The sequence below is a fragment of the Lutjanus erythropterus genome, chromosome 4 (genome assembly GCF_056507025.1).
Source record: "Lutjanus erythropterus isolate fLutEry1 chromosome 4, fLutEry1.hap2, whole genome shotgun sequence".
NCBI lineage: Eukaryota > Metazoa > Chordata > Actinopteri > Lutjaniformes > Lutjanidae > Lutjanus > Lutjanus erythropterus.
In genome coordinates, this window is record NC_139320.1 from 43,972,760 (window position 1) to 44,094,149 (window position 121,390).

Below are 121,390 nucleotides of genomic sequence, written 5' to 3' on the forward strand. Positions count from 1 at the left end.
TTTTGCCAACTTAATCTCAAAAGAAGAGTAGTACATGTCAGTAAACTGTCAGTAAAATGGATGAATTTTGTTGTACTATTTCTGGATTTTACCTGTTGTTTAACAGTAAAAAAAAATACTGTATTAATTTATACAACTGCTAACATCCTACAATGTTCCTCTCTGTCTGTGGTTTCAGTAAGAGAGTCGGGGTTTTCTGCTGTGGACCAAAGGGCATCTCCAGGACTCTCCACAGACTGTGTAACTCAGCCCTATCCTCTGGAACAACCTTTGAATTCAACAAGGAGTCCTTCAGCTGATCAAACATCAGACCCGGCTCTGCACTTTGAGTTGAACCTCAGTGAAAAAACAGCAACTTATGTGACGGACAGATTTTTATACATTTAGGGGCAGATGGTCTTTTATTTGAAGTCAGTACTGAATGCCTTTGGTTGATCAAGGCTACTTGAAATGTTGCGCATGTCTGTGAATCTGAAACAGACCAAAAGAACGTGAATATTCATAGACTATATTGTTATTTCACATGCATCCCTGCCCATGGTCACTAAAGGCCCAGAGGGACAAGACCTTAACATGCAGCAGGAGGCCTGTTCCTCTCTACAGACCAGCCTGACCCCCATCTTGAGGACCCTAACAGCTTGAGCTGCAGCATCTGATCCAAATGACCTCTGAGAAAAAAACAGTTCACTGTTCAGATGCTCTGTTTTTCTATAGTTGCTGTTGTGGATTTCACATTTTCCCTGTCACATCCATCTTTGGATGCTCTCATATTGGAGTGCAATGTGAGAAAAAAAACAAAGAAAATGATATTGCACAAGAGGGAACTGAAACATCATGCTGGGACCAGACAAACAAAGAAACAGTTGACTTACCTGGACAGGTGAAAACCAACTGTGGTAACCAAGCCAAACATCATTCAGCCTTTACTTGACAACAAACTGACACATAACAAATTACAGAGAGTGACATCCCCACCCAGTATCACCTCAGGCTTTTGCTCCACCAGCTTTTCTATCCATATCCAAAAAGTATCGTCCACTGTACAGGGCATTAAAAATTGAGCATCCTGTCATTCAGGTCAAACACAGTCAGGGTGCTGCTACTGTGCATGTTGACTTGCTGGAAGGGCTCCGCTACAATAAATGGGACAGGACCTGAATTAGTATCATTGCTAACACCTGTGTTTACCTGTTATTTTTCCCCCCCCCGACTGCTCCGGCTACTCCGACCCTACAGTTTATTTATTATTTTCAGTTTTTCAGAAATTCAGTCACACTTTGGTTTAGGTTTAGGTACAAAAAGTACTTGGGCAGGTTTAGGAAAAGATCATGACACGATGTTAAAAAGGCTTAGGAAGGCTTTCTGGCAATCACATGGACGCTTCGCAGAGACTGCTAGCCAATCACAGCACAGTAGGATGGAACGTTTACCCTACTACCCTACTTTACCCTACCTGCTATTTACTTTCCCTTACATCAGTACAGATGTATTGATCTTAGAAAATAGCTACAAAACTCATGTAACATGTTTCAGGTTAGGAGGTTTTAGAAATACTAATATTAGAGAAAAATAATCATCCGACAAGTCAGTTGGAACAGAAAGCAGCTGTAGACGGGGACGGGACTGAAGCTTGTTCATAGACTGGTTATCACTGGGTCTGTATGCCTCACATTTATAGACAGCCTGAAGGGAAATGTTGCTTTTGAGTCCCACCACAGAGGACAAACACTACTTGTGTCTAAGCTGGGAGAAAAAGCATTTGATTGGTCTGTGAGACTGTCACTCACCAGAATCTGATTTGCTTTCAACAGAGAGACAAAGTGGAACCAAAATGGACATTCGGTGTTGTTTAACCATCTGTTCTCTGCTCATGTTATTGTATCAAAGATCTGTTTTTATACAAAGCAAACCTATGTGACAGCTCAAGCCAGTATTTTAGTTAGTTGTTTTTCAATTTATTTATATTGTTTAAAGTTATTTTATACTGTGTGAAAAACTTCTGCAGGGCTTTGGCAATTTATTCACAAACTGTCATCATTTTTACATATCACCAGAAAGTAAAGTTACTGACAGCAAGAAATTGTGACACATGTGAAATTGCAATTGATAACAAATAATTTGTGAGTTTGATGCTACACTTTAGTTTGTTATCTATGGGAGCCCATTTCCACCAATGTGATGAATAAAAGGGAGGTCCTGTAAGTCATTATTTTGAGATACTAGGTCACTATTTCAAGAAAGTTTCTCATTATAATGTTTTACTTTAATGATCTTTTTTTTTTTACTGCATTGGCAGATATTGGCGGCTTCCACAGTTGTGTTTTAGAGTTGGTTTTTATTTTGAAAAATGCCGAAACTGGAAACAACAGGTTTCTGCAAAGAATCAGCATCTTGATATTTCTGATTTTGTGACTGAAACAACCGTATACTCTCAAATTGTAATTAGCTACCATTTACTTAGCATTTGAAATTAAAAATATAATTAAGTGTTAAATTGTATGTCTACTTTCAGGATTGACCTCTTTTTTAAGAACAAGGCAAAGTCTGAAATAAAAGAGATTTTCTATTTATTATTTATGGATTACTTGCATGTGATAAGTGTGAAAATATTTACTATTTCAGATCTTGTCACAATTTGTTTCATTACAAATATGTAATTTATAGTCACAAGCGTATACCTAAAAAACAATGTTATTATGACAAACAACATTGACTGCTTAGTGGCATTAACTAGACATCATTTAATCAATCTTAAAACTTGGGAAACTGAGCAAAAGAGAAAAGTTGTTTATTATTCAAATTAGACATAAAATATGGAGTTGATGTTTACTACATCAGAAGCCATGAATTTGACAGTTGCCTCTCAATATATAAACTGACAGCACAAATATATTATAAAGGCATTTGATTCAAATTTCTGCTGCCACACATGTAAAATATATTATTTCTTGGTTAGTTTAAAAGGTCTAATTATCTCAGGAGAAGCGCATTTACTCAGTAATCCTGTCTGAGCAACAGATCAGAAAAAAATCACAGAGAAAATCTGGATCAAGTCTGGTTTTAATGTACAAACTCATGATTCATCTTTGTTATCATGATACCAGCTACAGTTTCATTATAAAACCCTGTGGTCCTTTAGCACCAGAGCTAAAAGACTGTGTGTTGTACATTTGGTCAGTGATTTCGCTCTCAAAGACACATACATGTAACCTTTTAAAAATGAGGGAGATCTCAGAATGGTTGCACTTGGCTACACTGATCTCAACAGGAGGGTACATGTACGCTGTAGTTTTTCCTGATGTTGAAACTACACTCTGAAATAATGCACATCTACTAATGAAGATAAAGAGGTTATTAGGGAGGAACACAGCATGAGGGGGTAAATAATGTGTATTTTACAACCTGAGCAGTCACTACACTTAAAGTACAGCAGACTGATCTAAAATATTTCCTTTCCTTCTAACTTTTCCTTGAGCTAAAGTCAATTCAGTTGAATTTTACTAAGCTCACAGTTTTTCTATACAGTACTAGTCTCGTAAACAGAATCACATTTAAATACGATGAAATAATAAATTATTTAATATGCATCTGTGTTTCAAGTCAGTGATGAAAATCAAGAAAAAGTTGCCAAGGAAGGAATATCGACATCACATCACAGTTTTTTTTTGATAAAAACACAGTTGCCTGCTCAGAAGTGCTTCCAGCTGACACAAGTCACAGTTTAAAACCCACATTTAAGATGAACGCATTGTTATACTTTTACAATAACAAGCAGCGATGAGTCTTACACTGTAAAATGATAAGCTGCTTGTAACTGTCAACTGTCTGTAAACCTCTTATCCTGAAATCAAAAGCCCACTGCTCTGAAAATACACACTCTGGAGTTGGAGTTCGGTGACTGTCTGCCAGACTACATGAACATTTTGCTCAGTTCAACTGTTATAAACATCTACTCTTTCTACAAGATGATTAATGATTTCTTAAGACTCATAAACAGACACTTACGCATTCAGCCAACTTTTGGCATTAATTTGAACTCTATGTAAAGCGAATAAACGTGAAACAGGCAAACAAAAACAGACGTTCCACAACAGAATGGAGAATTTCAGAGAACATGCTGCCCTTTGAGTTGTTGTTGTAGAAGCCAGTATTTCAGCTTAGCATGTTTCCTATCATGTAAATATATTACATATTTCTCCTTTAAAGACGCTTCATTAACACATCTCTCCTTTATTATTTTAAAAATTTAAAAAGATTTATTGCAGGACATTAATAACAGATGAAGTCTTGTACCAGGATTCATCTCCTTCATTTGCTTCATGAAAGTGTCCCTAATAGTTTGTGCAGTCATGTACAGCTGTATGTACAGTATCTGGGTGTTACAGAGTCGTCTGATATGAAGATGAACCTTCCTCTGAGCTGCTCTGCAGTAGGGGCTGTCTCTCTCCGTAGCTCGACGCCCTCTTCCTCTTCTGGCTACGCTTCCACTTCCTTCTTGCAACAATAACCAGCGCAGCAGTAATAGTGGCGATCAGCGCCCCGAGGATGCCGGCTCCCAGGAGCCACTGCCAGATCTGCTGGGCCTGCTGGAGGTAGGGCGTCAGGAACTCCTGCACAAACCTCTGGCCTGTGGAGGAGATACACAGGATGGGGCATAAAGGAAAAGCTGCGGAAGCATTTACTGGACATTTACATTCGTTATTCTGTACTGACCAGGGTCCAACAGGTAGGCATATTCAAATCCTAGAGCCTTGTTGGACAGGAAGTAGTCTCCGTTTCTGTATAGAGGCATGAAGGGAACCATGTAGTAACCATCGTTGTGGCCAATGGGGGCGTTGGCACGAGGGTAGCTGGACCGGAGAGGCTGGTGTGTCCTGAGCCAGCGCTCATAGATGCTGGAGACGAGACCGAGACGCAGAGATAAAGAGGAGTGAAGGATGGAGGAAAAGAAGGAGGGGTTGAAGATAGACAAAAGTGGACAAAGAAATACAGGAAGAAAAATGAGTGAGGGAAGACATTAAATAAAGCTGAAAAGCAATAATTTGCAAAAACAGATAAAAGCATTTCTTAAAACGAATGAACCACCACCAGTTTAACTGATATTCCCTTGACTGCACAATAGACAAACATAATTTAGAAAAATAAATTAAAACAAATGAACCCTTCACAAACATATGTGAGACTGTTTCTCTCCACCATGAGAGAAACACAAGCATGCAACAGTTTTCACTTGAAAATGTGAAAAAAAAACAGAAAAATTTGGTTATTTACTGCAGTAACCACAAATAATTGATCAATAAGGGATTGTCAGCATTTTGTGACCATAATGTTCTTTTCCTTCATGTCATTAGAAGACATGGCTGTATTTGTGTTAAATGTGGGCCGAAACAGAAAACCAACACTGGGTTACATCTGTACCAAATCAGGCGGACCAAACAGACAAACAGGCTGATATATACAAGGTATATAAAACTAGAAGATGTAAGAAATCTGCTGGTACCAACCATGTGATGCTAGCTTTCCACAAAGCTGGATGACTAACACTTCAAAGTTGGGCTAAATTTTGTCGAGGTAAAAACCAGCAAGGTCATTTTCAAAGACCTCCCTGCTCAAGATATTTGAATGAAAATGGTGCTGTTGGTGTCTAAGAGTCTCTCCTTTACAGAAATATGTATTTTATGTGAATCTCATGCAGTTCTGGGCAAAAACAATGCAATTTTTTTTTACATGCAATCTGAATGTGTTGTAATAAAAATGAGCACCAAAAAGCAATTATGCTTAGGGCACCCAAATAGCCAGCAGCGGCCCTGGACAGACTAAATGCAGCTCAATTCTCAACTGCTATTGTTGGCCTGACCAGATGTAGCCCAAAAAAACACGAGGTTCAAATGACATTTGGTGCTTGGCGTGAAGTCTGTGTGTATCATGACACCTGTCAATGAAAGCATGGTGCAGCAGGAATATGGGGTCGTTGGCTGAACCCTGCACTGAGGACATGGAGCCGTTCATGAAGAGGTGCAGGGCGTTGTGCATGGTGCTCTGGCCCGGCACTGCCATACCTGTCTCTGGACTGGCAAAACCTGCAGCAGGGAAGAAATGTGAAAACAGGAGCTTGAGAGAAGAGATACATTTTTCTCTTGCAGAAATGTCAAAATCAGTTCGAAAGTTACTTTGTATAAACTAAATTTTGTTTACAAAGGACCAGTGTTTAGCACGTAGGCCATATGTAGAACCAGTGCTCAGTTTGTCCATTGTGGGCTACTGTAGAAACATGGCAGCGCAACATGGTGGCCTCCATAGATGAGTCCCTATGCCCTCTGTAGATATAAATGGTTCATTCTAAGGTAATGAAAACACCACAGTTCTTATTTTCAGGTGATTATACACTAATCAAAACACACATGGATATTATATTCCATGTCTTCCATAATCTGCCAGTAAATTCCTGTAAATCTGACACACTGGACATTAAATAGAATTGAATAGGATGATGTGCTCACTTCAAGTGTTTCAAGCATTCTTCCTCATATCTTTGTCACTCTTTTGCTAAAATTAAGATGGATGATTTCGAGTGCACTGACAAGCAAGAGACTTATTGAGCTTAAGACCAGCTTAAGGCCACTGACTGTGGAAGCAGTCATTTACACTTTTTGAGTGATTCTCATGTAAAATGCTTCAAGGTAACTATGAGTTAGACACTAACAGGGATGCAAAAAATATTGGGCTCAAGGAACAAGATACTGCTGAAATAAAAATGTTTTTTTGTGAACCAAGAAAAGAAAAGTAGGGATGCAAGTAGTATATGGAGTACAAGTACAAGTACTTACATTTGGGTACTTGCTGATACCGACTACCAATATGAGTACTTAATGATGCCATTAAAGTTCTTACAATAACTTTTAAAATATATATCCCATGATGGCAAAGTCATGACCCGCGCTCTAACTCTACCCAATCATATTCCTCATGCTTAAAGCTACCCAGAGTCTACCCAACCCAAATGACTCAAACCAAAAAGGCAACGAATACTAGCCAGTCAGAGTCCTATTAGTGCAGGTCATAACTTGTCATGGGAACTGTCACTGGAGCACAGTGTACATTAATGCAAGTGTGTGTGTGTGTGTGTGTGTGTGTGTGTGTGTGTGTGTGTGTGTGTGTGTGTGTGTGCGTGTGTGTGTGTGTACCCTCTATGGTGTTTCTAAAGCTCATGTTGGCGAATCGGTCCATGGGTCCAGTCTCGTAATCGGTAAGGCCCACGACAAACTCCACATCAGCTCTTGTGGGAAGTCGCGTCACGCGGTTTGGATCATGGTTTCCAGGGTTACGCAACAGCGGACCCTCCCCGGTAGCGTTACACAATGCCTCTCGGTTGTTGTACTCCTCTGGCTGAGTGCAGATCACCTACACACACACGCATAAAAACACACACATATTTAGTGAGCTACTGTGGTTCGACAGCCTATAGACCTCTGGAAAGCTCTATTCATCAGTATGTAAATATTTACTTCTGCTCTTCTATGACATATAACCTACCCTGAAAAGCCTGATGTGTGTTACTTTGGAGTTCAAGCTTGGAAATAAATATTAAAAAATAAATATTAGCACAGACAAAAAGAATAATGTTGAACAAACTACTACAAGATTTCTGACAGATTAAACCTCAGAATAAAGTTGCTGTCTTCGATACATTTTCTGGAATGTGGATACAAAGCCTCTGAAGTAGGATTTTTACTCTGATCTTTTATGTTGGCGCGATCACTTGAAGATAAATTCTGAAAAAATTGTTTCTGACCAAATGTCTCATTTCATTGGATTATGAGGCTGAACCATCTCTAGAACAATAGAACTATAATGAATGAAAGGGAAATAAAACAAGTTTATGTTTGTTTGTCAGCAAAAGGAATTTTAAGTCTCTTAATAAAGAATAAGGAAGATTTGTTCATACATCTCCACAAACTCAAACATGCATGCGTTCACTCTCAGTCAGAGACAGATCAAATGTTCTCACCTTCCATGAGGAGAAGACTGAAGCAGGGCTGATGAGGTTGGGATTAAAGGAACTTCGTCCGCCCATCAAAGCATCGGTGCACACTTCACAGGACTGGGCATCCCTCCAGTCCCAGTAAGGGATGGTGAAGTTGAAATCTCCCGTCAGCTTCCTGATCTCGTTCTCCCAGTGGAGCAGGAAGACACGGTGCCACGGCAGAAAGGCTGCAGATTCGTGGGCAAAGTCGATGTCTCTCCAGACGTTCCCTGGCCCTCCGAGGAAGGCGTCCCGGGACACGTAGTAGTGCATCCAGACAAACAGGTCATAGGTGTTAATGTCAGAGAACATGGGGTTCTCGCCATTTTCACCCATCTCTGCTCTGGTTGCCGTGGCGATGACGTAGTCACGGCTTATCGTGTTTTTAGCCAGGTTCAGGTAAGAGATGAACTTCTGTTGCTCAGCAGTTGACATGGTCAGGATGTTCCTGCGCACTGATTCCCTGTACTCTGCACAGTTTGAACCCCAGTAACCAAACCTACATTCTCCACAATTAATACCTCCGTAGTTTCCTGCACACTGGCACGTCCGGTTGAAGAAAGCCAAAGGCCAACGCTCTCTGTCATCAATCCCGCTGTGTGGGTACTGGGGCCCGTGGGGCTCATCTGAGACCTCGATCTCAGTGCAAAAACCACGGCCTGAGAGGGCGCCGCAGGCTGAGCCGTCACCATTCCACACGGGGCAGCACTCTTTAGTCCGCAGTCCCTCTGAGTTGGCACATGGGCGAGGGAACTGGCACAAACAAGTCCCAATGAGCTGCAGCAGAACTACAGAAACACACAGGCTCCTCATGATGAAAAGTCAGAGCAGCTCCAGCCTGAACCACGGTGGGAATGTAAACTCCTGCTGAAAAGCTGGACACAACAGAAGCTGATACCCTCACAGACTCAGAGCAGGTTCACAGTCAAAAGAGAACAGGATCACACATTCAACCAAATCTGATCTAAAGATGTCCTCTATCTTAGACTTACAGAGTAAAACTACACACTCTTCAGGTACCTTTCCATATACAATCAACCACTTATTAATTTATTAAAAAAAAAAACTCCACTTTTCAGGTCCTTGAAACTTTACTACCCCTCTATGCTCCCATCTAACCCTCTGCCAAACCTCCTTCCACCTCTCTGTCTCACACCCAGCCAGCAGTCTCCTGTTCTCTCCCTACTCATTCAGCTGTTTTAGGGGGCCGTCCTAAGACAAAGTGTGTGATCTCATTGTGAATTCACACACTCAGTAAGACACACACACACACACGTACACAACCATGTGCACTCACACACCATCACATGCTCAGGATAATATTCCTGATTCCCCTTTCATTTTGTCTTGAGACCAGCTGACCCCTGCTCTACTATACCTCAGGCAGACTTATATATGTGTGTGTGTGTGTGTGTGTGTGTGTGTGTGTGTGTGTGTGTGTGTGTGTGCCAACCCCCCCCCCCCCCCTTGGTACAGGCCAGCTTGGAATTTATGCATGATCAAGTGAACAGGTGATATGCTCTTGAAAGAGAAATTTAGAAATGGAAAAGAAGAAAAAGAAGCAGACAATAAGGCGGTGGAAAATAGATATTACTTGGTGTGGTGTGTGGTGAGCCACAGCGACCTTAAGGGGTGCAGATTTTCATTTCAGACAAACTCTAGTGCTCCATGGTGGGTAAAACCACTGAATCAGGCTGCTAACAGCAGACATTATGTTGACTCCCTTTCAGCTGATGATCAAACACTGGAAGGCGAGACCGCAGATGGGCTGTATTGGGGTACATCGAACATGAAGATATTAGACTGGGCAACATGTTAAAGGGGCAGTTCACTCACAAATCAAAAATAGATATTTTCCCCTGGCCCATAGTGTTTTTTGTTTTGTTTTTGTGGTGTTTTGGAGATACTGGCCATAGAAATACCTGTCTTCTTTCCGACATAATGGAACTAAATGGCACTTGGCTTGGGATTGAAAAATTACTCAACATAATCCATAGACCTTGTTGTGAGCAGTTTCACATAGGAACTACTTTGTTCTGCAGTAGAATCTACCGGAACTACTTTCTGTCTACTAGAAAGAAAGTAGCTCCAACATGAAACTGCTCCTAACAAGGTCTGTGGCCTATCTTGAGTAACTGGGTTATGATGTTTGGAAAGAGACGCCGGTGTTAAATTTTACAAAGATATTCTTTGTGGAGCACCACAAGCCAAGACATCAGACATCTCTATGGCCAATTTCTCTAAAACTCACACCAAAAAAATCTAGATAGATAAATAAAAAATAGCACTACAGGGAAAAAAAATGTATTTTTTGGGGAGTCAGCTGCCCCTTTAAACATATTGAATTGCTGTCTGTCTGCAAACTTGGTTGAAAGTTGAAGACAGGATGACTGCTGCATTTCTACTTTCAACATGTAACGTCTTACAATCCAAAACTCCCTCACATCAGTACAATCAATTAAAACACAATTTAGAGTTGTGTACAAACACCATCAGTCCTGCAACAGGAAGCCGTTTTCCACTTCCAAAGGTGAACACTGATGCCTTTAAACCCACAGTATTATTAAAACATGAACAAAACAGAGGCCAATGTTTAAATGAGAAAACATCTTGGAAAATCATATTTGGAGGATGCAGTTTATATGGGATATGGAGTCTTTGTTAGGAGCTCTATCTGCATCTATCCCTATCTCACTCTAACCTTAAGAGCACTTCATCTGGAAGAAATGGGATCAGTTCCATCAGAATGGTCAACATAAAACCTGACTGTTCATATAGTCCTAGGAAGGATAGTTTTTCTTCTAAAACATCAAACTAACATAGTTCCTAGATTGTTCACAACGGGCAAGAGAGACGATGAGGTGAACACAGTCTTAGATGTCATTTATGGTGCATTAACAGTTAAATTCTTTCAGGGATGTGACAAGCAGAATGATAACATTTCAAGATTAACAAAGCTCCAAGAAACATCTACAACAGGTGTAATATCAGTCTAAACAATGCCATAAAATAAACAAAATGGACATGCGGATGACTTTTTACAATTTAATATTTAAAATTTCACAAAAAGCCTGGTTGTAGCTTGTGTACAGTGTAATCTAACAGAATATCTCTTGTTCCATCATTTTCTGGTAAATTTATGCTTTTATTAGTTTACGAAAAATATGTTGCAGACACCATTTACAGTAACTGAATAAAAATCTAAGCCAGTAATGTTTTGTAAAATGTGTAAAACATCTATGAACTGACAAACATTATACAGTATTTTTCAACATTATATCCCGTGCAGAAGTTTCATTTTCTCTGATATGAAGGGTTTGTGCCATAATTGCTTTTTACTTGAACAGAATGCACCTCTTCCTTCCCTCAGACCAGCTCACTGTTCAGGGCGTATCCACATTATCGACTTGATTTATCACCTTTCATCTTACGCATGTTGATGTGAGTTTCAGTCTCATTTCATGCCACATAAATAGAAATAGGTGGTGGCAGTTTCGGAGAGATAGCACATGTGTCACTGAGAATGAAAACAGAAAGACACGCAGACAGCTCCATCAAACAAACATTTAATGCTGCCAAGGTTTTATAGTGTTGAGGATAAAATTCTGACATTACAAGAGAAAAAAGTACACTAGTGAGTTTTTTTTATTTTGTTGTTAATTTTTCTATGATGAAATATTTCTGTCTCTGTGTTGCTGCACTTTTGACTTTCCAAAGTTCACAAATATGTAGAGATTTTCCAAGTGGAAGTTATGGCAATCGTTCTGCTTTTTCATGTACTTCTGTCATTATACACACTATACAGGCCATTGTGTCCTTAACAAAAAGTAGATTGTCACAGAGTTCATATTCAAGGCTGCCAAGGCATTCAGCAACAACAATAATGCCAATATGATCATTAATCAGTTTGTTGCATTGTGGTTAAAATATCATGGTGATATTTTACTGATACATGGTTATCAGTGATCGAAAAAAGTAAAAGTGAAAGTAGCAATACCACAGTTCTGCACAATTAATCAAATATCACCAAAATAGCTATATACCCAAGTGAAACATCCAAATTGCAGACGACGCCGTTTTTTTTGAGAGAGGAATAATGACAGAATAGAAGTATAATGAAGTACAGTAGCCCTGGCCTGCAAATATTGTTCTCCAGATGTAAGAAAACATGTTTGTTTGCTCCAGACCCCATCAAATATCACATCATCATGATTTATTTCAATCAAAATATCCTGTGTTCAAAGTCTTACTTAGATCCAATTACTTAAGTATTGACAGAAAAATGTTTTAAAGTACAAACGGTAAAATAATCATTATACAGCAGAACACCCTGTCAATTATTATTGGATTATTATCACTGATGTATTTATAGCTGGTGGAGGTGAAGCTACAAATAATTACTTTATAAACTGTTAGTAATCTAAAGAAAATGCAGCATATTTTATAAACTCATTATGTTTAATATGTAAAATAGTAAATAATTCTAATAACTGCAGCTCTGAAATAAATGTAGTGGGGTAAAAGGTGCAATAATATTCTCTGAAATGTAGTGATATTAAAGTGAAAAAGTAGCATAAAACAGGAATAACCTAAAATTGTAAGTCAGTACTTGAGTAACTGTACCTACTCTTACAGTAGGGGAGACCAGGGAGCCCACATACTAAAACAGTTTGCTATCTAATGGCTGCTTAGGGTAATACATTTCTGCATTGTGTGCATGAAACACTTTGCAAAATCATGGCAAAAAGAAGTGTGGGCCAAGTGTGTACTATGTCAGTTCTGAACATGAATACCCATTGAGTTACTGAAGGTTAAATAAAAAGTGTTACTACCATCCCAGGTCTCCCCTACATATAATTTATATAATTATAATTTAGCTAAGTAGCCTAGCCTACTGTTTATATAATTAATAATAATTATATAAAATATGAATTCAACAAAGGTATAACAAAGTTACAAAATAGTTCGAGCAACATGTCATTAGATATCCGAAGTATTACAAAATAACTGTCCACAGCGAGTCTTTGACAGTGTCCTCATCGGCTGCACCACATGGTCCAGCGTGACGATCATCTGCACCACGCAGGAATGTACAATATGTGGAAACTGCGATGAAGTGAGTGAGTGAGTGAGAGAAAAGTACTTTCCTCCCCACCGGTACAGTCGGGCTCAGGGCAGACAGTCATCTGCGCACAACTTCAGGATCACAAGCCGGTCACATGCTGCTGCAGCCAGGCACGGGATGCAGCTTATCCCGCTGCAGGAAGGCAGCGGAGCGCACAGGAATGACCATCACAGGATAAACCTGCCCGCAGGGACACACACACACACACAGAGTGTACACACACAGAGTGTACGTGTGTGTGTGTATATGAGAAAGAGAGAGAGAGAGAGAGACGTTTTCTTTGAACTTACTGAGAATTTCACTTTCTTTGAAGCTCTCAAGTTCCAGCAGTTCACTCTTTAATATTTCAACACCCACGTGACCTCATGTAAAGAGTTCGGAATGACCTGAGACTGTGCCATTTTAGTTAATAAGTAAATAAAAATAAAATAAAATTGAATATAAAATTATATAAAATTATATAAAATAATAAATCGGGAAATAATGTATAAATAACTCATTATTGTTCAATAAATAAATATTTTTTTAATTTTAAAAGGCCTGCTTTTATATATGTCATGACACTAAAAAAAAATTTATGTCAGGGGACTTTTATTTCCAAATTATGCATTCAATTATTTCAGGGGGCTTTTATTTCATAATGCAACATTTATTTATCTTAGGGGACTTTTATTTCATAATTATACTTTTTTTTTTCAGGGTATTATGAATTAAAAGTCTCCTAAAATAAACCGAAGTACATATATTTATTTATCTATATATTGATTGCCTTGTTTATTTATTTCATATGCATATTTATTTATTTATGTATTCATTTATTTCATATAGACTAAAATGGGATTCCATACTTTGTCCTAAATCTTTTTTCTTTTGTCCCATCCAGACACAAGAGGGCAGCAGGAGCCGTTCATTGGCTGAGACAGAGGCGCGCTGCAGGGTGACTGCCTGTCACAGCAGGCAGTTAGAGTTTCCTTCTCTTCAGTTGTAATGAGACAGAAAAGGAGGGAGAATGCTGATGATCTGACCAGCTGGTGGTGTTTCTTATGGTTATTTGACTGCTTTTTCTCATTTCAGAAAACATATTCATATTAAAATCCACCCCGCCACCCTCCACAGACGAAAAAGATAAATCTTCTTGATTTCTACTACAGGGGAGAGACATAATTTGCACCTTGTTGCCCAAGGAGATAATTAGTCTCTTAGACAGAGAATCTGAAAATGTGCCTGGAAATCAGAACATTGCCTTTCGGTCTGTGACAGGTGGAGCTGGTTTTGTACTCTATGAAAAGTCCAGTAACAGGTAAACAGCTGGCTCACAGGACAGGTGCGATGGAGGGGGTGGTGGTGGTAGTGGTCTGCATGGAGAGGGGATGGCAGGTTAACAAGGGGGATCCATTTTCAGTCATTAATTTTGCCAGCAAGGAGTGCAGTGTCCCTCCTGAAATTGTCTACTGAGCTTTTGTTAGTGTTGATGATGGGTGAGTGTGTGTTCGTACAAGAGAAAATAAAATGTGCTTTAGATGTGTATCTGTGGTTCAGAGGGTGTGACCTCCTGACCTGTGACACCATGGCTACCCATCTGCATCTAGACAGAGGGTGAGGCAGATCAGTAGATCTATATTAAATGAAATTGATAGACAGAAAGTCAATCTGCAGCTATTTTTCAGATTGTTGAATGGACTTGGGAAGGATGAGATGAAAGTTGTATGGAGGGATGATGGGGGGATGAGCTGAGGGATGAAGAGGTTCGATTGTTTGGGGATAAATGGGAGCTGATTAGATTTGTGGAGCAGCTCAGAACTTTGTGGTCGAGATTCAGGTAGGGGACATCTCAGTGAACTTTGGTGCTTCATCATCTTCCCGTGATTCCAGTAATGGAAGACCAAAAGAAGAATTACTTAGGCGGAAGCATTAACCCTAACAAAAAAAAACTAAATTAAACTGGAGCACGCAGTGGAGACACATGTAAACACCATGGAAAAACTGACAAAAGATGCAGGTGAATTGAAAAATTAAAATGGTGAAAGAAATTTCAGTCTTCGCCAAGCTGTTTTCAGTTGCAAGAACATAAACTTTCTTGTTACAGTGCCACCTTCAGGTCAATTAGTTTCTTTTCTTTTGCATGAGTAGTGGGTGGAACTTGCAATTTTGCAATTTTGGTGGGTTTTCATCTTACAGTATTTGCTGCAACTGCTTTTGGCAGTGAAAAATAGGAAGAAAGTAAGAAAGAAAATAAATAAATAAATAGATAAAGGCTAAATAGAAAGAAAGAAAGAAAAATCATAAAAGCTGTAAGAAGTGATGAATGGGCTCTCACTCCGCTGTGTGTGTCAGGTGTGTGGTGGCTGCTGCCTTGTGGGACGCCAACTGGATCAACAAGGATCTGAACTGTCATGTGTTTTAGACACTGCAGGAAGGGGCTCAATATCACTTCTTGTCTCCACTTGGTGGCGCAACAGAACACCCAGTAATTATACATTATGTTCCAGTATACACACAGTGAAAATTTCATGAAAATTTCATGAAAATTTCTTGTTTCCTTCATTGTTTCCATGTTTTCGTCCTTGTGTCTTTCCTTGTTTCCTTGTCTACCGGATTTTTCAGACTGCATCTGGGCTGGATTTGGTCAACTTGCTTAGAGCTTCCTTGTTTCCTTCTTTGTTCCCTTCCCTGTTTCCTTATTTCATTCCTCTTTTTCTTGTTTCCTTTCTTGTGTCCTTCCTTGTTTCCTTGTTTACAGGATTTTTTATGACCAGATCTGAGCTGAATTTGGTCAACCTGCTGGGGAGCTCTTATAAACATGTAGGTCCTTGTATCCTTCCTTGTTTCCATGTTTCCTCCTTTGTTTACTGAATTTTTCTGACCAGATTTGAGCTGGATTTGGTCAATCTGTTGTGAGGAGTCCATATAAATGTAAAACAGGGCATGCCCTGTTGCCAGTTAATTCTGTAGGAGTCGTCTGTTAAAATACAACACCTGGAAAACGCCAGAATTGACTACATAATTAAAATTGGCTGACTTCCGGTTGGGTTTAGCCTATGGCTCCAATTTTCGTGCGTGCAGGTGAAACATGCCCTGGGGGGTTGTTGTTTAAAGGGCATGACCATACCATCTATCACCAAAACCTATACCAGACTAAATTTGTCGCTATGACTGATGACTGTACCAAGGTTCATGCATCTGCGAGCATGTTTAGAGCCTAAGAAATGTAATTCATTTCATGGAAACATAATAATTCCCTCAGTTTCAATAAGGTCCCCACACTGAGGTCCGGGCTAGGCCGCTAAAAATCAAAAGGGTCCAAGTGAGTGACACTGCTTGGACCCTTAATTACTTCATTTAGCGATTCTGGAGAACAGTAGTCAGATTGAGCCACCGACCCAAAGCATCAGTATTCACCTGGATGTCTCCAGAATAGCTTACTGCACCTTTAATTGAGAAAACAATCAGATTAATTGATGATAAAAGAATAATATCCGTTAGGTGCAATCCCATGATACAGATATTTTAAGGGTGGCTTCTGTTTCACTGGGACTGCGCAAATTTTGTCATTTCATCTCTGCAGGGCGACATTCAGATACTGCTGCATCATCCCCAGTTTGTGTGCTGTCTGTGTTATCAGGGCGTCCTGATAGTCAGAGACACTGTGACAGCTTGTCAACCTGTGCTGACAGTTAACATCGATACTGAGGCTGCTTTTAGTTTGTATGCATCCAGACTCTGGAACAGCCTGCTGGGTGATCTGACGACATACTCTCTTTTTAAAGTGGATTAAATTTGCATTTCCCCGTTTCAAATATGATAAATAAACGCAGTGTTACGTTATATTACATACTAATCCCACATCTGTTCCAGTGGGCTTCTATTTTGAGGTCGATTCATGACATATCTTCCCACAATTTTATAATTAAGTAAATAAATCTGCCAATGAGCTAGACTTTTTCAGTTGATTGCAGTGTGTTTCAACGTGTTTCAACATTTTTGCAGATTTGAGTGACATAATGTTCAAGTGGGTAGACAGATCTGCCTTTTGTGACAAAATGTCACATGAAAGTTATTTTTATGGCAGATAGAGAAACTCTTCCACCCTACAAGTAAAGACTTTCATACATATTTGAGATGTGCTAGTCATTTCCAAATGTACGCACTGTATTTGTGGCATGCGCTCATTGCAAATTTTGAAAATATTTAGCAAGTGTAAATATCTGATGATGACATGAGCAAAATAATCATGTTTTTTTTGCCTTTTGTCAATTAGTTTTATATTATCCTGTTTGTGTTTGTTCGAGATGAACAAACACAACTGTCAATGGTCGAAAGACTTTTTTAAATACAGAAATTACCACTATATTGACCTGTAACTTTGAAGGAATATAATAAATATTGGTATTAGTATAGGTACTGAGTGTTTTTTTCTTTTGCAAAATGTAAGTAACCACTGTATTGTCATGGAAACATGTTCACAGTGAAACAGTGAGCTCACTAAACACATTTCAATCAGGAGAGACTTCATTCTGAGTCTATGAAATATTTTTATTTGACATGTGTGTAGTCTGGATGAGAAATGTGGAAAGTCTGTGGTAATTAGACCCCATTGTGAAGTTATCATGTATGAGGGGGTAGTAAAGCTGCGATTAAAGTAGGAATCCCCTGATGGAGTCTATACACTGGTGGTGGTGGTGAAAGGATGGCTGAAGATCAGGATGTGATGAGGAGTGGACCTGTGATGAGCTCAACCTGGGCCCTGGATATGAAGAACTGTAGGTGAACAAGGTGGAGGAGGGTCGCAACGATTCCACACTGGAATGACAGCTGACAACAGCAGAGAGGAGAACAGATTTAAATGACATGATTGGCTGGTGGAGACAGCGGCTGCATCTGGTTGGAAAAGTAAACACCCGTAGTCAGCTGATTGAGAATGAGCAGGAAGGAGAGTAAGAGAGGACTGTGAATGAATGAGAACTTACACTGAGCTTCATTTTTAGCTAGAACTCAAGAAGTCATATGCTAAACACAAAAAATTATGAGACGATGAGATTTTAAATTCAAAAGGTCAAAGGTCAGCTTCATTCTGACATCATAATGTTCAGCTCTCTATCGGTCCTCTGTACTCCTCTGTAAAAATAATCTCTAAGTGAAGACAGGCATTATTCACTAGAATCATACATATATAGTGATTAGTCACAGGTCAATCAAGTGGTAAGTCCTGTCTTACTTTCCTTCAGAGTCTTCACTGTATACATTATATGAATCTGGACTGACATGGATGTAAACTACAATTTGGCTGGTTGGTGGAGACACACAACTGTGAGGCAGTGATTGCATTTTTGACTGTTCTGTTTTATATAACCCCTGACAGCTTGCTGCTAGGGACCGCAGGTCATCAACACCTGGTTCAATCTGAAATCTTGTTTCAGCTCAGGACAGTGTATATGAGGGCCATGTTAACGTTGGCAGAGCTTTGTAAATCTTTGCTGGTTTCATCTGGCAGTTGTGGTGGCATTGCAGTAGGTGCTTCACTGTCAGTTGCCTGGCGGGGATCACTCTACTGGGTGCACTCTTCTTGTTAGGATTGAAACTCCACATGTTACAATCTTTACTTAACTTAAAACAAATAAGTGACATCAAAACCCCAAACCTTGACATGTTCAATGAAGCAGAAATCATATTTCATGAAAGTGAATATTTCATAACAGACTATCTTGTTTCTCTGTTGGCTGTTGGTTGTAGTTTTTTTTTTTTTTTCTATTTGTCCTACTTAGACTGGGAATATCACAGTCAAGTGACAACCCTGTAAATCAGCTATGTGTCTATGGCAACCATGGGCATCCACTGTTATTTTGAAATGCCATTGAATAATTGATTTGCCGACTGTGACACTGACTCTGTTGTGCTTGTGATTTGCGGAGGAGTGTTGTAAAAAGGAGAATTTTACCCTATAGATGTTTATGTACGTTTGCTGCACTCTTGTACGTAGTTATACACAAAGAGTGCAGGTGTGTTTCATGTGGTGTCCTTGTATCGTTTGTTGTGTCACTGTAATCTTATTTTAATCTTATTTTCTTCTAACCAGGGGACCTGTCGCTTTGTGATACACTCTGCTGCAGCCCACACACTCTGCTTAACAGTGTCAGATTACACACATACATAGTGGTAACTGGATGATGTTCATCCATCATACTTTTCAATCCAATTCTCCACAATTCAACATGCTTGGCTCGATCGCATGTTTCAATATTAATTCACATATTGATCCAAATTTGCATCAATCAAATCTCAAGTGTCCATCTTAGAGATTACTGAGTTGAATGTGTTTGTGTGTGTGTCAGAGAGAGTTTGACTGGCATCAAATGAGACAAACTGAGCTGATCCATTGGCTGCTTGTTGATTTTCTGCTTTACTACAACAGAGAAGAGGTTGCCATGGAAATGTGACCCGAGATCATTCCTGCTTTTCATCCATCCTATGCAGCTCTGTTTCGAAAAATCAAGGACACAGTGTGATGTGACAGCAGATGGAAATTTCCCGTGTGTTGATGTCTGCGCGAGTGATCAAGGAAATTCTAAAAAATGTTTGTATATGTTGAGAAAGATTCTCAATTGACAAGGTCCCTGTAATATCCATCTATTCTAAGATAAGGATCTGAAAAGCCTGATCCTCAAAGATTATAACAAGTGTTAATTTATATTTAAAGCTGGGACACAAGAGCAGATGAAGGATTATGCTGTGTCTAAATTCAGAAGATGGATCCTCCCAAGTCTGTGTTTTAACACCAAATGTGTCACAACACATCAACAAAGACGTCCCATCCATAAAACGGCAGAAATGGCCATAATTCTTTCCAGTCTGTCACTTCTTTAATGGTGCATGCAAGTGATTATCAATCATGTTGTATATACCATATTTGTAGTGTGATGTGATAAACACATGACCAAATCTGGATCAATGAAAAAGTCGCTGCGTGATGTAAATATTGGAAATCAGTTATATGATTATGACCATGGTATTAACGGGAAGACTTTACAGACAAGTTGTAGTTACAGACATATTTATGTATTTTTTACATTCACTAATGTCAGAAATTAGATAATTTCACAAAGCTGGTATGTTGCTTACCATTTTTTGATAAGATAAGATATGTTAAGATAAGATAGAACTTTATTAATCCCGAAGGAAATTCTTGTGTCAGATTTCTCCAGAACTACAGAGACACACGAGTAAAAATAACAGAGCATCAAATAAGTCAAATATAAATATAAAATACAAAGTGTACAATGAGTAAATGCTAAGAAACACTGCCTCATTGAATAACAATAAAATCAGTAAGTACAGACGTGAGCTAAATTGAAAAATATATTCCACCAGATAATGAATGTAAATGTACATGATATTGAATGGTAAATGGTAATAATAATGTGGGAAATAGAAATGTTACTATTTGTACTGTAAGATCATGTAAATTGACTGTTTTAACTGATATGTGCCACTTTGTTGGCTGTTTGATTGAATATGTCTCCCTTTATGATCGTAGCACAGCTGCTGGGATGCATCATCATCATCATTAGCCTGTGAAATCCTCCAGGTCCCCTGAAGCATCCACCTTTGTGGACTGTGTCCGTCAGAGGATCCACCTCTCGATTTTGGCCGGCATCACTGTCCTTCATTTGCAGGACATTGCCACACATGGTATTTAGCGGCATCTGAACCCCTCTGACAGCATTTCATTTCAACATATCCCCTGTCGTCTTCTAAAAATTAATCATTGATTTTCATCATAACAAGAATTATTCAAATTTAGCCACTTGTGGCTCCTTGGACAAAAACTGAGCAGTGGGCCCTGACTGAGTCTGTCATGTCCTCCAACGTAATTTGTTTAAAAGTTCATTAAATGCTAATTTAATCAAGAATATACAACAAGGCAAGCATGATATCAGCTGGGATATTAAATGAGAAATATGTAATATATTTTCTGTATTAAATCCATAATATGACTATGACATGTCATCAGAGATGAAGGAAACATGATAGATTGAAATATTGGCTTCTCTGACAACAATGCTTCAGCTGTGATATCCTCCTTTTAAATGTTAATGTTAATAGGTCTGGCAGTCAGAGGACAGGCAGTGATTGAAATCCAATTTCAGAGTGTATTTTCAGAGCAATAGACTTATTTTGGGACAACAGACTTAACTTTACATTGACAGTTATATAGAGTTGATCGATTTACAAGGAAGGACTTGTCATTGATTGTCATTGTCAATAATGTTGTGCTCCTGTAGGTTGAGTGTTCCTACAGCCTGCAGGCAACCTGCCTGAGCTTTGCTGTCCCTTCCTCCCCTGACTCAGCTGGGGAGGAAGGGACTAGTTAAGAGGGGGGAAGGGGCACCTCACCTCACCTCACCTCAACCAGATTATGTGTTGAACAGGGATTCAACCTATTTTATATGCCATCTTGGGTGACCCCGACATCCTGAAAAAATTCAGGACAGTCACAAATTTCAAGGAGTTGCCTCAAATCCTGAACCCTCTCCTGTTTTCCCTTGACTTGAATTGGTTTAGAAGTAATATTGAAAAATACTGCACTGGATTTATTGCATATTTTGGAGAGCGACTTAATTGTCATGAATAATATATAACATAATGAAAACACACACAACTAGCTGCTGTGGTAGAGAGGATCCTTCAAAGGACGGAACCAAATGAATTAGTCCACATTAATTATTTTTTACTCAAAATCCCTAAAAATATTCTTATCAAATCACTTATTTGGAGTGCAATTAATGAATAGGATATCATAAATAATGGAATGTTATCCGGTTGCAATTCGCTGTTTGAGCTGTAGTACTCACTTTTGGACACTAGGGTCTTACGTATTGCTCCTTTAAAGATATTAAAACTAATTTTTGACACAGCCTCTTTTTAAGGCCTCAAGGTAAATAAGGGTAAAACGTTTAAGTATAGTTGCCAAAAGACATCTGAGAGCTAATGAAATGTCCAAGCTAACTGCCACAAAACACAGGGTCTTTGGGGCTCATGGGGATCTAGGGCCCTGTTGCAGTTGCCCTCTTCAGCTGGTTGGTAATACTGGTTTGGGGATTTTTTTTTAATTTTTTATTTACTCTAATAACACATTATTTCTACCAGCAGACAGACACTTACATACGCATATGTGAAATGTGTGTGTATTGGCCTGTTAACTCGTTTGTTTGTGTCAAAAGGCAGCTAAAACAAGTGAAACAGGGAGAGTGAGAGACATGGAGGTCAGGGTTAGTAAGGCTATCACTGCATCAGCTAAAGCCGTGTGTGTGTGTGTGTGAGAGAGAGAGGGAGCGAGAGAGAGAGAGAGAGAGGGAGAGAGAAAGACAGTGTGAATTTGTGTAGTTGTGTGTGTGTGTGCGTGTGTGTGTGCTTTTGTATGTCTATGCTCTTTTAATGGTCTACTAATCCCAAATGCGTTTGGCTGGCAAATTAATCCAAGCCTTGTCATAGCCAAGCTCTAAACCCCCTCTTCTATCCCATACTCCCCCTCTCCCTGTCTCCCGTTCTGCTTCCCGGGCTTCTCTCTATCAGGATCTATCTCCAGATGGTATCTTGGAGGTAGGTGTGATATCGAGAGAGACAGACAGACAGACAGAGGGAGTGAGACAGAGACAGAGACAGAGAGAGGGAGAGGGTGGATGACCTGTGACGCGAGCGGAGCCTCCTCATTGGAGCGCATGGCGCGGCGCGGAGAGAGAGGACAGGACAGGGGGGTTTATTTGTTGCCATAGTGAAAAAGTAGATTACCCACCGCCAGCATGATGCCCTGATGGACGCGTGAGGGATGCTGTGTTTCTCCATGAGCATTCACCTGCCCTGCAAGCAAAGGTATGCGCGACCCTTAACTTCTCTCGTTTTACCTTCGTGGAGGGAAATAGATGTAGCCCGGGTGGAGGCAATTCCTCATGCATTTATTTTCCCTACATCAGACAAGTTCATGTATTGGAATGCATCTCAAAGTGACTACGAGAAAAAACCTCCTCAGATAACCCCCTTTATGTATTATAGGAGTAAACCCATTACAAACACTTCCGTAATATTCCCGAGACACTGAGTCTTCGATAAGCAGCTGATAGCGACCTATGGGACATTTTCAATGTCCTATAATTCCTTCTTCTGCAAGATTTATGTAACGTTAGTGGTGCTGTATCACCAAAGGCATTTTTAAATGCAAAGACATATTGCTTATTCCATTTGCGGTCAGACAGTAAAGCATATTTTCAAATAAATTCCCCATAGTTTAGGGAAAGCACAAGGAAGCATGTATTTCTTGTCTTATATTGTACTGTATATCTGACAGGCGTCTATATGATAAAACAATATAATAAAATAAAACGAAATGATTAGTTGTACGATTGATTGAAGTTATGTAATCATTATTAGGCTATAAAACATACAAATTAAATTAAAAGATCCAATTCCATTAAAAAAACCCACACAAATTAGTCTATTTTCGTGCAAAACCTAAAAGAATCCGTCATTTGCCTGTCACTGTCAGTGTTATATGGCTTGAGGAGACGTTGGCAGGAGGAGCAGGATGTTTCCATTAGATTTGTATTGATCTTTTTTATCTTTAATGATTTGATCTCTGTGGGTCTTAAAGTTGGACGCTGTGGCAGGCGAAGCTGTATAGGTTAATGGCTCTTTACTCCCGTGACCGCTATGAAACTTCAAATGTTATCGATCTTCCCACTGCATCGTTATCCCAGCCCACAGTGTCACCTCTGATGACTATTTGATCAGAGAGGGGAGAGAGATGCGCACAGCTCACCCCCACATAACTCACGAAGAAGACCCACTGATTATTTGCAGTTTACAGTCTTTGCAAAAAAAAAAAAAAAAAAAATTAAATAGGAAATTAAAGGAGATTGTGAATGCAGCATTTTATGTAGGGTGCAGTAAGTAAAAGGCGAGCAGTGGACAACTAGACAGCCAGAAGACAAACTGAAAAAAACGTGTACACACAGAGAAGAAGACAGATTAATGCCAGTCGAACAAATCATAAGCTCGGTTCACATTGTTCAGTGTTTCTGTATGCCTGTTGTTCCCTCTGCTTCCAGGCTCATTATAGCCTCTCGTGAACATACACGCTTTATCGGTACTTAATGTAATCATGGTCACGGCAATAAGTCACACTTGAATTAAAAAGCAAATGAATTAGAGAGAACGGTGGAATAATTGAAAGCAACCGATGCTCAGATCTGATTGGCTGAAACGCGCTGGAACTGTACAGGTGTTGTGAGGAAAATCTGTTTCCCCTTCAAATAGTGTTTCCGTAACCGTCAAAGTAGTCAAGTCTTTTTCTCTGCTGTGTTAGACAGTTCTCATAATGCTGGATGTTGTAAAATTAAGACTGGGTCTCAGTGGGGTTTACTGGAGATAAATTGAGTCCAGGGGAACACAACACCTGTTCCAAACTTCAGCAGGTCCTATCTAGATGTGAATCAAAAACTCTCGTGAGATTTTGTTTCTTAATGGTGCAGGTTGTACCACCTAATTGTTTTATGTTGTGACAATGCTGCGATCAAGATCTTCTTAGGTTTAGATACAACAAATACTTGGTCAGAGCTAGAGTGCTAGAAGCTAAAATACTTTTTGAGATAGTGGGGAATTTTCGCTGCAATACCGTGAGTGGCCACTGGGGGGAAATTGGCAGCAGTGCTGAGGGCAAAGCCCTGTCAAGTTCTATAGGAAGTCTATGATGTCACATGACCAACTTTAGCAGAGCGCAGTGTGTCGCTTAGCAACATTGAGCTGCCATTCAGCTAACTTTAGGCTAATGCCTGCAGAAGAAGTTATTTGCCTAATGCGCATATATTAAACTAGAGTAGCCTAAAATTATTAGACTAACATATTTGGCATTTTGTTTAAATGCGAAACAGACAACATTAATAAGTTTATAAATAAACTTTCAGGAAGGAAATAGGTTAAGCTAATGGAAGCCTAGCTAATATTAGACACATGACAGCGGTGTTGTCAGACACCTGTTCTCTTTTAATTAGCAATCATCAGAACAGCTGCTAGCTTGTCTATTCTTTCAACACAGTTTCTCCAGCTTGTCCTCACTTCTCAGCACATCAGGTAGGAAGACATAAGGCGAAGGACAAGGCAAGACAGATGGGGTGAAAGAAATGTTCAGCAAACAAACTGAATGACCCACAGGCACACTGAGCCAAATACAAGAGAAGAGAAAAGAGGACAAGAGGGGAGTGGAGGTAAAATGAAAAAGGTGGGTGTTTGAGTAAAATTAGAAGGGAAATTGAGGGGGAAGGGTGGAGGGGCACGTTCATAATGATGGACAGTTGGAGATGAGTGGATAAGAGAGGTAGCAGAGAGGATAGGTGAGATAGGAGTGGGGGGTATGGAAGGAGAGCCGAGCGGAGGGAAAGCAGGGAGTGAGGGGCTGAGGAGGAGGAGCAGAGCAGAGGAAAAGGGGTGGGATGATGAGGGAGAGAGGTGTTTGGAGAGAGGCTCCAGGTGTGCGTGACTGGAAAACGGAGGAAGCTCGGAAGCAGCTGCACAGCTCTCAGAGACAGACAGCTCCGGTGTGTTTGACATTGGACTACACATGATCGACCGCGTCGTTTGTCTTGCCTGATTGTAACTTGCAACCTACTTATCACGCGGGACCGTGCCGGTGACGTCAGGGAGACATATAGATTCCTATAAGGTAAGGTTAAGATTTTGCAGAAATATATCCTCAATGAAACTGTAATTCATTCAGTATTTCTACTGAGACTTACCCTGTCTACCCCAATCTATATTCTGCTCAGAGTGATTTTGTCGCACTTTGTTATTACATACTGTTATTGCAATATTCATAGAGGGACTTACTTGCAGTTCCATCTGGACTAGTTGTCCTTGAATGTTATTATAGGGTTATATCCCGTGGTCACGGTGTAACCTAGTTAAAGAGAGAAGCCAGTTGCACTGATGTATAGGAGATACAGTCATGCCAATAAGACAGAGACGGATGAGAAGCCCGCTTTTCTCCGCTGCATGCTGTAGCCATGTTCATTTCAGACTGTGTCTCTGTCATGCTTTGCACAAATCGCTTGTAATAAAAATCGTGCGAGTGCTTGATTCGGTGCAAATGGATGGACTCCGAGCTCCCATTGCGGCTGACGGATGCAGCGCTGCGCCAGTCATTGTTGTTGTCTCTGGATGTGATTTCTCCTTGGAAGGAGGCAGTTTGACCAGACGCTGTACGTGCATGTCAGTGATGAATTAAGGGATGTGCAAAATGTCACAGCAGTCAATGATTCCCTTTGTATGGACGCTATAGGAACCTCAAAGAAACCACCATAGATTCAAACAAACAAACACACCAAAATAAAAGATCAAAGTACAGTGAGGTCGCTGAAAACCGCTGCTACCAGTGCGGGCTGCAGGTCCCTGTTGAAACACAGCAGAATGAAGTGATTTAAGGTCAGAGCTTGTTTGTTTGAGTTATGCAGGCGCTGCTCTGTCACACCTTGTCGGATGTGCTGCCGCTGCAGCAGGTAACATCGTTACTGTGTCGGCACTCCCTGACGACAGTGACCATACCTGCATGTTTGAGACTCCATAGGGAGGCAGCTTATAGTCAACAGCACGTTTGCGGTGACATACTTGTTGGCTATCTGATGAAGGTTTTTGGCAGTGTCACAGTAGTGAATTGGGTTCGGAGAGATTCTGATGGTGTTTGACATTTTCATGCCCTTAACTGTCTGATGAGGTCGTTTAGTATCAGACCTTCTTTATTTATTTATTGGGACTTGAAACTAGACTGACTGAGGAAAATCTAATTGGCTGCAGCTGTCAGTGAGGATGCACCACAATAGCTTTCCATGGAAAACTATGGGAGTACAAATCTGAATGTAGTGAGGGCTGGCGTCTCTTTGCCATACTGACCGTCCGTTGTCTGAGTACCAGAAACAGCTCCTAGTGGCACTCAGATAATTCTAGAAACAAGGTACCAATTAGTGATGATGAAAATAAACCTTTAAACATTTTAAAGCATGCTGAAACATGTTGTTTCCTGGGGGCTCAGGTGCAAAAAAAAAAAAAAAAGTACCTCTGTCCACTTGGGAACATGAGGCATATGGAGAAACATTGTCACATGCCCACTCAGCAAAAACTGAAGCTTCCTAAAATATAGCTGCTTCCTTAAACTGTGCACAGAACAGAAAAAAACACAGTGTGACCCGTTTTAGTTGCCAGGAAATCATTTGAGAAACACTATGATATAGTATCATTTGATGATTTGCTCTGTGTTTCTGTTGAAGATTCACATTTCCAGTGTTGGAGCGTAACTAAGTACATTTACTCAAGTGCTGTACTTAAATACAGTTTTTACAGACATCACTTGAGTATTTCCATTCTATGCTGTTTTATACTTCAACTTCACCACATTGCAGAGTTTTTTTTTACTCCACTGTTTATTTTTCATTCGTAGTCATTAGTTACCTTTTACATTAAAAATTATTTTCTCATGTAGGGATGACTTCATATCACTTTTTCATGTCCAATATCAATACTGCAACTTTGAGTAACTGCCATTACTGGTATCAATCTGATAACGTTTTTTTCACTGTCTTAAACAACTAAGCTGTTAGTAATACATTTAATGCATTAATACCTATTAATGAATACACTTTGCTCAGTCATCTATCTAAACATCTTGCTTAAACTGTATTAAGCTGTATTAACTGTATTCTAGTCCCCTAAAGGAAGGAATACATAGCCCACAGCATGACTCCGTTATGAAGTACTGCTGCTTCATTTTATTTAAACTTTTTCACATGCAGAAATTTTATCAGCATTTCTGATTGGTAAGCACCATTCAAACATTTAAAATTAAAATAAATTTAATTGTTTTGGATTAGTATTTTTATTTTTATTCGTATAAAAAACACTGCACCCACCAGAGTTTTTCTGCATTGACCAGAAGGTGGTATGACTAATATTCACAGGAAAACATACTGTATTATGTAAAGATGTATAGAGCCTATTATAAACTTCATAAACCCTATGGTGATACTCCATTTATCCTTTTATTGTCTGCTGATAGCATATCACTGAAAGAGGTGCACAAGTGAAGAGAATGATATAAAAAAAGATCTGTGCTCTTATGTGGGCGAATTTGCATCAATTATTGCAGAACATACAAGATGCTTACATTACCCATTTACATGTGCATGTCTCTGTTTGAATGAATGTGTGTGTGGTGAATAACTGGAGTCAGTTGGTGTCTTGATTAGGTCTGGGCAATGAAACAATAGTGATATGTGTCTGCTATAGACATTCCATCAATTTCAATAAGGAAATTGTGCAATATAATGTTCAGTTAGTTTCACCTAAATGCAATAACTGCAATCTGCCATGAACAGACATAACGATCCGGTCTGTAAACAGCCTGTTATATCCCTGGATAATGGAGCGCCATGCACAAGTGACATGCAAACAGTTCAGTTGTTCAGTTGCACCATCGACATGTGACACAACAACAGAAACAGCGTGCAGTGAGAAAATTAGTGCAGGTGGTGAGGAAATTTGCTAATAAAAAAGGTCAGGTCAGCTCACCAGTATGGCGGCTTGTTTTGGTCTGTTACCTATGTGCCTTAATAAATAAAGTGGTTAAATTCCTCTATTTAAAAAAGGCCCTCAAAAATGATGAATGAATAATTAATTAATGGATAATTACTGTTATCAGCTCATACTTTCTTTTCAGTTCTTTTAATCACTCCAAATATGCACTCAGTAGTTTTTACAGTTAAAGTTGAGCTGCTGAAATGATGAGAAGCACAACTACAATCTATTTTGAAAACTCAGACTCTGCCCCTTGCCCCGTCATTAATTACTAACACAAATGTCTGTGCGTCATACAGAGCAAGATAGAGAAAATAAACGTGTTTGTGTAGCAGGGATTCTTTTAGATAAATAGTAATTGTTATGGTCCCTTTTTAATGTGCCGTAAATTAAATGCTTTCTCAACACACCAAACAGTGTGTCAGCACTAATGAAACTCAGTGAATTAAAATAAGACAGAGATGGGGAGGGAGAATGTTTGTTTGTGTCTGCCTATGTCGCTGTGTGTTTATGTCTGTGTAAAAGTTGATTTGGAAGGTTTTTATAACGCCCTTGTGCCTAGTTTGGATAGAACTAGAGATATAAATGCCTAATGGCGTGTGTGAGATGTTTGTTTAGGGAATGAGGATTTGATTTTCTTTTCCTTTCAGCTACAGTTAGGCCTACGCAATGAGAGAGAGACACAGAGGCAGAGCGTGACAGAGAGACACAGCATGTATGTGACTGAGTGTGTGAGAGAGACATACTGGAGGATTGCAAATTAAACAGTGGCTTATCTCAGGGAGATACAAATGTCTGGTGAAATAATTTTTGGTGAGTGGGAATGTGTATGAATGTGATACTGGTAATTCTAATTTTGCATTAAAGGGATAGTTCAGATTATTTCAAGTGAGGTTGTATTAGGTATTTATGATAGTGTATTATCTACAGTAGATCCTGGTCGGCATATACCGAGCAATGCACTGCTGAGGACAGGGTAAGCAACAAAAGGTATTTTAGCTACTTAAAAAAGGTCCACCTAAAATAATCACTCTCAGTTTAAATGTACACTGTATTTAGAATATTTTCACCCCTTTACCTTGCCATCCGACAGCCTTTTTTGTGTTATATAAGCCAAATATCCTCCTCTCTAAACTAACCAAACTCCACAGGTGTAATCAGTAATTTTAACTTGCCTTACCTTTGGTGAGTCCAAACTATGTCTTTAAAACACTGAAGTCACACAATAACACAAACAAACTAACAGATAGGTCAGAAGTAGACAAGCAAATTTTCTGATTTTGCCTGTGGAGTTTGGCTGGTTTAAAGAGAGCAATATTTGTCACATATATAGCAGTGAAAAAGGCTTGCTGACGGCAAAGTAATGCAGTGAAAATATTTTAAATATAGCCAACACTTAAACTGATTTTTTGTTTTAGGTGGACCTCATTTAAGTGACTAAAATAAACATTTGTTGCTAGTCCTGTCCATAGCAGTTCATTGCTTAGCTTCTGCACTGGTATCTCCTCTCTGTTTCTACAAACTGGTGGCTGCAGATTGCCGTCTACTGTAGCTAATACAGTAATTATTGATAAGTACCTCATATAACCCCACTTCAAATAATCTGAACTATCCCTTTAATGTGCCAGTAGATACAGAGAAAGTGAGGCAGAGACACAATTGCGTCACTGATAGAGACAGCGTGTGTGTGTGTGTGTGTGTGTGTGTGTGAGTGTGTGTGTGTGTGTGTGTGTGTGTGTGTGTGTGTGTGTGTGTGTGTGTGTGTGAGAGAGAGAGAGAGAGAGAGAGAGAGAGAGAGAGAGAGAGAGAGAGATGCGTTATGTCTGATTTGTCCGTTATTGGAGCAGCAGTTAGCCCTGTTGCCATCCTGACACTGTCATGTTAATTACGTTCAGTGAGACTCTCTGTCCCTTGATGCCTTTTTTTTTATCACTCTCTCCCTCGTCTTCTGTTTGCTTTCTTATCTCTTTCTTCGTCTCTGTCTCTCTTTCTTGGCCTCTTTCTGCATACACTTCCCCTTTCTCTTTCTTCTCCCACCTTTCCCTTTTCCTTCTTCTCTCCTCATCTTCCCTCCTTCTGCCTTTTCATCTTTCCGTTCCCTTCCTCCATGTCTCTCTCATTCTCTACATTTCTATCTATATTTCACTACGCTTCACTGTCATTTCTCTCCCCCCTTCTATTTATCCCTCCTTCCCCCACCTAGCTAACCACCAACATCCCTGTCACGACCTTGATCTGATTTTGCGTAAGCAGTGGATGCCATCCTCTGCTGTCTAAAGTGTCCCAGTCAGTTAAATTGCTCCATTGCAGTGAAGTAAAGTATTTGTGTAGCTCTGAGGTTAAGCAAATTATAAGACTTGCCCAGTTTACTCGGGGGAGGAAACTAATGCCCCCCCCCCGTATTGTTAAACACTGTATACTTGGTGTATCTCGTGTAGCTAGATGTGTCTTGTATGTCTCTTTAAATCATCCACTTAGTGGCTTACTTGCCCACATTTTGCAAAGGGGATTCTTCACTGTTATCTAACCTCTTTTCGCACTTCATTAAATGGTTGCATTCTATAATTTATCATAACAAGGCACATGCAATAGTCTACCTTCTTTCCTAGAACAATAGGATAATGAAATACCTCTTAATGCCAAAGTTTTTGCCAAAGGATGTATGGAAGTCTTTGTTTCAGTCCTGAAAACAATTTAAATTGTAATGAGAACGATGCAACAGGGCCCAATTTGAAGAGAACACCCAAAAGCTAGTATTAAACTAATAATATTAAAGCGGTGGGAGAATATTGTGTAACATTCCAAGTTTGATTTGGTTAGAGTCAAGGGGCAGACAACTGAGGGATGACATGTGGTATGTTAATAGATTTTTTGGTACTCCTCATGGCTTTCCAGCAGTGGAGGTAATCTCCGAGGACCAAAACAAAAAGATATCAAAGAGAAAAATGGGATCTCCAGTGGTTTTATGTGACCTTATTGATGCCTCAGTTTTACGAGCGAGTGCCGTATAAAACATGCCTGACGACCAGAGAGTCCCCACAGCAGCTGTGAGGTGTGATACGATGTTGCGGTTGCGTTATTGATATTGTGTTGACACAGCGGTGACTCTGCACAGCCAGAGTGATTTAGAGCTGTCTGGAGCCAGCACTCTAGTCGTCACATTAAACTTCATTAAGAACGAACAATAACTGCTCATTATGTTGGTCACTATAATGGCCAACATAGTGGCAATTATGTTGATTTCACTTGCACGCTTTGCATCCCCATTTCAATTAGACATCAAGTATGCAGAAATGTACATCTGGGTGCACACAGACACTGTATTAAGTGAGAGTGAAAGATACGAGCTCAGGCTTTAATGGACACAGTTTCCCAGACTAAAAAGGAGCTGAAAAGATAAGGTGTGAATATAAATTGTTATACAAATGTGTTATAAAAAGTGGGTGCTCTGAGACTCTACCAACATGTTTGCCTGTTCATCTGAGGTCTTATGAAAAGACTTTAGAATCTCACATTATAGTTCTTAGTGTATTTCCCCATTTTGCAATGCAGTGTACAGTATAATAAAATAAACCATTAATGGTACGCACACCTCCATCAAAGCATGAGGAGTGCATATAGGTAGAATATGTTGTTTGTAAATGCACCATCAAAATTGTCCCCTCCTCCATGGCTCAACAAATGATAAAACGGGAGAAAGAGACAAGAGAGCAGGAACCATTAGCACACATTACAGTAAATCAGGGTAATAAAATGTTATTTTCTGGTGGACAGCGCTAAGTTTAGTTAAGACTAGTCAACTTATCTAACAGTAAGAAAACACAGAAAACGGTTAAAATCGGCCTTTCTGTTTGCATGTTCTCCCTGTGTCTGTGTGGGTTCTCTCCGGGTTCTCTGGCTTCCTCCCACAATCCAAAGACATGCATGCTAGGTTAATTGGTGACTCTAAATTGCCCATAGGTGTGAATGTGAGTGTGAGAGGTTGTCTGTCTATGTGTCAGCCCTGCGATGAACTGGCAACTTGTCCAGGGTGTACCCCGCCTCTTGCCCAATGTCAGCTGGGATACACTCCAGCAGCCCGCAACCCTTACAGAATAAATGGTTACAGAAAATGGGTGGATGGATGTAATAAAACTGCATGCATTAAGAGTCATTTGAAGCCATTAATCATATTCGATGTGACCAAATTATAAATGACATTGAAACGTTTGCATTGCGTCATGCATTATGAGTAGCATAGCTCAGTAAATGCCTCCGTCTTTTTAGACCAAACAGCCTCACAGTGTCTAAGGGTAAACAACACTGTTCACCCGGCGCTGATGTTAGCTGCCAGCCTGCCGTACTGTGTGGCTTACCTTAGCAGTGCTAGCAGCAGCATCCTGCTCTCCTTGCAGGTTTATACCTGTGCTTGTACAAATGATTGTACATGTATACCAGTTTATTGTGATAGAGTCTACATTCAACCTTGATTTCTTTTTCTTTTTCGTTCTAAATACTAACAAACCTAGCTGTTTACAAGCTGTCATCTGTCCCACTTTGCTGATAACAACATTTGGGCCGTCGGGGCATTCGTGCTAGGCAAGAGGCAGACGAGAGAGAGAGCATCTGCCGGAGCTGCAGTGCCAGCTAAAGGCAGGCGGCTGCATGATGACTTAGAGGCAATGGTTAACTGGCATTGTACATGAATACATTATTGCTAGATAGTTTAACCAACTAGTAGTTCTGGTGCCAACTAGCATTTAAGTGTATAGTCGACTAATTACACATGTCGCTATAACTGATTGCTGATCGTGAAGTTTTTATTTATGCTGACTTCAAAATCTGTGCATTGTATTGGCTAGGGCTTCATAATTAGTCACAAAAATATCAAAATTGCAATATGGCTAAGTGCAATATCCAAATTGCAAAACCAGAACCTAACTGCAATTTTTTGAAAATGGAAAAATGTGTGTGAAAACTGCATTATAATGAAGTACTGTATTCCTGCAGAGATGCTCTGGGCAACAGATCTGTTGTAAGAAAACATGTTTGTTTGATACAGACTTAAACATTATTATGATTTTTATAGGTTTTTTTCCAGTTAATATGAAAATTTAAATACAAAATGATCAGTCCCACTAATCATATTGCATATCGCAGTTTCAGTCAAATAATCACAATATGACCTTTTTTACCAAATTGTGCAGCCTTAATATTACCACCACACAGGAGTCTATGCATTTTTTTTTGTTAGGAAATGCTGCATGGTATGCCTTTAATGAAAAGCTGAAAAGCTGAAAAGCTGAGGCTTATTTAACCAACGATTGTGAATGAAAAGAATGTTATTTTGAAAGTCTGTTAAACTTAGAGATAAAGATATGAGTGCCTGCTTGTGAAATCCAGCAGCACCTAAAATGTTCAGATTCTAACCATGTCCTCTCTGCTGACAGGTTTATGTGAACATGTCTGTCTGTCACCTGTTACTGTGGAGACCAACTCTACCTTAAAATTGGGGGAGCCTGAAGTTATGTCAGCCAATGAGACTTAGCCCAGATTTTCTTTTGAATTTCCCAGGTTGCACTCCTGCACCTGTCTCAGCTGTTGCAGTGATGGTCCCACCTTGAAATCCGAAGGAAAGAAAGACAAGTCCGAAGAGAGGAATATACTGAAATCTGCTGTTTTCAAAAACTCCTCTGTGCTGCAAACTCTCGCCATGGCCAGGAGAGGTGTTTCTCGGACAAGTAGTTTCCTGTGACGGCTCTACGCTGCAAATTTGAGATCTGTTTCTCCTTTGCTACCTAAACGGACCAAGATGATACGCTGTCTGCTGCTAGTTCTGTCCATGTGGGCGGGGCCAGATCAAGCTGACTCTGCCCAGTCCAACGAACGGCGAGTTGTAGCACACATACCTGGTGACATCATCATTGGAGCGTTGTTCTCCGTCCATCATCAGCCTCCTGCTGACAAGGTAATTTGGAGTTTATGTGTCTGTTTGAGTCTGCAGGATGGTGTGTGTCAGAGCTGTAAGTTCAGTTTAGAGCTGCAACTATTAGTGGATTACCCAATTTTATCGAAAGAAAATTAGTTGAAATCTATTTTGATTATTGAATAATCATCTCAGTCACTTTTCAAGTAGAAATTTTAACAATTTGCTATCTCCAGCTTCTTAGATGTAAAGATTTGCTTTTGTTTGTTACGTATAATAGGAAATGAAGATGTCTTTGGATTTCGGACAGTTGATTATACAAAAGAAGTTATTTGAAGATGTCGCATTGGCCTCTGGAAAACTGTAATGAGCATTTTCACAATTTATGCTTTATAGACTAAACAATTAATAGATTAAGTTTTAAAATGCTCAGCAGACTAATGGATAATGAAAATAATCATTAGTGGCAGCTCTAATTCAGCTGTTTTCAATTTTCACATCCCACTTGCACTGATCTTCATCTGTAATCCCACCTAGATTTTTTTTTTTAAGATTATTTTGGGGCTTTTTGCCTTTATTTCGATAGGACAGCTAAGGGGGAGAGAGAGAGGGGATGACACACAGCAAATGTGCCGCAGGCGAGAATTGAACCAGCAGCCGCTGCAGAGGACTGATAGCCTCAACATGGTGCGCTACCAACTGAGCTATAGGGGTGCCCAAATTCTGACTAGATTTTAAAGAAGCACCTTGAAAATGTTGCAGAGGTTAAGACAGAAAACGTATAAAATGATGATCAGAAAAAATACTGGAGATCATTTTTAGACCAATTTCCAATCTTTTGTACAGAGAGTCATAATGTTGCTCCACATTAAGACCTAAAGACCACAATCAATTTGTAGAATGTGTAGATCTGTGAGTCCGTGAACCTTCAACCTCCATTAGCCGCCCCAGGAACCTACAGTCACCCACTGACATTCAGGCTTTTTCCATCTCATTATGGTTAATTGCAAACTGGAAAAAATGACTCTTTGAACATGGCAGCTATGTGAACATAAAACCAATATTAGCCCAACCGTGAAGCACCTCTGTGTTAAAAGCGTAATTTGAAAAATGTAACTTACTGTTCATCCAGTCTGCTAAAAAATGAAAATGAGTCTGAATAATTAAAGCCATCATCAGTAATGAGAACATTTAGACAACATTATTATCTAAATGTTAGTTCAGTTTGACTAGATTTGATTTCTTCCTCTGCTCTGTCCACTGTGCACAGGTGCATGAGCGCAAGTGTGGTGCGGTGCGGGAGCAGTACGGCATCCAGAGGGTGGAGGCCATGATGCACACGCTGGACCGCATCAACATCGACCCGCACATCCTTCCCAACATCACCCTGGGCTGCGAGATCCGGGATTCCTGTTGGCACACAGCCGTGGCTCTGGAGCAGAGCATCGAGTTCATTCGGGATTCTCTGGTCTCGTCCGACGAGGCCGAGGAGTGGGGCGGAGGGGTTTCCTGGGGAGGGGGAGGAGGCGGAGGAGCGACGATGAAGTGTGCAGATCCCTCTGCCACTCCAATGCGGGGGAAGAAACCCATCGTGGGTTTAATTGGACCGGGGTCGAGCTCAGTGGCCATCCAGGTCCAGAACCTTCTACAGCTGTTCAACATACCACAGATTGCCTACTCCGCCACCAGTATGGACCTCAGCGACAAGGTGGGAGCACACAATTCTGTGTTACTGAAGTTGTACAGATGTACGCTCATAAATATTAGAGGGAATCAATTCAAGAGAGAATGTATTACGGCTACTTTAATGTAACTTTAATTTAATTATGTAGAATTACCCATTACCAAACTGGATAACTCTGCTTCTCATTGATTTTATTTCCACTGCTTCAGAGCCTGTATAAGTACTTTATGCGGGTGGTGCCTTCAGATGCCCAGCAGGCAAGAGCTATGGTGGACATTGTCAAGAGATACAACTGGAGCTACGTGTCTGCTATACACACTGAAGGTACAACCACCCACACACTCTTGTCTCTGACTTTTTAACTCCCTCTACCAGGCTCAGACATGGACACACAGACTCTCGTCTTTTCTCTTCTCTTGTTCTTTCTTCCTCGCTCGGCTGCTGCCTCATTATGCTGCGTTCTTGGCTCCTCATTACATTTATTTATGTGAATCTTATCCAGAGTGACTTAAAATAAATGGAACAGTAGTCCAAGTGGAAAGTCCTTGATTGTTCTAAAATGTCCAACTGTAAAGGAACTTTTTCTGAAATTAGATCCGAGAAAAAGCAGAAAACTTGTCTGTCAAGCAAGACAAGCGCATTGTCAATGCAAGGACAAGATGAAAGCAGAGGATAAGAGCGAGAGGAAAGAAAGAATTGACGAGATCAGTCATAGCAACAGTGCAGTGCAGTGTTTTTTAAAGCGATGTGTTTTCAGCTTACTAAGGCAAATGTGATTAAAAATGGGATTGTTGTAGCCAGGTTGAAGCTAGTTAGAAGCCAAGAAGTTGATGAAGCAGCAGTGTCCAAAAACAGCAGTGTAGATCAGTAGGTAATTGCTGGAGGATAGGGAAATGAATGGTGTCACACAAGAACAGGTGGTTGCCACACTGCCAGAAATGTGCGAGACAGACATTATGCCAGGGATCATAGCCAGAAGAAGATGGACTATCAAGTGCCATAGACTTCAAAGTATAAGGTCCCTCTATATATATATGCCTTAATCCTAAATGAAAGATGACACGGGAGAAACACACAGACCTGGAGGAGGATTATGTGCTATAGACATTAAATAATTTAAAGATGAAGGAAAGGCTCGCATTTCTGAATGATATTTATTCGACACAGGCATGTAGATTTACTCCACTAACTCACTCTGAAGATGGTTGATGTTATCCTTGTATCCTTGTATTGTAAGATGGTTGTGAGTTAAGTCAGTGGATTTACTGGTGGGAGATAGTGTGACAGCTGCAGGAACTGGAGGACAATGCAGTAACCGTGCCTGTGTGTGTTCATGTATCCATTGAGAGAAGGCTTATTGAGCCTGAAAGTGTGTGATAAAGGGCGATAAACACACACACACACACACACAGACATCGAGGACTCTAGATCTTGGAGTTACAAGGGCATGACAACAGCTTTTGAATTGAGGTGTGAAGGGTCAGTGTGTTAGATGTGTTAGTGTTTACTCAAATATTTACTGATTATGCCTGCAAGTGTGTGCCGATTAAAAAGAGCTTTCTGTTTAAAGAATCAAATCAAATGGCTGTTAATCACACTTGATATGATATAGTATCAAGCAATTAGTAACTTCATTTTAAAGAAGAATTTAAAAATGTAAATGACAGTTTTCATGACATAAAACCAATGATATGTTCCAATGGCATAACCGACAGTACAAAATAAGAAAATGTCATGAAAATCATATTGAATCATGGATTTGGAGAATCGTGACACCCCTAATTTTACGTGTTCATTTAAAACTTTCAGTGAGACAGCTCATTTAAAATTTTTATTACAGCATCGGAACATAGTTAGAGTTTGGCATCCAGACTCCGACCTCATCACTCGCTGCAGATTATGTTACATACTGTGGAGATATTGGGGAGTGATGAACAAATATCTGATCTTCCCTGGTGCTGGTGGGGCTGCAGGAACAGGCAGTGGTAGTGATGCAGAACAGCAGTGGCACTGACAGGCCGAGGGAGAGATGGGGAGATTTTGCAGTTTTAAATGGACCGGGAGGGTGTGTTTATTGTATTATTATGGAAAGTAACGGATGTTACATGTGTATATAAGTGCAGCTTGAGTTGACTGCCTGCACTAGCTTGCAGGCATTGCTACATCACTGAGAGAGACTGGGAATATAACATGCTAACAACATTAGTTGCTATTTATTAAACCCTGGGGGATTATTTTAGCTCCCAATTGTAAATTCAAAATGATTTCTTTGCAGGGCCAGAAGGTAGCAACAGCCAAATGCTGGTAAAATATATAAGTGGCTGACAGATTTTCTTTACTCACCAGTGAAAAAATGATGGCTGTCTGGTAAAATCTGAATGTTCACTAGCCAGTTGGCCAATGGACAAAAAGTTAATTTTGCACCCTGTATTTGTTTACTAGCATAGTGTTAGCTGATGGGGATCCTAAGAAACTGATAAACTGATATGTAAATGATGAATTACAGACAAATCACCCTGCATATTTATAACAACATAGTGTCAGAAATAACATTTGTCTTGAGTGTTATGTTTTTTTTTTGCCTTCTCATGACACTGATCTCCAAATAAGCGTGCGTGAGCTGGCTGCTTTAAATCTTAGCACTGCGACAGGTAGCGTGCATGTTTATAGGCGTTTTTGTTTGAGAGAGTGCTTTTGGTTTTGTGTGCAAATGTTTCTGGTTTGTCAGGAAAGTATCCGTCTTTGTATTTCTTCAGACAGACGGGTTTGACCTTGGCACTGGTCCTCAAGGTCGGCTGCTCCCTTCTCAAACACAATCACTCTCAAACACCGAGAGCCAGAGAAGGAGGGTGGCAGAGAGGAGACGGAAAGAATTAGGAAGGGATGGGAAAGAGAGAGATAAGGAATGGAGGCAAAGGATAGGGAAGGCACTGGAGGAATGAAAGGAGAGGACAAAAAGATGGGGTTGAGGGAGAGGGGAGGGCAGGGAGGAAGGCAAAGGAAGAAGGGAGGAAATGAAGGGTTTATTGAGGAAAAACAGGGGATGAGGCACAAGGAAGGAAGAGAGAAAGGGGAGAGCAATGTTAATACTGCCAGAAAACCACAGTAGACAGAGTACAAGGTGTGTGTGTGTGTGTGTGTGTGTGTGTGTGTGTCTGTGTCTGTGTGGCTGTAGAGTGCTTCGGTTAGATAAGGGAGCGTACAGGAGCTGCAGATTCAGAGGAAGATGGGGGGTGGGGGGTGAAGTTTATAGAGACTCATTAATTCTCTGCATTAACATTTTGCATCTGGAGGCAAGGAACGATAGAAACTGATATGGAAGAAACTGAATAATACATGTAATATCAGCATAGTAATTACATTGTAGTAATGAAGTAATATTATTGAAGGGGGAACACTGAGTATTCCTTCCTCATCAGGAGATATATGTGCAAACATCTGTGTGTAATATGTTGATTTTACCACCATTTCTTCTCCATTCAGCTGTGGGATTCAAAGAAGTGTCTTTGGTATCTTTCTCTAAATGTGGCTGTAAAGCTGAAATTAATGCACAGCCCAGTACTTTTTCTTGGGATGGATATGCCAAGCATTTTCTTACAACCTGTAATACAAAGGTCACTCTGTAACAGGAACATCCGGTTTTGTGAATAAATGTCCAGTCCTCGAACAGATGACGCACATTTTTTCAACCCTAAATTTCAGAGAGAAACATTGGGTCTCAGGCAGGAACCACTCACACAACCAGATTTGTCGTCAAGTGCTTTGTATGAGTGATTAAGGAGAACTTGTTGCATTCACCTGTTTTCTTGTATTTTGAGTTCTATGAGTTTTATTGTATGAATGGTCCAGATCTGTCCTAGAAATCTTTTTTTTTTCATCATTTTTTCATCAGTTTTTTCATGAATGGATTTTATACTCCATTACTTTGAAGCAATGTTGAGATTGAAAATCCTATATGAACAGAATGTTGAAATTATCCTGTTTGTTTCTGCATTCTGAATTATAATATAGTTCTAAATTTACGCATAATGATATCATTCATTGTGGCACAGATTTTTTCATCTTCGATTCGGTTGCACTTTCACGTCAAACAATTTCTTCTTCATTTCAGTTACAGTACTGTGACATGGCATTAACACATTAACTATTGTTATTTTTTCCCCAAATCTTGGCTTTAGCAGGTCCCTTAATGCTACTGATACTGTTACAATTACAGACTTTTCCTTTATGGATCTCTGAAGGCAGGACTTCAATCTCCAAAAGTTCTTCTTTTTACTCTTTAATGCCATTTTCATGAATGAGCTTTGCTTTACATGGTATTATTGAGGCATTAATTATACTGTCCTCTTGAACTGCACTTAAATATGGACAGGCAGACCATTTACAGCAGACCTGGGCAAAATGTGGCCATGTTGTTTGTGTTCTTCTTCTTCTACTATTGCTGCTACAATCACTGCAGCCTGTATGCAGCATACATGGTACACTGTAAAACATCAAGTTTTGGACACTGCCAACAAAACATTAGCTGACAATTCAACATGGCAATTCAGAAAAGGTGACCAGCAGTAGAAGTGTCCTATATAGAACACTTGCGACCATTCCAACTATTGGCCATTTGGCCATTATTAGGACCTTATATCATTTGTGTCTGGCCCACAGCAGCCTGATCAATTTCTCATGTGCCCCCCCATGAAAAAATAATTTCCCACTCCTGATTTACACAATTACCTGAGGTTGGGAGCCTTTGCTGAATCTGAAGTGGTACTCTTGTACAAGCCCATTGTATGAAAAAATAAGAGAAAGTTAATGTAAGAATACAAAAATGTTCTTGCATGAGGCCCATTGTCTTATAGTCTATGTGTACGCCTGTATCTTCTCCCATGCTGATTTAAATTCATGAAATAAGCCCTAACAGCATAAAAGTAATATAGGATTATAGTAATTGCAGTAAACCAGGAGTAGGATAATTATATAATTACTATCAGTTCTTTTTGTCATTTTTTAATTTTGTTTCCAAGATAAAAGGGCAATCCCCACAGAAATCAGAGGTGTAACAGAAAGAAAATCAGACAAATCAGGCACAAAAGAAATATGAATAGATACATAAATAGATAAATTTGTAGTCATTATGCAGTGTAACACAGCAACTCAGATCAGAGCTGTGTTACATAAAATATAATGAATATAAAAAAAATATATTAAAAACAGTATCAAAAGTACTGAATGGTCAAGTATGTAAAAATGGGTGCACAAGTATACAAGTATACATGCAATACTACATGAATGAACTTTGAGCAGAGGTTTGTGGAGCTCATCATTATTCATAGGCAGAACAGCAGCAGGAATGCACTGACCTCTATGCTTTAACAGGTAGAAGAGAAGTTGTAAAGTCATTTCCTGGAATTAAGTCTTTGTAGAGCACCTCGGGGACACCAGGCTGTAGCTGAAGGTGCTCGTCTACTTCACAGGGAGCTGAGTGGGAGAATCGAGGTGTTGTCCACTGTCAGCAGTCTTCTTGAATCCACCATCATTCACGTCTGTTATTGCTCGTATGTTTGTGTGAATTTAACAGTGGATTTATATTTGAGTAACCTGATAAATCGTTGCAGCTTTAGCTCAGTATGTATTTCCCTGAAGAGAATCAACATCCTCCACTACTCTGCGTTTAGCATTCCTCTGTTTCACTCTTTCTCTGCCTCCCTCTCTCATTATTCTGAGCTGCTTGGCTCAGTTCAATTCAATTCAGCTCAATTGGTTTTATTGACATGAAATTTGACATGTGTCACCCAAGCACGCTCCAACAGAAATTGATCAATCTCTTTATAAATCAAGATGTCAACCTTCTCTTTGCCCTCGCTCCCTTTTCGTCTTTCTCACCTTCTGTCATTTCTTTCTCTTTATTTGTTGCAACCTATTTCTTATTTTGATCTTAACACCAACACTGATTGTCTCCCTCTCTTTTTCCATCATCCCTCTCTCTCTCTCTCTCTCTCTGTGTCTCTAGAGCATGACATGCCCTGTGCGTGTTTAACTGTCATGGCCTTGGCAGGATTGAGGAAGATGAAGGTGGGGATGGGTTGGGGAGGGGAGGGCAGCGTAGAGAAAGGTGTAATGAACGGGGGAAGAGGAGAATGACAGAATCTGCTCACAGTTTTTACTGTCGTCTCTGGCAATGTCGCCTAAGGGTGAAAATTCAAAGTGGGTCGTGGGCCAGTTTCTGATGGGTCGCTGTATAACAAGAGCTCTTCTGTGTTTTAATGAGCCTGGGTCACACTACATCTACCCAAATTGGCTCGGGCTCAGATTTCAGAACTCATGTTTTGGGAATCCATTTAATGGGTTCTGTTAAGTTAGATGGATGGTTTGCCAGCCCTCCTGCTGCCCAGCCTCTATCCATGATATCTATGAGTGAGTATTAAATAGGGATTTTCTATTGGCACAGATGTTAGTAAGGTCATTAAGAGGGAAAATGTTTGAGTGGCCATGTTGGTGCAGCCACAAGTTGAAAGTATTTTACTGGATGATATATGTGCAGGGGAATTGTTTATTACCCTTTAACTAACTCGGGATAAAGTTTCTATTATAGAAAGAAATCCTTTTTTCTGCTGTAGCAAGAAAACATAATCCAATCATCAACAGTTAAGTATATGGTGATATTTTATATGTGCATGCAAATTAGTCTTCATTGAAAGTTTCATAGTACCATTCTGCGTTATGATTTGTCTCTGATTTAGGTTTCTGCACATATTATTGCATAAGAAAATTGGTTTTATCTTCATTGTACAACCACAGAATGGAGAAGAGGTACATTTTTTAAAGAACTTATGAACTACTGGCTACTCAAACTATCAATAGTGTAATCTTCCATCACAGTCACAAATTATGTATTTCTTTCCTCAAATCTGCATTGTCAATAGACACTGTCTTCTTGAACCCTGGGAAATATAGAATTACCTTAAAATAGATTATTATATGACAAGATGAAGCCCTATTTGACAACCAAATGTATAATCCTTCATGTAATTCATTGTCTGATTTAAGTCAGTTGTTGAAACTTTTTATGTTGCTTTCTTGTCCAGGACCCCTTTGAAAAAGGGGTTCTGAATCTCTGTGAGAATTTTCCTGATAAAATAGAGGTTAAATAAATAGGAAATATATTTAAATAAATGTATGCAATTACCTGCAGGTATATGTGCACTTCAGGGCAAATAGTGTGCACTGATGTAAGTGCGCAGCTGTTTGTTTTTATGTCTGTGTGCATTTGCAAGAGTAGGATTTTTACACACTGTTAAACTCAACACAGTATGCAGCTGAATTTAAAAACAGCCAACTTAACTTAAATTTACTGATTTAAATGGTAAAGAATGGGTCTTAGGCTAACCTGGATTGAAAAAACAGCAGTTGTAGACACACTGTAGGTTGCTGAAAGTGACTGTGATGTAGGATTTTTACTTGCCTGTTTGAAGCCCAGAAAACGAGAACCGTGGCCACAAACAGACATGGTATATTTCTGGATCCAGAGTTTGCTCAGGAGAATAAAAGCATGGTGCCAGTTGAAGCTTGAGTGAAAACTACCTGTGCAGAAAACTACTGATATATTTCCTGGCTGTAGCCTGGAGCTATTTCCATTGAAAAAAATGTCTTAAAAGACATGCACATATTATCTAAAATACATAAAAATACATCCAGCAGCTGTTTTTAATAATGCTTATGGCAAGTGACCCCTTAATGTTCTTTTTTAATCTCAATAACACTCAGTGAAGGGTTTGAGCTGAGCCACTAACTGACATTAGAGCCCCACGGTATGACTCGCAGAGCTGAAACTGATATATCCTCCAGGAATACACATGTTAGAGGGATAAACTAAATTAGTGATTGTGATGACAACCAACAGCTTATATAAGATCCAGTGAGACGGTTCATGTCTTACCAGACTGAGAGAAGTGCAGGCTAAATGTTCCTCCCATCCATAAGCTACGGAATAGATTTGCATCACTTAGTGAGAAAGTAATCACATGAAATGATTTTACTGAACAAAACATCTAGCCATTACGTTCAGAGCAGGTCAGTGTTTATTTCTCTGTGTAGCTCCAAGCTGCAGTTTAAATTAATGTGAAGTAGAGCTGAAACAACAGTTGACCAGGAGAAAATTGATCTGAAACTATTCTGATAATTGATTAATTGTTAATATGTTTTTTTCCAGCAAAGATTCCAGCTTCTCAATTGTGGGGATTTTCTTCCTCAATATCATTGCTCTCTGAATAATTTTGGAGTTGCATAGATGTTACGACAAGTAAATTCTCTTTAGTGACAATTGACCAGTTAATCAAGAAAATATTTTCCAGATTAATTAAAATAATCATTAATTGTGGCCATAATTTTATGTAACAACATTAGGGCTGCAACTTACGATTATTGTCATTGTTTGATTTATCTGTCAATTATTTTCTTGATTAATCGATTAGTTGAATATTGATCAGTGTTTTCCAAAGCCTAAGATGATGTTCTCAAATGTCTTGTTTTACCCACAACCCAAAGAAATTCATTTTACTGTTATAAAGAGGAAAGAAGCCAGAAAATATTCACATTTAAGAAGCTGGAATCATAAACTTTTTTCCTTAAAAAAATGAGTCAAACCAATAATCAAAATAGTTGCCTATTAATTTAATCACTGATCAATCATCATCAAGAAAACATTTTAGGGAATAACATGTCTATCACTAACTTAAGTCTTATTCAAATCCTCAGTGATGTGATATAAACTGATACAGACAAATAAATCGTAGTTTGTAAGCCAGTATGTGTGTGGGTGTGTGTGCTAGTGTTTGTGTTTATGTGTGTGTTCTATTAGCCATGTAATTCTGTAATCTTGCGTAGCTCTGTGTTTGACACAGTATGAGTGTCAGTCTGCCCCAGGGTATTACTGTTTTTGACATTTAGCTGCACATTGTTGTAGCACTCCAGATGTGATGTTGGGTAGCGGTGGCACTGGTGAGAATCGAGGAGAACTGAGAGACAAGAAAAAAACCAGAGGGATGATGAGTAATAAGACGAGAGAGCAGGAGGATGCCCTTTTCTTAATAATGTTTAAATTTTTACTGTTGTTTTTCTGCGGGTGAAGCTGTGACTGGAGGGAATGAGGGCTGAAAAGCGGAAACACACAGGGGAAAAGGAGGAAACGTGTAATTGCATGTAATAGACCTGATAAGAGCGACAAGAGGATGAGGATGGCAATTGAGAAGATTGGAGGAAGGGTGGGGGGGTAGGAAAGGGAGGGGAGAGAAGACACAGAACCACCTGTCTCTGTATCTTAAATTTTACTCCCTGATTTGCTGCTGTGAGAAAGCGGGGGTAGAAGAAGCAAGTCACTAGAGGGGGAGGAGAGGGAGCTCCGCAGAGGGCAAGCAGAAGACCTTCAGCTTTGCATTTGATTGCATGTTGTAAAGTATTGCAATATATCAGACGAATAATGAGATGAGGAGGAGAGATCAAAGAAGAAGAGGGTAGAGGGGGCATGAGTGTGAGGAGCAAACGTCGAGAAGGGATTTTTGTCCTTTTTTATCTTTCATATTCTTTGCAAATTCATACTGCTGCAGCTATTTTGGTTCTTTTTTTTTGTTTATCGTTAAAAGTATACATTGAAATATAGGGATTTGAAAAGAGGCAGAGCCTTGTAGAGGATACCAGCGAGAGGTAAAAGGGACAAAAGCACAGAGGGGTAAAGGGGCTTAAAGAAAACAGAGGGAAGCTGTGAATGTGTGATCTCTGTGCTGGAGGTCCCAGTTGGCTTTTCCAGTGGGAGGTGATGAAATGAAGGCAGTCACCACTTGTGAAAAGACAGTTTGGGGTAAATGTACTTTTCATGAGGTGTTTTCCTCCAAAATGTGATGGTCACCATGGAGGTACACAGGAGATAATGGCTCCTAGTTGTGTGGAGGTGAACTATGGGTGTTGTTATATACTGGTATTGATGATAACTGTGATATTTAAAATAAAATATTGATATCATGTTCATAATACACATATTATAATATTGTGTAAAATATCCATTGTTTTTTTTCCGTTCTCACTTTGTCTCCCTCACCCAATGCTCCCTGCACACAGACCTTGTCAGAGTAATTGCACTTTTTGTACGCTTTTGTACAGTTATATTTATAGACTCTCTCCCTGTGCTCTTATTTTGAGTGAAATTCATTTGCCGAAAAAAGAGAAAAAAAGCACAATAAACAAAGTTAAAGATGAATTTGACTAATAAACCCCCCAGATTTTTTTTGTTATATATCACAATAATAATATCATCGTGAATTCTTTTGGCCACAATAATCGTGATGTGAAAATCTAATATTGTGACAGCACTCAAGTGAATGCATGTGGAGTTTGGTCTGTATGTGTGTTTGTGTGTACTGGGGGGGGATTTAAAAAAAAGTCAAAAACAAAATAAGAAAAGGATGGCACCAAGAGGCAACAGAGAAAATGTAAAGAGACTGGATGAAAGTCCTGATTGAGGCAAAAGAGAGTAGTTGGGCAAGCTGATTTGCAGCAAGCAGACGGTGCAGGTAACCATCAAAGCTGAACTTAGAGCAGGAAATTTGCTGGTGAATGCTACAATAACTAGCCATTAATCCTGAGTGTAAGATTTTTTTGTCCATTTTCACTCTGCTTTGCCTTTATATAGTGTTGCACCAATCACACTATTTTCCTGCTGATCCTGATTGCTGTAATTCAGCCGACATGATGGACATTTTTGCTTTGTTATAGCAGCTGGTATAGCAGTATTGTACGTCAAAAACTAGTTAGGAACTTAGCATGAAGCCACCACTTGACTCAACCATGGCACACCTCCACACATGCACATACACACTTACTAGTTTGCCTTCAGGGCTTTGAAATCATTTCATGAACAGGGTTTTTTGGACATATTGAGCATATGAATAGATAAATGAGACTTGTATTATACTGCATGAGTTTTTAAATGGATGTTTTGACGTAGTTTGGCTATTTTAAAAATGGAAGTGCCATCAGCTTCAACCAGTCTGGATAGCATGTTTTGAATTCATTCTACATGCATGTGGAGGCAACACTGGCTGAGTAACTGATGTACAAATCAAGTTGGGGGTTAAGTTAATCAGCATGCGACAATGACAACAGTTCAGCTGAGAATTAGCTCACGTTTCTGTATCAGCGTTTACAAAGCATTAATCCTGATATTTTTATTGACTGTCAGCCAGTAACAATTGCCGTCCAATTGATCTGTTCATTCCTACTTGAAAGTCTTCTATATTTGATCAAACTGATGATTATTTGTTGATTTTTGATTATGTACTTTGCACCAGTGCAACATCACGACAGTCCTGATGATGGGTTAGTGTCATGCTTGAGATATGAGGTTGACTGTCTTCAAATTAACCAACAAATAGGTTTTCGTGTGTGTGTGTGTGTGTGTGAGAGAGAGAGAGAGAGAGAGAATTAGTTGAGAGAATTTTGATTTTACAGGATACTTTTCAATAAACATTAAGTTAATTTGGGGTGCAGAGATGGACTTCTGTTCTGTTTGGCTATAGCTTAGTGAATCTAAAACTGATAAATGTGTGTGGGTGCTTGGGCTTTTGTTTGGGAGAGACAGGAGCATAAATTTATTTGTGTTACAGTGTGTTAGTAATGTAAAGTAGCATGGAGAGTGTGCATGTGTGTTGGAGAAATTGAGAGACAGAAATGGAGTGATGAAGAGACACATGACAGGCTTACAAAGTGAGAAAGAGAGAAGAGAGAGAGAGAGATAGAGAGATAGATAGAGAGAGAGAGATGTCTCGCACATAAATCCCTGTTGAGACCGGAGTGAAGTAGGTTACAAGCTTTATCGATTTTGATGATGGTAACCGTACGAATGTGTGTGTGTGTGTGCGTGCATGAGTATCTCTGTGTGTGTCAATGTGAGCGAGGGGAAGGACGGTCTGTACCATCTGTCTCCCACTCCTCTCACTGAGACACTAATTACAGGACTTTACACTTCGCTCCACCACGCTCATCACTGGCCTGACTACACACACACACACACACACACACACACACATGCAGACACACTGAGATGCAGCAGTGGTCAGGGATTGTGGGACCTCTTCTACTTTCTGTGTGCGCCTCCTCTCCCTCTCTTTACCCCTTTCTCTCTGTGTGCTCTTCTTTCCCGCCATAATTTGCCATCTCTCTTCTCTTTTTTTCTTGTATGTCTATCCCTTCTCACGCAGTTTCTATCACTTTTTGTACTTTGACCCCTTTGTATTCCTCATCAATCTAAGAAGAGCACAGATCAATGATACCTAATTAGACTGCCCTGTGTTGTTTAGAATATACTCAATAAAAAGGAGGAATAATTAGAAGATGTAACAGCCTCGCTGATGGAGAAAAGAGAGAAACACTGGTAAAAAGGGGTAGAAAAAGAGATTTTTGATCTTTTCTTCAATCAACACAGAGAGGGGAAATAGATAAAAGGGAAAGGAAGAGAAATTAAAGAGGGGAATCCTATCATATTCTTTGCCAGTGTGTACAACCCTTCATTAGCATAAATTCCAGGTCACCCACTTTCTCTGGCAAAGAAACGGGTGCCACAGTGGGGAGACGCTTTCTCTGACATAAATTTGAGCTTTTACGAGTAGTGCAGAAGCAAGGCACGTTACTGCAGTGGGCATGTTTTTGAAAATCAGTAGGGATCAGGTCTTTAACCGTCATTTTTGTCCACCATAAATCACTGTCTCTAAGGAAGAATTAGATAATTCATCAAAGCACATTTCCTCTTTCAGTTTGCACAAGTCGTGACTTGAATTGAATCAGTATCATCTGATCAGCATCATTGTTATGCACATCTTCCTATGTTTATGCATCCATGTATATATGTTTCTATTAGGGATGCCAATGTTTAATGGTTAATTGGTTAACCGCCAGTTTTTGACTTGCTACGCATGTTGGTCTGGAGGGTAAATTAATTAGCACACACATAAACATACACTTCACTGACAGCTTTGATAGTTGGAGGTAAAAAATGAAGCTTGGTGTGGGCACATTCCTCTAGAAAAGCAACAAAGTCAAATGTAGATTGTGTGATGCTAGTCAGTTTAATAGTGGTAGTAGCACTATGCTATAACACATTAAGAACAAGCACCCAACTGCCATGTCCAAGGATGGCCTGCAGCCAAAGATCACAGTGCTACTATGTTGAAGAGAAAATGTGGGTCCGCTCCATTTCAGTGCACTGCTTAACATGTAATGCAGAGGGCTGGGCAAACTTTTTAGATAGAATATAATCTGTCAGCCAGTAGGAGCAACATACATAACTGTTAGCTACAAAAAAGGAACAACAGTGTCAGCCTACAGGGCAGTAGCCAACTTTCCTAGCTGACAAATAATTGCCAGTAATGTTCAACATATAATTTTATGTGACCCTGAATGACATTCATTAATCCCCTTTCTTAGTAATCGCCCTTGACTTGGCAGGTATATATGTTGCTTCTATTGCTTGAAAGAAGTGGGGGTGTGGAGAGAGTGGTGTGCAGTGCGAGTGTCACTGGTCAAGCGAGCGGCAGAGAGTGACGATGCTGCTCATAGCGGAGCAGAGACTTAGCAGAAAGTTGTCAGTAAATGTACAGTGCAGGTTACAGTGTGTCAGTTAATATAGTTAGAAAAGTGAAGTAGGTTAGCCCTGAAGTAAGCTCAGCAAAAAAAGGCCAACTCTAAGCTAATATCTTTATCCCTTTCAGAAGCTTTTGTAATCCAATCAATCATGAGAAATCCAACATAAATAAATAGATTCTTTACATTTAATGCCTTCTGCGGTTATTTATCCATTTTTCCTCTTGAAAAGAGTTGTTGCTGCTGTTGTTAGCATGTTGTTAACTGTCCTCTGGCAATCCCAGTTGAGTTGAGTCTTGAGCGCTGATCAGTATGTGTATTAATAGGTCATGTGCTGATCTAAAATGCATTGTGAGATTGATCCTTCAATATAAAATTTGCAGTGATGATGGTAACAATCTCAGCCCTATGGTAGGCATCATGTGACCACGGTTTTGTGGTAGTGAAGTTATCATTACACCCCTAGTAGAGGGGTGAAGTGGATACAAAGAGCTAACTAGTTCAGTAACAGTACCTTGAACCTGAGGCATGTTGCCATTGAGAGTTACTGTGACTAAATGCATTGAAAAATACTCTGAAAATACTCTCTCCAGTGTGCTCCTCCTTGTTTTATTTCACATCATTTAGCAGTTTTAAATTCAACATTAATTGGCTCCCCAAGTTTCTACGTCTGTGTCTTTACACACACCCATCCATGTCCCCCTGCTTCTCAAACAGTTGTTTCAGTCATTTCAAAACAAGACTGAATTAATTAAATCACCCTCATCTTTTCTTTCTGTGGTTTTCCAGGCAACTATGGTGAAAGTGGGATGGAAGCGTTCAAGGACATGGCGGCCAAGGAGGGCATCTGCATCGCCCACTCCGGTAAGATACTGAGGTCAAGACAGCCACAGTAAACTAAGCAACATTAAATACCAAACATTTCATAAATTTGTCATCAAGTAAGTAAAAAACTACATTGAATTCTAGGGGTGTGTACTGTAGTTTGTGTCAGGGTTTGTTAGCATTTTCACACAAACAGCAATAAGCAGTAGTTACATTTAAATACCTGTTACGTTAAGATAAATAAAGACACCATGGTGTCTGCAGTTAAAATGAATTTAACAGCTGTCTCAGGTTGCAGACGTCCCCTAAAAACAGAAGACATACAGTGTATTCTACAATAAAGGTCGGCCTGTTGTTTTATTACCTTGTGGAGACATTTAACACTGCGAGTGTCAGGTGGTTGACACTTTAGCAATATGAAATAGAGGAAATGTCACACACACACACACACACACACACACACACACACACACACACACACACACACACACACACACACACACAAAAGAAACTCAACACCTGAAGCAAAAGAGATCCAAACATAGCACAGCTGTCACAGACCACATTTGCATTTGTTTGACATGTTTCCCCCAGGCAAAATCTGGAGCAATGCTGGAGAGCAGAGTTTTGACCGGCTGCTGGAGAGACTCAGGGGCCACCTGCCCAAGGCGAGGGTGGTGGCGTGTTTCTGTGAAGGCATGACTGTCCGCAACATCCTCATGGCCATGAGACGCCAGGGGCTGGTGGGAGAGTTCCTACTCATCGGCAGGTCAGTGGAGCTACAAAGTTCAGGTCTGCTGTATTGTTGAGCAGTGGTATGTTGCTGTACATATGAGATTTGCAGGGTTTCAACCAGAAGATTCTCTCTGACTGTGTGTTCTACAGCTTATTGAAGTGATATGAAGGAGAAGTACAGTGGTGGCCAAAATTATTAGAACACTTGGCATATTTAAGAGGTTTCGGTTATTTTTGTTGAATTGGCCATTAAAATACCCATAAAACGAATGAAATATCTACAAAGTTATCATTATGCTCTATAAACCATAGAATAGAGGCATCATAAGGAGATTTAGGTCATTTTCCTTACAAAAAACAAGCTAGGCCTGTTTCACTGGCAGTGTCACACAATAATGTTCCTTCACAGAAGAAGCCACATTACTTGTGTAATCATTGTCAGGTGTGATTGTGGTTAAATTGATGGTGATGCAAGAGTCTTAGGACACAGCTGTGTGATTCTTTTGAATGTACAAGGTTTATTCTGCTCATTAAGTGATTGGTAGCGTCAGGGTTTTGTCACTGAGGCCACACCACCAATTGGTATAAATTCAAAGCCTCTAGAAGTAGTCTTGAAGCACATGTTGCTCTTTGAACGTGGCTAAGGTGAAGAAGTAGCTTACAAATGATCAACGGGTTCGAATAAAGGCCCTTTTTGATGCTGGCTGGAGTTACCGCCACATAGCCAAGGACTTGAGATGCAGTCCAAGCACTGTAAAGTACACTTTGAACCGCCATGATGCCACCAATACACACCAGAACCAAAAGGGGAGAGGTAGAAAAAAGAAACTTTCAGACAGACAAGTGAAGCATCTCAAAATTCTCAGTCTTAAGGACCGATGAAAGACCTCATGAGAACTGCGTGACAAGATCAACACCACAATACTAACGGTGCAACAGTGTCTTCAAGAACTGTGCATCGGAAACTGGGAGAAGAGGGACTTGTTGGCAGAATAGCAACAAAGAAACCATTATTGAAAGAGAAAAATAGAGTGAAATGCCTGAAATTTGCAAAAAAAACACAAGAAATGGACATAGGAAGACTGGTATAAAGTGTTGTGGACTGATGAGTCCAAGTTTGAACAGTTTGGCAACAAGCGAAGAGTGTCTGTTTGACGGAGGGAGGGGGAGAGATATAAAAATGAGTGTCTCTTGCCAACAGTTAAACACGGAGGGGGTAGTATAATGGTGTGGGGTGCCATTTCAGCCTCAGGAACAGGTGACCTAGTAAAAACTGATGGCATCATGGTTAAGAAAGTATTCCACAACATTCTGGTGAGGCACACAGTACCATCTGGGAGTCATCTTATTGGGCCTGGATTTATTTTCCAAGAGGACAATGACCCTAAACATTCTTTTAATTATTGCTGGAACTACCTACGAAAAAAGGAATCTGCTGGAACATTGAAAATGATGGGCTGGCCCCCTCAAGGTCTGGACCTCTACCCTGTTGAGCAAATTTGGGGCGAGTTGGAAAATATACTGGACAGATCTATTGTACATTCAAAGGAAAGTCTTTGGCTTGAGTTGCAGAAGGCTAGGATAACATTAATGTTGAAGTTCTCAGGAAATATATTGACACCATGCCAGAGAGATTTGCTGTTGTAATTGCTGCAAAAGGGGGACATACCAAATATTAAAGTTAAAAGTGGATAAAAACAGTAGGACTCACTTCATCTGATGTTTGTTGTGCTCAGAGCAACCATCTGCATGTTTCATGAACATTATGAAATGAAATCATATTTTAGAGGCGAGAAAAGGGTCAATATTTTCAGATCTGTCAGGTGTTCTAATAATTTTGGCCACCACTGTATCTGTTTTGGAGCCAGTCGTTTCCAAGTTATAAAGCCAGGCAGCTATATTCAAACTGTGTGATCCACTGGGGATTTGAGCCACTGGATGTTTTGGAGGGCAGATGGAGAGGCCAAGCTGTGTCTCTGCACTAACATAACCCTCTTATGAGATACATTGATGATTGTAAACACAGAGTTGTAAATGTGAAAACACAAACTCTATTGCTAAATATCTACTTATTCAAACAGGTGCTGTGCAAAAAAATGTGCACCCAGTTGCTGATTATCAAACGTTAACGTAACTTCAACCTGGTGTTTTATTCAGCACACACCCCTCTGATTGTGACTGCTTAAACAAATTGTGTCAAGCATTTCCCAACTCTGATTTTCTGACATTTTTAATTAATAAACCATTAAGCAAATCAGTGATAAGCCTAATAGGGAGCACCTTGGGTTTTTTTTGTGATTTTTGTGTAATTTCTAACTCTTGTTAGATGAGTCCGCTTTGCTTTAAAAGCTGCTTTTCAAAGACGTTCATTTGACCAGTTTATTTTGAACTTTGTGTCTTGTCAGTGGGAAAGCTGTAGATATTTTCCATGCCTCTGTAAAATGGTAGAGCAGTAGTCTTTGTATCACAAACACAGAGAAGCCTACTGAATGGTGTAAAACACCCAAATAGACTGTTCATCCAAACCGTACATGAAGAGACACTGTTACCCTTTGTACATTCACAAAAAAAAAAGACACAAACGGACCCACATGCTGTTTTAAAATTTGGAGGTGGTTTTCACATTAAGCTTTGTTCTCACTTAGATGAATTCCTCCTACAATTCACTTGCAAAAATAACCTTTCGAATGGACTGCTTTTATGTGTCTGTGCATGTATGCATGTGTGCATATGAAAATTGCTCTTGGTTGCCATGCCAACTGTGAAATAAACATAAGATGAATAATGATTTAAGCACTCATGCCAGCCAATATGCAGAGGACAAACCAGACTTTGAATAGATTGGATCCATTATCATGTGATTATTATTCAAATGCCACAAACATAATTCTATTCAATTCTATTCTACTCTTCCCCCCAGTGATCTACGCTGTGTAACTAAATCATAGCGGTTTTGTTGTCATCGCCACCATGATGCTCATTATCTTCATGCTCATCTTACACATCATCACCTTCATCTACATCATCATGATCATCATCGTCATCATCCTGCTGAGAGTGAGGTAAAGTCTTAAACCATACTAAATATGCCATATATCTTGATAAGTAGAATTAGGGATGGATCAGCTGAAGTCAACTTTGATGTTCTGTCAAGGGTTAAGTTGTTTTTAAGTTGTGCCTATTTATAATACAGAGGGTTTGATGCATAGTGTCAGTCCAAATAATATTACACAGAAACCCATCTATTTTGAGTGTTTGCCCGAAGCTACAAAACTGAGGAAAAGCCCACAACAGTGCTCTCCCCTCCTCCAACAATTACTGTGAATTTGCCTTTGAGCAAAACACTTAACCTCCAACTGGTCCAGTGGAGCAGCTCAGTGGTGTGCAGTAGAAATATATGGAGGCTCCTAAATGTGAAAATGTGGGAGTGGATTAAAGCCAGGCTGGAAAGAAAACAATGTCATTCTCATTCAGAGTTAGAGGTGTGCAGAATTGTCATTCACCGCTGCAAAAACCTGGGGTTTGTCTCTTAGCAGAGGTAGCTGAGACTCTGTGCATTACAATAAACTCAATTTGTGGTTTTGGCAGGTTCTTATCCTTGTCACTGGTTTGTTGTATTTATTTTAATTGGTTATTCAAAGCACCTGCATGGAGGAGAGTGGGATCAGGGGTATACATTACACTCCTCTGGTAAGCTCATTGCTGTCAAGTAAAAAAGAAGCAGCTGGCGCAGCACATGGCTGTCTCACTTCTCTCCAGGACAACAGTTAAATTAGCAGTGACAGTCTGCAGGTCATAGGGAATGGGACATTCCCAATTAGAAAGAAAAGGGGAAATATTCTTGGGGAAATAAATGTGATGGAAAAAAACACTTACTGTACACCACACTAGCTCCAACATTCGGCGCAGCAATTTGTTCCATTAACAAATACAACATAACCTAATAAAGTGCTGTTTTATATTAAATCTAAGAAGTTATCTTGACATAGCTTTGCCAAATTAAATTAATGGTTAGTCCAACATTTTCCTTAAGTTATTACCATCTCAAACAGTAGAACAGTCTCCCTCATTTCTATGGTCACATTAAAATTTCTTGCACAGCTACATCAACTAAATCTCTCACATCATTTGGCTTTCCACTTGTGTGAAGAAAATAGTTTTCTAAGGCTGACTACAGCACTTAATGGCTTGTTAAAATTGATGTTTTTTGGAGTACATCTTGTACTCCTCTGTCTGCAGCCAGTCTGTTTTGATTAGGTGGGTTAATTGAATATCAGCCTTCGTTAGCGTCAGCATCATAAACGGACGGTGGATGTAAATTGGAGATGGTCATGGGTGGGTGCCCTGCTCACTGGAGGTCTGTGGAATGAACCTCTGATTAGCCAACTTGGACAGACACTCGTTTAACACCAGGATAATTACATTACCACATGAGCACCCAGACAATTATATAGTTACCTAGGGCAGATATCTGTGGTCATTAATAGAGTAGAGTACCACAAGATCTCCAGATTACTGCATTTTTGCAGAGTGTTGGATGCCATACAAAAAGACGAATATTTGATTCTTCTTGAATCTTGTCTGTCTAAATGATCATATCTAACATTGTCTGTGTCAGTCTTGAAGATGATTTTGTAGCTTGTTGTTTTTTTGAACTGGTCAAGTCACTGTCTGATGAATCCTCAGTTCAGTTAGCTTAGTTTAGTTAGCAAATTTCTTTGATCTTGATTAGGAATGTGCGTGATTAGTCGACTATATGATTAAATGTCCCCACCCACGCTAGTCAGCACCAGAAATACTAGTTGTTTAAGCTATTTATCAATATTTCATTCATGCATGATGCCAGTTATCTGTTCCTCTAAGATTTTATACAGCCGCCCTCCACTAGTCGGGGCTGCGGCTCTGCCAGATGGCAGCCCCTCTCGCCCAGCACGTATACCCCGATCACCTAGGTGACCCCGGATGTTTATATCAACAAAGTCGGACAGATGACAGCTTGTAAAACCAGCACGGTTTGGCAACATTTTAATCTAGAAAATGGAAATAATGTTGAATGTAGACTGTGACAGAATAAGCTAATATATATGTTCACAGGACTGGAGAAACGTGCCCACATTAAACACAGACACGGACATAAACCTGCAAGTGGAGCAGCTGCTGCTGCTAGCACCGCTAACGTTAGCCACACTGTGTGGGAGGCTGGCAGCTAAGAGACTGCCATGCTGTTCGGTCTGGAAAGGTAAAGCATTTAGTGAGTTGTTGTCATGTTTTGTACATTAATGTGGTAAGGTTTATATTACATAGTGCATAGTAGCATTCATTTCAGCAGCATTTAAAGTACGATTTGGCAATTTTATACTGTGATTAATGGCTTCAGATGACTCTTAATACACACAGCATTTTTTTTCGAACAGTGTTTAACATTATAGATTAAGAAATTCTGCTAAATTTTAACTGCTTTCTGAGCATTTTCTTAATGTTAGACTAGTCGACTAGTCTAAATTACATTTTGCATTTAATCAACAGGGAAATTAGCCGCCAAGAACATCCCTAAGCTTGATACGTCCTCCAACTCCATTACTTATTTGTAGGAACTCTTGCTCCTTTTAGAGGTATAATTTGAAACATTTTCTTGAAAAACAGTGCATGGACTTGTAAACATAAGCCCTTTAAATCAGAATTTATGACCGACTAGAAGTGTGTGGTGGTGTCTGTATCTGTAGAGGCTCTGCCCTTTGCCTGTATTTCCTTATTTTTTCTCTTTTTTTTTTTGCTGGGCTTGGGATGCTTTTCCAACCCAAAATGTTGGTATTTAAAGTCCTGGTATCTTTCTGGTGCATCGTAACAGCTCGGACAAATCCTACTGATATACCTTTAAAATTAAGCACTGACTACAATTATCAACAAACAGCTATCAGGCTGAATGGGTCCTCACTGACATAGCTTCACTACCCTGTTCCTTTTAAGTTTAGTGATCAGTAACATTACTGATATTGGTAGCAACCTCTCTTCTACTCAACCTTAAACTCTTCTTTCTGAATATGTGTATGTCTGTCATTCCAGACTAGGCTCCTACCCAAAGTCCCTGCACTATCTGCCACTTTGAAATAAACATTGCAACGATATTGCTACTTAAATGAACTGATCAATTCAACACAATTGTTCAGTATATATATTTTTTAAGGTATTTTGCAATTTTGACATTTACAAGAGATGTATATATATATCTACAGTTGATAAAGTCTACGTATTGTCAAGACTTTGGTGATATGATACATACCATGATACAGGGATTATGATTCAGTGTAAGCAAGGTTGTATTTTGAGTTGTCATGTAATTAGAACAGTGAATCTGGAGTGATTTAAACACAAAATGAAGCACTGCCACAAATCTTTACATATATAACAATAGTAGCAGGCAGGCAGGGGAATTAGCGAGCGGTCACATGTGAGCAGCAGTGGGATCGATGCTTGTATTCTCCAGTAGTTCTTTTATTGTTGTTTGTTCTGTTTGTGCATCCTACCATGTAATCATGGTCTTGAGTCATGTAAATGATTTAAATTAATGACTGAGAAGTATATGGATATTCTTCTACTGCTAGTTAATAATACTGATAGTAACATTATTATTAACACACTCACACACAATACATACAACATGTAAAGATTAGTACAGTGAAGGCTTTAGAGTGATGTCAGTAATTCTGACAGGACCAGTAACTTACATGAAATTGAACCTTACATTTTGATGATTTTGAAGAGCCCCAGCAGGCGCTCTGTTTCACTGTGTTTCTGGTTTTAGAATTTCTTTAATGTTCTTCTTCTAGAAATAATCCTAAAAACCCACATCAGGTCCTGGGGCTAACTACCACATCACAAGAAAACTATGTCACTCTCTCTCACACACACAGACACACACACACGCACACACGCACACACACTACATACACAGTGTCTGGATTTGGAGCCTGAATGTATTGATTGCTTCTGTCCTATAATTCCACGTGGTGCCAGCAGGCTACAGACCCATTAATGAATAGCTGGGCTGAGATAAATATCTAGAATCACATGGGACACACAAACGCTTACACAGCTACACATATGCACTTACTTACACAAAATCACACGCTCTCCTGGCATTAGTTTCCCCCTAAATCAATTTAATATCCTCTTTTATTTCTCTCTAAGTGAACCAGCCACTCCCCTTTGAAATCCATGTGACGTCTTATTGATGACAGACACAAATAAATCTGTTTCACTTGTGAAATGTTACATTCTGTCCTCACACATTTTACAGCAATGCATAGAAACTACCCCCTGCTGATGGTGTGTTTTTGTATGTGTCTGTGTGTACTGTATGTGTAACTGTAGACAAATCTATAGTATAAGATAGTTTGTAGAGTGATTGTATAGATGTATGGCTCACTGGCTCTGGCAGCAGGAGCTTAAGATGGTATTTACCTTCCTGTATACACACATACACAAATGCCCACACAAAATGCACTGATGCGCTGTCCCTCCTTGCTATAAACTTCTAGACTGTGCACGGCAGCCAGTGATAATAGCTATAGCTTATCATATGGTTGACTTCACAGCAGCAACATCTCTGTCTTTTATGGTCAGTCATCACCGTTTTGAAATAAGCGTCTCTCACAAGCACCGTCTCCCTTTTACCTGTTACTGTGTGTCCACTCCATCAGAGCTATTTATAAATAGCTGTAATTTGCCACTTGCAGCTGTTTTGAACAGATTTCAGGGAAACATTCTTTGTACTGTGCACGTCCATGATGAGGGGACGAGACTGACTAAAAATCAGCTGGAAATTTTGTTAGAAATTACAAATACAAATTTTACTATACTTAACTATATATTAAACCAGATATTCACATTGAAACTGTTTTAGTACATTGCTGGGAGACGTTGCAGTGGTGTGAACTGGCCCGTCTCACCTCAACTCAAGCCGGCGAATGGCATCGCCTGCGACTCAGCTTGTCAAATCGCAAGCAGCTGGCTCTAGAATATCACTGTTTCAACAGCCAATCAGCTTGTAGCAGAGTCAGTAAAGTGTCAGTAAACTTTAGGCCACATTCAGTCAGAATCAGATATTGTGCAGTGGTGTAGGGGGTGTTTCTTTGTGTGGAAATTGTAACTGCTGTGAAACAATCAGGAAATAACATTTCATTTCTCTGATTCGCCTGCTTTCTTGCTACCAGTGCTCACTTGCCGGATCCCCCACGGCTACTCGCTGTGTCTCTTGGTTGTGTCTAGAGGGGAGCCCTAGATTTGCGACACCCTTGTGAGATTTGCATGCATTGTTTCTTCATGATGTTTTACAATGTGACAAAATTGTGGTTAGGATCTAGGTAGGCTGAGGAACACATGGTTAAGAAAGATCATATTTTGGGTTCAAATGTTCACTCTCACAAGAACTTCTCTGGTTTGGGTTTCCGTCTAGAAACAACTGTCTCTTTATGTCTCTCCTTCTACTCAGTCACACTCGTTCCACAAAGACCTGTTATGTTTTCACAGTTTTACTAGAAATGCAGCTGTAGCAAATAACTCACTATCACTGTGCTCATTTATATTTTAAGATGCTATAAAGTATATTTAGCCACAAAAAAAGAACAGCTGGTGGTTAATACAGAAGTTCAGAGAGTTGTTGTGATGAAGATGATACACCCTCTCGTCTGGTTGCACTGGTCTAAACTGGCAGGTTTTCAGAACCTTACAGACCGGCGCACTGGAAGTAGTTGCAAGTGTCAACTGGCCTCGTCTTGAATCTTTGATCTGAAGATCTTTGGTCTGTAGAGTCCAAGCAGCGTAGTTGCATTTCCATGGCAGCCAGTATGGAAGCAAGGCTGGATTTTCCTGTGTTTTCATAAGCGTCAGATATTTTAACTGGAGCTGAAGAAACAACTGTACTGTTGAATGAACTGAAAGAGAATAGTTTGAATCAAAAGTCAAAAAGCAGACTCTCTCTGGAGATCATCCAGCGCAAGTCTGCACCCCTTCTGCCTGCTGTTGCCATGGAAATATCCCCGACCATATTTGGATGAATCCAGCATAGCAGCTGGGGTGATATGTGGCGCATGCGCATGTGTTTATGTGAATGGCTATGTGCATGCGTGGGTGCATCTATCTATATATGTGTGTGACTGTCAGGAAATGTGTACTGTGTGCCTGGTATTTCTGTCATATATAGAGTGTCATTCATCACTGTTAGAAGAAGGGCTTATTGATAATGCTAATAGATGTTTCAGAGCCCGAATAGCTGATAATCTACGACCTCACTGCCCTCTCATGTCCCAGTACTCTCTTGTTCTGTCACATTTTTCATCTTTGTCAGACCGTCCCTCATTTTTAATGCTCCTTTACCTTCCTTACAGTATCAGTCTGTTCCTTGTGACTTTATCTTATTGTCTCTCGTTCTCCGTCACTGTGTCCCTCTCTGAATCCAGCTGCTTGTGTTTTGTCAGAGAGCGAGTGTGATGCATGAGAACAGAAACCCTGAACTGATCGTTTAACAGAGTCCAGACCCCTGCAGCGTCCCACTTCACACCACAGCTGTCTGTTAAGACCGCACTTCCTTGTCGATTTAAATTGAGAGAAATTGGAAGTAGAGAGGTTAAACGGCCTCTCTTGGCAGAACATCTGAGCGGCTCAAGATGTTTCAAAGCGGCACATTTTTAAAATTGATTTTTAGTGGATTGTACACCTGCATGGTAGTGAGAGGAGATCAAAGAAGTTGTGAGGGCAGAACAGGGAAACAGAGCGAAGAGGGGAGGGAAAGATGCAGAAAAGGCGAGGAATGGAAAAGAAGGGAGAAGATGACTGAGGAGAGGAGAGATTAGCGGTTTAGGGCAGAGCAGAGAGCAGAGAGGACAGGTACACTTTGAGTGTGTGTGCGGCGTTCAGTATCATGGTAATAAAAGATTTCTTGTCAGACATGAAAAGCAAATCCCACGCAGTAGGAGAGTAATTCACCACTGGGTTTGGGATGTATCTGTTCTTGCACACATTAACACACACAAGCGTTGCACACACACTCACACAGGCTGCACACACACACACAAACAGGGTCTAATCCAGTCTGAGTCTGTGAGTTGATATGGAGTTGTGTAATGCTTGCTAGTATCATGTTAATTTACCCTTGATTAAAACAAGACCTGCTTCATGCCATTTAATTGGTGAAATGATGGAAATTAATTCTGCTCTTTCTTTTTCATAGCTTTGCAATAAAAGACTGGTGTAATTAAACACAGGGGAATATGTAGGGAGGAATGATGGATGGATAAAACAGGAGGGAGATGGAGGAGAGATTAAGAGTAATGTGTTTTACATGTGTATTTGCACATGCGTACGATTATACATTGTCAATATTTATTTGACTTCAGATGAGTTTGTGGATTTTAGTTTATACAGATGACATAGTGCACGTGTGTGTGTGTGTGTGTGTGTGTGTGTGTGTGTGTGTGTGTGTGTGTGTGTGTGTCAATGATCTCCCTTTGGCAGAGTCACATTGTGAGATCAATAGATGGTGTGTGGCTCTATGGCTTCTCTTTGGAGGCTCACTGAGGGAGACACTTCAACTGAACACATACACATGCATGCACACACATATACCGCATGTTCTTGACACTGTTGCTGAAATGTGAGTAAACAGTGTTTAAACTGGGTTTAAAAATGTCACACTCGAAATCTGTGTTAATGACTCAAATCTTGTTCCTAGTTCCCAGCTTTGGGACTGAATTAATCTCTGTCTTTTCAGGGAATGTTTGGATTTTGGAAGCCTAATCGCTAATCTACCAAATACTTACATTTTCACAAGAAGATTTCTATTCCTGCGGGCAATCAATGAGCCATCTGTCTTTCACATGTGATATCTTTGATTGATTCTCAGATACTACTGGTTGCATTGTGCAGAAAATACTGATGGCTGATCTATAGAAGGCCAAGGCCATGATGTGACAACTTGGCCAGCATCTATTTCACTAGCCTCTGTGACTCAATGCAGTCACTTGTACAATGACTTTGTTAGCTTACAAAAAGCTACAGCTCCCATAAAAAATGCCATTGTGGTATTGGAGGACTGAGGTCATTGTAACATTTTCTTGACAAGGAATTTGTCCACCTTTGTGGCTGTAGTCTCTGCTCCTTGGCTGAAAAATGAAGTCAGCTCAGAAGTGGCAAAAACCGCAGTTCCTTGAATGACCCTTTAGGCTGGCTCCAAAAGTGATCAGTCCTCATATTGAAAAGGCCTTTACAGCAGAAATAAATAATGTTCACAGCCTGGTGCTCAAAAACATGACAACATCCACGGCAATTGTTCAAGATTTTTTATATAACTGAACCATTTAAATTATATTAAGGCTTGAAGTTATGCATATTTGAAGGAATGTCTACTTTGAGTGACAGGTGGGCACCATCACAGATGGTTAGCCAATAAGTAGCCATTTCATTCAGCCTGCCTCAGCTCCACCCACACTCCACATTTTTGCCCATTTTTGGATTAGCTGCTAAGATTAGCTAATATATTCAAATATAACATTTGAAATACTGATATGTTAGAGCTTCTCTGAAGGCTTAGAGGGCCCTCAGGGTTCCTCTCTGCTATTTTCCAAGGCAGGATTTTTCATTATTAAGCCTTTTGAATGAGGTTTCCTTACTTGTGCAAAAGAAAATCTGGAGTTCTGGTATCACTTTGGCTTCCTATATTTGACTCCAGCGTGCAAAATGTTGCATTGATTGTCCCAGTGGGGGTGCTTGACTCCACCAGTCTGATTCAGGCCAAAGTTGGTGGAATGATTTTCCTTAGCTCTTTGTTATGACTTTAAAGGTCAGTTTATGTCAGTTTGAAGTTGTGACGCATATTGTCATATTGCATCTTGGGGGTATGCTTTTTTAAAATCAAGTTTGCTTAACCTGAATTTTGTTAAACCTCAGACTCAAGACTTTGGCTGTCTTCTTCAAGAGCTTTGCTTTTTGTCTTCTTATTTATTGAGTCTGTTTGCAGAAACTCACACTTACTTGAACAAAAAGGAACACCTATTATTTTCATGATTTCTACACAAACAATTGCAGGCCAAGAGAGCTAAACCATGACAGTTTTTAACATTAATGCGCCTGTGACCAAAACCTTATCCCGACCTGAACAAAAACATCTCAACAGAACGTTAAAAACTCTCTCTCTCTCTTTTTTTTTTTGACAAATACGCAAGGGGCTGCCACCTTTTATTAGATGTGATACTTTTTTTTTTTTGAAAACTGTCTTTGTCACTGTTATTGACATTCCTGTGTTGCATCAAACCCCATTCTGTGAATCTGACAAAGGAAGGAATTCATAAAGGAAAGTGCCTTGGATCTCTTTCTTCCTTGGTGTCAGAAGTGTCAACCAAATATCAAAGAACGCTGTCAGCAGGTTTATATCTTCACATTTTAAACCACAATGAAACTCTACCTTGACTTTCATTTTCTGTTGTCAGTTTGGGTGAAGTACTCTTAAGACAGCCGATCAAAAGGCTGCTGAACTGAAACTACCCCATATCAAAGAGTTCTTTATTCAACTCACAGGTCTTTTCCTCTCTTTCTCCGTCTGTCTGTCAGTATCTGTCTTTTAGCCCCTCTGCCTCTTTCGCCTCCTGCTCCTGCTTTTGTGACATTTTACTTCTTTTTCTTCCTGCTATCCCTTTCATTGTCCCCTTTCTGGTCTCTGTGTTTAACTTGAGAGGAAAGTCTGCTCATGAATGGTTGCAAGAGCTGAGTGAACGTCTTACAGTGCTTTTTCCAGGACAACTGCTTTCCTGTTGCTCAACGTCTTCTGAAAGACTGTGCTCCTAAACAATTTTGGAATAGCCTTCACTTCAGGCATCTTTACAGCAGACAGCTTCATTTTTCATAGAAACCTTTTCTTGTCCATTCAGTGTTTTACTGTTTTAAAACTGCACCCGTATTTTCTTCTCGATGAGAAGACACTGACTCAAGCTGACAATAAAATATCTTAACCAGTGGAAATATTCCATATAACAGCAACAAACACACAAGAGAGGATGTGTACCCTCCTCACAATCCTCTCTCAGGTCTTAACTACTTTAAAAGACGTATCAGAAGAGTCTGTATTGGGCTTTTTGACAGCAGTGCCTCATAGCAGTTTCTGTTTGTGCCTGATGGTGTAGCATCATTCAAGTATGTATGTGTCCCTGTGGTTGTACTGGGGATTAATACAATAACAGGAACACCTGTTGCGATATGCTGTGCAGTACTTTCCAATCGAGCACAATATGAACTGTCTGTGTCAATGTTGTCATATGTATTTTTAATGACACTCTTGGAGAGGTATTGGTGCTGTTGTATAATGCTGTTATTGTGTCCGTTCCCTCTAGGTCAGTGCCTGCAGTAGGATTTTAGCTGTGAATTCTTTTTAATGGGATTTTTAGCCCACTGAAACAGCGTTACATCACACAGCACCAAAACACTTGTATCGACCTTGTACTGCTGCTACATGGCAAATTAGGTGTGAGTTATTTTCAGCAACAGAATGTAAACTCCACTAACACTGGGGTGGTTAAAATGACAAATAACCTACCAAACAAGTGCCGAAAGCGGGAACATTTTTCTTTTCATTTTCATTGTGAAAACTGTTTGACTCAGCTTTCCAATTCACATTGATTTACTGAACAGTGAAGGTCAGGATTACATCCCCACAAAATATAATACATTTTAAATTAAAATCATGTATTTAACAAAAGTCAGATTTATATTCTCAAAGAGAATTAAGTAATCACACCTCCTGTTTTTAACAATCACTTCACTAACAAAGACGAAGCCATACGTGCTTTTTGAAAGGTAGTTTATTTGGATTGTTGACAGGATTTGGGAAATAGGGTTGAGTCTGGGGCTTGAGACTCACAGTACGTTCACAGGACCAGCAACAAAGCATCAGGCTACAAGTCATTTTCAATGGAAGCCAGCCACATGAAGTTGAGCTGGCCTCAACTTTTTTCAGTGCTCCAGTGACACAGTGACAAGTCAACCAGTTATGTTTTTGTTTTGCCACTTCTGCCTCCCGTCTCCCCGCAATTTCTGTATAAACTGCAACCTCAACAAAAAAAAAATGCAGCTTGATGACCTATCTTCTATGACTCTACACACAAGCACTTATTGACGTTAGCAAACGCTTATAGCACACTTCACCGGAAACTCAACAATGTAGCTGGCCACATTTGGCCGTTTTCTAGTTGTGTCACTGGTCTCAATGAGCTTTGGTGCCTCATCTCCCTGTGGTTCCCATAGTAGAACAAGCAAAGAAGAATTACTGTGGTGGAGATATTGACCCTAACATGCATGTCTTTGATGGTGTCAGGAAACTGGAGCATCAGGCAGAGACCCATGCAAACATGGGGAGGAACTCCCAGCATAAGGAACAGTGGGCAAATGGAAAGGTTAGTTTGTATAGGTATGCACAGGTGATTGGATTAGAGGCCTTCGTTGGTTGAATTTGCAAGACAATTGGGTTTGTGAGAGAGTGGCGTCATCTTGTTCTTGAACCTTCACTTTAATAACTTGTGTTTTGGAGCAACAGCAATAGTTTTTCCTTGTGATTTGGAAGGTTTAGTAGCTTAAAGTCACACGGAAGTGACAATTCAATGGTGTTGAAAAAAACCATACATGTGGTGAAATAGTTGACACATGAAAACGTGTAAAGACTGAGAAATACGTAGTACTGGATTGTGGAGTTAGACCTTTGAACTGTTCACGATTTCTGTGTTCAGGATATTTTGGGCGGACCTGAAATATGGCTTAAACACTGTATAAGCCAACACATGAACAACACCATCCCCCACCACCCCTCAACGTCCCCACCTCTCAGTTACAAGTGTACCTTCAGTGACTTTTCCAGTCCGAATCCGCCAGCAGTTACTGCTCACTTCCTTTCCTATTGCAGACTTATAAGTTGATAGGTGTCTTTCTCTGGCTCTGGTGGCTCAAACATGTCGTAGTAGTGTTTGACACTGAGACGGCAGAGCAGACACACCCCCAGCATTTCAGAGCAGAGAAAGCTGCTCATTTTTTCTTGATATTGAGACCCAATTTTGATATACTGAGTGATTTTTTTAATCATTCAAATTTGGCTGGGCGGTTAATAACACATGTTCATGGTGTGTGACAAACTCAAAACACATTTATTATTTCTTTACACAGACTTTAAGGAATAAGGACTGTGAATTTAAATTTCTATCAATCATATGACCTTAAGAAGACTGATGATAGCAATTCCTTCTTGTCCCATGCTAACTTCCCTTGAGTACATAAACATGTGAGTGACTGCTTTAAAGTCTTCCAAAAACCAAATCATTAGGCAGCCCTGCTGCTGCACATCCCCTTCATCTTTTTTCTGTGTTATCACTGTAAGAGACAGGCTGATTAATGACTGCTAGTAATCTCTGTGCTGTTAGAGATGAGGAAAACACTCAGAGATTCAAGAACAAAAGAATACACAGGAATTTCTAATGGTATTCCAAGTCTCAGAGTCTCTTGACAGGGAATTAAGAGGTTTTCCATATATAGGGCAGACCTGTGGACATGTAGACATGCACACACACACACACACACACAGCCAACATATTGTCGACACACATGCACTTTCACACATTCACACATACTGAACACTCACACATGTTATACATCTACTATACTATATATACACCTGTATTCTTTTGCACACTGGCTTACTAACATGAAACATACAAAAAGTGCATCTGTATACACACACACACATTTTGGCATGGGCTGACACACAAACACACCTACAAACACATATTCATCCTCTTATTGCTCTCCCAGGGAATGGCCTTATCCTCTTACAGCACTCCAATGGGAAAAGTGCTGGGAATTAGAGAGGATAGGAGGGGGAGAGAGATGAAACCACAGACAGACAGAGGAGACAGAGACAGTAAGAAAAGGAAGCAGAAAGAAGGTTACCCAGAGTAAATATATATCAGTCCTTGTGTGAATTTGTGTGTTCATGACTCTGTGTGTTCGTACAACAAACTGTGTTGTTTGCACAGTTAGTCTGTTGTGAGTTCTCAGTTCGGCATTTTGCTGCTCATTTTCTGAGATTTACACTGTGGGATTAAACCGAGTGTTACGTCAGCCTAGTGACTCCGCATACTCAAATACACGCACAAACACGCACAGATGCACAAAAAAATAATCCTTTTTATAGTCGTTATATTAATCCACACAGGAATCTAAAGGGTCTCCCCTTTGACTTGATGTGCACATGTTTTGAACCTTCATTTAATGGTCCCTTTTTCTTACACTGTTATCAATGTGACATGAATTAATGACAGCGATTTCCTCATGACACAGATAACCTCTGATGTTTGCTCTCAGTACTCTTCATTTCTTCTGACTGTTTTAATTTCTGCACTTGACTTCCTGTCTCCCCAATTCATTTCAATAATCAGCAGCAGCCTTTCAGCCTCTTTCTTTCTTTTCTTCGAAATATACTCCCTTTTCATCCATCACACATTTGAAAGGCTATCTGTGAAGAATTGCACCGCCATCTCCTGAAGTGCCTGGACAGGAAATGAATTGGCCCTTAATTTAGCTCCGACTCTGAACCAGGCAAAGGTAATTAAGAGAAATATGAACTGCGATGCCTCTGAGAAATGGTGGAACTCTAGTGAAACACAAGATGAGAATACGGAAAAATTGAAGCTGCTGAGTGTTTTGTCAGATACCATATTTTGAAATTGTTTTTTTTTCTGCCTTTGTGTGTGTGAACAGCACAGAAAAATGGGAGCAATTGAGGTAATGGGATTACATGACACAGGCCGGGAGAAAGAATGCTACTAATCCTCAGTATTTCATTAACTGTTCTCCTTTGTCTTATTATTGAGTTTTTAAGATGTCAGCTCTTCCTGGCAAGACAGATGCTTGTATTGATTTTATCACATCAGGCAATTTTTTCAGTTGCCCAATGTGTTAATGGGTTACAGCAAGAAATGGGTCAGCACTGAAAATGGGTTGTCTTGGCTGATTCTCAAGAATATATTGAGGAAATGGACCAACTTACATGACAGAAAAACATGCAGTATTATCTTGTCCTAAAGTAGCCTCCTATACAAGCATATAATTGAAGGTTTACAACAGATTTCATTCAAAACTGTTTTTTATTCTTTTTTTCAACACTGACTTGCTTCTCAAGCAGGTCAAGTGTCTCTTTTGTACTTTGAGCATGATGATGATCTGTACAGCCAAAAACTTCTTGGCTGTTTGGGTCTTTTAGAGTATTCGCCCCATGTACTGAGGCTGTGAGTCCTCTGCAGTGACCGTGGGTTTGATTCCCACCTGTTGCCCTTTGCTGCGTGTTTTCTCATGCATTTCATATATTTTCATCATCGATTAATCTATCAACTATTTTCTCGATTAATTGATGAATTGTTTTGTTTATAAAATGGTGAAAAATGTCGATCAGTGTTTCCCAAAGCCAAAGATGTCTTGTTTTGACCACAACCTGAAGATATTCAGCTTCCTGTCGGTCTGTCAATGTCTATGTGTGAATTTGCATTGGGAGTTTGATTTTCCTACCAGAGACTTTTTTTGACTGATGGTTCTACTGCTGCTGCATATGTTTGACTGATCTCCACTAATATGAGAAAATGTGATGGTACGTACTGTGGAAATATGTTCACCGAGAGACTTGGCAGTCATGTTTGTAGGGAGACATTGTCCCCACTATTCCTCTGTATTATACTTCATGCATCTGTGAGTGTATGAGGGTCCACTAGGGGTCTGTGTGACGTAAATTTTGGCATTACAGGGTGTATGGTTAGGGTCTGTGCAGACATCCGTGTACTGTTTTTTTTTGTGATTGCGTGGACCTGTCCACAGAATTTCCCACACAGCCACTACAGACACCGATTAGCACATGTGGACTATGTTCTCCAAGTGGACTCCGGAAAGTAATATGAACAGAACTAATAGGTGTCCATAGTATCTGCGTACACATTTGTTTGGGTGTTAAGTCAAGCCCTTAATGTCTCGGGGCAGACTACAGTATGTAGTAAATAAGAGCTGGATTCTTGCATTATCTTTTGATCTTGAGGTGTTGAGATCCTTATGTGATCTCACTAGATCTTCAACCAAGGATTATTTTCATTGTTGATTAATTTGTCAGTTGTTTTCTTGATTAATTAGTTGTCATGTGAAAGCAATGGTTGGTAATGCAGAAATGCACTTCTAAACACCTCACCTGATTAAGTTAAGGTTAACAAGTGTAACTTACCATAATCAGACAATATTTAACATGTTGGACTGTGACTCATGAGCTATTACTCTATAATCAACAATTAAGCCTGTGTTGAGTGACTTCATGAAACTGTCAGACGATGTGATTGGCTTCAATGTGTAATTATTTGTAACACCAGCGAGCTTTTGACAGACAGTGATCTGCAGGTGATGGCCAGGTTTGACTTTCAAGCAAGCATCAGATTACAACACAGTGATAATTCACTTTTCATTACCTTTACAACCGTTTCAAACTGACAACACAAGGTTAGGTTACAACTCTAAGACTGCAGATGTCATCTCATATCTGTGCAGGCTGTTAAATTTATTTTTTTTAACAGCTATTCAATATCAGAATGTTTGTTTCAACTAGTAAAAATGTCTCCAACTGGATTTCAAACACCTAAAGTTGGCAGTTAAAGAAATCCTCCCCCGACTCCAGAAAACACATACAAAAACCCCCCCGTCACCCATTTGTCTCTGTCTCCCTCACTTTTCCTTCTCTTCCGGTGAGCTCAGTGAGACGGGTGTGATGTGTGCCGCATCACAGCCCCCGCACTGCTTGTTACCATAGCAACACAGGAGACAGAGAGCAAGAAAATCATAGAACGACAGAGATAGAGTGAGAGAGCTTGTGAGAGAGATAAAGTTTGCGAAAGAGAGATCAGGATGTTTACTTGTGTACTATACACATGCCTCCATCTGTGTCCCCTTACTATAATGAGGACACTTTCCAAAGGCTTCTCTCAGATCATTTACTTCGGGTCATTTTGGTCAATTTTGACAATTTGGAGGCTGGAACGTTATTTTAAACCAGATAGAGACATTCACATTCATGGCAACACATATATGTAAGTGGCAGAGGTGGCTGCTCAGAGGTGAAGTGATGCCGTTAAACAAGGTTTGAGTATATCCTGCAAATGGTCACATCATTGCTGAGACAAACTCTAGCCGCTTACACTTTCAGAATATGAATCTGCTCCCTGAGCCCTAAACATCGATGATCTACAGCTTCCTGCTGTCCAAATTCAAGAGGCGCAAAGACAGTGTAATACACAATAAATGACTGTTGAAACAATTTGAGAGAAACTTGTCATGTCTCATCAGAGTGAAAAAATATGAAGAAATACAGAGCAATTCATTTCACTGATTTTGAGAAGTGTAAACATATATTTTGTGCAAGACTCTTGAAATTACCTCAAACTGGTCTCAGTGGGAAAGTTTTTGAGATCTTATGTTCTTTTTTGTTGGCTTTTAGCAAAAAGCAGCGACGTAGGTAACATCGCTGATGCCCTACCCTCCCTCAAACCAGTAGGTTTTTATGTAGTAATGTTATCATGCAGAAACCTATATCACATGGGAAAAATGTTCAGAGAAGGGCTTTTGAAAATAGCATTTTGACACTAAAACATACATATTTTGACCAAAACTTGACTGTTGAGATACAAATACAAAAGGAACACAACAAACACATTATGCAACATTTACTGTATATCAATGAAACATCTGTATTACCTTGGCTCACTGGAGCCTAGAGCTGCAACGATTAAACAAATATTAATCCATTATGAAATTATTCGCCAACTAATTTGATAACCGATTAATGGATCTGAGTCATTTTTAAAGAAAAAAAGTCAAAATTCTCAGATTCCAGCTCATTTAATGGGAATATTGTTTTGGTTACTTTACTTCTCTATGACAGTAAACTGAACGTCTTTGGGTTCTGAGTACAACAAGACATTTGAGGACGTCATCTTAGGATCTGGGAAACTCTGATTGACATTTTTCAGCATTTTCTGACATTTATTTTTCAGCATTTTCTGACATTTAAAAACAAACAACTATGTATTAATTCATCAAGGACATAACTGACAAATGAATTGACTATGAAGATAATAGTTAGTTGCAGCCCTACAAGAGTCTACTTCAAACCGTGTCCTCTCCATGCAGATGTCTCTACTATCTCAGTGGCACAAGGAGTACAGCAAAACCTGTATTTTCTCAAGTATTACTGCAAGGCTGAGGGATTATCAGTAGATACAAACAAAATGAAAGTGATGGTGTTTCAGAAAACTGAAAACATCCTCAGAGGCGACAAACATTTCCTCCAGCGAAGAACTAGAAATATATCAGTTGTTGCTGCAAACACAAAAGAGTGCCATCAAATCCTTTATCTACTTGTCCTGAGTTATCCAGACTCTTATCAATACAACATAAACCTTTAATGGGAACTACTAAATCTCTTATCAATACAACATAAACCTTTAATGGGAACTACTAAATCCAAAAAGAAAAAGATCCAACCGCTGGCTCACACACCAGCTATACCAACCCCAGTTGACAGAATCAACACTTCGACAGCACATACAGGTAAAATGAAATTAAAACAAACAACAAATGACATTATACAATAAATGTGACCAATTCTCAATAGACACTTAATCACCTAAATGTCTCATTGACATTGACTTTAAGCAAAAGAAAACCCAAAGCATGCATGAACTCCAGGGACACAGAGATTTGCTTTTAGAGCACAAAACATTGCTACCCAGAGACCAGAGTATGCTAACATTGTTAATTCGGACACACAGAGGACAAGCAGCATTTTTTTTCACCCCCTTGCTCAGAATATAAACAGATCAGAGAAATACATTGGCTGGAAAAGTACCAGAATTATATGATTTAAGCTGTGAGGAGCAGATCAGTGCTCTGGTTGAAAATGCAGAGCAAACCGCAAATATCTGCAGATTACATCATCACCTGCCATCAGAGTGAAAACATCTGTCCAGTGATAGCCTCTTAAATCCACACGAATGTGTCTGTACACTCTGTACATGGATGAAGTCAGTATGTACCAGTTGAAGGTTTGAACACACTTGTTAGACAGTTTTTTTTTCTCTCACACACACTGTCTTCTGCACTTGCAATCAAAGACTTGATAACAAAGATGTTATTAAATCTTTGATTGCACGTACAGACGGCAGTGTGCGAGTCTTTCCCTTTTGAGGAATCTAAAATATAAAACACAATTTGCCTTCTTTCGAGATTTTTTATTACTACATAATTCCACATAATTCCATGCTTCATAGTTTTGATGTCTTCAATATTAATTTAGAGTGCAGAAAAATAATAGAAGTAAAGAAAAAATGAATGAGATGTGTCCAAATATTTGATTGGTACTGTATATAAGTTTACATGTTAATTGTTATGTACATATGCATACTCACAGTGATATGTGTACATATATTTTCATCTGACTGTTATTTATTATTAGTTGTGAGGTTAGTCAGTACTGTCATGTTGTGTTATATGTTGTGTCATGTTTGTAACAGTTGCTAACACCCATTCATACAATTGAAGGACATTTAAAGGGAAGGTTTACCCCATAATCAAAAAGACAGATAGTTTGGTGGCAAAAATACATGTCTCTTTCCAGAAATCATGACCCTGTTACACAAGATAATCAACAGACCTTGTTGTTAGCAGTTTAATGTAGGAACTACATCCTTTCTAGTCGAAAGAAAGTAGTTCTGGTAGCTTTTACCAAAGAAAGAAAGTAGTTTCTACATGAAACTGCATCAGGGCTGTGGATTATCTTGGCTACCCGGGTCATGATTTCTGGAAAGAGACACTGGTGTTGAGTTTTCAAATGTATTTCTGGAGACTTAGAGCGCCACAAGCCGAGCACCATCTTGTTCAATTATATTCAAGAGAAGGCAGACATCTCTAGAGCTGATAACTTGAAAACTCAGCAGCTCACACCTAAGCAAAATGAATAGCACTATAGGCCAGAGGAAAATAAATGTAATTTTGAATTTTGGGTGATCTGTCCCTTTAAATTTGAATTTAGAAAACACAGACAGAGAATTAAAGAGAGAGAAAAGAGGAGAGCACTGGTTGAGACGTGTGGTACCAATGAGATGTGGGAAAGTCATTAAAGTTCAAAATGACATGGAGCTAATTTACTGTAGATCCATCTAGTACTCTGTCTCTCTCTCTCTCTCTCTCTGTCTCTCACACACAGACACACACACACACACACACACACACACACACACACACACACACACACACGATTCTGTGGGCGATAAGCTGGATGTCTCGTTACTGGGCATTAGCTGCACCTCTCCTTGCTAATCCCTGCTGTCAAACAGACAGGCTGGTGGTGTGTGTGTGTGTGTGTGTGCGCGTGCAGCCCAACCAGTATAATTATTGCCATCGTGTAAAGCGGGGAACAGCTCTGACTGCTGCTTCTAAGCCACTGGCCCATCATTAGGTTACACAAGATTGTCGATTAATGGCTGTGCGGTTACATGTGTAGAGAAGAGAGTGTGCTTTGTGTGTGCGTGTGTGTTTATACATATGGTGACATGGCATTAGAGCTTATGCCTTCTCAAATGTTAATGGCCTGTGAATCGAATTAAACTGAACTTAATGTTACAAATACAAATATAATATTTTCACTCTACTGTAGTGAAATCATAATTATACGAAAACATTCCAATCAAGCAATTAGATTGGTCAACTAGACATTAAGAACATGATCAAATCAGAATGACACGCCAAGCTCAACACCAGACATATTAGCCCGTCAGTTCCAAAGTAACATTGTAACTGCCAGAACTGCAGCAAAAATCAGTAGGCTACAATACTGATACAAATTGAACTGCCTCATTATTTTCTTTTATTTATATAGCGGGTGCGATGTGTGAAAAAATCAGAGGGTGAAATGTTTTATAAATGTTTTTAGTCATGAAAATAAATCCTGAAATACAGTGTGTCTATATAGACTATGACCTCCTGTTAGGTGATATTTTTTAGTCGTAGTTTATATGCTATAATAATAAATTTTGTTTAATGAATATAATTAATGGCACTGTTAGATTGCTGCTACACCACCTCCCTTATGTGCAGCTAGCCGAGGGCAAACGGTTTTGTGACCGCAGTGAAAATGCTGTTTTTGAAACCCCAATAAATATGGACTGAAGCTGAATTTTCAGGAAGGTAAAACATATTATGAAATTTGGAAATGATTACATCTATTTATTTTTTTTTAAAGAAATGTTGACCTTTGGGCGTTACAATGCTCTTGGGTTATTGGAAATGTCTGGCTTACATGGAAACTGTTCAGCATCCTCGATCAGACGTGCTGGTGAATCTGTCAGGTTATACTAGCTTAAAAATAAAAGTGACATTTGCAGACGTAGTAACTAAATCTGTCTGTGGGAACTTTTTTTTTTTTTGCAGATATGATAGTTACAACAAGACTGAGCTTGCAAAGTAGTTTTATGTTTAGTATGTGGGGTGTTTATTCAGTTTGGTAAATCCCATGATCTCTAGACTGGCTGACTCATCAGGGACTAGAAATAATCTCTGTTGCTAGGTCGTTACTAAGGGTCGTTGTTAATAATAATCATTATTATAATTATAATGATGATGGTAGTGGTGATGATGATGGCAATGGTGGTAATGGTACTGATACTTTATCCAGATGCAGAGGGCAGGTGATGCTTGTTTACTTGTTCACTGACAGGCTCAGATTGTTATTGTTAATGTCTGATAACATTATGGATCTCGACAGTGAGAGAGCTTATTTTAAAGACTAAGATACGTTTTGTCTAACCAGAAACAGCTGTTTAATTGTTCTTGCCTAACTCACCAGATTTATCGTGCATTAGTGTCAGCTTCATTCAGATTTTACAGAAACTCATCAAAAATGTCTTGGTCCATCTTTCCCCTGTTCCAAAAATCACAGACTCTGGTTTGGTCCCAAATTAATCCTTAATTCATGGTGTAAAGGAGTTAGCTGCAGCCTCGGGAGAGAAGCCCGCTGATTTTACAACTGAACTGTTCACACTTTTAATTTCTCTGACTGTGTGAAAATCTGATATTTTTACATCACAGATGAAGAAGAAAGGCATTAAAATGCGAGTCTAACAGGTAAAATATGCTCATGTAGGCTCACATAGGAATTCAATGTGACACACTGTACTGTAAAAAAACAAAAAGTACGAATGACTGAATATTCATATAGTATGGCCAAATTTGATGTGATTAAAGAAAACTCCAGTCAGGTACAGCCCTAGCACTAACATAGACTTTATAACCTCTCCTTTAATTGTTGATTCATTTGGTTCTTTTGAAATGGAAATGCCTTTGCCAAACAATAGTCCTGCTTCACATCAAACTCACCTTTGTGTCTGGTCCCATGACGGGACATTGCCTTTGAAAGTCAGTTAAATGACTTTGGCGCTCTGGCACGGTGGTCTTTGAATATAGAAACTGAGAAAGTGAGGCAGCGCTAAGAGAAAAAGAAAATGAGAGAGACTCGGTGAGCAAGAGACCAAAAGGCCACCGTGGTGATAAAGATAAAGCAGAAATAAGACAGACCGGGAGGGAGAGAGAGTAATGTTACATCGGTGGTGTATTACCTCAGCAGGTGATATTACAATGTCCGCTGTGCTGAATATGAGAGATGGCACTTTTATGTGTGAAGCAATAAAAAATGATGAGGCCAGACCTGGAGGAATAGGCAGAATATATACAGCCTCTGTCTCTCTCTAACTCTTTTCCCCCCTGACATCATTCCTCCATCTCTTTCTCTTTGTGTTTCTTCCTCCACCGCTCAGCTCGCTTCTTCACCTCGTACATTATTGCTCTTCCTGTTTCTCGACCTCGCCAAGAGAAACACACAGTTATCCAACCTTACAAAACACCGCCGTCTCCTTTTTGATCCTCCTCACTCTCCCTCTGCCAGTCAGTCACTCTGTGTCTCCCCCCCAGAGATCATATCTGTGTCACTTTATCCTCTCTCTCTCCGTCTCTCTCAGTCCTGCCTTATCTCTGTGGATTTAGTTGTCTTTAACCTCTCCACTCCTTCTGGTGTCTCTCATGGGTTTCATTGTCTGTCGCTGGTTGCTTTACTCCTTTTCTTTAATCATGCTCGCTATTCAGGTCCCTGTTCCTTTGTTGACTTGTATTTCTTGCTCCACTGTAGTTTTGTGTTTCTAGTTTTGTGTTTTTAGCATGGCAACGCCCATCTTACTATGAAATTAAAGCTGACCTTAGGGCAAGATGGTATGGCTCTAAATTTATACCACAATATAGTTGAAAAGTTTGTTGTATTGTCAGTCTTGGTTGGGATTATATTCCTGTAGCTGACACACAACGCTGTTCTGATGGTTGTGGGTCCACTCATCCATTTCTTCTGCTTATCAGTAGTCGGGTCATGGTGGCAGCAGACAGAGCATGACCTCCCTCTCCTCCAAAACTGCCATACTGACCGGCTGACTAGGGGCATGTTTAATCTGAAAACAGTGTGCACCATTTTGCGGTGGTTTCCACATTTAGCAACGTGGTTCCTCAACGCAGTGCACAACAATATGCAGCAGGCTCTTATGTATGTTTTCTCTTGTTTGGTGGGTGTGTCAGAGGTGTTACCCAATCAGTAACATATGTATAAAGACTGCTGTATTAAAAATGCATTGCAGCTGCACAAGGTGTTTAATGCACCACTGTTTCTTCTTAAATAGAAATTTTGCTACGTTTTGTCAGGGCTGAACACGGCTCTGTCTTTTTTTATCTGCACTCGTTTTGCGCGCTGTTTCTGTTGTCTCACATGAAACTGTCTCGTGTGTCACTTTATGCTGTTGTCTCATGTATTGATGGGGCACCACACACCTGTTATGGCTGTCTGATGGGCCAACACAGGTACTGATGGAATATGATTGGCTGTTTGCATGTCAGTCGTAGCACCAAGGGATATGAAGCTGTTTATGAGCCCAGGAGGGACCACACGCTGCATTTTTCTGTTACATGGTTGGCTGTTTGTGTGTCACTTGTAGCACAGTACATTATCAAAACATCAACAACGACAGACTGTTTATGAGCGGAGTCAAATTTGTTATGTGATTTCATGGCAGTTTGCATTTAGTGCATTCAAGTGAAACTATTGAACATTTTATTGAAATACTTTCTTACTGCTATTGATGACAAGTATACCGTCAATAGATTGTCAATGGTATGGCAGCTGTGTGGTAGCTATTACTGTACTCTGAACTGTATTACAAGGACATATTTCATAGAGGTATTTGAAGAAGTGTTGTTGTAGTGAAGTATATCAAGTATTACCACCCCCTGTAACCACTGTTGTCCAGCATAATATGTGGATTATTGTCTCTGCTCTTTGTCTGATCCATGTCCATATAATGGCAGTTGCATCAGTCTTCATACCAACTCCTCCTCCTCTTCAATCGTGTCAATGTAAACAGTTTTTCATCTTGTGGTATTGATTTTTGGCTTGTAACATCCTTTTTTGTCTTTGTTGTTGTCATGTAGTTTTTTGTTTTATTATATTGCTTTTCATCACTTTTGACATTACATCACTTTCTGTCTTATTACATTGTTTTTTGTCTTGTTGTATCTTTTTTGTTGTTTTCCATGTTGTTTGGACTTTTACACATTTTTGTCTTGTTACGGCGTTTTCCATCATTTTCAGCATGCAATGATGCAAAATAAAAATAATGCAGTAAAACTAGACTAACAAGCCTGTAAATACAATGAGTGGAATATACAGGTATTTGTGTTTAAATGTGAGGAGTAAAAGTAAAAGCTTGTAAGAAAAATAAATACTCAAATAAAGTACAGACACCTGAAATATCTGCTTGAGTATAGTAACAGAGTATTTCTACATAGTTACTTCCTACTTCTGCCTGGTGCAGGCTGATGATGACGAACCTTGTGACAACTTTTTTTTTGGATCGAGCAACATGAGCACTCAGCTAAGTATAGTTAAAATTCATATTGGTGTACATTTTTTATTCTGTTTATACTGTCCACTCCTAGCTGGCCCAAAATACTGAGATATAAAATCATCAAAAATCACAGCAGAAATTATGCAGCTTTGGTCACAAATACACACACATACACACCATTCAACAGAAGATGAGAGTTTTGGGTGGACCAATATATGCGTATGTGTGTGTGTTCTAAATATCAGTGTTTTTGTGTGTGTACGCATTTCTCTCACAGCTGACTGCGTCCAGACAAAGACCCCAGCTGGAGGGGAATAATGTCTGTTATCCACATTCATCCATCTTTCTTCCTTGTACCCTCCTTCTGTTTTATTCTCCACCCATACCCTCCATGTTAAGTTATTTCCACTGTTCATCTCCCTCTTCATTTTAGTGCATTTCCTGTGCTCTCTCTTTCTTATTTATATTCCATTAGTACCTCTGTCGCTGGCGTAGAGGGGTGATTCTGCCGTAGTTCAAATGGAAATACAAATGTACCATTGTGTTTTGTTCGCATTCAACATGCACAGAAGTCATAACATAGTTTAAACTTAAATTCAAGCTACACTGAAAGCTCCTAGTATGTAAGAAATCTGTCTGCCAATATTAAAATGGAAATTCAAGGCCCACTTCACAGTAAGTGTTCATGCTCTCAACAATGCAATCCTGTTATATTGTAATATATAGTGAATGGAAATGCAGAACAAATTATAATTGAACTGCCATTTATTGTAGTCACAGGATTATATAATAAACTCCAAAGGAGACTCTTCAGTTTGCTTTTAGCATTATATATTTATCAGTTTTTGTGGCTGAGGGTGTTAGCAGTTGTATTTTTGCGTGATAATTCATCTGCATTGCTATAATGTAAATGCAAATGTGAGCTCTCCTCTGGATTTCTGAATTCACTGTCTACAAAGTCATTCATTTACAACGTCAAAGTCAGCAAGAAAGTGCAAACTTTCTTTGTATGGGAGTTCAATGCCACGCTTTGTGCGCACAATGAGAGACATAAAATGTTTCCAATTATGCTTTAGTAGGAGCAACATGGGAGGTTTTGTGCTTCAGTTTCCACTGGGGACATGCAGATCGAAATATACACACAGTCATAGTACATGATGTGCCTTAGGAAGAAAATGTCCAATTATTGGAATATATTCTTGGTGAAATCACTGTGCATTTATTTATCCCTCTGTCTCTCCCTTTGGTCTTCCCACTCTGTCTTTGTCTTAGCCGTGGCTAATTACTACTTTTTCCTGTCCTCCTCAGCCCTCTCTTACTATCTTTATCAACTCCTCACTCCCATTGATTGAAAGAGAATTTGTTCAGTAATCGAAACAAATTGAAGTGGATATTTTCTGATGTGTTGTGCTCCACCACTGCAATAGATCATATCCAGTACCAGTTTATGTAAAACTGTAAATGTAAAAATTTAAAAGGGACAGTTTGGATTACTTGATGTTTGGTTGAAAAGGGTACTTATTGATAGTCAGTGTATTAGCTACAGCAATGGTTTTCAAACTGCGGTCTGGGGACAAACAGGGGTTCCTGAGTGGGTTGTAGGAGGTACCCAGCAACAGAAGGTATAAAATATTTTTTATTTCTATAGTTTGATCATTGGTCGACTTTCTAATCTTCAAACCTAACTATGAAAAAAGGGGATTCCTCAAGACAAACTCCTTTCAAACAGGGTGTCTGTTCTCTAATGTGCATCTCTTGTGAGGGTCCTTGACGTGACAACAATTGGGAACCCCTTAGTTACTGCAGATGATGGTCAACACTCCCCCAGTTTGGAGAAGCAGAGAGGGGCACCAGCACAGAAGCTTAGCAGTGAACTTAAAGCCACTTTAAAAGATTTACCTAAAAAAATCAATATGAGATTATGTCTATGCTATATTTAGAATATTTCCACCATTTTGCATTTCCATCACACAACCTTTATTGATGGGAAACTGTCTGATTACATAAGCCAAATATCTCTCTCTCCAAACCAACCAAACCCATTTCCTGCTAAATTAAATTAGTGATTTTGCCAGTGGAGTTCGGTTGGTTTGGTTGGTTTGGTTGGTTTGGAGAGAGCAAAATTTGGCTTGTATAACAGCGATTTCTGTTGGAAAAAACAGTTTCACAGTGACGGTGAAAACATTATAAATATACTAAATACTGCACTCAAATTTATATTGATTTTTTTAAGTGGACCCTTTTTAATTAGCTAAAATACCTTTTGTTGCTGACCCTGTCCACAGCAGTGCATTGCTTAGCTTTTGTGCTGGTGCTGCTTCGCCTAATTGACCGGCATCTACTGTAGTGAATACACTGACTATCAATAAATACCTCATACAACCCTACATCAAATAATCCAAAATATACCTTTAGACCACAGTGATGCTTTTGCAGCAACTTCTGCGATACAGAGATTCTTCTACATTGCTCTTGATATATTTTCCAAGAAGAACATTTTCTCGATGACAAACAGTGATGGAGTGAGTTTGAACAAGCCCTCAAGGTCAATACACAATGCTGAAGTTAGCATGCTAAAAAAAATGAAACTGTTGTATGAAAATGAAATATCACTGTAAGAGATTTGAACTGTCATTTGTCTCCATAAGGCCAGAGCTTTTTGTTCGTTTCCAGCACCTTCTTTCTCCTCCTCCCTCCTCTCCAGGTGACCTTATCTGAACTATAGTTTGAGTCAGTCTATAGAATGAGTGAAAATGAATCAGATGGGTTGTCTGAACATCACTTTTTGCTGTGTGTATAAAAATGGGGACAACAGTAATCTAAGAGTAATTGTTTTAGTAGTTGATCTACTTTTTCCTACTTGCTCTCCTCCCCTCTCCGCTTGCCTGCTTGTCTCTCTCTGCCACTCTCTCTTGAATATTTTTGTCTCTGCATCTGTAACTTTTTTGTGTCTACGTGTCTCTCTTTTCTGCCTTGACAGTTTTGTTTCTGTCCCCCTGTCACATATCAAATCAGTGGCTGCTGTCTGAAGCCCAGGGGAAATCAGCAAAGTTGCCAAAATCTGAAATACACTCTGTATGCCTACACTTGTCTGAACAAAGTGTGTGTGGGTGAGTGTGTGAGAATGAGGGGGAGTGTGTACGTCTCTCTGTGTGACTTATCTTTACAGACAGTTGAGGAAGTGAGGGCATTTCTAAGGTTAGTGCATGTTGCTAATCTTCGCTTTGAGGAAGGGTCACTGTAGGGTTGTTGGAAGTGTTGGGATTTGGGTTAAGGAGAATTGAATACTTTCATGCAAAATGGCTGTAAGGTGAAAATGTTTAATTCCAATTGTGGTGACATAATATTTTAAAGGATTAAACACTCATTTTGTTGAAACATGCTTTGTAAATGTTAATATTTTGTTTGTGTGTTTGTCTGGCTGTGTCAAACAGTCCTTGATTTATTTTTCTTTTTTCCCAGGCAGTTAGGTAACTGAATTTCAGTGATTATCTGCCAATTTAATTATGGTTCTGTGGAAAACTGAGTAATAGTCTGGAAAATACATAACAAATGCAATAATGAAAGAAGTATAAAATGATAGGAGAAGGAGAAAATAACGTGAGAGATGGTCAGTCAGTAATCAAAGAAGAAAAAGACAGATTGACCAGACAGCAAGTGGAAGATAGATAGATAGACAGACAGACAGACAGATAGACAGACAGACAGACAGACAGACAGACAGACAGACAGACAGACAGATAGATAGATAGATAGATAGATGGATAGATGGATGGATGGATGGATGGATGGATGGATGGATGGATGGATGGATGGATGGATGGATGGAAGTCAGCATGACAGAAAGCGAAGAGAGAGGTATGAAATGGAAGAAATGAAGAGGGGGAAAAACGAGAGAGGATCCAGATGTGTGGATTAAATAGAAACAGGAAAAAAGATGAGAGGCGAGAGAGTGTCAGAAAAAAATAGAGACAGAGGGTAATGAAGTGTGACATCGATAGATGAGTAAAAGTGAACCTGCTGCCAAGGTAAGCAGCCGTGGGCTGTTCTGCTGCGTGTGTGTGCGTGTTATTGAATGACGGGCGTGTAAAGTGGTCCGATCACTCACATAATTACACAGTTGAGTACACACATGGACACACGCCTTCCCTCCATCTCTCTCTCTTTCTCTGTTTAGCGCCACTGTGTCTGTGTGTGAGACAGTTCTGACATTTGGCTTAATGAGTTTTGCTGTTGTCATGGTGAACTTTGACCCCCGTTTGGCCGAGGCTTTTGATAGATGAAGTGTCGTGGATCAGGACCGGTTGAAACTTTCCGTTCAAGAGGCAATTTGCAAAAAAATGTCAGAGCTCATACTCCCAAAGCTTCATTCTAAAGCTCTCCATGAATTGATGGATTATTACATTTTTTAAGCCTCTCTATGTAGCTAATTTGATTTGTCTATGTACCAAATAGACAATGAAAAATGGAAAGCATGACTTTAACCAGGGATAGGCCAAGTTGTTTGAAAATCACAGTATCCAATACCAATCACACTGTGGAGGCAATGTACATAATAATAACATAATAATTGTATTTTTTTCGTACATGATTGAATCAGATACAATCATTTATTATCTCCAGGGTCAGAATGGTCGAAGCTCTGCAACAGTGCTTAGTACCCACTTTCTCCAACCAGTCATAACAAAAATGCTGCAATTACCATCCTAAACCATAAATATGCCACCTATGTCAAACCTGAACTTGAACCTGAAATGGAGAAATTAGGAGATTTTTTTTTTTACCTGCCTACTCTATGACCAATAATTGAACAACATTTCCACCACATGACTTGCCAACACAGTCTTAGGTGAAAATCCATACAACACCCACACAACCCTATTGGTGGTAGTCCTTTGAATAGGGGGAAAAGATCCCTCAAATGCACAGTATACAGGGGGTTGCTCAGTGCACCTTTGGTCTTTTTATGGTTGGAGCCACATGGTGCACCATCCACTACATCATTCAAATCAAGGGTACTGAACAGATCTTTCCCACCATCCATCATTGATGAGGAGCTGACTGAGCTGACTCTTTCAAGTAATAGATCCCAACTTTTGAGCTTTCTCCCTCACAAATTGTGACTGCGTGGGATTAAAAGCACACCCTTACAGTGTTTGGCATGTATTATCCTATTTGTTGAAATAGTCCGCCACAGCTTACTTTTTTGTGCTGACACAAATTGACACATGTTGCTGTGATGTGGTGCTTGGGACCCTTTGTGGTAATGTGAACTTATGAACAGCAGCATTTTAAATGCACAAAAAAACAAAAAAACAAAAATGAAGTCACAAGATCCTTTGGAGAATGTCTATGTTTTTTCGTGTTTGTTTTCTGGGTTTTGATGGCACAGCCTGTGTACGTACAGCTGCTGGGCTGCTGACACTTCAGTTGTGGATGTTCACAGCCATGCAGAGCAGCTTACATTCTTTTTCCCCTTCATTTTTCCGCTCTGTCGGATTGTAACCGTCTGTCTGTGTGCTCTGAGTTCACTTTCCCTATTTGTGTTGTCTGTCCAGCTAATTAATGCTGTCAGGTTTGGTTGGTGGACTGCTGGTGTGTGTGTGTGCAGTATGGTTGTAAGCAGCAGATGCTCATTTAGAATCTCTGCCAGGTTGCCATGGCAGCTAGAGAGTGGGTGGGTTGGGGTCGGGTGGCATGATATTACAGTATTGAACCCAGATATTAATTTCTAAAGTGACCCATTGGCAAACCAGCTTCATATCAGATTCAAATATTTTGCCAATACAAAATCTGTGACCTTATTTTCCAGAGCTAAACAAATCTTACTACAATGATCCCAGAATAATACAAATTTGTACCCTGATATAACAACTCTGAAATTAAAACGCACGCCATCACTTTCTACCCTCTCATCAAACACTGGCAAACATTTGCCACAACACTGACAACTGTTTCGGGACCAACCACAGCATGAGGTCAAAGGGAAACAATAACACAAATGAATTTACTTTAAGCTGTGGATCCCCAAACACTGAGGTTCATTCACTGATTAAATATTATCAGCTCACTTTAATTCAGATGAAATGTTCAGTCAGGATGGCCATGTTTAGCTGTAGGAGTATAATGATACGACGACTGACCCCAGCTAGAGATTTTCCTAGTCGACCAATAGTGGCCAGTTAAAGCCTTTAGTCAGCAAGCCAGTGCATGATATTAATTTTATTATTTAAATATATATTTTTTGGGCCCAAAGCAAGCTGTCTATTTAGTGCTAATAGCAAAAAGGGTATTGACTCTGAATGTGTTGGAGCAACCAGTAAGGAGACTGAGAATTTGGTTAACTCATTTCAACACAGTATAACCTTGTTCAGAACATGGGACTAAATCACCTCCAGTGTCACAAAAGCAAATACTCCTACACAACGGATGATGTATGTTTACAATCAAATTTTCTAAGTTACAAACTCGCTCTTCAACTGCTTCATGCCCCCTGTCCCCTGAAGTCACCTCAGGCGCTGTATTCCCAGTCGTCAAAGACGCGCTCAACGTCTCAGAGGCTCTATCTGGTCTAAAAGGACCGCTAACTGAGCTAACTGGCTAATGGCAACTACAGCACAGGTATCAGGAGTGCACCAGTGACTACAGTGTTACAAGAGATAAGGTCATAAGGTCTGTGTTGCAACAATCCCCTGGGCCTAAAAGTAAGACGCAGCTCCTGAATAGAGTTTGAGATGGGCTTTTTTCTCTGTAGCTATACATAATGAAAATGTGGTCAACTAAGACTCTCACTCATTGACTAACAGTTTAGCCGACTGCGAGGTGGCAGACCTAAATGATGGTCAGCTCTTGATTTAGTTCAATTTAGAATGCAGAGCTCACCGTTTGATATGAGCAAATATGGTCAAGGTTGCATTTCACAATGAACAGAAATATTTAGATGCAAGGAGCAACAAAGTCATGATGGTGAAGTTAAAAATGTTACCAGCTTGACTGAAAATTTGCAGTTCATCCAAGTTGTTTTGCTCCATGAATGTACAGTGATACTCTCAGCTGCTGACCATGTGCAGGTCAGAGGCTGCACAAGAAGTTCTTAGCCTTTCATTTCTGCACTTTAACTCAGTACTGCGAACTAGTCAGAATCATCTTTACATGCGTCTAACAACGCTGTTACTATGCTATAAAGTTTTCCTATTGTTCACTCTCCACTCACTTTGCACCTGGTCACAGTCGGTCGCTTAATTTTAATTGCGTATTCAAATTGAGGACTGTTCATCCCAAGGCCTTAGCTTGGGGACTAGTCCTTTAAGACTTTCCTTGCTGCTTTGTTCCTAAGCTCAGAGCATTTTACATATTTCCCAGTTAAAGAACCTTGACTGTCTCCAGGAATGGTATTGTCCTTTATTCTTCGATTGAAATCCTTGGAAGAGTCCTGCAGGCCAAGACGGGGGTCTCATGAATGACCAAGCTGGGAAGAGTGTTCCAGGTGCATGTGGCAGATTCAAAAAATGTTCATCATCGTCATCATCCTACAACAGAAGATGGATAGGATCTATCAGAGATACCTGAGTTTCTAGTGAATCAGTCTGAACCATAACAAACACAATGGGACTTGTCCATTCAATAATTTTGTTGAAAAAGACAGTGAAAACCATTCCAGCAGTCAAACTGAGTCAAAATCTCCTCTGCTTTGTCTCGTTTTACCTTTCTTTTTTCTTGGAGAGAAAGAGAGAGATGCTCAGGAAATGTGTCACCAAAGCGCTCTGCTTCCATTTTGTACTGCACACATAGACCTTTGAGTGTGATCAATTTTTTTTAGCTCTATTGTCACATTTTTGTATTGTGACAAATCGTGCCATAATATCTAATTAAAGGTCTGGGGTGTTAAGATTTACAGGGATTTATTGGCAGAATATCACACACATTTAATATAATATTCTCAAGTATGTTTTCATGAGAGTATTATTATCTGAAAATGACAATAAATGTGTTTTCATTAACTTACAACAGTAATTTAAAGCTTTTTGTGCCCAAGGCACAACAAAAGGGAAGCTAGAATCTCAAGACACACCTGCATTCACATCCATGCACCACCATCTGTCAGCTGCACAAATGGCTGTTTGGGGTCTGTGTTGACAGAAGGGTTTTAAAGGATTGTTTTTTTTATGTGATAGAATTTGCCTCTCTATTGGGAAGTGAGTGCATACAAAATACTGATAATCAATTAAAACAAATTTCTAACTTTTTGTATAGTTTTATGTTGCAGTAATGTATGGTTGTCACAGAAATCCATTGGCATGCCACTGTCACCCATTTGGGAAGCATGTCTTAGACTGAGCCGTTTATATCTACAGACAGAACGGGTCAGAAACCCAGACTGGACAAAATAAAGTAATCTTAAAGGAGGGGTAGATACTATGCAGAGATGCAGAGAATATGCTATATATAACTTGCATCAAAGCTGCATTTGTATAGTGTGTAGTGTAGTGTCTGTTTCACCAAATTCACCTGAGAAACCTTTACTATCTTTGAATTCAAAGAGTCAGAAACTTCTGGCTTGAGATGGATTTCATAACCAAGAAAGAACCAACTGAAAATTAATAATCACTCGCAAATGAGTCCCAGTTTCTATTTATACTTTGAACAGAATGGAAAGGCAATTGCCCCAGGCCTCAGTATGTAGAATGGGTTTGTAAAAGTTCTGCTTAAGGTAGTGCACTGGCCTACAACACTGGCATACTGTACTATTATGCAAATAGCATTTCCAATATTGGTAGAGACAGGCCATCTAATGTTAATTGAATAGTGAATAGAGCAGTGAGTGTGTGTGTGTGTGTGTGTTTCAGAGAGAGAGAGAGAGAGAGAGGATGTGTGTGTGGGTGTGTGTGTGCATATACTTAAAATCCAGCGTGCTCTAATGAGACACAAAGTACAGACAGCACGTTGAGCGTGGGCTGGAAACCATGGCAACGGCCTTGGGCTCCTAGACATGTTGAGAGAGAGAGAGAGAGAGAGAGAGAACCAGGATGTCTTTAAGAATAGTTATTTTGATCAAGAAGAGAGTGAGTGACTGATCAGCCTACTATATGATGACACACACACACACACACACACACACACACACACACACACACACACACACACACACACACACACACACACACACACACACTTGCTATCAACGTTACTATATTTGTAGGGATTCATCAGTGACATAGTGCATACCCTACCCCTACCCATCACATGCCTATAACCCAAACCTAATTCTAACCCTAAACCTGACACTCAAATAGCCCTTCAAACTTGTGAGCTCCAGCATTTTGGCCCCACAAGGCTGGTTGCACCCCACACACACTGGACCCTACAAGTATGTAATAGTCAAACATGCCCCCACACACATGCACTCTTTGCACTCTCATAAATGCATACATTTACCCTGAAGACTTCTTCTTCTTATGGCAACATCACCCACACATTTGCTCTAAATGCTGATCAGATCTGTTTTTTTTTGTACAGTTCACACAACACACACGACCCTATAGGCGGTCGTCTTTTGAATTGAGTGCAAAAGATTGTAAAGCTCCCTCAAATGCACAGTATGCAGACGGCTGGTTGGAGGCGCATAGCACACCTGCAGTCTGCTTCAAAATAGGCAGTGTACTCCCCGCCATGATGGACTGACGCTTTGTAATTGAACAGGGAGTCCAGTCTCCCGAGAGGATACTAATATTCCTGTTCATGAGGTGCAGAGTTGCAGATGAATATACTGCAACTCATTAGGAAACCATGGGCACCACAAATACCCTGCTAAGAGTAGGGGACATGTTCAGTGTGTTTATGGAGATTTAATGACTTTATAGGCAAAATGATCAACCAATTACCTATTACTATTAAATTAGCAGATTAATCAACAAGGAGGTTTATTCATAGGTATGTTTTCATTAGCCTGTGATGACCTGAAAATATTTTACCTTAGAATGAGATTCTCATATCTACAGAGGGTCCTCTTCTACTGAGGCCACCGTGTTGCACCGGCCTATTTCAGATAAACTGGCTCCGCATACAGCCATTTTGCAGCCACTGTAGTGTCTTCTTAGGGGTGGGAATCTCTTTGTGCCTAACAATTCGATTCAGTTCCAATTCAGAGGGCTATTAAATGATGATAAAGCGATTCTCATCTTGAAGCATTAAAATTTTGAGCTCTTGAGTCAGGGTGTGTTAACAGTGGAGAGCAGCCTGTCTGCTCCATCGTTTCCTCTGAGGAAAGACATCGGTGTCCGGAGCAGTTTCTGAGGTTTAAGTTGTTTCATGCTGTAGTGTGTGCTGCTCAGTCATGCTAGTTTGTTACAGCTGGTCTCCGTCTCACTCTGTTAATGTCTTAATGTCTTTGGACATTGGTAAAAAGTATTCACAGTACACTTCACATTTGTCTCGTGAATGCAATTATTTAGACACTAAATCAAAACATGATCGCAACTGCTGGCTTTTGAGAAGATGAAGTACATCTTCCTGTTAACTGCTGATAACTCCAGAGTATGCATGCTGTAGACCGTCTCAATGATGCATTGCCCTCGCAACCAAGTTATGCCTTTTTCACTTCATCTACATCATGTTAATTAACATTTAGAAAGCCGATTTCTGACATTTATGAATCAATTCAGAATCTTCTATCGCAGTGCATCTAAGAATCGAGTATTTCCCCCACCCGGAGTTCTCCTACATGCTTGAAGGAGCGGAGTGAGACGAGGTGTTTGTGATCTGCTATTTGGAGATATAGAAAGACAGCTCACCATGTTTTCCATCCACCACAAGTGGTTTGAGTTTTGTGCAGCCACTGTAAAAGTTTTTTTGTGGTACAATTATTAAAAGAAAGACCCATTTCGGGCATTGTGTTCAGCCCTGACACCAAAATTGCAGTTTTCTGTTTGAAACACAGTTGCATTCAACCCCTACCGTGTCTCACCGCCTACTTTGACGCAAGTCGACTGTCTAAGACACCAAACAGACGCAGGTGAAGACAGACTTCACAGTGTGTTAGAAAAATAGCACTGCTCCGTTAAAAAAGGCATGCGCATTGTCTTATGTGTCAGGTCTCTTGTATGCATCTTAAACAGACATTCAGCTATTCAAGACAATTCAGGAAAACACAAGCATTACATTATAAACATTATTCAAATGTGTCATTTTATGATACATTGTTCAATTAAACACAAACCTGAGGCCATGTTAACATCAAAAATACTTCAGTTATGATAAATAGGCCTATGTGGAATTCATAAAAAGATGTATTGTTGTTGTTTGTGTTGTTCTGACATGTGTGGGAGCCATTGTGTTAACTTGAAAATTATTAAAATCACATTTTTATTCTATTTGTGCAAGACAGAGAACAGTGCAAATCTGATTTTCTGTGATTGTGCCGGAGAGCCGATGAAACATATTACTTCCTGAAGGGGTAATTACAAATTTGTTGATAAAACACTGCATATTTTTTCAGTAGTGATAAGTGTCTTTATTTGTTTTATTCTGTTGTTTGATTGTAGACAGTATAATACAGGGGATGTGTGGCTGTTTTAATGAGACAGTAAAAAGATGAACAAGATGAAGGTCAAAAGCCTTGCAACACAGGCAGAGTTGCTTATTGGAATTAAGGAGAACTTTTTAGAAATATTTTTACTTTCATGTGGTGAGTAATGCACGTGTGGTTGTGAATGTGTTTGTGTGTTGTCATTTCGGCCCCCGGGGAGCTGCAGGTGTGACCTGGGAAGCTCGCCAAACAGGTGACAAGTGGAAACAAGAAAGAAAGGGGTGAATGAGAGACAGAAAGTTCAAAAACGGCCCCAAAAGGAAAGCGAAAACCAGATGTGTATGTGTGTGTCAGAGATATCATGATAGAAAGTATGTGTTGCCTGTATAAGAAAGAAATTAGAGGAAAAAAAGGACATATTGACAGACGGATGCAGTGGAATGTGACAGAGAAGGGGAAGAAAAAGAGCATAGAGAAACACAGTGAAGGGGCTCAAGGGAAAGCTGAAGGTGTTAATGAGAGAGGCCGAAAGAGACAGATGGAGAGAGAAAACTGTGTGAGCAGAAAAAAAAAGAAGAAATCTATTGACAAGGATGAGAGAGTACTGATTAATGATCATCGATTGTTTACTTCTGCATCTGTTTTCACTGCCTCTTCCCATCCACTCTCTTTGATTTTGTCTTTTTTCCCCCCCTTGTCTTATCTTCTCTCTTGTTCCACACACTGTCTGTCTCGCGACGTCAATAACAACACGTCAATAACAACAGTGTCCTCTGCATGACACCAGAGACAAAAGCGGTCAATGGTTTGAGCAGCGTTATAGATCTCTGAAAGTTACAACAGTCTGCACTCAAAACCATTTCAAGCTCCATTGATTTACTTTTTATCTACGAGACTCATTTCACAGAGAGTTGGCTTTAAGTCAAGGCAGAATATAATGTGGAACAGTATACTAAGAAATAACATAATGTATTAAATTCAATACTGTTATTGAAATAGGCATGACACTATTTCTAAGCAACAGTACATGAGAGGAATACGTTTGTAGCAACATTGGGTCTGTATTCAAGTTGTTCTCTTGAAATGCTGTTACTCTGTGGAATCTGATAGAAACTCATATTACATAATCCCTTTCAATCATTACTTATGATCCAGTAGAAGTGTGTGCTGGTGGCTGAATCTGCAGAGATCCTGCCCTCTGCTAGTATTTTCTCGTTTTTTCCCCTCATTATTTGGCTGTGCTCGGACGTTTCACCAACCCAAAACTCTGGTATTTTACATCCTGATGTGTTTAGGAACAGCTTGGACAAATTCTACCGACTTGTGACTCATTCATCCTCTAGTTTCTCTGGAACGTATTTTATGTCCTTATAACCAAAACAAATCAGTAAAAATAGTTGGTAACACTTCATTTTGAAGGGGCATGCCTGTCAAGACTGTCATAAGGAGCCTTTATGAACTTTTATGACTGTTGTCATTTGGTCATATGTTATTTTAAATTCAAAGGTGACATTGTTTGTAGTGTCTTTGACACTAATCAAGAAAACAGTGGGTCTCATAAAATAAGTTCTTTAGTGGATTGTATGAGTGATTTAGGAGAACTTGTTGCAGTAACCAGTCTTCTTGTTTTTTGAAGTTTCTGTCAGGCACAAACACAGTTTACAAGTGGTTCAGACTTGTTGTAGGAGTCATGTGTGCTTCATTTGCTGTCATCCAAACTAATGTTTTACACTAATAATTGTATATTTTATTAGTTTGAGGACATTTTGAGTTTGAAAAATGAGATACACTTCATAATTATATCAACATTATCCTCTTTGATTGCATTTCAAATAATAATAGAACTGTAAATTTACACGTCTGTGATCATTAATTTATTGATGTATTACAACCTGTTGTCAGGCACTTTGTCTGTATCTTTACATGCAGGTTTATGAAGTTGCTGTCCAGGGAAACATCCTCTATTGCAGTACCTGGCAGCACCATCACCTATTATGGCACATGTTCTGTCCTCCAACTCTATGACAAAGACTTTCCCTTGACTTTCCCTTCCTTCTTCCTGTTGCAGTCATCAATCACCTTGCTGTGGCAAGACCTTATTTTTTAAAGCCATTTCTACATCGAGCCATCTATTCTTTATTTCAGTGACAGTACAACCCTCAGGTGACGCAGCATTAACAGCACTCAGTTTTTCCCACTTTCTTTGCTTAAGAAGGGCCCTTAATTCCACTGCTGACGCTGTTAAAATGACAGACTTTCCTTTGTAGATCTCTGAAAGCAGAACTTCGATCTCCAAACTCATCTTCTTTTTACTCTTTGATGCCATTTTCATGAATAAACACTTCCTGACATGTGGAGCAGGAAGCGTGGCCTTACATGGTCTTATTGTGGTGTTAATTATGCTAATTTACACAGCTCATACATGTGTACTCAAATACACACAGGTGGATCATTTACACATTTATATGAAGTTACAAGCATCTGCTCAATCTGACGTGGCCTGTTCATATGAGCACATCATGCAAATGATAATATAAAATGATAATAATAAAAATAGATCATGTTCTTGCATGAGGCCCAGTGTCTTTGTTATGACAACCTGACATCAAAATTAAAAAAGCTTTATGTTTTAACATTAGATTATATTGTCATAGTTGTCAAGTGTCTTATGAATATTTCCTTAACCTTTCCTTGACAGTGTAATAATACTTTATGACATATATATGACAAGTCCAAAATGTATCACTGTATTGATAAATCACTTGAACAAAATTTTCATGACACACTTCAAATAGTCTCATGACTGCCAGTGTCAAAACCAACCACACTGACAGTATAATGTAATGTTAAAACATAAAGCTAAACATATATATGTATATATATATATTTTTATTTAAATCATGTTATCAATAAATCTGTTGATCATTTTCTTGATTAATTGATTAATTGTTTAATCCTGTCACAGTCTGGTCAATGGAGCACATGGTTGTATGCTTGTATGTCTTGTTTTGTCCACGGAGATTTTCAGTTTACTGTCAGAGAGGAGTAAAGAAACTGTGAGAGCTTCAGAAATGTGAAAATATTCACATTTAAGAGGCTGAAATCAGAGAATTTGGACATTTTTTTCTTAAGTTACTCAAATCCATTAATTGATTATCAAAATAGTTGATGATTACTTTTATAATCAATTCATAATCGATATATTATTAATTAATCAAGTAATTGTTGCTTGATAATGTCAAGTTGTCACAAAGACCGAATGACACCAAACATAAACATTCAAAAAGACTCATTCGTGTTCATGACACTTGTCATGACATGGTTATGACAGTCTTATGCACACCCCTTCAAATACTGTTACCAAATATTTTGCTGTAAAACACACGTCTTAATCAGTCTGTGACAACTAAAGCAGCTTTTCTTGACTCATCCATCACAACAAGACAAACGAGCATCGGCTCTCCCACCACGCAAATGTGGCACCAAACATCCACACACACACATCACATACTAATACACATTTATTTTGATGGTTACAGGCATGGACTGTCATGTAATGGATAGTTATCTAGAAATGCTTCCACCGTGATTTATGACCACAGCTCAGAGGCAGAGGGTGACAACAGGAATGATAGAAAGAACACACACACACACACACACACACACACACACACACACACACACACACACTCACACAAACACTGTGGGCCTCCAATCAGACTGAAGCTGGAAGGACTGCTGTAGGAGAAAATGAGTTTTGTTCTCTGGAGGCTCAGAGAAAGATAGAGAGAAAAAAGAAGAGAGGAGAAGAAAGAAAGAAAAGAAAGGGAGAAGGATCTCCACTGGAAGAACTGAGGATCATTGTGTTGCTTGAGGCCATGTTGGCAGTAGTTGTGAAAGGAGGAGAGAAGATTTGTCATTCACATCCACTTCTCTCTCTGTCCCTTCCTCTCTTTATCTCCCCCTCTCTCACACACACACACACACACACACACACACACTCACTGTGCCATCTGTTCTTCCTTGAGGAGCAGTAAACCCAAATTCTACCCCCCCCCCAAAAAAAATGCAAGCTCCAGCAATATGTCTCTGCAGTTTATGTGTGTGTGTGTATTGTGGGGTGGTTATATTCGTCTTGCTGGTGTCTGACGGGGCATGACTGCTGAGCTGCAGCCAAAATACTCCATTTGACCTAGATCATCTGGTGTACGTGTGTGTGTGTCTGTGCATAGTGTTTATGCCTATTTGTCAGAGATATGATGAATTTTGGACATTGCCCATAATGATGTAAGAGCTCCCTCCCACGTGTCCTCTGACTGGCTGCTAATCATTCTGTCTGCGCCTCCTTTCACTCTGTTTCTCTCTGATTTGCTATTTCTGATTCTTCGTCTCTTGCTCCTCTTCCTTGTCTTTCTGTTTCTCACTCCTTTTGTTTTTTTGTCCCTTCCTCTGGGGAAACTGGAGTACCAACCAAGTGAATGCCTTCGTCTGTGCGTGTGTGTGTGTGCAGGTATGTGTGTGTGAAATAGAGTTTATTTGTGTTTATTTTGTTCTGGTGACATATTGGTGCCCCTGTGCTTCACCTCTCAACCAAAACATTTAATTTCATACAATAACAGGCATGTCAGCTGTTCACTACACACACACACACACACAAACACACACACAAACACACACACACACACAAACACACACACACAAACACACACACACTCACAAACACACACCCCTTTCCAGCTCGATGAAGAAAACTCAGCACTCTTAATGAGCTCTAAAGGCTGCTTTGCATCTCAGCACATTATAATTTGCAGGTACTGTACATGCTCAGCTAATCAGGTTGATTATTTTAACTCCCAGCATTAAGTCCTATAGGAGCTGGCTCTATAGAAGGTCCACAGCCCCACATAGCTGAATACTTACTTGCAAACCCTCCTGATTTCCCCAGAAGACTTCCATTTTTCACTGCTCTCTCCTGGGGTCACAGTTTCCCACTTTCACCCCCTTTCTTTCCATTTCATTATCACAACATGTTTGTGGCACTTTATAGTGTGTATAAGCCCTACAACGCTAATAAGAGAAAGAAATAGTCAAGCAAATTTCAGACATCCTTGAAAGAATTCTTAAATTAAAAAGTGGAAAGTGGCACATTTTTTCTATGAGCAGGCTGACTAACATAAACTTCGAAAAATGTAGAATATTAATTTGAATTGCATCAGATAAAGCTAAATGTTGTGATCCCACTGTGTTTTACAGTTAATATGTCAGTGACAGGTCATCTCCAAGCATCTGTTTCCAAAACATGCAGACTTATTATTTTGTTATTTCCATCTTTAAAAGTCAAAGAATGTTCCCTACATTTTTGGTGGATTTTTTTTTCCTCAAAAATTAGTTGATGGGGTCTTGGAGTTTGCTAAACTTTTTCACTTGTCCTTGTGCTTCTTTGCAGTGATGGCTGGGCGGACCGGTACGATGTGACGGATGGCTACGTTAAGGAGGCGGCCGGTGGTATCACCATCAAGCTCCAGTCGGCTGACGTGAAGTGGTTTGATGAGTACTACCTTAAACTTCGCCCTGAGAACAACCACAGGAACCCCTGGTTTCCAGAGTTCTGGCAGCATCGTTTCCACTGTCGACTTAAAGGCCACCCACAAGAAAGCATCAAATACAACCGCACCTGTAGCAGTGAGTACACACAAAAATGACAAGGACAACACAAATGGAATATTCTGTAGTTTCACAACATTATTATTATCTTCCACATTAATGCTCCTTTGAGACACATTAGAATAAGACCAGAAATGTAATTCTTAAACACCTGTAGCAGTGACACAGACCAGACATGGTGTTACAGCTGTTTGGATGAACGAGTATCTGGGATACAGAGACAGAGAGAGGCTGCTTTGTTTCTGGTCAACATAACAGGCTACAGTACCAATCTTTTTATTGGCAGGCTTTCATAATGGGCAATATTAAGGCAAATAACGTACACACACAAAACATACAAACAGACTGTCTGAACACACAGCCACACACCTACACACATACCATATGGATACACGCAGCTTTCTGGTTCATCTGGAGATATCCCTCGTGGCTGTGGGTGCGCCCTCCCTTTATTTCTTTGTATTCATCTCCCGCCATCTTTCTCTCTCTGCTTCATTCTCTCCATTCATACGCAAAACGGTGTGTGAGAGCTGCATCAAAGGGAGTCATGTCTCATGTATTCTAATGAAATGGGACATGAAATACAAATGAACAGGAAAGAAAGAGGCAGAAAGAAATGAGATGTGGAGGTGGGAAGTGCCCGATGAGAAGAAATGAGAGGAAAGAGAGCAGTCTTTGATGTCAGGAAAAAAGCAGACTTGTGTTTCATACAACTAGAGGAGAAATTAAGTTTCTCTGATATACCTGCCTTTCTCTTTCCATGCCCTCCGCCGACTCTACTCACCCACCTCTGCAGAGCGGGAGTCGCTTCGGCAGCAGTATGCCCAGGACACTAAGATGGGGTTTGTCATTAATGCCATCTACTCGATGGCATATGGCCTGCATAACATGCAACGGGCACTCTGCCCAGGCTATCAGGTAGGTACTGCTCTGATGGATGAATGGAGGGACACAATAGGACACACCAAGGAGATAAAGGAGGGAGATGAAGGAGTGGAGAGTAGGGATGGTGGGATACAAAGAAGGTACCAGCTGGGTGTTGCTGCCTTATTACACTTGACCTTGTTTCCATGGTGGCCATTTTTGACTTAGTGTCACACTGCATTTGCAGTGCAAGATGGGAACTTGGATGATTGCATATGTAAACATTACTTATTGATTGTGTGCTGATTTAGGAATTTAGATAGAGAAGTACAAAAGTGGAACAAGTTTAGTTAGGACAGAAAATACAAAAGAAAATACATCATGGCTGCTTAAAGTTTTCACTTTTACATGTGACAGTGTATTGTATCTCTTGTATTTAACCACCTTCTTAGCATCTGATACTGCCCTCTCCATACTGAGTGCACCACACTACATTATGCAGGCTTTAATTTCCCTATAGGGGAGGTTAACATGTCGTCAATCTGTGTGTGTGTGTGTGTTTACCTGTCATGTGTTTTGCATGTGGAGCATGTGTGTCATGAGTGTATTTGACATATTCGGTAGCATTGATTTCCAGTCAGGGGTATGTGAACCTCAGGAAAACCTTTCGGCAGTTACAAGGGTATCCATTAAAAAAAATGGTTCATATTAGTCATAACTAATTTCTGGAAATGACTTCGACATGCTAACTGGATTGCAATATTTCAGGCACAGGGGTTCAATTTGGACTAAACTGCATGAGATGATTAAACCTGGCACTGTTCACTGTTGCAGTGATTGGCCTGACAGTCATTGGATAGAAAACCTATACCTGCTACACCCCACATTTCAATTTTCAAGAAATGCAGAGGGATGATGCATGGCGTTTGCTGGTGTTTTGATTGCTTACAGGGACAGTTCACCCCAAGATCAAAAATACATATTTTTTTCCAGGCCTATGATGCTATTTGTCCATCTAGATTTTTTTTTTGTGTGAGTTTCTGAGTTTTGAAGATATCAGCCATAGGGATATCTGCCTTCTTTCCAGTATAATGAGACTAAATGTCACTTGGCTTTTATGTAGGAACGACTGTCTTTCTAGTAAAAAATAAAGTAGTTCTGGTAGATTCTACTGCAGAAAGAAGATCGTTCCCACATGAAACTGCTCACTATACTGTGGATTATCTTAAGTAACCAGGTTATGATTTTTGTAAAGAGAAACTGGTTTTGAGTTTTTCAAATGTGTGGTTTTTTTTTGGTGTTTTGAGAACCTCAAGCCATTTAGTTCCAATGTAGACAGGAGGCAAACTCAGATCTCTACGGCCGATATCTCCAGAACTCTGCAACTCACACCAAAAAAATCAAGACATATAAATAGCTCTACAGGCCAGGGGAGATATATGTATTTTTGATTTTGGGGTGAATTGTCCCTTAAAAGTTGGCCTTATGTTATGTTAGTTCTATGATTTTTTTTATCAAGATGGATGACCATTGACTACCATTTCCAAACATACTTAGATGAAACAATGCCTCTTAAACTGTGGGTCAGGACTTTTTTGATGCATATGACATGACTATTCATGTATTTTAAGGGCCTGTGTGATGCCATGCGACCTATAGATGGTGCAACACTGCTGGACTTCCTGATGAAAACCAACTTCACAGGCGTGTCAGGGGAGGGCATCTTATTTGATGAGAATGGAGACTCACCTGGCAGGTAAGCACAATATGCATCAGGACTTTATCCAGGATTTCTTTTTACATTATTGTGGCAAAGGCTGGAGAACATGCATGACATGCACTGTCTACACAGTTTGGGCACACATGTTTGCCATGCATTTGATTGCACTTATATATCCTATTAACATTTGTAATTTAACTTACAGTACACATCCAACACATTAATCCACACATAGTCATGTCATATGACAAGGTTTTCGCTGCCTATATGACTCAAAGGCAGGCCACCTCAGTTGAAAAGTCTGACAAAAACATAGACTTTTTTTTTTTACGCAAAAACTAGTGTGCCTTTTACCAGCAGCTGCTTTGATGCACTTATACCAAACTTTTTATCCACAGGTATGAAATCATGAACTTCAAAAAGATGGGGAAGGACTACTATGACTACATTAATGTTGGCAGTTGGGACAACAGAGGCCTGAAGATAGATGATGATGAAATTTGGCCCAACAAAGACGCTATCATCAAGTCAGTCTGCAGTGAACCCTGTGACAAAGGACAGATTAAGGTAAGATGACTGATGTCTAGTTACATGAAGTATTTACATGCTCCATAAAGTAAATAAAGTACTAATGAAGTTTGGTTTATGTATTTAGCAGTAAATAATAATTAAAAACATCATTATAGACAATATAGAGAATCCAACATCCTGTACATTACAATTTTGATATGTTGAATAGATTATACTCAGTTCTTTCTTGAGGCATTGTCTTTTTGATTTTTACTGGAATAAAAAGCTCCATGTAATACAGTGGCTGGTGCACATGAGTTGGCATGCACAGCACATCACTGTAGCTATGCACTACGCAAAGATAGAAGTACATAGAGACGCTGTGCATTCTGTCTTTTCCAGGTCATCCGTAAAGGCGAGGTGAGCTGCTGCTGGACGTGCACTCCCTGTAAAGAAAATGAGTTTGTGTTCGACGAGTACACCTGCCGAGCCTGTGAACTGGGCTCCTGGCCGAACAATGACCTCACAGGTTAGTGTCTGTGTGTTTGTGTATGTGTCTGCATGTTTATTTATAACATTTAAAGGGATGGTTTAGATTATTTGAAGCGGCGTTCTGTTAGATGTCATTTAGTTAGTTTGTGTTATTGTGTAACTTCAGTGTTTTATAAGGTTGGAGTCATCAAAGTCACTGAATGACACAAACAAATGTAACAGCTTGAGGCAGCGGGAGACCACCAACACCTGTGTTCTGCAAGGTAAATTTACAGTTTTTGCTAAAGGAGTCTGGTTGAGCAAGAGAAAGCAATATTTGGCTTATATATGGGGAGTTTCTCATCTGAAAAGACTGTTTGATGGCAAGGTAAGGTGATGAAAATATTCAAAATATAGCATTTGTGTTGTCACAATGCAAAAATTTTGACTTTGATGCCAATACCAATACCAAGTTTGGTATCAAAATATTTGATACTAAAATGATACATACTGAAACAACACTGGTTTCATACTCACCACCTAACAGATCAGAAACAGAAAGTCCACAAGAGACAGTAAAGCTTGGCAAAACCATGAGTCCCACAGTGTGTACGAAATACATTAATTACAAATTGCTAATCTATGGTTACACTTATTGGGTCAAAGGTTAATAGACCTGCCCTGCACTGCACAATGCCCATGATTGATGATTTTACCAGGCCATTTCCACTTAAATGTTATTCCATTATCCAGTTAAATTTTTTATTCAGTATGGCTACTGTCAGCTGAAATGTGGCTTTTTTACTGACTGTTCTGTCTCACACTGCAGAGCCACTGTAGTGTATAAGTGACATGTACTAGTTCTTTAGCTGTTAAACATTAACACCAAAACAAGGCCCCCCAATAACTTGCACCTAATACGGTGTTACAGGCAACATTGTATTAAGTGCAAGTTGAAAAGATTCAACTTGAGTGAATACTTTGCGCGTATCGCTTTGCAGAGTGTGGAGGCACAGAGCCACCACTCGCCCACAGACAGCTGCTGAGCTCCAGGGAGCTTTGGAGGAGAGAGCCGGGGGCAGAGCTGGAGCTTCTCAAGGAATAAACACCGCAAGTCACATCGGAGACTGCTGTGATCCGATGTTCTTTACTCCGTGAATATACAGACGTACAGAGAGGAGAGGGGAAAAGAAGAAAGACTGGAGGGAAATAACAGAACAGAAGGAGTACCGAGTGCAAAGTTCACTCAGAGGCTGAACTGAACAAAAACACACAACCTTGATGCTGCGCAAGGTGAAAATTCACTCCACTTTCATTGACAACATTGACCCACAACTAGTAGTGGTGTTGGGAAATTCTAATACAAAACCATTTCTAGTAAGAATAAGGACTGAAAAAATATCTATGTTTCAGTATAGCATGTAACACTATATACTGCACACTTAAACTGATGTTGCCTTTTTTAAATTGACCTTTTTTAAGTGCTTAAAATATGTTTTGCTGCTGACCCTGTCCACAGCAGAACATTGCTTAGCTTTCATGTCGGTGCCCCTCTCTTTTTCTCTAAACTGGGGGCATCTACTGTAGCTAATACACTGACTATCAAAAAGTACTGCATACAATCCAACCTAAAATAATTTTAGAGACATGATGAGCACATGAAACTACAGTGTTAGAGCATACTCCTGCATGATGCTACTTACTCTATGTGTGTGTGTGTGTGTGTGTGTGTGTGTGTGTGTGTGCATGTAGAGTATGTGTGTAGGGTCATTGGATAAAATGTTTAGTAGAATGAGAGTCCTGTATACAGTGAGCCATTACAGCATATTATTATACAGTAAGTCCTGCACCAGATACATTAGAGATGATCCCTCTGTTTTACCCTCCCCTCCTCTTTCCCTCTCCTACCCCCCTCTCCACTCCCTCTCTCTCATCCCTTTAATTTGTTACCAACATGGTCACCAATGTTTTAATTATTCTGCATCAAGAGCAGCTTTCAATGCAAATACATTTCAGTTGCAATGAAAATTTATTTCCCCTCCATTGCGTTCGAAGCGGTTGGATATTGCCTTGTTATGCTTTCAGCTGCTCATTATACTGCTTGCCAGCTCCTCACCAAGCTCAATGATTAAAACATGAATCGAGGCCTGCTGAAAATTCAGATTGAGCTTCAGTGTCAGCCTCAGAAGCGTCCTTAAACTAAAACAGGGAGCAAACCAGTGCGAAAATGACAAAGAGAACGTGACGGTGAAAAAAAAAAGGGAGGTAAAGAATTGAAAGTGTGCTTGGGGTTACCCATGTATGTGTGCAAGTACGTGTCTGTGAGTCATTTCATCAACAATAAGTGCTGTGTGTCCCCCAGCGGGGTTGTATGGAACAGTAATAATGAGGTGTAAACAAACTGCTTGCCCTGTTCCTCCAGCAGACATTTTGATCTTTCTCCCTTAGGCCAAAAAAAGGAGAGAAACGAGTGTGAGAGATGAAGAGAGGGAGAGACAAAGAGGCAGAGGCAGCAGAAGAGATAGAACAAGGTCTCAGCTGGCAGGGACAGAGGTGCAGCGAGTGTGAAAACCATAGAAAGCAATAGGAGAGTTTTAGAGACAGCAATAGAGAGAAAAATGAGAAGAAGAAAAAGAGAGAAAAGTGACTTGGAAACATAAAAAGAAGAAAAGAGTGAGTCTGAAAGAGAGGGAAAGAGAGAGAGAGATGGAGATGAATGGAGGCTCTGACAGAAGCAGCACCCAGGGAGAGTGAAAGGAGCAGAAAAAGGGAGGATTAGCTTTGGGATTTGAGCCTCTCTACTGATCGGTGAAGTTCCACAGTCTGAGTCTGACAATGTTTGAAGGAGTTTGCCTCCAAACTTTATATTGACTGCCCCCCCCCACCACCAAACATCACCCCTCCCCTTAAAGCACCGACTCGGCTTGGGGTCAAACATGACGGTTTGGGGGGTTGCGACTGGAAAAGGTTCAGATCACAGAGTGCTAACGTTACTAAGTACAGGTGCATCCATCCTTTGTCCACAAACAGTAGAGCAGCTTATGCACGCTGCACGCGTCCAAAAAATATAACATGACTCATGTTTAATAAACAGATTGTACTTGTGACTAATTAGTTACTAATTAGATACACATAAGCAATTTGACTAAATTCATCAGCTGACTAGTTAGTCAAACTGATGAGCAAGACCCCTTAACTTTTACCACATATAGCCCAAAATCACAGTCCCACCCTCTGTCCTTAACGCTCGACTCTCAGTAGGATGACTGAACAAATTAGCATGACAAAAAGAACTTAAAGTTACTTCAAGGTGCTTCTTCAAATGAGACATGTCTTTATGTCTTTTTGATGGCACTGCGCTGTAAAGTTACAGCTTCCTCGAGGATGTGTGTAGGTAAAATGTTTTTGTAGTTCAATTCCAAAAATGCATTTGTGACAGTGTCCCGACTGTGTGTCTCTGTTTGTGCACTGCATGCAGACATTGTTGCACATTTTGAAAAAAATGTGTTTGTGCATCACTCATATTAATTTTAGAGCAAATAAACAAACAAAAAATGAAGTAATCCCTTTAAGTATTTATTTTGGAATTATTACTACAAGTAATGTTGCTTGTATTCCATTACTCTGCAACCCTTATTACAGACAAGTAGCTCCTAAGATGAGAAGAAAATAGATTCACATGTGTGATTTTGTTGTATAACTGCTTGTTTTATTTTCTGTTTCAGTCACACTGCATGATGTTCAGTACCTCACACTGTTTCCAAGTATGATTTATAGAGATTATATCCCCTTTTAACTGAAGTGGCACATGCAAGTGAGCCACATCCTCTGCAGAGTGCTGCTGCCTGATTTATTTTCTGTCTGTTTGTTACTGTCCCCTTGGCTCCCATTCAGCAATTAGGCTGCTGTTTACGCCCCTAGACCTAACCACATTGCTAATTTGATAAACTTTATTGACCGTATTAAAGACAAAGTCATTAAATTACTTAAGTCTTTTTAATGAGTGTTCTGATTCTTCCTCTCCTCCTGTAACTTGCAGTACTGTATAAACAGGTGTGTCTGTGTGTTTGTGTGAAAAGGAACAGTAAGGCAGAGGCGATGGAAAGAAATGTGGAGAAAGTGAAGCTGTATAGGGACAGAAAGTTTAAGAAAGTCTGCGTGTGTCCCTGCTGCTAAAGTACATCGAGACCAACCAGCCGGATAATTTCAGCAAGCGTTAAGACAGATCGTAATTAGAGCTGTCCCTCTAATTAATGACGCTTTTTTACCTTGCCTAGGAGGAAGACAGAGATGGAAGGAGGGAGAGAATTAGGGAGAAAGGTGGGTGGGATGAGGATGAAGAGATATTAGGGGAGATAAAAGCAGGGAAAGAGAGTGATGGATGGAGCATTACAAAGAAAAAGGCAGGAAACAGTACAGAGACTGATTCAATGGGGGACGTTAAGTATAGAAGATGGACACTGATGGTTGGATAAGAAAGAAAGCGTGGACAATAGAGATGTATGTATTGCACTGTCAGAAGGCATGCAGGTGGATGTAGGCAGTAGAGTTGTCACAATAAACCTTGATTCTATAATAGTATAAAAAAGATGCTCTATACCTATTTTGAAACAACAGCAAAAAAGAAAAAAAAATCAGAGGCACACAAAATAGTATTTCTTAAATTAACTACTGGTGCTGGTGTAGAAGAAGTCACAGAAAACTGTGTTTTTTCCTGCAAGCCAAATTTTAGGCAGGGAAATAAAAACTGAAATGAACTAAGCTCTTGAATGAGCACTTAGTTCATTTTAATAGCTTTGATACTTTTGTACTAATATGAATGGATATTTAAGTGCGTGGTATCAGACAAGTATAGATACATTTGACAAATTTAATAGATGGTAAGGTAGTGAAGATAAAGAGGTGTGAAATAGTGAAATCTTAAAGAAGAAACAGTGAATAATGGAGGAGGCATGTTGGGTCATGGGTACAATATTTGTATTTTAAAATGGTATATTATAGATTGATATTAACTAAAAAATGATTCAGTTGTGTCAAAATTTCACACTCACACCCAAAGAGACACACGAGGATTCATGAATTGCCCTTTTCACAAAGAACCCTGTGTTTCATAATTGAGTGTTTCACACCAGACCTGACCCGTAACATTCCCATGGAAATCTGTTTAGACAGGGTGCAGGCTTTGTCTGCAGGCGATGCTGGTCAGTCAGTTAATTGTTGAAATTTTCCCACTTGGACACTTGTTGGTTCAACATGCATGGCTCCAACCCTGACCTGTGCAGATTGTTGGCCAGAAAACAAGTTCTGCATACTGATGCTCAGCCTGCGTCAGGTGTGAGACAAAGCTTGATGTAAAAGAGAAACAAAAGGAAAAAGAAAGAGTCAATGTAACACACATCTGTTCTTTACAGGCGACATTTATTGCATGTCTTATGTCCTGTGAGAGGGATCAGTCATCTGAAATTTCTTCCATTTTTTCCTGTTAAAATGTTTTTGAGGGGAGTTTTTCCTCATCCTAATTTAGGGTCTAGGGACAGAGGGTGTTGTACAGTATACAGGTTGTAAAGCCCCATGATGCAAAGTGTGATTTGTGAATTTGGGGCCTTATAAATAAAATTTAACTTGACCTGACTTGGAAAATAAAGCAATGGTTTTCAAATTTTTTTTTCAATAAGGTACACTCTTTGAAATGTTTTTTCAGGTACCCATTGATCAGCACAAAACATTTTTGGAAAAAAATAGCCCATATAAAGCGGTATAGTACAGCACTTTGCCATCAGTATCAGCTTGTTGAGGTAAATCCCATTAAAACATATTCCTCCTGTCACCTGTATAACTGCTACGCTTCAACGATGAACCAATTTCTGCGATTTTTGTTCATCATTCAATACAGAAACTGGCCTCCCGTGAACATGTTTGCATTTGTTGCTTTCTTCTTCTGTGAGATTTTATAACAGTTTTAAAAAACCTCAATTACCTCCGGCGGTACTCCAAAGTACCCGTAGTAAACACAGTGAAATATTTGCTAAAATTATAAGCTTACTTAAAGCTCTTATCAAGTTGCTGGGCCTCAAACGCAACAAATCGATCCTTGATTCATATTGTTTCAAGAAATTTATCTCCATGTTCTTATATCCCCAGGCTGTGACTCAATCCCAGTGGAGTACCTGCGGTGGGGAGACCCTGAACCCATTGCTGCTGTGGTCTTTGCCTGCCTCGGTCAAATGGCCACGTTCTTTGTCACTGCAGTCTTCATAAGGTAATGAAACTCTTATCCATCTCAGAATATATACAAAATAAGGAGACATTTCTACTCTTTTCTTTAAAGGGATACTTCAGAATTTTTAAAGTGGGGTTGTTTGAGGTACATATCTATAGTCACAGCCATAGTTTATTACCTACAGTACATGGCAGTCAGCACACCGTAAGTTTGGAGAAGCAACAGGAGTACAGGTGTGAAAGGTTAAACAATGCACTGCTGTGTACATCATGAATATTTTCATCACTTTAACTTGCCATGAGACAGCATTTTTATATAAGCCGAATAGCACTCCCTTCAACTAACCAAACTCCATCGGCAATTTAATTGAAAGAAAGCAGGAGTTGTTGGTTTACTGCTGCCTCAATCAGTTAGTTTGCTTGTGTTATAGTGTGACTTTGATGTTTACCAAGGTTAGTTTGGATTCACTGAATTCATGCAGTAGCACAAGCAAACTAACCGATCAAGGCAGCAGCAGATCAGTAACTTTGGTATTCTGTAAGGTAAAATTAATGTTTTTGCTTAAAGATTCTAGTTGAGCGAGAGCGAGCAAAATTTGGCTAATGTACGCGTGGTTTCCCATTAGAAAAGGCTGTCTGATGACAAGGTAAAGCAGTGAAAATATTCTAAATACTGTATATTATACACTTACAGTGATACAGGTTTTTTTATGTAGCTAAAAGCAGCAGTACATTGCTTAGCCTTCATGCTGGTGCTCCTCTCTGCTTCTCCAAATTAGGGGCATGTAGACCACCATCTACTGTAGGTAATACACAGACTATGGTACCTCATATACCTCCACTTCAAATAATCCATACTATCCCTTTAACTACTGATTTCATTAATTAGTGTCTATTTTTTGTATATGTGTGTGTACATCTTTATTTACATGTTGCATGTTGTGTTTCTGCACATGACTTATTGTCTGAATGCGTCTGTGTTCAAGGTTTCGGGACACCCCAGTAGTGAAATCATCCAGTAGGGAGCTGTGCTACATTATCCTGGCAGGGATCTGCCTGGGCTACCTGTGCACCTTCAGCCTCATAGCCAAACCCCACGTCATCCACTGCTACCTCCAACGACTGGGAATAGGCCTGTCACCTGCCATGAGCTACTCTGCGCTCGTCACCAAGGTGAGGATTGAGTTAAGGATTTGTGACGTACAAGATGGAGGGTGCAGCAGTTGCGAGAGGTCATTAGATCTGTACTAACCTGCCTTGGTCATCAGCATTCTGTGGGGAACAACCACAGAAACACTTCAGATGCTGGAGAGTCAGCAGCAGGGATTCATGTGCGGGTGAGAGCAGAACTGTGGACCTAATCAGAAAGAAACAAGAAAAAAACAAGGATCACATTTATTTCATACTGCAGATTGTTATCCCTTCTATTCCTCAATGGCCAGAGCGAGGGGATAAGGGTACCATAACAAAGCCAAAGGTCGATCCTACCACTGTCTCATGAGGTTTTTGGAATGAGGCCTGAGGGAACAGAGAGGTCGGATTTAATGACGGCAGGGAACTGCAATAGCCTCGCCATAAGAAATAACCTTGAGCTTATTGCACTAGATTTTGACTGCTGTGTGCAACTTTTTTCCAACAAACTGTTTCTGTCTAATATATCTACACAAAGACGGAAGTACAGAAAGCAGATGGACAGATTATAGATACAGTACACTTAAGAGTACAGTTCATTAAAAAGTCCTGATGGTATTTGTGGTCTGACCCCAGACAAACCGCATCGCACGGATCCTGGCAGGCAGCAAGAAGAAGATCTGCACAAAGAAACCTCGCTTCATGTCTGCCTGCGCTCAGCTCATCATTGCCTTCCTCCTCATACTGCTGCAGCTGGGCATCATCGTGGCTCTCTTCCTCATGGAGCCACCTGAAGTAAGTGTGTATGGGTGTATGTCTTTGTTAATTTCATTGTTAGTGGGTGAGTGGAGATTTCTCCTTGGACTTAAGAACAGGTTGACAGACAAATTAAGAGAGAGAGACATAAAGAAGAGTTAATTGAGTTGAAAATTTACTAGGAAGTACTTCCTTTCATGATTTTTGAAAACAGACACTGGCCCATTATACTGGAGAGAAGGCAGACATCTCTATGACCGATTTCTCCAAAACTCTGCAACTCATACCAAAAGTATCTAGACTGATAAAGAGCATGACAGGCCAGGGGAAAAATACTGCACTTGGCTGGCTTTGTTGTCAATGTTGAAATTCTTTGACAGACTTAAAATAAAGGAGATCTATATTTGGCATTGCAATGAATGGCTGTGATAGTTTGTTAAACTGAACTGCTTCCCCACTCACTTTGAATGTCACTGTTACATATTTGCAAACATCATTCCTGGTTTTTATAGGGGGAAAAGTTATGCATGTAACAAAAGCTTTGTCAATCTGTTCATCACTGTTGCGTCTTGCTTCCTCATCTGTCTTTAAAGGTTATCCATGACTACCCCAGTATCCGCCAGGTCAACCTCATTTGCAACACCACTAACCTGGCCGTGGTCGCCCCGCTCGGATACAACTGCCTGCTCATCCTCAGCTGCACCTTCTATGCCTTCAAGGTACCAGTCAAAGTGTTTGTACTGTAACTATTATATGTTTTGTAAAACCAAAAGGCTTGTGATGACTTGGCATTTTTTGTGTCATGATATGATTTCAATGACTGTGTCACAGTTGACGTCGGAAGAAAATTCTGTTGGTGGGTGCTTGTGAAATACAGAGGACACATGTTGTAGGAGCCGGAAGTTCTCATGTGTAGTAACATATGTACTCGCACAGCATATGTCCATTTGTAGTACCTAACTTCAAGCTCTTACATGTGTGAAAAGACACACAGACACAGACCCCATTTACACCTGATATTAAAATGTGATCTTTATCCGGACATGTTATCCAGATCAGGAGAAGCACATATTAAAACTACCGTAAGGAACTTTAATATTTTGTTGTTTTTGGGGCCCCTGTGAACAAAAGTGGTAGTGTTTCCTCCACTATAACCACAAAATATAACATAAAAAATATAATTACCTAAATATATATCTCCTCCTGCTTCTTTTTAACTGGCTAATGCACTTCTCATTGTAACTTTGCCCAGAATAGAGGCTTCAGTAATGAATTGAGACTGGTTCTTAACCAGTTAGAAACTCCTTTGCTGTAGCTTTAATGCAATGTGCAAATGCATCGGGATCGGAATGTGAATAGAGCTGCCTGACCACATCTTGAGTTAGTTTGGCTCGCAGTTTGTGAAATGGAACAAACTGACACAGTGTTTTTATACAGAGAAAGAAATAACCTCTGCCTTTTCACAAAGTTTATGAAGTTTTCCTCAACTTAACAACTCACAAAAGTCTGTGATTTTTAAGAAAGTCTGGGGCTGATTTGTTGCCACCTCAAATTACTCATCTGCAGGTTTTGCTCTGGAGGACAGAGACCAGATCACGAAGTATAATGAGAACACATTTCAAAGACCAGGTGCAAATGCAAAGGCAAGATTGGATCATTTGTTATGCGGATAACGTATCTGGATACAGATCCCATTCTAATACCACGTGTAAACGGGGTGATAATGTGAAAAGCAGTGATTGAACCACTGTTTGTGTTTGGTGCTCCACAACCTTTCAACAACAGTAAATGAAATTCTATTACACCAAACAAATTATAAAGTCAGTGTTTGATTATCGGTGGCCTGCAGCCATCCATTTTCTCTAGAGTGTAAGAGCAGAACGGTAAAAGGAGACAAAAGCTAAAACACACCGCATGTCAAGCAGATAAATTAACTGTGTTTATGAACACAGAAGCAAAGAAAACCAACACAATTCTGGTGGTGAATTGTTATGTTTCCACATCTCACCTAATTGCACATAATAGTGAGGTTAGCAACAGTGTCTTTCTTTGTCTAATGTTCTTGTTCAGGGCAGAATCCACAGAACGATTCAGCAACAGTGAAGAAACAAATGAATGTATGTTCACACTTTCTGTCTGACTCTTTTTTTCCTCCAAGACCCGCAACGTCCCAGCTAATTTTAATGAGGCGAAGTACATTGCCTTCACCATGTACACCACCTGTATTATCTGGCTGGCCTTTGTACCCATCTACTTTGGCTCCAACTACAAAATTATCACCATGTGCTTCAGTGTCAGCCTCAGTGCCACTGTGGCTCTGTGCTGCATGTTCGTACCGAAGGTAAGGCTAGAGCTTAAAATCCACACTTTCATTCACTGTTTTGATCCATATACATGTATGTATTTTTTCACAGGTTTAAATCTCCTTAACATTAAGCCTCTGCTTTTAAGCCTCTGAAAATAGTATTTTATAATTGCTTCTCAGGTGTCCATTAATCGTGCGTATTAGGAAAATTCAAACATACCGATAGCAACAGTAATAATACTTAATACTGAAACAGATTTTACCACGTTTTAAACTTATTCCAATCTTTCAGTAGGTGTCTGAGGTATCTTTTTTTGCACATTATAAGCCATCAAATTCATCACTTGTTTCATTCATCCTGCCACATTTATACAGTTCTATTACTGACAGAACAAAGGAAATGAAATAAAGATGAAGAGATCTCTGTACTCTCCTAATTTTGATTTATTTAATTGAAGTTTACTATTCCATTGCTTTTGAAGTCCTCTTCTCTTTTTCTCAACCTATAAATAATTCTTAGCATTTCCTCAATCTCTTCAACTGTTAGTTTCTGTTTGTGATTTAATGAGCTTCTGGTCCTGTGTAATTTGTTTTAATGCAGCTCTGTGTATTATTGGTGGTTTCCAAGTTACAACTCCTGCTATAAGTTTAGTTTTTCATACTCATCCTGCCGAATGGATGCTGCCTCATATTTTGCAGTAAACCACAATTTAGTTTGGAGTGTGACTACTTAAATGTGGTGATAAAGCACCCTAAAATATTTGTGGTTTGTGACCACATCGACACTCACCCTGTTATTAAGGAGGTAACACAGAGGCAGCACTCCCAGTAAAAACCATGTAATTGAAAGTGAGTGCGCAAGTTAAATTTTTGAATAAATAATTAGAAACCTGAAATTACATTTTGAGCAAATGCCTGCACAGAAGAGGAAAAGCTCATTTAAAATGTGATCACGTATCATGTTTTCTCTCACTTATAACAGGGAGATATTCCCATGGAGCTTCAAGGATAAAGCTTGTGCGTAAACAAGAGCAGAAATGGAATCAATAAAAACAATTAGCTGCTGCTTCTCTGAGAGTTGTGTTTATTTGTACGGGTTTACATTAAAAGTGTGCATCAGCCTTCGTCGCTCATCTAAAAAGAACATTTATCAAAAGATACTCTTGTGTAAACAGACAGCATCACATTATTTGCAAAAACAAATGCAGTGATGTAGGTCTTTGCTCTTTCTGTGCGTTACTGAATATACCTTTTTCACAGCAGCCATATTGATTAAAACAGTAGGGTGAACACAGGTGTTACCAGTGATGTTACCGTTTCATTCAGTGTGGCAGAGCCTTTTCAGTGAGCCAACATGTACATCAGCAGCAATCTGCCTTTGACCTGGAACCACAGACTTGTAGCTCAGGCATGTTGTAGGGACGCTCACACCGACACGTGCACAGCAGTATACTGACACTGACAAACGACAACTCCTACATTGTAAGTTGATCAACTGATTATAACTGTAAATTGTCAGTTGATGTAAAGCTAAGCCTTTTATCCAAAAAACAAAAAAACCCCACTGCTCCAAAAATACACACTTTGGAGTTTGAGTTCAGTGACTGCCTGCCAAACTCCATTAACATATTGCTCAGTTATAAACATGTACTCTGTCTAAAAGATTAGACATGATTTCTTACAACAACTATTTCATTTGGCAAATATTTGGCATTAATTTTAACTGTAATAAATGTGAAATGTGAAACAGGCAAATAATAACAGGGACAGAAATTTTAAAGGGGAGAATGTTTTCTTTAGCATTGTTGTTGGAAAAAACAGTATTTCAATTTAGGACATTTCTGAATCTCTGATGATATATCATAGTCATTTTATGATTTAGTACAGTAAATATATTACATATTTCTTCTTTAATTAGTACCATTGGTAACACACTGTCTACCCTACGACTTCAAGTCAAAATGCCTGCTATAAAAAAAGTCTGTTAAGTGGTCTTTAGAGCTGTTCTGCTGTATTTGAATAACATATATCATGTTTTATTTTATATCAGGTGTACATCATTCTAGCCAAACCAGAGCGTAACGTGCGCAGTGCCTTTACCACGAGCACCGTAGTGCGCATGCATGTGGGTGATGGAAAATCGTCCTCAGCTGCCAGCCGTTCTTCTAGTCTGGTTAACCTGTGGAAACGCAGAGGCTCAACTGGAGAGACACTCAGGTACATCTGTCTGCATGTGTGTGTGTGTGTGTGTGTGTGAGTACACTAGAGGCTTGTTGGCCAGGTTAATGCTAGGTTACTCCTCAGTTATAGTCCAAGGCACCATTTCTGTAATGGCCCCACTCTGAGACTATTTATGGTGAGTGTGTGCATGTGTGTGTGTGTTCGAGCTCTCTGAGAGATTGATTCTCTGAACTCCCCTGAGTCTGCTTGACTGTTCTTCTGACCCTAACATGAACTGCAGACAATTGCCTAATGGAGACATGGCAGAGAAGGAGAGGGAGAGAGGAGTGAACTGAGGAAGGGAGAAATTTGGAAGGAGGAATCTGAACACAGAAAGAGGAGGGACGATGAGAAGCAGAGGTGATGTAGAAGAAAGAGAAGAAAAGGCTAATGGAATAGTGTGAAAGGGAGAGACATAATAACTTTCACACCCAGCTTAAAGCCATCCACAAGTCATCTACAGTGACAAGGAACCGATCAAAGGACACAAAGGGAGTGACGCAGAGCCACTTGCCCAGAATGAAAAGAGGAGAAAAAAAAGACAAGAACACATTTTCGTTTGTCAGCAGGTTACTCCAGCTCACCCCGCTTGGCAAGCAAGATTTCAATCACACTCTTATGAGAAATGTCAGGAGTGTTTCCATCTTCGTTCCTTTTATTCCCTTCTTCCCCTCTCCATCTCTTTTGGTCCTATCTTCCTCTGTGGGTGGTGGTAATTGGCAGGGCTGTCTATCTCTTCGGTGCAGGGCTGGAAGCTGTTGCCTTTGAGATGCTGTCATTGTGTAGTCTGAACAGACACCGACAGACATGAAACCAGCGGAGAAAAAGATTGAGAGAAAAGGAAGAAACGTTTAAAAGAAATATTTGACTGATGTTTGAACCAAATGTTTGAACGACTGAACGGTGCATGGTTTACCTTCGCCAGATAACAGATCTGGATGCAGTATTATGTAAGATAATATCAATCAAGCACTTCTTTAGCATTTGCAACGTGTTTTAGCTGATAGCATGTCAGGTACAGTGTTAACTTTCTGTCAGGTTGGGTTCACACCAGTATGGTTCAACCAAACCCTGGAGTGTTTACTCTGTGTGGTTTGTTTGGGTCGGTGTGACCACTGGACTTAAACTCTGGTGCAGAGTCATAAGTCAGTCTCCGAACCATTTGAACCAATCAAATCAAGTGTACCATTGTATTTGTCATTTCATTGGTTAAAAATGTTTTCTCCTCTTTTTTGGGTGACTGGCAGGGGACAAACCTAAGCTCGCAACGAAGTGAGAAATGCCCTGATGATTAAATTATTTAATACTTGCTATCTTATGAGACGTTCATAAATACCCTCCTCTACAGTCTGCTGATATGCACTCCAGATAAACACCAACATAACAGATAATAATCAAGCAGTATTTCCACTACACAACTTGTGTTTACAATTTAGGGACTGTTGGAAAATCATTTGCAAATGGTTCAGTTCAGTAACTGAACCTTTAGGTGTGAAAGTGCCCTAAGTGACTCTTCCTGTGGGAACAAATGAGTAGATCACAGCACTGTGTATGTGTACGTGCAGGTCAAGATGTGCAGCATATGAATGTGTGTGTGTGTGTGGACATGCGGCGTGTGTGTGTACGCGTGGGTGTGAGTATCACATACAGTCCGTGTATGTGTGAGTGTGTGTGTCTCCAGGCTGATTAGAGTTCTTTTCACCCTCAGCCACGGTGGTGTGAGGTTTAATCAGAAGTTCCACTATAGATTAATCACACTAATTAACCTGACAAAAGGATGAGAGGAAGAAATGGGGGAGGGACGGGGGAGAGCAGGGGACAGAGAGCTGTGACTGATGTGAAGCAGAGAAAAGTGGAAAAAAATTACAAGATAGAGGAAGAAGTAGAGGAAAAGAGAATCTGACGAAGAAAAATGAAGAATATACTGTCAGGAAAAAATAGAACAGAAAATGAATTCTAATGAAATTAAAATGTGTATGAAGTCCAACTAATTTTCTTTGGTTGAGTCTAGTCATCTAGGATAATACACTTTAACCACAGTAATACAGAGCAGGCACAGTTTATTTCACTGTTTTGGATCATTATGCTAATTGTCCACTAACGAGTGCTTTAAGATTTGCTCCACAAAATAAGTTTAATTGTTTCCTTTGCAACATCTGTATTTAATCATGTAGAAAAATGTATTTAATGTATGCTTAAATAAGGAAATGTTGCTGTTGAGAGATGATCAGCACAATAAATGAACATTTATTAGAGAAACAAGTATGAATGTATAATTTTGCACACTACAGGTTCCTAATAACAGTACACTACACTTAATGTAGTAAGACATCACATTTGAAATGTCATATGCAAATAAATCCATTGAGTAGAATATTAAACTAAAGCTACTGTTTGTTTGAAGGAAAGTGCAAATAATGTTCTGTATGTTGGAAAAGCCCACATTCATCTGCCAGTCAGAGAGAATCTTTAGTTGTAAGAAGTGAAATAAATGGTTAGAATATTCACACGTTTGTTAGAATTCAAATTAATGCAGATTGTTTGCCAAATGAGTTAGTGTCTGTTTATGAGTTGTAAGAAGTCATCAATGATCTTTTAGAAGTAGTAGATGTTTATAAAAGTTCAACTGAGTTTGTTATCTGGTAGGCTCTAAGACAGGCAGTCACTGAGCTCAAACTCCAGAACGTGTATTTCAGAGCAGTTGGCTTTTGTCTTCAGGGTAACAGGCTAAGATTTACATCGACAGGCAACTGACAGTTTACAAACAGTTGATCAGTTTACAATGCCAAAGTATAGTGTGTCCCTACAGCCTGCAAACAAAATGCCAAAGTTTTGAGCCTGGGAAGGAGGGAGCATGGGAAAACAGCTTGCATCAACCATAAACACTGCATGAAATAAAAATTAGGTCTCTTTAATGTACTGTCTGTGGTCCCACCTTGCTATTTGGACTGTAGTACTCATATTTGAATGCTAGGTTTTTCATATTGCTCCTTTAAATAAAATACAAAACAGATAACATCCAGCTCATACAATAATCGTGAAAGCATTAAACGATTGGTTAAAAAAAAGAGAAAATATCCAACACATGGGAACGCCATAAATAAAACACTATAGCACCTGTGGGGAAATTAGCAGCAACATAAAATAACCCTAAAAAAAACATCTGCACTATTTAACCTGCTGAGTGGTCAGGAGGGGGGCACCTTCATTTTATAACACAACTATTAAACACAACTTTGCAATTTAGAAATTCTCTTTTAGCTGTTCCTACACTGAAAATAAAGATATAAATGTTTTGGGTGAAAGATAATGGCCACAAGGTCAAAACTTTATCACATTTGTGAGATAGCCAGAAGAAATTAGTCAACTCCGTCCTGAAGATGTGTGTATGTGTGTTGTACCTTTTTTATGTTTGGGTATGTTTGTACTTTCCCATTCATATAATCAGAACTTGTTTTACCTCATCAAACTGACAAAAATGTAATAAACTGCTAATTAACTGACAGTGGAAAATCCACCTCCAAGCACTAAACACTTCACAGTTCTTTCTTCTCTTTCTTTCCTCCCACTTCCTTCCTGTCCTCCAGCTCCAACGGTAAATCAGTGTCTTGGGCACAGACGGAGCGCAGCGGTTCACGTGGCAACCACCTGTGGCAGCGGCTGTCCTTCCACATCAAGAAGAAGGAGAACAATCAGACCGCCGTCATCAAGCCCTTCTCCAAAACCTCTGAGGAACGTTACTGTGGAGGGGGTGACCTGCCCCCACACGTCCCCCTGCCCTCCCTCCCCTCCATGTCCTCCTTGCCCAGTCACCAAGACTCAGTCACAGACAAGACTCTGTATGAGCTGTCTGAAGCAGAGGAGCGCTACTCCATCACCTACAGGCCGCAGACGCCTTCGCCGATCAGCACGGTCAGCCAGAGGCTGGGGGCAGGTTACGCGGAGGAGCCTCAGAAGACGGCTATTCCAAAGTACCCAAGCAGCGTCTGCAGCGGTGGCAGCAACAGCAGCTGCGGTCCCTCCAGCAGCGGCTCTGTTGTCGCTGGCAACGATGGCCGTTTGATTGCCGTGGACGACCACCTGGGAGAGCCGCAGAGTTCACTGATGGATCAGATCAGCTGTGTGGTGAACCGCTTCACCGCCAACATCACAGAGCTCAACAGCATGATGTTGGCTCCCTCTCCAACGCACTCGCACACCTCACACACCACGCACAAACACACGCCTCCTTCTCCTCACCCGACCGATCCCTACCTGCTGCCCCGCGAAATCCAGATGCCCCCGACCCTCACCACCTACGCCGACGTGCAGCCCCTCCCACCCGTCGAGTCCAGCATGGGGGGACGGGGCGGCTGTCTGGCTCACCCTATGCCTCATTCACCTTACCCCCTGCCACCTCCTCACCCCAACACCTCCCCTTCTCTCTCCCCGATGCGCGGAGGACTGATCACCTGCCTCACTGACTCCCCTCTGAGGAGGGCGGAGTTGGAAGAGGAGCTCATTGCTTTGACTCCACCGTCGCCTTTCCGCGATTCCCTGGCATCTAGCAGTGGCTCGCCCATCTCAGAGACAGGCCTGTGTCTCCCCCCGGTCCCCTCACATCCTCCGCCCTCCCCCCCTTCACCCAGGTACAGCAGACTGACACTCAGAAACTACAGCCAGAGTTCATCCTCACTGTGAGGCCGAGATGACGAGGAAAGGAAACGCAGAGATGACGAGGAGCACTCAAAAACAACGGTGAGGAAGGAGGATGAAATCCATTCGTCCCTTCATGGAGTAAAAAGCTGAAGTAGAGGAGTCATGGACGGCTGGTTGGTGAAGACACCAAGCTGCGACAGTCTGCTGTCTTTGTGTTTACATGTTTGCAGTGAGATGCAAGTGTACGAAGCTTGCCCACGTCGTATTTTCTTAGTGCTGTTTCTCACAAGTGGGGTGTGAAGAACTGCAAAAATGGCCGCTGTAACTCTGCAGTGTTTTGGTGTGTGAAAAGCCAGAAATTACACTCGAAGGTCCAGAGCTACATGTCAGTTAGGTTTGGGTAGTGGCCTTATGGTAACATGGCTATCAACTAATTAGATTGTGAATGTGTGTGTGAGTGTGTTTTTGCTGTATCTTAGTTAATGAGAGGTAATGGCTACATGACAGCGAAGATCACTGATGAGGTAAGACTCCTAAAGCCTGTACGGACTGAACAGAGGCTATCAAGGGCACATATACATTTGCTCATACACACACACACACACGCACACACACACAGGTGTGAGCACACACAAACAAATATAATGTAAGGGAAAACACTGTAAATATAGGAGAGGTTATGGATTTTTTCTGTGGTGACAAAATCCAACATGCTTCTGACTAAAGTGCATTGTGTTAACATACCTGTGCTGTATGTTACTCTGAAGAACTTTCTCACACAAAAGCATCTTTTTATCTGTTTAGCTCTCCGATCCATTCCCACCTCATTGCTTTCTTTTCCTCAGTCCCTCTTTCTCCTGCTGCTTTCTTTTATCCTGCCAGTGTTTCAGTGTTTTCTACTCTTCCAGTTTTGTTTTTCTTCAGAAGTTTGAATGTATATTTTCTACATGATTCCTGAAGTAGTTGGGACCAAACTTTTTGTACCTCGTTGTCAGTGACTCGAGAAAGAGGGAGCGGAGGGATTGACAAGACCGGGCCTTGTTTTACCATGAACATCTTAGTCATTAAAGGGACAGTTCACCCCAAAATCATTGTCTGTGAGTAGATATACACCTCCTTTGCGCTGTGATATGGCTGGTGAGTGTAGTTCTGTAGAAAGACAATTGTTATAGACTTTCTTGAGTAACAGAGTCATGATTTCTGGAAAGAGACATTGCTGTGAAGTTTTTTGGCACATTGAGCACCATAAGCTGACCATTTGTTCCATTATGTAATGGATAAAATAGGACTGGGCAATATTTCTTATGAATAATATCTTGATTTTTTTAGGCTAGTCTGCAATATGCATTATATATTTCAATATATATCTCATATATCACAATATCTTTAACCAAATACCTCAGTATGACAGAAAACATTGTAGGGACGACTATTGGTGCTTTCACAAAATATTAACATAATGACATTTTTGAGAAATAATCATTGTAATATGGATAAAATGAAGTGGGTAAAGGCAAATAATAGAACAGTCTGGTAAATTCAGAAAATTACATCACTTTACTGTAATACAGTCTTCAAATCAGTAAAAAAGCAAAACATCACCATATCATGATATAACAGTTTCCAAAATCTAAGATGATATCTAATCTCTTATCATGTCGATATAATATTGATAAATTACCTAGCCCTTAATTCGAGAAAGATATCTCCAAAACTCAGTAATTACGATACGATACGATACGATACGATACGATACGATACGATATACTTTATTGTCCCCCAATTCACACCAAAAAAATTCTAGATGGATAAATAGCACTACAGGTAAGAGGATAAATATATATACTTTTTCTTTTAGTGTGAACTGTCCCTTTAAATCTTGTTCAGGTGGATTGTTTGCAGAAATCTGACCTCAGAGCTTATCTTTAGTGTGTGACATTTATCAGAGCATTATGTAAGGCTTAGCTGGATCCCAGTCATGACATTTTCTCTTTACAATGTGTCAGCAGGACACAAGTGTCACTCTCTTTCATCAGAGACGCTGCTTTGAATGGGATTAATTGGAATCATAATCACCGCTGATGTTAGTAGGCAGAGACTGATAGAGTCAAGCTGGGAGAGAACCTCCTCCTCCTCCTCCTGCTCAGCTTCAACCTGAGTCATCTGTTGCACAGGTGCTAAGACATGTTTGAACTGAAAGAGAGGCAAAAAGTCAAAAGTGGATCATATTGAATTTGCAGACATGAGAGTGGTATGGAACTTCTCATCTAAACAAATTAAATCGGTGAATTTCCAGAATATAAATCTATTGCTTCAAAACTGTGGTGGGCAATTTGAATGTACACAATGCAAAACCTTTAGCCTCTGTCTCGGCTACTTCTTGTCACTTTGCTAAGCCCCTCCCGCCAAATGACACAATGACATGAACGCTTGAAGTGGAATGTCAAGTTTAGCAATGATTCTAACCAGACAACAACAGTCGGTGAGCAGAGCTGCTGTGTGTGGCTAATTACGTGCTAGCAAACCCTGATTGGTTGTTTGCTTTCAGACTGGGTCCAGTTTCTTTAAAAAGCTAAATACAAAGGGGCGGGTATTTTGAAAGGAACCCTTCAGTTAAATATTCTTACAAACATGCAGTAGTCAAAATTAGTTATTTCAACCAAAATGCAAATAAAATGATACTGCCGACTGCAGCTTTAAAGTAAGGTCTGGTCTAATGAGATTAATCCCAAATGTCAAACTTCCTGTATTGGGGAAAATGTTGTAAGTGAATATAATCCAGGTGGAAATGACATGTTCTCTAATCACTATGAAAAGTAATTTGCATATTAATATGCAGAAGCTGGCCGAAGGCATTGGCCAAAATGCAATCACAGAACCCATCAGTTAACGTCTGATGATGAGTTAGCTTTTTATTAGAGATTAGCCTCCAGCTCCATTCTTGCATCTCAAATTGTTAATTAACTGTAACTTGACCTTTGCATGGAAAAGGAAGTCTTGGTCCAGACTTCCTGGCTACACCGGAAGCCCGGAAGCATTGGCTGTCACTACCAGAAGCTAAATTGTCATCAGATGATAGCTGATGCGTTCCCAGACTGCATTTTCTCTAAAATGTGTTTGGCCATAGTACATTGCTTTTCGTAGGAGGCAGGGTTTGGTTTATATGGAAAGAGGTACAATCTGATATTAGATTCAAAATTCAACACAGATGTCTGTGTAGTTTGGTAAATATAGCTGAACTTGCAAAAGACTGCAAAATATGTAATTTGGTTATTTACAATCTGGGTTTTAAAAACATATGCTTTTAAATAGAGTACTGTACATGTGCCAACACTTGAACAGAAATTGTGAGCAGTCAGAGTAGTGGTGGTTATAAAATGTGCCGATGAATGCATTCACTAAGATGCTTTTGAGAAATGGGGCCTTGGCTTTGTGTCAGCTCCCTCCACAGAGGAAAACACTCAGCAAAGTCAAGAGAAAATGGTTGTGATCCAAACCACAAACATTTTTAGACATTTTTATATGAGGAATGTCACCTGCAGCAAAGACATGGATTGGTATGACTTAAGTTAAGATAACTGGGCAGTTGTTATCACAAACTAAAATCTGTACTTCAGAAATGTTGCCTGTGTATTATTGTCCATCACGATCTCCATCATTTCTGCAGCATGTGCATTGGTGTGACTGGTGCAGATGCAGTCCATGGTCTGACTTCTTCTCGTGAGTGTAGTATTTCTGCTCTACAGTAGCCAGCAAGAACAAACTCAAAGTGATTCTGTAAATACTAAGGGCATGCAAAGACAGTTCTGTTTCATTTCAGATGAAAGTAATTTTACTTACATATCAACAAAGGTGAAAAAAAGAAAAAAAGATGTTTTTGAACTATGTTATAACATCATACAGTACCAATATGTGTTACGACTACAGAAACTGTGTTACTACTCTGAATGTGTGAGTGACCATTCCTATTCAAATGTCTTGTAATTCAACAATATAATAATAATGAATATTAATATGATTATTGTGCCAAAGGGGTTCGGGAGGGTCTAGCTTACTAGCTTGTGGGTAAATAAGTGGTTTCATAAAAAAAAAAGAAAAAAAAATGTAAATGTAAAACTGTTTTTATTGTTTTAGATATTTTCTATATAAATATTCCACATTTTCCAGTGTAAAAGCAATATTATTCATACATATACAAGGTGCACATCTGAGGGGTTTCTTAAATCATAAACAACATTTTAGATTGTTGTTCTTTTTCATAGTCCTGTAATTTCTGGTGGACGTGGGGATGACGGGGAGATAAGTTGTCATTTTTCTTTGCATTTTCCCTAGGGATACATTTAGTCATTTCCAGTAACAAAGACGGTGAGATTCCCTTTTTTGCAGATTTTTTCAGTGTTTTCTTTTCTCTTTGGACCCATAGTGTCAGTTTCAGTCTCTGATTTTAACTTTTAGTCAATCTGAAGACATAGCTGCAGTTTGAAGTAGTTAAGGAGATGATTTGTGTGTGCCATTAATTGTTTTGTACTTTTTTTTTTTTTTTCTTTTTTTGTAAGTGTGCCAGTTAATTAAGACACAAACCTGGTCTGGTGTAGCTGCAGTATGTCTCTACTACTAAGAGCAAGAACTTTTTCTTGAGTCCCAAATGAAGAAGTGGATACGCACAATCAATATGAGATATTTGTACAGGGGCTTTTCTACACAGAAAAAAAAAGCATGAAACAAGAACGTGTTGCTCATAACTGTTGACATAATTGGTTCCTGTCTCAAAGTGCTGTCTGTGCATCGTTACCTCTAC

At 39.8% G+C, this 121,390-nt stretch overlaps 3 protein-coding genes across 3 annotated transcripts in view; 2 read left to right on the forward strand and 1 right to left on the reverse strand.

Moving 5' to 3' along the window:
- Positions 1-764, forward strand: part of nox4 (NADPH oxidase 4) — a 33,185-nt gene extending 32,421 nt beyond the window's left edge. The window contains exon 18 of the mRNA XM_084716630.1: positions 179-764. Coding sequence (XP_084572756.1) covers positions 179-299 — 121 coding nt within the window. The 3' untranslated portion in view covers positions 300-764. The remainder of the gene's footprint in view (positions 1-178) is intronic.
- Positions 765-3,834: 3,070 nt separating this feature from the next.
- On the reverse strand, positions 3,835-8,948 carry tyr (tyrosinase). Its single transcript, XM_084718102.1, has 5 exons — positions 8,009-8,948; positions 7,185-7,401; positions 5,933-6,080; positions 4,714-4,895; positions 3,835-4,627 (listed from the first exon to the last, which is right to left on the reverse strand). Exons 1-5 carry the CDS (start codon positions 8,834-8,836, stop codon positions 4,380-4,382), a joined length of 1,623 nt encoding a protein of 540 aa, XP_084574228.1. The 5' UTR covers positions 8,837-8,948; the 3' UTR covers positions 3,835-4,379.
- Positions 8,949-34,316: 25,368 nt separating this feature from the next.
- On the forward strand, positions 34,317-118,115 carry grm5b (glutamate receptor, metabotropic 5b). The gene is made up of 17 exons (XM_084718103.1): positions 34,317-34,704; positions 35,933-36,370; positions 36,556-36,670; positions 50,756-50,830; positions 51,386-51,560; positions 95,541-95,776; positions 96,555-96,676; positions 98,254-98,378; positions 98,741-98,909; positions 99,255-99,381; positions 105,465-105,582; positions 106,529-106,715; positions 107,310-107,468; positions 108,023-108,148; positions 109,588-109,770; positions 111,785-111,951; positions 115,542-118,115. Exons 1-17 carry the CDS (start codon positions 34,549-34,551, stop codon positions 116,632-116,634), a joined length of 3,771 nt encoding a protein of 1,256 aa, XP_084574229.1. The 5' UTR covers positions 34,317-34,548; the 3' UTR covers positions 116,635-118,115.
- The last annotated feature ends 3,275 nt before the right edge of the window (positions 118,116-121,390 follow it).

Bases quoted from the DNA above. Each gene is read 5' to 3' on its own strand.
- tyr (XM_084718102.1), bottom strand. From the start codon at position 8,836: ATGAGGAGCCTGTGTGTTTCTGTAGTTCTGCTGCAGCTCATTGGGACT. The intron at 4,896-5,932 runs GTGTCATGATAC...TCTCGTCTCCAG, and splicing joins CACCATGCTTTCATTGACAG to CATCTATGAGCGCTGGCTCA. The intron at 4,628-4,713 runs GTCAGTACAGAA...TCTCCTCCACAG, and splicing joins TGCCTACCTGTTGGACCCTG to GCCAGAGGTTTGTGCAGGAG.
- grm5b (XM_084718103.1), top strand. From the start codon at position 34,549: ATGATACGCTGTCTGCTGCTAGTTCTGTCCATGTGGGCGGGGCCAGAT. The intron at 95,777-96,554 runs GTGAGTACACAC...CCACCTCTGCAG, and splicing joins ATACAACCGCACCTGTAGCA to AGCGGGAGTCGCTTCGGCAG. The intron at 111,952-115,541 runs GTACATCTGTCT...CCTGTCCTCCAG, and splicing joins TCAACTGGAGAGACACTCAG to CTCCAACGGTAAATCAGTGT.